Source organism: Natrix helvetica, assembly GCF_964273705.1.
Source record: "Natrix helvetica genome assembly, chromosome: 2".
Taxonomy (NCBI): domain Eukaryota; kingdom Metazoa; phylum Chordata; class Lepidosauria; order Squamata; family Natricidae; genus Natrix; species Natrix helvetica.
This window is the reverse complement of record NC_138552.1, coordinates 86,672,343-86,816,521: the sequence shown is the minus strand read 5'-3', so window position 1 is coordinate 86,816,521 and position 144,179 is coordinate 86,672,343.

The following is a 144,179-nucleotide window of genomic DNA, read 5'->3' as shown; positions in this document are numbered from 1 at the left end:
GATCATAATTTGTACATAATTCTATTTTAATCTCCACTGTACAATGTTCAAAAATATATATTATTTGGTTTGCTTTAAAGCTTTCTAATAATTGTAAATGAGAGAACCATTGCCAAGTATATCCCTCTACTGTCGGTTTTTCTCTTGATTTTATTTTACATCCCTTTGACTAAATTCTGGTAACTCACAGTGAGTTAGCTATTGGTGTTCCCCCATCAATTCTTGTAGTGGTAGGTTTAAACATTTTTAGAACCTCTTCTGTAGGTGTGGCCTGCTTCATGGGAGTGGCTTGCTGGCCATGTGACCGAGTGGGAGTGGCTTGGCAGTCACGTGATTGGGTGGGCGTAGCCAACTTGTAAAATGTGGTGAAACTCATTTAACAACGCTCTTGCTTAACAACCAAAATGTTGGCTCAGAAACTCTGGCATTTGAAGCATGCAAGTCTTAAAGCTGTCAAGTTACAAGACCCTTGCACCCCTAACCCTTTAGAAAAAAAAAACCCCAGGGGTGTTCAAACTTGACAGCTTTAGAAGGTTTAGATAGAACTCTTAGAGGTGAGCAGGGCAATTGGTGAGCCAGCCAATCAGTGAGCGGCGGGCGGGGCAAGCGTGGCGTGGACGGGTGGGAGGAGGAGCTGGAACCGATTCTAAATGGCACAGTAGATTTGTGGAACCTCTTCTATAGAAGAGGTTAGAACTGGCAGGAACCCACCCCTGATTTCTTGTCTATAAAACACTTCTTGTTCTGACAGCCACAAAGATGTTTTTGGACACAATCTGGGTTTGTGTCCATTCCATATTATCAGTATGGCACTTCTATTAAAATCCACATTAACCTTGACTTTGTTGTACCACAGATACCCGTACCTCAATTTCTCATCAGCACCTGCTCTTTTATCCAAACCAAACAAGAAGTTACAAAATACAATTTTAAATCAGGTAAATCCAATCCTCCTTTTTTTCTTTCCGTCTTGTAATGCCTTATATTAATAATTCCCACCCACCCACCCCTTGTGACATGAAATTCTGGTTCGTTTTAAACCAAATTTGTCTCACCGCATCTAGAATTTTTTTTAAAAAAGCAAGCGAAATTATATATATTTTTAAAAACACTACTATTTGAATGTGTGTGTGGGTACGAGTGTATGTATATGTATATACTTCAGTTTTTACAGTAGGTTCTGTTTATGAGCAAGGCAGCGACCCATTCAAACCTTAAAAATTCTACATTGGCCATAAATATGGTAATTTTAACATTTGCCACCTCTTTCTCTCCCAGAAGTGATGCTCTCAGCAGGCCTACCATTTTGACATTTTCTTTCGTTTTACAGAGATAAGCTTCTTCCCAGAGGCCCCAAAGCTATTAGCATTCATAATATTAATTGCCAAAAATTACCAGCTTCAAGAAGTTTTTATCTAACAAAACTGCTCTGTGGCTACCTCAAGACAATTTAGTGCCATTTATGTCTCAAGCAAACACTTAAGAATGTAAATAAGAAGAAGCCCAGAGGATAATTAATATTTAAAAAGCAAAATGTCATGCTCAGCTAAGCAAGTTTCTTTTTTAAAAATCCATAGGTTTTTTTCCCTACTCTCTGCCTTTTTAAAGTCACATGTTCCTCTCAGAAATCTGTCTGAAAACTTACCAGAGTAAATTACAATTGATCAGTATGAAGTGGTTTACTGTAAAGTACTAAAAGCTGGCCAAGGCCTAAAAGTTTCCAACGCATGGGAACAAAATAACAACAAAACCCTTTGACAGAGCGCCTCTATTTAATGGGCTGCATTTCCAGATAATTATGCATGGGATTTCAACTTGAATTTAGGAAACATCTAATACATATAAAAAGTGAAAAAAAATATTTTAAAAATTGGATGTTGGGTATTTGATTGTTAGACAGAGACCTCCTCATGTGAAATATTTGTTTATATATCTTTCTTATTAAATAAGGATGAGAACATTTATAACTATTTGCAAACTCATTTTGTAAGGGGAGGAGAATTTATCGGGGGGTGGGGTTGTTCAGCATCCAGGAAAGGTGGTTTTTTAAAATGTTTAATGTTGGGTATTTGGGGTCATTTCCTCCCCTTTTGGGACAGTTTTTTCTTTAATTGTTGTTGTTACTGTTGGATGTATTTTTCTGGTTTTCTTTCTCCAGTTTTGTATTTTATTCCCAACGATAAAACAATATATATATATATACATATATATATATATATATATATATATATATATATATATATATATATATATATATATATATATATATATATATATATATACATACATACACACACACACACACACACACACACACACACACACACACACACATATATATATATATATATATATATATATATATATATATATTTAAAAAGAAATATATATATTTCTTATATATATATAATATATATATATATTTAAAAAGAAACATTTCTGCTATATTGGGCAGTAATTTAAAAAATAAACTGCCTTAAAAGTGAGTGGAATTTTCATGCTGATACAGCCCAAATTGCATAAGACACCTTGATCTGCATTGGAGAGGCCTCAAAACAACTGCCAGTCAAAATCTCTACATAAGGCAATTATTTCTTCTCTCCTGCCCATTTTATGCCTGGAAGCTGGATAAATATAGCCTTGTGCCCCCAAATTCTTATCTATGTCTAGGGAAAGAGAAATTCCTGAACTGCTGCATTGTATCTGAGATTATTTCCATTTCTTGGACCCTTGCCACAGCAACCAGTTCATTGCCAAATGTAATGGCACAGTAGGAGGAAATAGTTAAATCAACAGCAAGCAGTATCTTAATTTGAGTGAAATCTCTTGACCCCACCCTTTTGTCTGCCCCAGTCTTTCTGCCCCCATTATTGGGCCTGCAACCCTTCGTGTGTCACTCAGGAGCCAAAGGTTGTTCTCCACGCACAAGATTGCTCACACTTTCAGCTGATAGTCGGTGGTAGGTAATGAGCTCTTTGCACGAAGAATACTAAGGTGTACCATAGGGTCTAGAAGCTTCAGTTCAGTTTATACCTCTGCTAAGAGATATCCCCTTTACACTTCCCCCTCCTGCCCTTTGACACAATGAAAAAGCAAGTTGTGGCATCAACTGACTTCGTTGTTTTTGAAATGAGCACTTCTATTACTGATGTGTTTTAAGGCACAAGGACCCCTATGTATCTGGAATATTAATGACCAAATGTTGGGAATAATAATAATGCCAACAAAAAAGCCATCTACAATATTGCAGGCTATTTGTGTTTAAATTAAAACCTCAGAGACAATACAAGTTGTAGAAACTGGTAGATGTAAATTCATTTTCCATGGAGAGTCAAAAGATAAACCGAATATTTCTGGAACATTTGTTGTCATCAACTCAATGGAACAGGAATGCTTGACAGATACACGGAGTCTCCACAGTTAACATCTGGAAAATTGAACATTGCCATAGATAGCTCTTTTTTAAAAAAAAATGGTTTGCTTGTAACTGGTTGAAACTTTTATCTGGATATAGTCCTCTCCTGGAGGATTATGTTCTGTGTGACTACTTTGACACCTGCAGTTCTGCTCCATTTTGTACATAGCAACCAGAGGTCGGTTGCTCCCGGTTCGGCCTGGATCGGGCAAACGGGTAGTAGCGGTGGCGGGAGGCTCCGCCCATCCACCCAGACACTTCTGCGCATGTACGAGAGAACTGGTAGGGGGGAAAAAAGGAAACCCACCACTGATAGCAACCCTTTCCTTTCCATCATCTGAAATAAAGGCTATCCTTAAAATGACTGTACTAGAACAAGGCTTTTGAATAACTATTAAGATATCAGGTAAGACAGAAAAAGCTGACTCTTTGCTGCCATCTAACAGTTATCTGGATTTTTTCCCAGCCCTGATTACATATTAAAAAAAACTTTTCTTCCCTAGAACTTTTCTAAGAGAGACCATAAACACAAACAAAGCAGGATTAAATGGAAGTTAATTCTGATGTTGCTTGCTACTATCAAAATGGCAGCTCACTGTGGAAGTCTGAAGCAAATGCTTGAGGCAATGCTGTCAGCTAAAATCCTTAGGGGATGCCAGAAGGAAACTGGGAGGCCTGTACGGTCCCAATTCCAAGTGCCAGGCAGAAAGAAGACCAAGGTACTCCTGTTCTAGGATCTATGAAATTAAGAGCTTTAGACAGAGTTGCTATTAAGCACAAATACAGGTGAAACTTGGAAAATTAGAATATCGTGCAAAAGTTCATTTATTTCAGTAATGCAACTTAAAAGGTGAAACTAATAGATGAGAAAGACTCATTACATGCAAAGCAAGATAGTTCAAGCCGTGATTTGTCATAATTGCGATGATTATGGCTTACAGCTCATGAAAACCCCAAATCCACCATCTCAGAAAATTAGAATATTACATGCAATCAATAAAACAAGGATTGTGCATAGAACAGTATTGGACCTCTAAAAAGTATGAGCATGCATATGTACTCAGTACTTGGTTTGGGCCCCTTTTGCAGCAAATACTGTGGCGTAGCACGGAAGCTATCAGCCTGTGGCACTGCTGAGGTGTTATGGAAGACCAGGATGCTTCAATAGCGGCCTTCAGCTCTTCTGCATTGTTCGGTCTCATGTCTCTCATCTTTCTCTTGGAAATGCGAGTTTGCTGGCCAATCAAGCACAGTAATCCCACAGTCATTGAACCAGGTTTTGGTGCTTTTGACAGTGTGGGCAGGTGCCAAGTCCTGATGGAAAATGAAGTCAGCGTCCCCATAAAGCTCATCTGTGGAAGGGAGCATGAAGTGCTCCAAAATCTCCTGGTAGACGGATGCGTTGAGCCTGGACTTAATCAAGCACAGTGGACCAACACCAGCAGATGACATGGCTCCCCAAATCAACACAGACTTCACAGTGGAAACTTCATACTGGACTTCAAGCATCTTGCAGTGTGTGCCTCTCCATTTTTCCTCCATACTCTGGGTCTTTGGTTTTCAAATGAGATGCAAAAGGTGATCTCATCAGAAAAGAGGCCTTTGGACCACTGAGCAACAGACCAGGTCTGTTTTTCTTTAGCCCAGGTAAGACGCTTCTGGCATTGTTTGTTGTTCAGGAGTGGCTTGACAAGAGGAATACGATATTTGAAGTGCATGTCCAGGATCCGTCTCTATGTGGTGGCTCTTGATGCACTGACTCCAGCCTCAGTCCACTCCTTGTGAAAGTCTTCACACTTTTGAATGGCCTTTTCCTGACAATCCTGTCCAGGCTGTGGTCACCCCTGCTGCTTGTGCACCTTTTTCTTCCACACTTTCCCCTTCCACATAGCTTTCTATTAATGTGCTTTGATACAGCACTTTGGGAACATCCAACTTCTTTTGCAATTGCCTTTTGAGGCTTTCCCTCCTTATGGAGGGTGTCAGTGATGGTTTTCTGCACAACTGTCAGGTCAGCAGTCTTTCCCATGATTGTGATTCCTACTGAACCAGACTGAAAGACCATTTAAAGGCTCAGGAACCCTTTGCAGGTTTTATGGCTTAATTAGCTGATTACAGTGGGGCACTTTGAGCCTAGAATATTGCACCTTTCCACAAAATTCTAATTTTCTGAGATTGCGGATTTGGGGTTTTCAGGAGCTATAAGCCATAATCATCACAATTATGACAAATCACAGCTTGAACTATCTTGCTTTGCATGTAATGAGTCTATCTCATATATTAGTTTCACCTTTTAAGTTGCATTACTGAAATAAATGAACTTTTGCACGACATTCTAGTTTTTCTTTTTCTTTTTTGAAAAAATTTATTGGTTTTTACAAATATTTTTAGGAAAAGGATAAATAGGTATAGAAAATTTTGACAGCTACATCATGCGAAAGGTAGAAATCCCCCCAAATCTCACAACTTTTACAGAAAAGAAGAAAAAAAACATCAAGATTTGAATAAACATTGGCAGCTTTTGGTTTTACATTATATCATCAGTATATTCAATAATCTTTTGTGTCACTTCCAACAATTACATTATAACAACAATTGCAATAATGTTTCAGCCTCATTTTTGTGACTTGAGTCTTTTCACTGTTGCATCCTCCCCCCTGTCTGCTGGCAGAGCCACGGCCCCTCCCTCCTTCATATCTTGTGTACTGTCCCCTGTTTCATCTAGGAGGGCACTGTGTTTTTTAATGAAGGCCTCTGCCTCCACAACTGTATTGATTCTAATTCTGCTGCCCTCCCAGAAAATCAGCATTCCTTCTGGCAATAACCATTTAAACCAAATTCCTTTATTATATAATTTCTTTGATAAAGAGGAATATTTCTTCCTCTTATCTCTTACTTTCTTCGTAATTTGTTTAAGAATGGCTATTTCTTTGTCTTTATATTTTAATGGTCCCACCCTTTGAGCTCCTAAGACCTCATCTCTTGTAGTCTTTCTAAGAAATTTAACATGTATTTCCCTTGGGACATTGTGTGTTCTAGCGTATGCTGAGTTGATCCTATAAATCAAATCAATATCCCGCCATAGCTGTTGTTTATCTCTTTTAATGTATTCTGCTAAAATTGTGGTCATGATCTCCTTGAGATCTTCATTCTCTGTTTCTGGCAAGTTTTGGAATCTAAGAAAAAAAGACATTCTTTCAAATTCCACCTTTATCATGTGATTTTCAAATTTTATATTCCCCTTCTGAATTGTCTTAACCTCTTCCCTCAGCCAAGTTGTGCCCTCCTCCAGCACACCTATTCTCTGTTTATTTTGTGTTGCTTGTTGTTGCGTTTCTCTGAGCTGATCATTTAAATCTGCCAGTTGTTTTTTCAGTTCATCCTGTCCCTTTATAATAGTTTGAAACATCTGAGCAACAGATAAATCCTTTGAACTCTCTTCAGTTGTTTTAGGTTGTAGAAATGGAACCAGTTGTGTCTGTTGAGTAATCAGGCTGGACGTAGAGGATGTCGGGGCTGAAGATGCCTTACCAGGTGTTAATTTTTTAGGACCCATATTAAGTTCAGAGATAGCTATAAGTCTTTACAAAGAAATGGCTGCTGTGGAAAAACACAACCGGGAGAGATCGTGAGGCAAGCAAGCCCAGAAGAGAACATTAGTCTTCCCATACAGCTCCAAGCCAAGTAATATGAAGCCCCCCTGTGCTCCTAAAAGGAGCCCACCGAGAAGACGAGCAGCGGACGTGAACGTCCGTCGCCTTCGGGGACCGGAAGTCGTCTCACAATATTCTAATTTTTCGAGTGTCACCTGTAAAGTGTTCAGGAATCTCTGTAACTGTAGATGTCGAATCACAGCTATGATTATTAATAGTGTAGTCCAGAGTTTATCGATCTTGACCGTTTTAAGATGTTTGAACTTCAACTCCCAGAATTCCTAGCTTAACAGACTGTTCAAAGCTGGTTCTAATATGTTGGCTGAGGACTTCTGGGAGTTGAAGTTCAGACATCTTAATATTGCTGAAGTTGAAAAACACTGCTTTAGGCACATCCCTGCTTTTTGATTGGCTATTGTGCAGAAGCAGGAATATTCCTTCACTACTCTGTAGTCTCTGTTTCAAGGAGGTTACTTGAAATATTGAAATATTATTTTGACTTATATTATTGTGTTCCTTGAAATATAATAATTCTGAGCATCAATAATAAAATGCTCAGAATACCTGCTAGACATGAATTTAGACACTTGTTTTTAAGAGTTGGACACTCAGCAAAAACATAATTTTCTTTCACCACCCTACCAGCTTTTCTATTTTTAAAATTTCCTTTGGTGCACTGATGTAGTTTTATAACAACTGTAAAGGCAGATTAGTATGTATTTGCAATAGTGAGGCAGGACATAAAGTAAAGCAGGACATAAGAGTGAGACAAGACATGAAATGATGCAAGACAGAAAGATGTAATAACTTTTAAGACTTGTAGAAGAACAAGAAATTTAAATGTCAAACCTCAAATTCACACCTGCCTCAAGTTCAGCTAAAGTAACTCCAAATGTACTGCCTATAACTTAGATGCTTCTTTGCAAGTCACCTGTGACCTCGATCTATGAAAGGAGGAAAATATATTTAGCTTCTTTAGCATGGTAACAGGGGCTATGACTCATGTAACCAACCAAAGCTAATTTCCGTGTTTTGCTGCTTTTAAAGAATATATAAGTACATGCTTTTCTATAAGAAAGATGTTCAGATGTTTAGATATCTGCTTTGGCTATCTTGCTCTGAACCTTTGTGCAAATAAAGACTACTTCTTTTGGTTCCAAAGTCTGAGTCCCTTAATTTTCTGCAACATTTTATGGTGACTCCACTGGGACTTGGAGCAATATTTTGCTGAGGATGGCACGGACCAACTGTTGCCCAATTGAGGTCATCACACTCAACCTTCAGGTGCCACGGAGGGTTTCTCTGGAAGGAGGCATACGGCACCGCAGGGGTATTCGGTGGACAACCGACTGATCCAAGAACCTGAACAGAATCAAGATAAGTCAATAAACAATGCCGGCTGAAAAGAAGACGCCTGCAGGCAACTATTGTGATATTGAGAAATTGTAGCCCCACTCGTTTGAGAGTGGAAGAGGGGGCCTGATCACCCCCCCCCCGGGTCCAGGATCGGCGCATCCTAACATGACCCAAGAGTTGTGTGGGTGAGTAAGCCATTGCAGTTCCTGTTGGTGACCGTTGGAACGTCCAGCACTGCAGGTCAGTGGCAGTGTCTTAGAAAAGTGGGTGGTGGAGGAAGTGCCCCTCGGACACCTCTTCAATGCATGTTGAGGAATTTTAAGAAAGGTTTTAGTGGAGATTATGGAGACCTTAAGGCCAATCCAGGAGACTTAAAGAAATTCTGTGAAAATTGTGGCTCAAGAAGTTCAAGTCCTCTATACCTGGCAGGAGTTTGAAGTGCAGTGATTATGGGCAGAAGATAATCTGCCAGGACATGCAGCTCACCATACACCATTGGTCATTCAAGTAAAGCCTCTGGCAGTGCCTATTCGTCTCAGGCAGTGAAGTTATCCTCGCCCCATTGCACAAGCAATTCAAGGCCATATTACCAAATACTTAAGAGCAGGTAATAAAAAGGTAAAGCCTGTCTGAATGGGAGATCCAAGCTAGAAACCTGGCCGAATGCAAACAATGTGTGAACAAACATCTTTAAAAAATATGCCAGCGCTTTCTGGGAGATCCAAACTAGAAAAGAGAAGACACTGAACACCCCAGAGCAGAGACAGGTATTAACAATCTAGTGCTTAAGAAGAACCAAAAAAAAAGAGTTGTAAGGTGTGTAGTCCTGCTTGGACAGAATACAACACTCTTAGGAAAACCCTGAGATATAGTCAGTTACCAGGATGGGTAACAAACCTTCAGGAGGAAAGAGAAAAAAAGAAAAAGAAAAGAAAAGGAGAGTCTCAACGGAATGTTTAGTTCCTGTGCTCTTTTAACTTGCAGATTTGTCTTTGTTGATATGTTTAAGTTTATTTTAAAAGAGAGAGAGAGAGAGAGAGAGAGAGAGAGAGAGAGAGAGAGAGAGAGAGAGAGAGAGAGAGAGAGAGAGAGAGAGAGAGAGAGAGAGAGAGAGAGTCTCTGACATCAGTGCCCTCCACCTGTGTATCCTTGACATGAAGTGGTTGACACTGAAGGGGTAGGAGACCAGGGAGACAAAAGGAGGAATCAGATGCCAGTCAGGAAGAACAAATGGTCCCAGTAGGTGGGGCCAGGATGAAGAAAACCAAAAAGGTTCCCGAAGGGACAGATCAACTGGATCACAAACCTGGTCCAAGGGAGCAGTTGAGACAGAACTCCAATTGCCCCTAAGGGAAATTGTATTGCCAGGAGCTGAGGGGGAGCTACGTAAGGTGTGGGTGTATGCTCCATTATCAATGGCTGATTTATATAATTGGAAAAATCAAACTCCTAATTATAGAGAGAATCCAGATCAGATGCATGTCCTTTTTGCATCCATTTTCTGAACTCACCAGCCTACTTGGGCAGAAATACAAAGTCTGATGGAAATTTTATTAACCCCAGAGGAAAGAAGGCCAGTGAAGGGAGCCATGGATAAGGCTTTGCAGAAGGATCATGCAAAAGATCCGGACTGGGCATGTTTACTGGAGGAACCAGATTGGGAACCTCAGTCCATTTGGCTGCAAAACTATTGGACCTTGGTTTTGTTAGGACTCAAACAAAAGTTAAGAACTTAGGGAAGGTCTATCAAATTCAACAGAAAAAGGATGAAAATCCAGGGGAATTCCTAGAATGCATTTATCAGACCTTTAGGCAATATACCAAATTAGATCCCGAGGTTGAAGAAAATAAGAGAATGATCAATATGATTGATATCATTGATCACTCTGCAGATGACATTGGGGCAAAAATTACAGAAGACAGAGGGGCCCCCAGGAAAGGCATCTCTGAACTTGTGCAATTAGCATACAAAACGTATATTAATTGGGCTCAAATCTCAGAGAAGAAGGAACTTCAAAGGGCAAGAAGAAATGCATTTTTTTCTCGCCGAGGCCCTTAGACAGGGAGAGTGGGAGGCCAGGGGAACTGCCAGTAGAATTGTAGGACGAGGGATCAGTAGTTAGAATCCCATGCCCTGTCAGAGGAAAAGCCCTCCAGTTGGCAAAAGGGAAGATCGTTAATGTCTACACAGACAGAAAATATGCATTTGGAGTTTTACATGCTCATGGGGCTATTTGGAAAGAAAGTGCTCACTGATTTTGTCCCTCGATACATGTTGGCAAAAGGCACATATGCTGTTGTTAATCAGGTTGCTACAGCCTGTCTCTGTTGTGCACAAAACAACCCAAAGACAGGATGGAAACTTCCTTTGGGAGTCCTTCTCCAGGGCTCCCAGGTGCTTTGTGGCAAATAGATTTCCCCAAAATTTCCCAGAAACTGGGATTTAGAGATCTCTTGGTTTTATGTGTACTTTTTCTGGGTGGGTTGAGGCTTTTCCATGCCATACAAACAAGGCTAGAGAAGTAGCCTACATATTAATGAAAGACATTGTGCCAAGATTTGGGGTGCCTTTGTACTGTATATCTCCTCAGATTCTGGAAAAATTGTAACTTTTTCAGGAAATTGACTCACCATTTTGCTAGGTATTGTCAATTATATTTTAAATAGAAGATGGACAATTTTTGATTCGTTGATCTGTAGAAACATTTTTAGTCAGTAGGACACTAACATTTGAGAGACTGGTGCCTCAGTTTCTGAGTTGGCTTTGTCAAAATGTGCATACCAGTCATGAAATACATTTGCATCAGAATTAAATTTGTTAAAAGTGTTAAAAATAGATCATGTCAAACCAATCTTATTTCATTCTTTGACAAAGTGACTAAATTAGTAGACCAGAGAAATGCTGTAGACATAGTATCTTAAAAAATGTGAGGTAAACAGCATCACCACCAGATGGATTTGTAACTGGCTACAAACAGTACTCAATGGTTGAATAAACAGAGGCATAGAATCAAAACCACGTGAAGTATTACTACTGCTTTATAAAGCCTTAGTAAGACCATACCTGGAATACTGCATCCAGTTTTGGTCACCACATTACAAAAAAAAAAATGTTGAGACTTTGGAAAAAGTGTAAAGAAGAGCAACTAAGATGATTAAAGGCCTGGAGACTAAAACGTGAAGAACGGTTGTAGGATTTGGGTTTGGGTTAGTCTAGAGAAAAGGATTAGGGGCGACATGATAGCAGTATTCCAGTATTTGAGAGGCTGCCACAAAGAAGAGGAGGGGGTCAATTTATTTTCCAAAGCACCAGAGAGCAGAACAAGAAACAATGGATGGAAATTAATAAAGGACCGAAGCAACCTGGAATTAAGGAGAAACTTCCGAATAATGAGGACAATTAACCAGTGGAACAGTTTGATTTCAGAAGTTGTGGGTGCTTCAGCATTGGAGGTTTTTAAGAAGAGACTGGACACTCACTTGTCTGAAATGGTATAGGATCTCCTGCTTGAGCAGGGGGCTGGACTAGTAGACCTCCAAGGTCCCTTCCAGCTCTATTCAGATTCTGTTTTGTAACAGAATGTTTTGTAATGTGATTCTTTTGTAAGAATTTTGTAGAATAAATATTTTAAACATTTCCGCTTAAAAAAATATTTATGGAAGTGTACTAGAATATCCATTTATGTTCTGGTGATTTAGGAGCATTATAAGCCAATAAATAAATGATTGCCTAGCGTCATACAGGCCTCTGGTCCAAACTCATCGTAGATATTTCTTTTATCATAATTACCATGATTTACATAGTTTGCGACCATTTGAAGGGCAACAGCAGACTTTCAGAGGAAAGATCTACTCACAATATGAACACAATTGTCAATCCAAGAATACCTCTATAAACATAAGAGAATTGTATTGGATTTACAGCCCTAATGATGCTATCACTACAGTTAATTATGATTTGGCTCTCTGCATGTAGGGTGGCCTTCAGCCAATTACTGAATCATGAATGTCTGCTGGAAAGGAACCAGCCAGAACCCTTAAGGAGAATGGATATTTCAATTGTTTGGCTAGAATCCCTAAAAAATGTGTGCCTGGGGCCTCACAGCTATTTACTATATGCAAAAGTGACAGATGTGGAATATGCATGCATATGATTAATGGGACAATCTGCTGAAATCACGGTGATCTATCTGGTTTTACTTGATAAAGGAGCATCACGTGTTAGAATGTGAAAATCTGCACAATTCTGGAAGTTATAATTTGGACGATTTCAGGAAATCAATTATATTGTCTAAGAGCCATGGTGGCTCAGTGGTTACAATGCAGTGTAGCAGGCTAACTCTGCAAACTTCCATCAGTTTGACTTTGATCGGCTCAACATTGAGTCAGCTTTCCATCCTCCTTTTTTTTTAAAAGAATTTTATTGGCTTTCAAACATTTATGGGGAAAGGTAAAAGGGTACATAGAAAATTTTGGCAGCTCCCGTGCTAGTGGTAGAAATGCCTCCAAATCTCACAATTTTTACAATGTTAAAGACAACATATAAAAGACAAGCAAAAACAGAATCTTGTTCTACATTATATTAACCATGTGTTCAATCATCTCTTTTTTGTCACTTTCTAGTATATCAGCAATTACAATAATATTTCAAATGCATTTATTTTTGTGGCCTGAGCCTTTTTGATATTGCTCCCTCCTCCCTGTCCCCAGATGGAGCCACAGCCCCTCCTTCCTTCATATCTTGTACATTACTAACTTTTTCACTACCTCCCATATTTTCGTCCTCTAGGAGAGAACTATGTTTTTTAATGAAGGCTTCTGCCTCCCCCACTGTATTAATTCTAATTCCGTTTCCCTCCCAAAAGATCAACAATCCCTCTGGCAATAACCATCTAAACCAAACTCCTTTATTATATAATTTCTTTGATAAGGAGGAGTACTTCCTCCTTTTCTCTCTTATTTTTTGGGGGAATTTGCTTAAGAATGGTAATTTCTTTGTCTTTATATTTTAGTGGTCCCCCCCTTTGAGCCCCTAGCACCTCATCCCTCGTGGTCTTCCTAAGAAATTTAACATGTACCTTCCTTGGAACATTATGTGTTCTAGCATATGCTGAATTAATCCTGTAAACCAGATCCATATCCCACCACAACTGTTCTTTGTCTCTCTTCATATATTCTGCTAAAATTGTACTCATAATATCCTTAAGATCTTCATTTTCTGTCTCTGGTAGGTTCTGGAATCTGAGAAAAAAGGACATTCTTTCAAGTTCTATCTTTGCCATAAAATTTTCCAATTCTAAATTCCCCTTCCGGACTGCCTTAACCTCCTCCCCCATCCCAGCCTCCCCCTCTTCCAACACATTAATTCTTTGTTTGTTTTCTGTTATATGGTGTTGTACACCTCTGAGTTCTTCTTTGAGGTCTGTCACCTCCTTTTTCAACTCATTTTGACCCCTTATAATTTTCTGAAACATTTGGGTAACGGATAAGTCTTTGAGTTCTCTCCTGTCTCTTCTTGTTGTAACAATGAAGTAATTTTCATCTGATGCATACTTGGGCTGGAAGTGGCAGATGTGGGAGCCGAGAATGACTTGCCCGTTGGTGGTTTTTTTGGGCCCCATTTATCTGAGTTCAGAGATGGTATAAATCTTTTACAAAAGAAATGGTGTCAGTGGAGTGCGCAGCTGTGCCGATCCAAGGAGGCAGGCAAATCTGAAAGTGAAAAGTTAGTTCTCCATCACAGTTCCAAGGCACGGAGGCAAACCAGAAAAGGGAAAATCAAATAATCAAAATCCAGGAAGACCATATAACAGGAGAGGTCCAGGGGTCCTTCAGGGGGGGGGGTAATAATACAATGCCAGAGATTTTTTCAAAAGTGGTTTCAAAAGGCAGACTTCATTTGTAAGTACAAAAACGAAGACGGAGGGGAACCATCTTGGCTCCTCCTTTCACAGGGAGAAGAACAAAGATTTCCATAAAGTTTTTTTTCCTTTAAGAAAACAGCTCAGCAATCACCTCTTGCAGTTGTGAAATGAATCTTTCTCACATAGTTAATACTGGTGACAAGTCATCCTTTATTCTCTCTCCATTCCGATATAGAGAGAGATAATTCAAATGCTGCTTTATCCGAGGGAGGTAAAGAGAAAGAGAAACCCCCCTCTAATCTTCCAGCTTCAAATAGATTGAACACGAACTTACAATAGTCTGCTGCTTATCCATTAACGATAATTAAGGAGATTAGGATGGATCTCTCACCACCCGCATTCCAGCCGCTCCTCCTTAATTAACTCCTTCCTCCCGGAGCCCATTCAGCAAAAGGGCAGACAGCCAAATGCTGTTCCAATCCCCCCCTCCATTCCCGGCTCCTGGGGCGAGGGTGGAAACACCCCTGCCGGCTGCTGCTGAATCCAGGGGGTTCCAGCAAGCCACCCTGCGGCAGGTGGCCCCTCCAAGACCCCCTGTGCTCCTAAAAGGAGCCCACCAGAGAGACGAACAGCGGACAACAATGTCGGTCACCTTCAGTGACCAGAAGTGATCTCCAGTTTTCCATTCTTCTGAGGTCAATAAAATGAGGGCCACAGATTGTTTAGGGCAGTGATGGCAAATCTATGGCATGTGTGCCACAGGTGGCAAGTGGAGCTATTTGTCAGGGCATGTGAGGCGCTGCCCTGTCAGTTGACCAGCGCACATGCGCGCGCTGGCCAGCTAAGTTCACCCTTTTTTAAAGCCATTTTTCACACACACCAGGCTCCAGAGGCTTTATAGGAGCCTGGGGAGGGTGAAAAGACCCCCCTGCCCCCAACCCCCCCCCCCTGGAGGCCCTCCAGAGGCTTCATGAGCGTCCCTGGAGCCTCCAGAGCACAAAAAATGGCCCTATGGGCAAACCGGAAGTTTGGGAACTTCCCTGAAGCCTTTGGAGCACTCAAAATGACCCTCCGAGCAAACCAGAAGTCACTTCTGGTTTGCTCGGAGGGTCGTTTTAAGCACTCCGAAAGCTTCAGGGACCGTCAAGAGGCTTCCCTGAAGCCTTCGGCGCACTCAAAACGACCCTCCGAGCCAGTCGGAGGGTCGTTTTGAGCTCTCTGGAGGGCTTCCCGGGGGGTAGGGGAGGCTGTTTTCGCCCTCCCCATGCTCCTATAAAGCCTCTGGAGCCTGGGGAGGGCGAAAAAAGCATGCAAAAATGGGGGGGTCACGCCTGTAGTGCACGCAAGTGCACTGTGGGGTCACGCATGCGCACTGTGGGGTCACACATTGCATTATGGGTGCAGCACGCCTGCACACGAACCCACTGCGCTCCCCCCAGTTATGGCATGCGAGCCAAAAAACGTTCACCATCGTTGGTTTAGGGCAATATGCTGAGTCTGTAAACTACTTAAGTAAAGCACTGTGAACTGGTATATAAGTCTAAGTGCTATTGCTTTTGTTGTCTCAGCTATCAGTTGTAGACTCTTCCTTGGTCCTAAGTGATCTTGGTTGAGAATCATTGTAATTTTTTGTTAACTATCCTGGAATCATCAATGGGATTTAGGTTAAAATATCTGATTTATTATTAATATTCATCTATAAATGCCAACAATTGCACTGTATATCAGGTTTCTGATAACTCATATTAAAGAGATGAGCAAGCTTGCATGAATATGTATATTTGTAAGCATACATTTATATTCCTTCTTCCCAGGTATGTGCCTGGGATTCCTATCACATCAGGTACTTCATCTCTATTTTCTCAACTTAATCAAGGAGGATCACCTTCCTCCAACTAGTTAATTGTGTACAGGTTTTCCCACTAGACTGTGCATGTGCAGTATACAGGATCAAAGGAGGAAAGGCTCTCACACATCTGCTAACAATAAATAAGTACAGCTTATTTATCCTATTTCTACTCCATCCCAATGTGAGAGAAATATAACCTGTTCTCCTGAAAGTTTTACATATTTTCAGTGCATGGGGTATGATACTATGAAAACAGCAAGCAAATTTTAGCCTAAAATTATTTTCAATAAAAAATGGGTTTTTTTAAAATAATAATGACACCATGATTTGGTAGCTTGCTACTGAATTTCATTAGGCCAACCAGGGAAGGCTGTCGAAGGTGTAAAAACCAAGCTGGGTGTGCATACAACCTGCAACTATAGGCTGCCTTGCCCTATTTTAAATATAGAAAGCTTGGCTGCCATGAAAACACCCCAAAATATCTGATGGCATTTATGTCTAATGAGAAACTGTAAGACTATTCAATGAATTTATTCACAGTTGGAAGTTGACCAAATTCTTCTTGGCAGATGGAACTTTTTTGTGAAAATCTGCTACTGCTGATAAGAATTAAGAGGGTTGGATTTGTTGGCCTATGACACAACTTTGAATTTTCAGGCACAATCTGCAATTCTGTATCAGTCATCATCTCTTAAGGTTTAGAGCTTTTTTTTTTTCCTGTAATTTTTATCATACACAAACTTACAGCTTTTCTTTTTCCTTTTAAAGTGAACAAATAAATAAAATTAAAGTTATCTTATACAGTTGATTAAAAAAGCCCAGCTACATTAATTTAGAAAATATGACTGCAATATTTGCAGAAATGACAGTCTTTGCTTATTGTATTATAATTCTGATAAGTATCACAATCTTGTGTTAGCATACATCCTCTCGACAACTTATGATTTTACCTCCAGAATTGTCCAATTACACTTCAATAGTAGTAACTTTTCCACACATGCACATTTGCAGAGGTATGCACCTATCTACAGCTTCTAAAAATATTCAGATAGGTCATAAAATAATTTGCCAGTAGAAATGAGAATATATAATTGATTACATGAATATGCCAAAAAAATCTTCGGCTGACATTATTCAAATATAAACCCTGTGCAGTGGTGGGATGTTGCCAGTTTAACAACCGGTTAGGTGAGTGTGCACTTTGCGCCTAAAGCACATGCATGCAGTGCTGAAAATGGAGCATTTTGAAGCTCAGCTGCTTATCTTCCAAGTCAGCAACGGTACGTAGAACAGCGAGGCGGCGGGCGGGGGGGGGGACGGAATCATCTGTGCCACGCAATTGAGATGAGCTATAAAGCAGGAAATAAAGGACAGGATAGTGCAGGGGAGGGTGGGTGGCATCAACTGATCGTCGGAGTTACCGGTTCACCTGAACCAGTCCAAACCAGCTGAATACCACCTCTAATCCAGTAGATTGAAAGGAAATATGCTGTATGTTGAATTTAAACTTATTTTCCTCTGCATCAGGGATGAGTTCCAGCTTCTGCTACTCAGGGATGTGCTTTGGACGTACATGCCCTTGATGTACGCTATGCGTGCATCAGTGGTGGTTTTCAAAATCTTATAGAACCTCGTCTGTAGGTGTGGCCTGCTTTGTGGGAGTGGCTTGACTGGGTGGGAGTGGCTTGCTAGCCATGTGACCAGGCGGGAGTGACTTGCCAGCCATGTGACTGGGTGGGCGTGGCCAACTTGTAAAATGTGGTGAAACTCACTTAACAACGCTCTTGCTTAGCAACAAAAATGTTGGCTCAGGAACTCTGGCATTTGAAGCACACAAGTCTTAAAGCTGTCAAGTTATAAGACCCTTGCACCCCTAACCTTTTAGAGAAAAAAAACCTCGGGGTGGTCAAACTTGACAGCTTTAAGACATGTGGACTTCAACTCCCAGAATTCCTCCTCTCGCTCTTCATCTTGATGATATGCAGACGGGAGGGAGCTGGAATGGGTTCTAAACGGCACTGTAGATTTGTGGAACCTCTTCTATAGAAGAGGTTAGAACTGGCAGGAATCCACCCCTGGCGTGCATGCACTGTAAAAAAAATGCTTCTGCACATGCACAGAAGCAAAAAAACAAGATGGCAGCACCTATGGCACCGCCGATAGAACTGGTTTGGGGGCATGGCAGGCCGAATTACTACCTACTCAGTCAAACCGGTCTGAACTGGTAGGAGCCCACCTCTGCTCTGCATACTGAAAACCTAAGTCATTGGTACTTAGTTTGTTTTATTTCAGTAGGTCCAAAATTTTATTTTAAATACGAGGTTTGATTGCATCCAGAACTATGATCTTATTTCCTATCTATTTATTATTTTAATACAGGTAGTCCTTGGCTTATAACAGTTCATTTAGTGATTGTTGGAAGTTACAACAGCACTAAAAAAAGTGACTTATGACCGCTTTTCACACTTATAACCTTTGCAGCATCTCCATGATCATGTGATCAAAATTCAGATACTTGGCAACTGACCAATATTTATGACTGTTGCAATGTCCCAGGGTCATGTGATAATCTGTTGTGACTTTCTGCCAAGCAAAGTCAGTGGAGAAGCCACGTTCCCTTAACAGCCGTCTTACTAACTTAATAACTGCAGTGATTCACTTAACAACTGTGCAGGGAAGGTCATAAAATGGAACAAAAGTCACTTAACACGTATGTCACTTAGCAACATAAATGTTGGGCTCAATTATGGTCATAAATCAAGGACTACCTGTATTATATTCTGGCAAGGCAATACTCCATAAATGCTTTTAGGTTCAAATCTAGTCTCTATATAAGGTCTATGGCCTCTGTTTATTGGTCAGCAATTAAAATGTTACACCAGATGAAGTAAAACCTTTTTAAAATTGTGCCTATCTCATTGTGTTAAATATCTTTAATGGCAGTCACATGTATTTATTTATTTATTTATTTATTAAATTTGTTAGCCGCTCCCTCTCCACAAAGGGACTCGGGGCGGCGTACAATAAATAAAACACATAATATAAAATTACACATTGTGCGGAGGAGGTATAAAAAAACACAATACATCATTATTATAACATAGAAATATTAAAATAAGTTAAAATTAAATACCCCATGGAGATTACAAATATAAAAATTGCCAGGAGGAGTAAAATGGAACTATGGTTGAGCCAGGCCTGCTAGTTGAAAAAGGTGGGTCTTGAGTTTTGAACGGAAGGAGCGGAGGTCGGTGGTAATCCTAATATCCGGGGGGAGGTCATTCCAGAGGGCTGGGCCCATCACAGAGACTGTAGACTGTTACCTCCACTCATTCCTAAATGGTGCCCTTATATGGCAGTGGGGAAAAGGTATGGAATCAAACTCAGCATTAACTATCCACGATGATAGGGTGCCCAGCTCAGCTATCATCCCTTATCACAGCTCACAGACTAGGAATCCCACTTCTGACACCAGTTTTCTGTGGAATCAACTGCAGCATGCAATCAAATAATGAAGTCATACTGCAGTGTTTCATTAGACCCCATATGCTGGTGGGATTCTCTACAAAGAATATTGAGAGATGTTTCCCAGCCAACAAAGGGATGTACTCATATTTATTAATTTTAGAAAGGTGGGGAAGACTAACAGATGATGTAATCATGCATATTCGTAGATAATGCATCTCAAGTCTCTATATGTAATGCATACATATTCATAGGGAATACGACAAACAAGTGAGACTCAGGTTACTTCGGTGTGCTTGGTTTCCTTCAGTCACCTAAAAGGCCATAAAGCAATACAATAGGAAATAAAATAAACCAAGAGGAGGGTGCAGTTTGGAAGGCCAATACCAAAAACCAAAAAAAACCCTTACCCATTGCAAATGTATGGGATAAGATTAACAGACTTTCACCTTACATCTCTATATGTCAACTTGTTTTAATCAATTCCACTCATCTAAGCACCAATTTTCCCCACAAACATTAGTGCAAACTAGTGGAAAAGCTACACATTATCAGAAAGTATTACTTCTCCGAACTGCAGGTTATTTTTAAAAGACAGCCAATTTGATTGACTCAAGCTCAAAGGTTCCATCCCCCTTGGTAATTGGATTTTTATATTTCCCCATACGGTTAGGGGAGCTGTTTTATTTTTGAAAAATACAAAAATGAAACATACAAACATTCAGCATATGCAAGCTCTTTTTGTGCCTATTGTCTTAGGCCGTGTTCTGTTTCTAGTCATACAATGTTTTCTATAATATACTCTACTATTATGGTACATCAGCCACCATTTTTGTCTACCTATCGAGTGCTTCCCAAGGAACTGGGATAGGGAGATGTGGATATTTGATGGTGTTAGAGGTATCGTTGTAAGGTGTAAGCTGTTCCTAGTACAGCTGCCTTTTGCAATTGACTGATGGTAAAGTTGTGAATATTGAAGGTGTCCAATGGTGCTCTAGTTGTTTTGGGATTGTACCAAGGCACCTATTACTATTGGTATAATGTTGATTTCTTTTGCCATGGTTGCTCCATTTCTATTTGCAAGTCTTTGTATTTTTATGTTATATTCTATTATTATTTGTATTTCTATACTATATTATACCATTCTATACAAGTGTATTACTATTGCCACAGTACTACTAATAGCACTACTATATAACAAATGTCTTAACTCTTACAGATGTTGGTTTGTTTTAAAATCTTCTTTCTCTATGATTATTTCTTTTGCTATTTTTTTATTTTTTAATGAGCAGCAGGTAAAAAATTTAAAAAATGTACAATGGTACCTTGATACTCATTCTTAATTGGTTCTTGGGAGGCATGATGGGTACCAAAAACAATGAGTACCCCCCAAAAATTTCCCCATAAGGAATAATGTAATGAATCACATGACAGCTGACACCAACAAGTTCTAGCTTGTGTGTTGAGTACTAAACAAACGATGAGTACCAGGACAAAAATATTCATGTCTAGATACCAATAGCAATAGCACTTAGACTTACCGTATTTTTCGGAGTATAAGACACACCTTTTTTCCTCAAAAAAGAGGCTGAAAATCTGGGTGCGTATTATACATCGAATACAGCATTTTTTGTCTACTGAAGCCCTGCCCCCTTCACCAAAATGGCCGTGCATAGCCTTATGAAGGCTTTCAGAGAGCTCCTGGGGGCTGGAGAGGGCAGAAATAAGCCCCCAGCAGCACTCTACAAGCCTCCATAAGGTTATGCATGCAATTTTTTTGACAAAAAACAGGCCCGTTTTTTGCGAAAAATGGGCCGTTTTTCAGAAGATTGCAGAGTGCAAAAACTCCCCCCCCCCTTTTGGAAAGCTCTTTAACTGATGAGAATTACATTGATCAAGTGCTGTGCCGGCAGAAACAGAGTCTTAAGATTTGTCAGCTATTTCCTTCTCCAGCACATGGATAAATACACCTGGAAACATCTACCTACCTAACTACTCTCTCTCTCCCTACCTACCTACTGTATTTTTTTCTCTCTCTCTCCCCCTCTAACTACCTACCTATCTACCTACTCTCTCTTTCTCCTTACCTATCTACTGTATTTCTCTCTCTCTCTTTCTATTTCTCTCTCTATCCCTCTACCTACCTACTCTCTCTCCCCCTACCTATCTACTGTATTTCTCTCTCTCTCTCTATTTCTATTTCTCTCTCTCTCTCCCTCTACCTACCTACCTACACACTCTCTCTCCCTACCTACCTACTGTATTTCTCTCTCTCTCTCTCCCTCTCTCTCTCTCTCCCTTTATCTACCTACCTACCTACCTACCTACCTACCTACCTACCTAACTACCTACTTAACTACTCTACTCTACCTACCTACCTACCTACTGTATTTCTCTTTCTTTCTCTCCCTCTCTATCTAACTACCTACTTTTTTAAAAAAATTGCCTCTTCAAAACCTTGGTGCATCTTCTACTCTGAAAAATATGGTATATACCTCTTCACAGTGCTTTACAGCCCTCTCCAAGCAGTTTACAGAGTCAGCATATTGCCCCCAACAATCTGGGTCCTCATTTTACTGAGTTTGAAAGGCCAGAAGGCCAAGTCAACCTTGAGCTGGTCAGAATTGAACTCCTGGCAGTCAGCAGAGTTAGCCTGCAATGCTGCATTCTAACCGCTGTGCCACCACAGCTCTAAATGCATTGGGTATGAATACACACACACACACGTGGCGCAGTGGTTAGAATGCAACATTGCAGGCTGCTGACTGCACACACACACACACACACACACACACACACTATACATACATACATACACATATACATACATACATACACACACACACACACACACACACACACTCAAATCTTGCTACAACAATACATAATATTAACAAACAACAAAGCCTCCTATAGGCCTGTTGATGATAGTGGTCTTGTGATCAGAAGAGAGCAAAATTGGGAGAGTATAACTCAGCAGACCTTTGCTGCAGTTGCCACATATTTTTTCCTCACTTTCCTTGGGGATCCTTCTACACAACTAACCATAAAGGAAGGGGTGGAAAGGAAGCCACTTTGTTTGAAGAAGGAATCTTATCAGCAGCAATATTTAGCAAGCCAATGGATTTGACACGTCCATGGGAAACTCATTATCTTCGACTTATTTATCCTACTTTCTGAAACTTTAATAATTTAATGCACAAAATATGGGTATCCACAATTCATAGGTGTACATGCTGGAACATTCACGAAAAGGCAGATTATAGGAAAAGGCAGCACAGTCGATGGGGCTTTAATTATGTCCATTGCTTGACGAGAACAGGGAAAATTAAATTACTCCTATGACACTGAAAACTAGGGTCAATATACAGCTAGCAGCATATAATCAACTACAGCCACGTTTTAAACTGATGGTTACCAGTTTGGGGGCTTATTTCAGAGTGCTGCAGCTGACCTAGAAAGACTTGTATTCAAAGTCTTTAAAGCACAGCTATCACTGGGATGTATCTTGAGTCCTAAGATCATTATATGCAGCTCTGCTCTATGGGTCAGAAAGGGCTGTCAGAGACTTGTGCACTACAAAGGGCACAGCGAGAAGAAGGAACAAACAAGTTCCCAGAAATAATCCACATAAGAAGTTAGAGGATGTAATGTAATTCAAAAATTAGCAATTATAGAAGAATAATTCCCATATCCTGCCTAAAAATTCAGAAGTATACTACAAGAGCAGGGCCAAGTTTGCTGAATCTATTTTTTTAAAAAAACAAACAAACTTAAATTCCAGTAAGCTAGCCACAGGAAATGATATTGCTGAATCAAAACAAGCGTTATGAAAGCAAGGTCATACTAAACAGCATGGCAACAGGAAAACAAACTGATACGGTAGAGTCAGAACACCCAAAAGAGAAATGTTCCAAGGAGCTGCCACATAGAAGAGGGAGTCAAGCTATCCCCAAAGCACCAGAGCGTAGGACAAGAAGCAATGGATGGAAACTAATCAAGGAGAGGAGCAACTTCGAACTAAGGAGAAATTTCCTGACAGTTAGAACAATTAATCAGTGGAACAACTTGCCTCCAGTTGAATGCTGGAAGTTTTTAAGAAGATGTTGGATAACCATTTGTCTGAAGTGGTGTAGGTTTTCATGCCTAAGCAGGGGGTTGGACTAGAAGACCGCCAAGGTCCCATTCTACTCTACTCTACTCTACTCTACTCTACTCTACTCTACTCTACTCTACTCTACTCTACTCTACTCTGGTTCCTGGGGTGCTAATATGCCCATGACCACCTGCCAGCATTATATATATTAGCAAGGATGGTTCTGGGTACCAAATATGTTCCAAAATGCAATGGACAGTTACAGCTCAGTGCTGTGTTTGGAAGTGTACACTCTAATCTAATAAGAACACAAAGATAAGCAGAGCAGTAAAGAATAAGGGAGAAGAGAGGATAATAGCATTCAAATAAATCAGTGCTTTAAAACCAGTTAGGTCTTCTACAAGCAATATTTTATGAACGGGCAAAAGGCAATCCTTCCTTCCGAAAAGCTAATCACAAAAGCGCCATGACAAATCTAACCTTTCAAATGTACCCACCAATCTAAAAACGTTGAGGACCACTGTTCTTGAAGATGAATCAAGAGGCTGCATGAATGAAATTTATGCAATATAAATATATAGTATGGAGTTACAAATAGTAAGACTCAGGTTCTAGTTCACCCTCAACCATAGAACCTGATAGGTTCTAGGCATATCACTTTCTTAACGTTCAGCCTACCTCACATAGGGAGTGCTATGTACGTTGCTTTGAGTTCTTAAATAAAAACGTAGGAAAAAAATCCTTTAAAATAACCATTCATGTATTAAAAATGTTCTTCTCTATTTACTCTCTAAATAATTTGACAGTTCTGCTTTTGATACTATAATAGCAGTAATAGGGAGAATCTCTTAAAATAATATTAAAAATTACTCATTGTTGTTCATCCTCCTTTGTAAGTTTTGTTTGATTCTTGTCAATTTGGGGTGGATTTTTAGGAAATCTTTAGATCTGACTTCCCCAACCCATTTTTAATAAAATTTAAAATAAAATATATTTATTTAGAGATCAAAGTATGAGGAACTAGTTTAGAGAACACATCCAGTTGTTGTCTGTTTGAATTTTTATTTCTTTTCATAGAAAAGAATTGTGTTGGATCATATAATACTGCTATGGGCCTTCAACTGTTTTTAAAATCATCTTGAGCAAAATTCATAGCAAATCTATTTGTATCCCTAATTTATGATAACTATTTGCTTAACAGCACCTCTTTTTTAAACTAACCTTCCAGAACGAAGGCTTTTTGAATATTGTTTTTTTGTTTTGTTTTCTGTAGTCTTTTTGGTTCAGCTTTGTTACAAAAGTACTTTGAGTGGTGCACTCCCACTAAGCTTTAAGTTAAAATCAGTTAAGCAGAAAGAAGATGTCCTAAGTAGATGGTCTGAAGAAAAATAGAACATAGAATAATAGGGTTGCAAAGGATATTTGGGCTAAAAAGCCTTAGTTAGTTTTACAAATTAGTTTTACATCTATGGTACTACATATTGTCAGCACCTGTAGATGTTTGGGCATTTACAAGCAATAAACTATGAAGATTTAGATCAAAGGCAACAAAGGTACACCTGGAAGCAAAGGTACTCTTAAGTGCCATTCATCTAACAAGCAAATGTGTCTCAGTCAACAAGCTGAAGCTGCTTCAGTTCTTCTCCAGACTAACAAAGCTGCTTGAAATTATTTCAGAATATAATGAGCTATAATCAATTACAATTATTCATTGCTGGACATCTTGGCCTATTATTCAGCCTAGTGTAAGTGTAATTGTCTTATTATAATGATATGAGTTGAGAGAGTTTCATAGAGATAAGGAGTCTAATGTATCAGACAATTACGTTCCATTCTCCATTAGCCCAAATGAAGTCAGCTCAGTTTACATTAGTCACAACCTATGACTTCTTCTTGGGAGGGGAAGAAAAGAAAAAAAATGGCTTGGTTCTGGAATTGTTGTATTTGTGTCTAGTTTGGGCCACGTGCCAGCCCCTTAACAAATAAAACCTTAGAAGGCCAAGCTGTCTTTACTCCTCCAAAAATCAATCACAAACTACCAATAACAAGCCTGTTGCCATGTCTTTTTTTTTACTTGAGTGCTATCTGGTTGCTATCTAAATACATTTTCTTCTCTAATTTATCAATACTGGGTATCTAATTCACTTTATGCCTGATACAAAAAAAAGAGACCCTAACAAGGTTAGTACTTAGTTTTTCATTATAAATCCATGCATACACCCACTCCTGTGCCTTTCAAACCCAATTACCCTAAGGCTTTACTTACTGAGAAGAATGGTTTGTTAAATACTTGGAAGAGGCAAGCATAAAAAATAATCCTTGTTAAAAGACTTTGGAGTTCAGCCTTTTCCCCACTTTTTCTCAACCCCCCCACCCCCCCAAAAAACCCCAGACAATCAACCAACCTTTTAACATTGACAAAATGGTTACTTACATCAGCTGCACATATAAACCGTGCGATGCTAAAAAAAAAAAATCTTTAAACAATAATAATACAGTATTTTAATCATCTTAAAATTGTGTACATAGAGTAAGTATGTATGCCTGAAAGTCGGCGTTATTTATGCAAAAGAAGGGCATAACCAAAGTAACTGCCGTGCAAAACAATGCATAAGGGCTCTATTGTTGTTGTTATTATAATTCTTCTCATGATGAGAGCAACAATAATACCAGGATGAAATTTGTCCTTCAATTTTTCAAAACTTTTCTTTTTTATGAAATAGAATTTTCTACTTCATTCCCAGGATGGTTTAGAATGTCTTTTGGTTATTTATTAAATTTATGTACTGCTCATCTCCCCTACAAGGTCAGTCTGGGCAGCTTCCAAATTATTGTAGCAGTTGAAAAAAGAATTAAAAGATTAAAACAAACATATGTTAAAATATTATTTTAAAAAACTGTACTAAAACCACACCTACAAGAGCCAAGGGATGGATGGGATGAAGATGAGATCTATGTCAGCCCTGGAGGCCCTCTTTTTCTTCCTTTGGATCTTCAGGGCTGCCACACATAGTGCTGTGAGAAACTGAGAGGGGGAATTGCATGGAGCTGTGGGAATATCTAGCCATAATAGCATTCCTTTCTCTGAGAGCCAAGGGCATTTGGCCTGTACCTGGAGTGGCATGACTGGGAGGCATCTCCAGTTAGTACTGTGCATTGATTGAACCTTCTGAAGGGACATGTGGATGCAGGGGAAGGGACTTGGACTTTCTTTTGGGTGGGGAAACCCTGAAAGCTTTCAGATTCGGGATTTCCCAGATGTGCCAATATGACAGCTCTAATAAAATGGAACTTTGGGGAACTTCTATCCTTGGAGTCTTCTTGCATTGGGGGTGTTACTTGGAACCCTAACATTCTATGTGGGTCAGTCATCTCCAGCAGTGAGTGCCCCCCTCAGAGCCCCAGGACAACCAGGAAAGCCAGGTTTTGATACCCTTCAAAAGGGAAGGGAAAGTTCTCACCTCTGGTGCAGTGGTGGGTTCCACATTCCGTTGCATTCCAGTATGCTGCAGTGGGGCTGGGCGTCCACCATGTGCATGAGGTGCAGCATGCATGCAACGCGTGCATGTGTACTTACCACCTGCGAAGCTCCAGCTGCTTGGCAGAGCGTTGCGCAGACACCGTATGCTCTGTGTGCGTGCACGAAAGCCCTGATCGGCTCAAATACAGGTAAGGAGGGCAGGCGGGCAGGTGAGCCCTCCGGAGCACCATACCAGAATGGTACCTGATGCTCCCAGCGGGCACCAGTACGCCCATACCATGGCGTACCGGTTGTATCCCACCACTGCTCTGGTGGAACTTCATAGGGGATGAGGTTATAGCAGGAAGTGATGCTTATGAGATTACTGTGCAACGGTGATGAAGGTAATTGTTCTGCCTTATATTACTCTGCAGGCTCTCTGGCTGTCCTTGATTCCTAATACGAAAAAAAAACTTTGTGGGAGTATGTCACACACCTGATGTTTACTCTGCCCTGGAGGATTTAATTGAAATAACAGGATCCAGAGAAGCTATAAACCACATGAGAGATAATTGCACAATGCAAGGTAAACGCACTTACAAGGTAAATGCACTTACATATACCTCTTGGCTATCTTGTAACTAATATAAATGCGGTGACTGTACATATATCCATTAGAATTTCACTGAATAATTTTTCCTTGAGTTAGATTAGGGCATTGAAAACAAAATTCAGAAGATAATTTCAGCACAATGCTAGAAAGCCACAATAGGAAGATAGCATGAGGAAAACCTTAGGAAGTTAAGGATATTATTATTTACGTTAAATATGTGATAATTCTTTTGCTAAGATTTATCCCAAGACATGGTAAAATTATTTTTTCCTTCCAAGCTCATAACCTCACAGTGGTGAACTTAATGGAATTATTGTTGACAAGTGAAGCAAAAGTATGGATACATTTCCTTTCACAATCCTTAGCAATGCACATTGTTTTCAGTTATTTTAGTTTATAATAACATAAACTGACCATTCAATAGGGAAGAAAATGGACTTTCTAGTCCCTGGATTGGCATGGATAAATGCCTAAATAGAGGGACTGTTTGGGGCAAGGAGGATTCAGATTTAGTGGACCCAAGAATTCTCTGGCATGTTTCATTTTGTTTATCTCATTCTATTGACTCAAATAATATTGGTGGTATTGGGTGGGTTACAAATCTTTTAAAGGACCTCTAAAGTTGTCCTGTTAACACCCCCTCCCCAAAAAAGATATCTTCTTTAAAACCGGAGAAATATTTCCACCTCTCTTATCTATTGTATGGAATGCTGTGGCTCAGTGGCTAAGACACTGAGTTTGTCGATCAGAAAGGCAGTTCGGCGGTTCGAATCTCTAGCACCACGTAATGGAGTGAGCTCCCGTTACTTGTCCCACCTTCTGCCAACGTAGCAGTTCAAAAGCATGTAAAAATGCAAGTAGAAAAAATGGGAACCACCTTTGATGGGAAGGTAACAGCATTCTGTGCACCTTTAATGTTTAGTCATGCCGGCCACATGACCACGGAGACATCTTTGGACAGCAATGGCTCTTTGGCTTTGAAACAGAGATGAGCACTGCCCCCTAGAGTCAGGAACAACTCGCACATATGTGCGAGGGGAACCTTTACCTTTACCTTTTTTATCTATTGTAGTTGGCCTAAGATAAGGTACCACTGAAATTGACTCAGTAAGTATTTCAAAATTTTAAGATATTAATCCAAATCTAAAAAAGATCTAACTATTAAATATATGCTTGAGAAAGCTGGTAAGTGCCATGATTCATACATTTCTATATATCACACATCTACTACCATATTATATAATATGGAGGTAGCCACCATATCATCACCCTCCAAATATCCTTCCCTGCGAGACATATATTATTCAATACTTTTCATGGTAGATTCCCCTCTCCCTGGAAATAGGTGATAGATCACAAGCTGGGCTCTTATGGACTCTCACCGATGTTTTTAATGTTCCTAAGCTTTGACCATGGAAAGCAAGTAGCAATCAATAGAATGAAGGACATGGAGTTCCAAGAAGAACTAAATAGGTTTCCTCTCCACAGTAGGGATAGAATTAAACAGGGTGTGTGGGAATCAGCAAGATATCTAAATGATCTGATCTTCCCAAACCAAAGAATAGCTTTCTTCAGAGATAGATTTAACATTCTCCCCTCAGCACACCTTCAGGGCAGGTATAAGAGAACACCAATAGCAGAATGGGTATGTATATGTGGTAAAGGAGAAGTCAAATATATCTCACATGTTTTATTGTACTGTGAGTTATACAGAGTTTATAGGTCAACATATATTCTCCCCTTACTAGGGAGATTGCCAGGGAGGGCAGACAATGTTTATGTAGGCTTTCTCCTCCAGGACTCAAACCCATCTACCATGCATGCAGTGGCAACATTCTGTGTTGCTGCAATGTCCACAAGAAAAAAAAATGGTTACAGAATTATAGCTGTCAACTTGTACCAATTTTTGGAGGTATCTCTAATAATTTTTGGAACATTATATTTACTTACATACTTATCGGCCTTTCACCCACGTAAACTAGGGAATCACCCTAACAGTTTGAGAACATGTATTTTCTTAACAAGGATGTTATTATCCACTATTAATGTAAGTACTATTTTTTTAATATATTGTAAAAAGTGATGTCTATTGCTGGTCTACGACCATAATAAAGTTATATTCTATTCTTCTATATTATTCATGGTAGATATGAACACTTCTAAACAAGGCACTGTTCTCCATCAACCACCTTTTAAAAAAAATATTCTAAGATGGCCTATGGACTTATGATAGATTCCTATTTAATTTTAACTACAAAAACCTTGGAAGTAAGAATGTGAATGGCACAAGGAAAGCATAGGTAGAAATGCTGAAGCTCAAGGCACCCTGTTCCATGATGTCTCAGTTTTCCATCTTGAGTGGGTGGTCATATATATTGAATAACTAAATACACCTGGCAGAAGCTACCCAGGCATTTAACATAGTATAGTTAAATTAGAATCTTTATGATATACTAGAATGTGTAGTTGCAAAGATTTTTATATGGAAAGATTAATTATAGTGTTCACTCCCCTTCCCTTTTTTGTTTACATAGCAGTAATCTAGCCCTGGAACTGGACATAAATAACATTTCTGCAGTGAGAAACTGCAATGGAAGAGTGTGGATGACCTTGGTGGACAGGGGAAAGAGATGCTTACATAGGGAAGATGAGACAAAAGTGTGAGGGCCCCACAATTACTTAAATGTCAGAGAAAGAAACTTAGGATAGGAAGGATTTGCCCTAATTGAGCAGATGATTAAATGTGCTGGTGGGAAGTTTGTACTTTCAGATTGACAAGATTCTGTTAATATAGCTGTACAATAAAGTAAATTTACCTCATCTAGTCCTGTTTCCTGTTTGGTTTACAGAGTTGACAGAGTTGACAGAAACTGTGGCTTCCAATGTAACTCCCATACCATCCTCTTCTCCATTCACCAATTCCTCCCAATCCATGTGATTGGAAAAATAAGGAACCATCTATCCCTCTTCTGACTCAGCATGACAGGAAAAGGAATACCTTCTCCTCCATCTCCATGACAATCGATATTGCTTCCTGTGGTATTGTGTCAACAGGAATGCTTGGACAGTCTTATCCCCTTTCACCTTTGGTCTTCATTGGTGTCTGTCTTTGGCTGCATCTAGCCAAACATACCTACCTTCATTGCCTCTCTCTTATGGCAAAATATTTTATGATCTGGGAGGTTGAGGCACATCAAATAGGTCTTTCTCCACACCTTGTCTCCTCAGACATCCTATCTTCTGTCTTTTCTTCCTCCCTAATATCCAGATTGGTAACATCTGCAAAACTAACTAATCAGGCAGTTTGAGTTTGTATAGGTATTCCAAATAGCAATGGTAAAAGAGATGTATGTGCATAATACACTCTCTTTCCAGGAGCATTCAGGTCGCTTTTTCTAATCAAATGCTCAAGCAAATTCCTCTTGTGCATATTCCAATCTCTTCCAACTCAGTAATGCTCAAGATAACTTATCCATTACTGGGTTGGAAGAGGTTGGGACATTGTGTCCAAAGTTTGGAAGGCTTTTCCTTTCTTTTTTTGCTAGTGTTTCTTTTCAGCAAACTGACTTCATTGGGGAAAAAAAGCTTACCTATGAGAGGTTTTGAAAAGAGGATATTGTACAACATTTACTATATTTGACAGGAGGTGGAGGAGGAGGAGAAGGAGTAGATGTAAAAGCATGAACAATTCTTCAACTGCAGAAGAAAAATACAACATTCATTTCAGAAAGCATATGATAACTGATGTAGATTTATTGTTTACAAATGAACAGTAAATTATGTTAGCTGTTCTGACATGTTTGGGGACTAAAGTGCAGCAGAATATAAAAACTGAATGATTAGATTACAAAATTACTGTGAAAACTTTGCTAGGATGTCAGCGATGTTGAACTCCAAAGGATGAAAATGTGGTTGTGACATGAAGACGTTCTCCAATTACTGTGAAACTGAGAAATCTGAAATTATTATTTTTTCCTCAAATTTACCTTAATTTATTTGAAAGTGCTGAGAGTAATTAGAGGTCAGCTGTATGCTGCTCCAGCCCCCACGCTGGTCATGTGATCCCCAAAGCAGCATTTCATTGGCTCAACTCAGTGTCAGGAAATATGTTAATTTGAAATGGCATACAGTTCAGCATTAAGTATCAACACGGCAATTTTTTTTACAGTGCAGACTGAAGCTGAGGCTGAATGAAACGGAAGGAAAGCAGTGTTTCATTGTTGCCATCATGGTCAAATTGTTTGTTTTCATTTCGAAAACAAAACGGGACAGGACTTGGCAGTATGATGAGAAGGAAGTCTAGGAAAGTAATCTTGGCAATAAATTGTCAGTCCTGTTTCCTAAACTGATTCTGCCAGCTAATCAAGCACATGCAGATACTGTAATCTGGACTGGATGACAGTAAGCATTATTTTGCTACCACACAAAATTAAGGACGCTGTCCAATAGTTCACACACATTGTTACAGTAAGTCTCCTCTATTTGATATTGGTATGACATCTTCCAATCTGTTGGCCATTGTGTTGTTCTCCAGATTTGCTGGTATAGTTTGACTAGAATTTTTGCTGATTCCTCTTCTGATGCTGGTTGTATTTCTATAGTCATTCTATCAATCCTTGTATCCTTCTGACTGATCAAACATTCAGTCAATCAATCAAAACTGTATTTCAGTCATAGACCAGCATAAGAAATTGTAATACTCCTCTGACCATCTTCTAGTAGTAGAGGTTCTTTCAATGTTAGAGGTTCTAAGTAGGGAAAAACTTCTAAGTAGCTTGGATGTTACTGTGCAGAATTTCAGAATAACCCTTCCATCTTTTTTGACCCTTATATTGCTGTCAGCTTTTCTTCATCCTTTAGAATCTTTGTTTAATTTCTGGATGCCCCAACTGTTGCTGTCTATGTATGTAGCAATTGTTTTTGTAGTTTGAAAGTAGTATTAGCAATGAAGAAATCATTAGCTTGGTAGAAATTGATAAATCACTCTCCTGTTTCAGTTCAGTTTCCTAAACCATGTGCCTCAACTACATTTCCCTCTATATTTTCAACTTCAGCATTCTACTTTCCATCCACAAGCAGCATATCTGACTTACATATACTGTTAATTTCCAATTGAACTTGACCGTAAAACCCATTAATTTCCTCCTCTTCTGCATCAGTATTGGAACATAAACTTACCTGTCATATTTAAGGAGTGTCACAAAGTCTGGTTGATATTATTTGGTCATTGATTTCATTGTACCTTTCCTGGATATGAAAGTAACACTGTTCCTTATTGGTTTTTAATATCTTGGATAGTAAACAGTATGATTTTCTCAGTGAAATCATCTAATTCTAGTCCATTTCAATACACTGATGCCTAGGATGTTAATGTGTTGTCGGTTTATTTTATTATTCACTGTTTTGAGTTTTGTCATGTCCGTGCTTCTTATCATTCCATGTTTCCATTGTAATTGTCTTTGCAGCTTCGGATTTTCTTTTCTTTCACAGCACAATCACTAACTAGATGTCCTAAGCGCTTTAATCCAACCATGTCATAAACATCATTAGTATTCCAAAACATCTGTGCCTCTTCTTCAGTAGTATGGTCATTGTCATCCTGAGCGGGCCATCATTTTTACTATATCATCAATCATTTTGCTATCCGTGTAAGGTTTTTTGGGAAAAATACAGGAATGATTTACTTCTCCCCATAAAATGATGCCTTTGCTATTCTCATTAACATGTTTGTCTATCTCCAGAACTTTTCTATATTATTGTAGTCAGATTTAGTCGCCTGTATGCTTTAGAAGGACACCTAGGATGGTCCTGGGTGACTCTAGTGGATCGATTACACATGCCTCAATTACAAACTTTGAGTATAATTTCTTACTAACAAGTAGCTGATGGAATTGTTTCAGCACAGAAATAATATGTACATAACAAAGTATCCCATTTAATACCTGAACCGTTATATTCTTCATCAACTGGGGGCACAACAGCCATATAACAATACAAATGGGAGTTTGCCAACTCATGGATTACAATAGCCAGGCTATGTGTTCATTAAATGGAATGTATAACATACTATCTGAGGGTAATAATCCCAGTCGGTCAAGCTGAGGAAATCAGGAGGCCAGACAGTTCAAATACAAATAGGTTTATTGTTATGCTAAATCTCTCTACAAGAATTTGAACTACTAACAGTCAAAGCAAATTGGTAGTAGATAAAGGTCGATGGAATTCAAGGTGAGCTGGTCTTAGATCTCTTGGGGGCACGAAAGATTCAAGGGACTCGATAGAACTGTTGAAGCCTCTTCAATGAGAAGAGAAACATCTTCTTCAAACGAAAAACAATCCAGTTGCCTTCTGAAAAAGGCACCGCTGGGAAGGGACTAAAGACTGATGATCCATTTGAGGATTATCCAGGCTCAGCCTGTTCATCTCTTACACAGACCTGAAGACAGAAATTACTTGGACTTCAATGACAACAGTAATTCTAGGAACATGACTCAATATAGTATTTGGAAAGTAGTGTGATTTAATTTAGAATAAACAAAGCCCTCAGTTCTTGTCATTCTTATGAGGTGGATCTAATAGGAAGCATGGTCAGATGAGTTAATTCTCTTTATTATAAGGTTACATTAGTAAAATCTTGCAAGTATGATCATATATCTTTTCCCCCATCCCCTTACAGCATAGGAAAGTAGGAAGGATTCCTTTTGGGCTGCTTTTCCCACCCACATTCCTAGCTAAATTGTTTTTTATCTGACTGTTCTCTCAGCTGAGTCTCTTCTTCCTGTCTCCCATATCCATTAGAGTTATTGTAGAAATCAACCTAGTCCTAGAGTATTTTTCTTCTCAGGGTTGAATTTAAGTTTTCTGGTTTCCATCCAACTTTTCAGGTTGCAAACTCTGCTTCTAAATATGTACACCTTGTCTTGGTTCAAATTCAGTTGAACAAAGACGACAAGGTTTGCTCATGGTGCTAATGATGATGATAATGGTGACATTATCTAATCAATTGTGTCCCACTCTTGGTGATTCTATGGTCTTTCCACATCTTCAATTCTTGCACTATTTTTTTGTTCATTATACTTTATCTAAAAAGCCTCATGACCACACTTAAGTCTTACTTAAATGTTTGAAGAGAACCAGAAGAAAATAATATCTTGCAATAGTCCATCACAACACAAGGCTTTCAAGGCATAATGACAAAATGGATCTCTCCTCACTTGTAGAAAGAATATCCAAACTACAGAGACTGTCCAAAAGAGCATCATGCTGTCAAAAGAGATTAAACCGTATTCTTAAATCTTTCTTTGTTTCTTCAAAGGATCAATCCTTCCCTTCCTACACAGGATTATTCTTTTAGTTCGCACACTTATATACCACCCGCTCCTAAGTGACTGTGTCTATCTTTGGTTCTATGTATATCTTCATCTCTATCCCTTAAAAGAACTAGCAGCATAAAATCCTTTTAAAAACCCTCAAAATTGTCTATATATGGATATAGGCCCACAACTACATAAATAGATATAAGGAAGAGGCTTGTCTTAATCTCACTGGCAATTTGTTTGAGAGAATTTGATTGGTAATGATAGAATTTACTATTGATGCTACAAGTTTCCATAGCAGAAAGTGCTCTGCCACAGTGCGTATGCAGTAGACCAGTGATGGCGAACCTATGGCATGCGTGCCACAGGTGGCACGCAGAGCCATTTGTCAGAGCACGTGAGGCGCTGCCAGGTCAACTGGCCAGTGCACATGTGCGCGCTGGCCAGCTGAGTTCACCCTTTTTTAAATCCATTTTTCGCCTCCTTTATAGGAGCCGGGGGAGGGCGAAAATAGCCTCCCCCGCCTCCTCTCCCGGAGGCCCTCCGGAAGCTTCATGAGCTTCCCTGACGCCTTCAGATCGCTCAAAACAACCCTCCGAGCAAACTGGAAGTCACTTTCTGTTTGCTTGGAGGATCATTTTGAGCGCTCCGAAGGCTTCAGGGACAGTCTGGAGGCTTCCCTGAAGCCTTCGTAATGCTTAAAACGACCCTCTGAGCAAACCGGAAGGCATCAGGTGTCAGGGAAGCCTCCGGACGGTCCCTGAAGCCTTCGGAGCGCTCAAAACGATTTGCTCGGAGGGTCGTTTTGAGCGCTCCAAAGGCTTCAGGAACCGTCCGGAGGCTTCCCTGATGCCTCCGGAGGGCATCTGGGGGGGCGGGGGAGGCTGTTCTCGCCCTCCCCAGGCTCCTATAAAGCCTCTGGAGCCTGGGGAGGGCGAAAAAAGCATGTAAAAATGGGGGGAGCGTCTGTAGTATGCGCATGCGCACTGGGGGGTCACACATTGCATTATGGGTGCGGCACGCCTGCACATGACCCCCCTGCACTCCCCCCACTTATGGCACGCGAGCCAAAAAAGGTTTGCCATCGCTGCAGTAGACTATCTGAGAATAGGCAATCTTATAAATAACTTGGATATAAGAGCTTGGGGAGATACGATAGCAGTGTTTCAATTTGTGAGGGGGCTGCCCCAAGGATGAGGAGGGTCAAACTATTTTCCAACGCACCAGAAGGCAGGAGAAGAAACAATGGATGGAAACTATTCAAAGAGAGAAGCAACCTAGAACTAAGAAGAAACGTCCTGACAGTGAGGAAAATCAACTAGTAGAATGGCCTTTGCCTTCAGAAACTGTGCATTGCTCCATTGCTAGAGACTTTCAAAAAGAGACTGGACAACCATTTATCTGCTTCCGCAGGAGGTTGGACTAGATAACTTCCAAGCAGAGGTGGTATTCATCTGGTTCGGATCGATTGAACCGGTAGCTGAAATTTTGAGTAGTTCAGAGAACCAGCAAATACCACCTCTGGTCGTCCCCATCCTCCCGCCTGGTCATTCCCTGTCCTATATTCCCTTGGTCTTTTTTAGCTCAGCAGATTTGTGCGGCAGAGCGGATTGCCACACCTCATCTGAGCTAAAAAAAACCAGCTCAGTTCACCAGCTCTGACCCCAAGGGCGATCTTTGAGTACTGTGTGCATGCCTGAAGCACTCATGAAGTCCATGAGCGCAAAGCACACTCTCATAGAACCGGTAGGAAAAGATTTGGAATCCCACCACTGCTTCCAAGGTTCCTTCTAACTTTGTTATTCTATGTTCTAAGCTGCTTAAGTTTTCGTAGTTAAAGTAAGCACTTTGAATTATATTTATAGAATTACTGGCAATTGGTGTTACTTCTTACTACTTATGCTGCCATCTTCTGCAACTTTCAGACCATCTTCAAAGCTGATCTACAAAAAAAGTATCTTGTGACCATGCAAATTTGAAGTTACTAGCACATATGTCTCCAACATCAGGTCTCTCTCTTCCAGGCAGGGGTGCAGATGGTAGGTCCACTTCACACCAGCATCCCACAGATTGAAAATCTGTTCATTAAGAATGAGTGTGACTTTATACAAAACCATCATATCACTCTAATTCTTAAGTCTACCTTATAGAAACACAAACAGCTCCTTATTATCCAAATTCCATCTTGGCTTATTCTTTATAGCTGTGCCCTTATTAGAGTGTGAATCAATGCAGATATTGTAGACATTTTTTAAAAAATTCTGAGCTTGCAGAGAAGGAAAAATATTAATGGCAACTTGACTATAATGCTCCCGATGATGTTCCTTAGTAGTTTCATAGATATTAAATTGCATGAAATAAGCCCTTGTGGAACTTCTGAAAAAATCCTAAGGGGTTAAACACAGAACTTCTGACAGTATTAACTCTTAATACCAGGGGTGTTCATGCCACATGATTTTCAAGCTGGATTCTGTACCAGGATTCATATATTTTCAAACCCCGAAGTAAAATACTGATTAAGGAGCACACTGTGAGGTATAACTGAGAAAACCAGTGCATGAATTGATTGTTAACCAAATGCCATGGTTTTCATTATGACTATATATTGCATTCTCAAAATAATCTTAACCCATTGCCATTTCTCTTACTTTATGGCAGGTCAAAGGACCTTAAAAATGGTCGCTCATTAAAAAAAAAAAACCTTTTGTCTAATGTTGCTGCTTAATCCAATATCAGGATTTCTTTTTTATTGCATAAGCCGCAGGCATCTTTTCTTTATGTACAAAACCTGAACTTCAAAGTCCGGGGTCATTATACAACTGACCTACAGAGTGGACCCGCTAGAGAAATTTCTTGGCATAAAGGTAGTGTTTTTAAATATTTCAGGGGTTTCTACTGCCCTTGTAATGGTCAAGGTATTCCTGTCAATATTTAATTTGTATTGACCTTGATTACAATGCATAATGCTGATTGCATCTGTCTTCCAATGAAATCTGCAGGCTGGATGTGACAAAAGTCTATTGATACATTTGATTTGCTTGGCAGACAGAAAGGAGGAAAATGCTGACTTTTCCACATTCTTTTGCATGACTTGTATATTATTAGCAGGAGAAAAGTGGGACAATATCCTGAAACATGAGTCAATTTCTCCATTTCTGTGTTCGGATATGCACCAAGATGCAGATTGATTAGAAGGAGTTAGAGCAAAATCTTCACTCAGTAAACATTTGTTACCACAAAAGCAGGTATTAATTGATCAAAATGCATTTATTCTATGTTTCTAAAATGTCTGATTCCAAAGGATTCCTCATGAGATGTTACTTAACTGAAAATACAATATTTTACATACTTTATAAAGTCATAACGCTGATTTCCTCTTCTGTGTTGGAAGAAGATGGGTTTTTTTGTATTTAAGATAAATCTTTGGAGATAATTTATTTAGTCATATGTAACTTTTTTATACTGATTTAAATGGATATAATCTAACTTTGGATTTACTCCAATGCTCTGAAGGAACTTTCCATTGCATCTCTATCTATATTATTCTCATTCTTCTTCCTTGAATACACACAAACATATGATTTTAGGAGCAGTCCTCTTTTATTTTCTTATGCACATATGTTTTAACAGTTTTTTACTTGGTTCTTTAGAACATCATTCCTCACCCCTTAAAATTAAATGTTCCATCTTCTTGGTCTCATTTGTTGTCTAAAGCAATATGAGATTCACAGTATGCATTTCTAGAGGTTAGTCAAATATTATAACATAGCTTTTTACCTTCCCTAGAAATAATCATGAACCATTATGCTGTTCTTTTTAAAAGCATACACACCCCTTCCCTCTTTCTATTATAAACATTCCACAGCAGATTTGATATTCATGAAAATTGAAGGACTAAAAACATTCCCTTCAGGATAACCTGAAGCTATGCAAGCTTTGATAACAATGCACTGAGACTGAATTATCATTTCTAAACTATAGTACCCTTCTTCTTCCGAGTTCAACCATTTCTAAACATCTTTTGTCAATTTTACATCAAACAGGGGATCTGGGGGATTCGAGCAAGAATAGCAACTTCTAGCTACTCCGAGGATGAATGAATTCAATCACAACCTATTGAAGTCAATAGGGCTTATGAGATCAGGAGCTTGCAAATATAAAGTACACGAGAACTGTGTGACCCATTGAGTCATCATTTGAGAGAAAGATAGTGTAGCCTGATGTGACCAAAAAGAACACTGAATTTCAGGCTGACCATTTTCCCCCAACATTAGATGGTTTTATGATCATTTAAGAAGACTATATATCATAAATAGAAATATAATTGTAGTGACAAATGAACTTCAATAATATGTTAATATATTTACTTACCTAACCAGTTCAATAGAATGACTATGGTGGGCAAAAAAAGCAGTGGGCATGGAAGGGACTTCCTACTTCCTACTGGCTTCCCCATTGATTGTGAGAAGCTGGCAGGAAACATCAGAAACCAAGATCACGTGGGAGCAGGGATGCTGCAGCAGCCACAACATTAGAAACAAAACTGTGGAACATTGTGGGAATTTCATTTCCATAGTAGTAATGGATGCCAGATTTTTATACACATATACATATACATTCACTAATTTAAAGAATGATTATATATGTACATATATATGTATGTATGTATGCATGTATGTGTGTGTATACACACACACAAACACACACACACTTTAAGTTAGTGAATTTTAGATACCTTGGTCCAAAATCAGGTGCAGTATAATGCAGTGTGCACTATTTGCATTAACATGAGGATACAAAACAGAAAAAAAACACAAAGGGAGTTTTAATAGTACATAGAGTCAAGAACATGGGAATTAATATCTTTTAGGAATGGATGAATCAAAGGTTTTTTTCTTTGCTTATCCAAATTTTTTGCCCATTAAGTTCTTATGAACATTTATTGTGTCATTTTGTATCCCGCTTTGCGCTATATATATATATATGGAATCATTGCATTAGAGGTGACCTAATCTAGCCCCCTGCTCAGTGTAGGTTCTGCTACAGCATTTCTGACAAATGTCCACCCCGTTTGTGTTTGAAGATCACTTCTGAAGGAAATCTTGCCAGATCATGAGATAACCTGTTTCACATCTTGTACAGTAAGGGAGTTCCTCCTGATAGCTCTTTCTTTGTAATTTTAACCCATTGTTTCAGGTTGAGTATAACTCCATTCCTTCTTCTGTGTGACAAATCTTAATATGCACTATTTAAATGCTGCTGTAACATCTTCCATCAGTTGTCTTTTCTCTAGGCCAAACATAGTTCCTTTAATTGTTTGTCAAATATCTTTGTTAGGTAAGCTTCCCATTAGGAGGGCAAGTGTGCAGAGAAGCGTAATGAGAGTGGTATGGAAGAACACACAAACCAGCATACAGAGACACTGCAGTTTATTTATTTATTTATTTTTTAAATTTTTCAATTTTATTAACAAACATGTAAAATACACACACACACAAAACGTAGACGTACAACACATTTACACAATGCAATACAAACAGGAGCTTTCTGTTCTTTCTAGTAGCAATTATCAATCGATACTGCTCATCTTATATTATTTCCCATTCAATTGTATTTCATTTGGGTTTCACCATTCTTAACTTTCTTATTTTACTCATAACTATTATTTTTGAGTTTTGTTATATTCCTTCATTGATTCTTGTTTCTTTCTTCCATCCACCTATACCATTTATCCCATATCTGGTGGAATTCTGATTCTTCATTTCCCTGAATTTCTTTAGTTAGTTTGTCCATTTCAGCACAATCCATAACCTTTCTTATTATTTCATCTTCACTTGGAGTTAGTTTGTTTTTCCATTTCTGGGCAAAGGCAATCCTTGCCGCCGTAATTATATGTAATATTAAATACTGGATTTCTTTTTTGCACTTCGCAGACATTATTCTTAATAAAAAAAAATTCAGGTTTCCATTCTATTTTAACCCTCGTTATTGCCTCCAGCCAATTTTTGATCTTTTTCCAAAAATCTTTAGCCTCCTCACAGGTCCACCATAAATGGTAATGTGTTCTGTGTATCGATTCACATTTCCAACATTTTGGGGAGGTATTTGTTGAGATTTTAGCTAACCTTGTTGGTGCCAGGTGCCATCTATAAAACATTTTGTACTGGTTTTCCTTGTATGCAATTGATAGAGAGACACTGCAATTTAAATAGGTATTTACTTATGTGGAAAATAGAGGTATTCGGAGTTCAATTTTCACACAGTTCAGTCAGTCAGTTATCCATCAAACACAGTCCAGTATCATAGAATCAGTTCAGCACACAAAGTCGCTAACAGTAGCAAAACTCACAGTAACTCACGATACGTCTAACAAGCAGTATTCACCAATCAGCATCTAACAAACAGAGAGCTAACAGTCATTCTGGCTCCCTCTTATGGTTGCTTGAAGTTACAGCAACCAATCACATTACAGCAGTACTTAAAGCTACAGTACTACCATCATGGTTTATATATTGCTGACCCAACTGTTAGCTTACATTCCTAATAATCTTGCTTTCCAGACTCCTCATTAGCTTAGTAGCTGATGCTACTGAAGCCTATTCCCTTTGCCACTGTCCTTTTTGAATTCAACTCAAAACTAGACCCATGTTGTGGCCCGCCAGCAGCCAACAGAACTGGCAGCAGGTTTGGACAGTGAGAAAGTTGGGGACGAACAGGGGCCAGTCCTGGAGTCTAGGGAAGGCTCTGATGAGGGCTCTGTGTCGGAGGCAGAGAGAGGGCAACGGCTATCTGACAGTTATCAGCTCCTTCAGAGTCAGACATCAGTGAGGTAGATGAACAGTTGGAGTCTGTTCCCAGTGTGTGCATGCACAGAGTTGCCAGACGAAGGGAGCAGCTAAAGAACAGGGTCAACCACAGTAAGGCCACAGGTGGACGATGAATGGCGGAAATGAAAGAAGAACGAAAGGCGATTGGAGTTTGCAGGAGACAATTAGTTCACTGAATTGGTTCGTGACTATCCAAGACTCCTTGCCAGGTTTTGCAGATATCGGCCTGTCAGTTCTCCAAGCCAGATAAGGTCTGTGACTGTAAATCCTCCCTTGAAAGACATGAGCAGAATTCACAGTAAATTAATAAAAGGTTTTTTTGTCGGGACAAGGAGTTTGCTTCATGCTCTTGGGAAACCTAGGTCAGAACAACCCAATCCTTCTAACAGGGTCTGACCAGAGCAAAGTAAAACACTTAATAACCATGATCTGGACTGTATGCTCCTGTTAATGCATCCCTAGATAGCATTTACCCTTTTAGCAGCTGCATCATACTTATGGCTCACATTTAACTTATAGATAGCAAGGACAGCCATGATCCCCTACTACTGCCAAATTAGTTCTATATTTATATCTTAGATCTTTGTTACCTAGATACAGAACTTTAGATGTCTTAATGTTAAATTCCATCCTTTTAATTTCAGTCTGCTGCTCAGGCCTGTTTAGGTTCTTTGAATCTCTCTTTCATCTAAAGTATTAGCTACCTCTCCCACCTTGGTGCCATCTGCAAACTGCTTATGTCTTTCCTCAAGTCCTTAATAAAAGTATTGAACAGTCCTAGGTCCAGAATGGACTCCTGTGGCACTCAACTAGATACAGTGGTATTATATAGGCCCTATTTTACTATTTTATATCTCAAGGCATTTCATTAAATGGCTTGCTAAGATTTAGGTACACTATATCTCCAGCATTCCCCTAATTACTAAGCTAGTAAGTCCATCAAAGAATGAAATCAGGTTACTCTGGCACAATTTGTGTAAAATCCATACTGGCTCCCATATAGACTCTGTAATGGCCTTTAGTAGGAGGGAGCGCAGACAAACTGTGTTTTAATTTTGAGTTTTCCTGGTAACGAATGGAAATAGGATATAATTTAACTTCTAATCGGAGAGAAAAGAGCAGATCCTAGAATTGGGGGGGGGGGGGGAGGAAGGAAAATCTTTAAAAATTCCAGGATAACATGTTAAAAGAGAAAGAATATTTCCTTGTTATTATGTTAATAGATTGTGGATAAGGCAGATAACATTGCTTTTAATGACACTCAGATATGAATAACCTCAGTAAGTGCTTCTTATTTATTGGTCTTCCAAGTAAAATTATGTTGAAATTTGTTGTTTTTCAAATAGTTTTCTTCTTCTGGTTTTGCAACATTCTCAGGGAACTTATTTCAATCTACTTTTAGTGAAAATTTTAAACATATGATTAAGGATTTTTTTCCCCTTCCCTTCCCTTTCCTTTCCTTCTTGCATGTGGGAAGTATAGGGAACCATGGTTCTAATGCAGGAGAGATGGTTGTTTAATGAAGGGGATGCTTTCATAGACCTTTTCCCACTTTGTAACTAATATATAAAATAACATAAAATTCAACTTCAGAATTTTAAAATGAGAGTTTCCCTTTTTTGTTTTATTGAAAAAAAAATGTTTTGTAATGCATATCCCTAATGACTTTGCTTGTCAGAAGCTATCAAGGAAGGTTGCAAATGGGAATCATATTGCCCCTGAGCACTTCAACTGTCATAAATACATGCCAGTTGCCAAACACCTAAATTTTGATCACATGACATTGACCATGCTGTAATGGTTGTAAGTATGAGGACCGGTTATAAGTCACTTTTTTTCAGTGGTGTTGTAACTTTGAACGGTCATTTATGAATGGTTGTAAGTTGAGAACTATCTCTATAATTTGATAATATAATAATATAACATTAAGAAAAATTCATAAATCCAGTATGGGGACAGTGGTGGTACTAATTAATGCCTAAAGCCCTCCAAAAGAAGCAGATGTTTTTCCAGTCTTTGGATGGTCCATCTACCTATACGGGCAAGGTATTTCAGAGGAATAAAGTCCTTAAAAAGAATAAACAAAAATGTTTGATCCAACTGTAGCTGTTAGTAGACAACAACAACAACAAACCTTAGGAGGCACTTTGATCATCTGGTTTCTACAGGCAAAATCTATCTGGGAAAAATGATCTTGAGGCTATCCTAAATCCTAAAAGTGATCAACAGCATTTTGAATTGCATATGAAAAAACCCTGATAAGGAAAGATTCCTATGAAATAGTCATGAGCAATAAAGTGGCTACTTGAACTCTCCATATGTGGATCTGGTTGTTTGTGCCTAACATTATAGAAATATAGCATTCAATGAAGTACATTTAAGTAGTATATTATTCAGAAAGAGGAGAGTACAAACACCCCTCATTTGGGGTGGGTGTAGGGAGGAGGCAGAATAATAAAGTTAAGTCGAGGAAATAAAATGCAAGAAATACCATTAATGACAATAGGCAGGAGTGGGATTCAGCCAGTTCAGACCGGTTCAGGTGAATCGGTAGCGCCAACGATCAGCTGAGAATGAACCGGTTCACTCTGACGATCAGATTGACCCACCCCCACCCCTTGCACTTTACTTACCTATATCCTCTCAGCTGATTAGTGCGGCAGAGCGGATTGCTGCACCTCAGCTGTGTTACTCCCCAAGAAGTAACTTGGAAGGTACGTTTTGGTAAAACTGCGAAACATGTGATCACCGAACCGGATGTTAAATCGGCAGGATCCCACCTCTGACAATGGGTTGCATTGGATTTGACTTAGCCAATTCCTTTTTTTTTTTCAAAATTCTGATCAGAAGATTAGTTCAGTTTAGATTGAATTTTAAAGCATATGTATGATAGACAACTGACAGTGATGGAAAAAAAAGGAGAGGACTGAGAAAATTATGACTGGGTGGAATTGATTGTGTCCTCAATAAGCAAGAGTTAAGATAATTGCTAAGATCAATACAGGATGTGGTATAAGCAAGAAATTGTTTAATATAGCTTCATTATTTGTATAATGGCAGAGCATGCATATATGTTGTTAAATAGGCATTCCTTATCAAGCTCTCTTCCTGCACTCACTGATGTACTGCAGTGTACAATTCACATCTAAAAAAAATCATTAGATTCTGGTCACCTCATTATTAGCTGCAGATAATTTTCTTTCATGTTATCAGTTTCAGCAATCATCCATCCAGAGGGTGGGTGCTTGCATGCCCATTCTACAAACAGATTTCACCTCAGAGTTAATTTATTATCTATGCAGGCAAGAACTATTATACTCCCACATGAGAAAGAGGGGGAAACATAGCACTAATGAGAGCCAGCTTAGTATAGAGTAGTGATGGCTAACCTTTTCCGGACCCGCATGCCTGAACCCCCAAAGTGCAATGTGCGTGTGCCCTCCCTGCATCCACCCCACCCCCCCATGCATGCATGTGTGGCCCCATGCATGTGCCCCCCCACATATGCACACACAGGCCCCCGCACAGGCCCTTCCACCCACATGCATACACAGGCCCCCTGTATGTGCCCCGCCCCTCGCATGCACAGCAGAGACCCAAACACCAGCTGGCTAGCGGGAGGCGCATGTGCGGCAGAGCCCAACTGGGGCAACAGCTCACGTGCCATCAGAGAGGGCGCTGCATGCCACCTCTGGTACACATGCCATAGATTCCCCATCACGGGTATAGAAGTTAAGGCATCAGGCTATGTACCAGAAGTCTGAGTTCTAGTCCTGCCTTAGGCGCAAAGTCAGGTAGATAACCTTGAGCTAATTCCAGCCCTAGGAAGACAACCATCTTCTGAAAATCCTTGCCAAAAAGTCCTCAGATCTAATCAGTTGCTAGTCAATGTAGGTTTAACTCCTTTAGGGGGCACTTTCTTATCTTAGTTTTGCAAGTTGGCGAGGGGGGAATCTAAACTGTACCTGGAGGTTCAATGAGAAAGGAACAAGTATACTGTAGCTGTTATCTATGTATTGAAGCCGAAGAAATTTTACCATGGTCAAATTCTCTTGAATTGAATACAGCTCTCTGTAGGATCCAAGGTCAAATTAAAAATGTTCCAGATTGTCACCAACAACTATATTTATGGTTGTGAATGGGTGTAATGGTTTTCTTCCATTGTCCCTCCTTTCCGCATTCTCTCTGCATTTTGGGCCTTAACTCCTTTTCCTTGCAATGCTTTTTTTTTGGGGGGGGGCTTGGAGTTTGGGGTAAGTCATTTCCAAGGGTACAAATTATGCAGCCTTTTCCATTTTGTGCATGAATATCGGCTTTGTTTCTATGTTTTTAAGAAATGTTAATTATAATGGGTTTTAATCTGTTTTGTAAATTGGTTTTGGCTAACACTGCATCAACATTTTTTTTCTTTTTGACCATTTAAGATGTTTTCTTTGTTTGCAAAAAGTAGAGAGTTCCATAAAGTTCTTATTGCTGAATGGATTTGGATGGGTTTTGTTCTTTGCATGCTTGTTATTCCAAATGCTACTGTATTTAGTTAAAAACAGTGACTAAGATCTTTTCTTCACTTAACCCTGATAGGAGCACAAATGTGTCTTGATAACTACTTTTTCTTCCATGTCCTCCTGGTGTTGCTTTCATCCCATTCCATCCATATCTGTTTTAGGATTTTCCACTTCTCCTGAGACAATTTTTGTTGGCATTACACAATCAGAATCAGAATAGAGATGGAAGGGACCTTGGAGGTCTAGTCCAGCCCCCTGCTCAAAGGAGACCCTATACCAGTGGTGGGCAACCTTTTTTTTCAAATGAGCCAAATCTCGCCAAAACCACGATTGAAATTTATTTTGAGAGCCACAGTTCAGAAAATTACAGCCTCGGAGACTTCGTGACTTTTGGGGCGGCCGCCCGAGAGGAGGGAGGGGAGCGGGCGCCCGGCACACAGAAGAGCCGCATTAAAGGGTGTAAAGAGCCGCATGTGGCTCGCGAGCCGCGGCTTGCCGACCACTGTCCTATACCATTTCAGACAAGTGACTGTCCAGTCTCTTCTTAAAAACCTCCAGGGATGAAGCACCCACAACTTCTGAAGGCAAGCTGTTCCACTGGTTAATTGTCCTCACTGTTAGGAAGTTTCTCCTTAATTCCATGTTGCTTCTCTCCTTGATTAGTTTCCATCCATTGATTCTTATCTTGCCTTCCAGTGCTTTGGAAAATAGGTTGACCCTTCTTCTTTGTGGCAGCCCCTCAAATACTAGAATACAAAAGCTTATAAAATACAAAATAAATTACAAAATATAATTTGACACACTTCATTTGATTACTGCTACACTCAGGATTTTGGGACTCCCAGCTCCTGTGGGCCACTTTAGGCTGCAGTGAGCATGCCCCTTACCAAATTGCCTGGGCTCTGCCCTCCATAGCCATTTTAACTTGGGGTGCAGGGCAGACCAGATAGCAAGCGTCTGCAAAAAGCATCTGTGCAGATAACTCCTAACCAGTGCTTTCCATAGTACTAGACTATATAAACTGCATGTTTAATACTATGTTGAAAGAGTTTTAAATTCATATTCAAAGGTAGCCAATCACAACTGGAGAAGAATGACATGGAATTTGAAGGATCTCTTGATGTTCACCTCCATTCAACGCCTCTTCCTCCTCCTCTATGATTGCAACTGTGACCTTCTAGATGGAAAATGTAGATGGCTAAATGTAGCATTTAAATAGCCACCCACACTCACCCAGGCTTGCCCTGTCCTGCTCCACATTAGGAAAGTGATTCATGGTTGTTTTCCCATCACCCAGTGATAATTGCTTGAAGGGAGAATACAAACAGAAGAACTTTCTAATTCCCTACTTTAATTTGGCCTGCAATAGGTAAATAAGGACAATAAGGACCATCAACACACCAATCAATAGGAAGGCACTACACAAATATGAAGCATAGAATAGCCCAAAGCAGCGGTCACCAACTGGTGGTCCACGAGGAAATTTTGGTGGCCCACAGAAAAATTATTTGCATTTTTTAAAAATATTGCACTAAATCAGAGTTCCTCAAACTATGGCCCCTGTGCCAGATACATGCAATGAATACTTGTTTTGCTGCATAGAGTCTCCCACTTCGGGGTCTGTTTGTGCAGATTGGAGAGGAGCAGAAATTCCAGCTTGGGATCTGCTTCAGCTTCCTGGTGTGGGGCTTTGGCCGAAGGCTGGAGGGAAGTGGTGGCAAAGAGCTGGAAGGCCTTGTATCATGGCCTGGAACTGGCTGACCATTTCAGCCCATTGAGCCTCCAGGCGCTGGTACCTGGCCTTGCACTCCCACAGGTCTTCCCTCTGCTTGGAAAGCCTATGCTCATAGTCTTCAGTGAGGTTCTTCTGCCGAGCCTCCTTCATGGTCAGATCCAAATTGAACTATTTTTCCAACTCTTTTTTATGGTGGCTACTTAGCTCCAATAACTGCCTCCTATTGGGGCACTAAGGAGCCCGGGTGGGCAGGCAAGGATTGGCTGGGAGAGGAGGATTGAGTAGAGGCCATTGAGGTGCCCCTCAATGTGAGTGACATCAAGTTGGCCATGCCCAACCAGTCAGATGACCACCTAGCCATGCCCACCCAGCCAGTCATTAGGCAGATCATACTAGTGATCCACGGGGTTTAAAATTATGAATTTAGTGGTCCCTGAGGTTCAAAAGGTTGGGGACTTCCAGCCCAAAGCACTTATTCTGGTAGAGAAAGTTCTCTGAGGATGGGCTACAGCACAAGCCCAAAAGCTCGGAAGACTAAACCACTGGTCCTGGTGACTGACCCAGATTGATCTTGCAACAGTAGGGACCTTTTGCGAACTTCCCTATTCTGGAAGAATAGAAGTGGCTAATGGGAATAACAACAATGTTTGCAGCATTGAAGGACTGGTGGAAGGAATCATGAAGAATTCATAAGTCTTTTATAGTAGACTTGTTTTTCCAGAAGTCAACCATCTCCCTGGTTTTCCACATTTCAGTTAAAACCCAGCAAAAGATGCTGTGAAGGACACCCTCTGTGGATTTTTGTTTTGTTTTGTTTTGCTTTCAGTCATGAAAACAGAATAGTGTATTTACCAGAGAGCAGTGGTATCTACTTTCACTTTACAGTAACGAAACTCAGAAAACAACACACACACACAAGAAACTTCTAAAGCATTCTGAAAATGTTGTAGAAAAATCTATGACTCTTCTGGGGTGAAAAAAAAAATGTTCAGGAAAAAAAAATTCATGAGAAGAAAAATCCCCAGGAACTGCCCCAAAATAGCTAGAGGAATATGGCCTGTGCTGCCTTGCCCTAGGACTGAATTACTTGATAAAAGGATTGCCTATGAATTTAGGTTGGGTAAACCATAGCGCTCCATCACAGATACACCATTGAGTTCTTCTTTGTCTTACATTAAAGGCAAACAAGAAAGGCCTTTTGGGTTGTTTCAGTGCAATTAGACACACAAATGCATTTCAAAGACAAAATGTTCTCATCCATTGAAATTCACCCTGCGGCAAAATATCAGAGGTTCTTGTAATAAAGATCACCCTTGGGAATGCACGGTTCACATTTGGGGGGGGGGCAGATTGCGTGAGAATGTGATGCCAACTGAATTATTTAATGAGAAATATTAGCCACTTATCATGGCAGCCTTCCTTTAATATATTACTAATATAATGTTTTGCTTAGACAGCCAAAAGGAAAGGAACCCCTGAGATTTGGTGACTTGGATTTACCTCCCCTGAACCATTAGTACAGGCAATCCTCCACTTACAACCACAACTGAGGCCAGGATTTCTGCTGCTAAGCGAAACATTTGTTAAGTGAATTTTGCCCCATTTAACAAACTTTCTTGCCACGCTTGTTAAGTGAATCACTGCAGTAGTTAAATTAGTAACCCAGTTGTTAAGTGAATGTGGCTTCCCCGTTGACTTTGCTTGTCAGAAGGTTGGGAAAGGGGAACGCATGACCCTGGGAACACTGCAACCGTCATAAATATGAGTCAGTTGCCAAGCGTCTGAATTTTGATCACATGAGCATGGGAATGCTGGAATGGTCATGAGTATGAAAAATGGTTTGGTTTGGTTTGGTTTATTTGGATTTATTTATTTGGTCATAAGTCACTTTTTTTTTCAGTGCCTTTGTAACTTTAAATGGTGGCTAAGTGAACCGTTGTATGTCAAGGACTACCTGTATATGTTGCTATGGAAAGAGCACATCATTGGTCACCCTTAGCCTATATATTTTCCAATTAGCATTTTTCCTTCAAGCATTGATGAGATCTTTCCCTCCCTCATTTGCACTATTCCTGAAACAGAAGCAAAAAGTCTGAAAGATTCTCCTGAGGCCTCAAGGTCACATACAGATTCTGGTTGCTCCAAAATGTAATACCAATTTCTAACGTAATAGAAAGAGTTAGGACAGTTAGTTAAATATATAACTGTCTAGTGGTCATACTTACTGTTTTCCATTTCAATTAAATGTAAAAGAAATCACCTAATTCTGTATCTTGGTCCCATCCCCTACTTTTTTTAATTTGTGACCCCTCACAAATGTTCTCATGCCACTCAAAAGATCAAGCCCAGAAAAAAGTACTCTAAAGTAGATTGTAGTTGTTTGTGTGTCGGACTGCACATATACTTTGGTGCATTCCACTGAAATATCAAAGATAATTTTCCTTAGCTCAAAAACAGAATTGGTTCTTGAGCCATTTTCTCTTTAAAGCATGCCAAGCATATTCTCCCCCGAAGTCTTGTAAATTTATCTGTTAAACAATTTAAGGTATCTTGTTCCATTTGGATTTTTAAAGTCATTGGGACTATCAAAACTAATCAAATGCCTGAAATAATATAGGATTTTGTTCAGGCTGGAAATTGTTTTAGCAAAAATGCTGGGAAAGGAAAGAAGAGGGGTAAATGTTTTATGGCATGGAAATAAACCCTCAATGAAAAATATTTTTAGATTTTTTTTTTAATTCATGAGATTGAATGTGTAATATCGGGCAGTATATAAAAAAAACTGAAGTGCTGAAAATGTCTTTGCAAAATACCAGTTACCTGCCATTGAGACTAAAGGTGTAGAAGTGTGTAAGGATATTGAGAATGGCAAAAGCTGAAGTGCCCAGCTCTTTCTTGCTTGGATTAGCTCACACACGAGTGAATGAATGTGCTTCTACACTTCTAGAGCAGTATAGAGTAGAGTAGTATAATCAAAGTACAATATGGTTCTTAATGCAATATAAAAGCACTGAGGTCCTTAGTAAATTTAGGGCAAGACGTTATCAATATGCTGATAGAACTTGATACATCTCCATGATATCTAATTCAGGAGAGGCAGAGTTCTTGATCAAAGTGTAGATGCAGTGATAGAAGAATGATTGCCAATACATAGAGTGAACCCAACTCCGACAATATGGAGGTTGTGTACGTGAGGAATCTCTGGTTAAAGGGACTAGGAAGTCTGCTCGCTCTAAGGGGGTTGTGCTTTCACCCAAAAAATGTCAGATATATAGAGTCGGGAAAAATCTGATTATGAGCATAGCTGCGCTTAATAACAATTGAACAGACAGCACACCACAAAATATTTCACATTAGAATTCAGAAGTTTACTAGAATTCAAAGCATAGCAAACATAAGCCACTTCTATTAATCACCTTGAAATAAGGGTCAATTGGACAAGCAGTCAAAAGGGATGGCTTGAGGCCAATTGGCAACCTCCCCTTATTCACCTTTGTCTTTCATACCTTAAAACCACAAACCACATGACTTTCAAGGTCTGTCCATCCTGTCCTAGCAACAGGGGCAGTTTTCCATTCCTTTAACCTCAATGTTACAACATAGCTATTTCTACATGTACTTTAAGCATGCACTTGCTCTTTTCCCAATGCCTCAGCACCCCTCATTTTGGCATATAGGGAACTACAGTGTCCATGTCAGCTACCATTTCATCAGATGCACAGGCTGATTATAAAATTTCCTTTATACTTGCATCAGGCAATTAATGTCAATATGGAACCCATCTTTGCCCCCCCCCACAAACTTTACTGTGCTAGAAGGGGGTCCCCATTATTTTCCCTTTACAATAGTTATAGTTCAAGGAGAGTTGGAGGCAACCCTAGCATCAACCTTAGAGCTGTGGTGGCGCACTGGTTGCAATGCAGTACTGCAGGCTACTTCTGCTAATCACAGGCTGTCAGCATTTTGGCAGATCGAATCTCACCAGGCTCAAGGTTGACTCAACCTTCCAAGGTGGGTAAAATGAGGACCCAGATTGTTGGGGGCAAGATGCTGACTCTGTAAACTGCTTAGAGAGGGCTGTAAGGCAGTATATCTAAGTGCTATTGTTATTATCATTGGAGGATCAAATTTTGTGGGTGTAATAATTTCCTTTAATTCTTAGAAATGAGAGGCTGTACCCCCTTTTCAGTGGTGGGTTCTGGATCCCATTACAGCTAGTATGGTTGGCATTGCCCACATGGATGCGCACAGCACACACATGCGTCGTACCTGCCATCGGCGACTCTGCAAGCTTCCGCGACACTTCAGCTGCTCAGTGGAGCATCCCGCAGGCGCTGTATGCACCATGCATGTGCACAGAAGCGCCAAAGGTTTTAAAGGACAGGTAAGCAGCTCAGTGGGCAGGTGGGCCCTCCGGAGCTCCAGGCAGGGTTTGGTACGCCCGTACTGGGGTGTACCGCCTGCAATCCACCACTGCCCCTTTCCATTAAAAGCATAGGAGGAGGAGAATTGCTTCTTTCCAAAGTAAAATCGACTTAGGATTTGTGCTGTAAGTTGTGGTGGCACTTAAAGATGAAGGGAGTAAGAGAAGAAACAATCGTTAGAATGTAGGCACCCTAAGGGAGTTTATGTACCTACGTGTGTTTTAGGTTCCATTTTCAGCCACAATGCAATTTAGTATTTGTTGGTCCTACGAAGGATTTCTGAATTTGGGGTCCATCTCTTCAGGTTACTAGGAGCAGTAGAAGCATGTTTTTTGAGGTGATTGTGATGTTATCATAATCACATTTTTCATAATCGTATAATTAAGAGAATGGACAGTCACATGTCCGCCGCCCTGAGTCCTTTGGGAGAAGGGCGGCATATAAATCCAATAAAAACAAACAAACAAGCATGTCTAAAATGGTATAGGGTCTCCTGCTTGAGCAGGGGGCTGGACTAGTAGACCTCTAAGGTACCTTCCAGCTCTATTCTGATTGATTGATTGATTACATGTTAACTGCACTGAATTTGTATGTAAAAATTATAAAATTTGAGAGAAGATGTATTGGTTGGAATAATGGTGTTTTTCTCTTAAAAACACATTAATTAAGGTACTGGTCTAGAAACCAGGAGACTGTGAGCTCTGGTCCTGCCTTAGGCATGAAAACTAGTTGGGTGACTTTGAGTTAGTCACTCTCAGCTTACCACCTCACAAGGTTGTTCTTGTAGAGAAAATTGGAGGAGGAAGGTTATTGGGTATATGTTCTCTACATTGAGTTACTTACAAAGCAATAAAAGTGGGATAGAAATCTAATAACTAAATATATCAAAATAATCAGAGCTTTATTCCCCCCCCCCCAATTTTCTCCTTATGGTTTAATCATTTTTATTGGTAAATCACTTCAAGACGTGCTGTCTTGAGACTTGCAAACAAATAAAGCAAAGAGTGTAGGCCAGGGGTGTCCAAACTTGGGAACTTTAAGACTTGTGGACGTCAACTCCATGCTGGCTGGGGAATTCTGGAAGTTGACGTCCACAAGTCTTAAAGTTTTCAAGTTTGGACACCCCTGGTGTAGGCAGTCTGCTGTCTTGGGAAGAGGAAGGATTTTCTAACCTCTAATTCAGTGTTTCAGAACTTTTGCAACTTTTAAGATGTGCGGACTTCAACTCCCAGAATTCTACAGTCAGCATGGCTGGTTGTGGAATTCTGGGAGTTGAAGTCCACACATCTTAAAGTTGCTAAGGTTGAGAAGCACTGCTCTAATGGCTAACTCCTATTTTTACTTCTGACACTGTTCGGTATTTTTCCTCCCATTCTTAATTCAGTATAAGGTTGCATGATGGCCAGTTTTCCAAGAGGGGATTTTTCTTCTTTCTCTAGCCTCTTTTTCATTACACTGTTGTGCCCTTTGAGTCTCTTTAAGGTCTGAAGGTTAAGAAGGAATGTCCTTCATCAATTGGCTTTAATTAGGCTGTCACAGCTAAATAGAGGAACACACAAGGATTGCTGAGAGTTAACTTGAACTCATCTCACTCAGGTTTAATATTAGCTGTTCACTGACTGCAATGATAAGGGTAAAGTTTCTCCTCACACATATGTGCTAGTTGTTACCGACTCTGGGGGGTGGTGCTCATCTCCGTTTCAAAGCTGAAGAGCCAGCACTGTCTAAAGATGTCTCCGTGGTCATGTGGCTGGCATGACTAAACGACAAAGGTGCATGGAATGCTGTTACCTTCCTACCAAAGGTGGTTCTTGTTTCCCTACTTGCATTTTTACCTGCTTTCGAACTGCTAGGTTGGCAGAAGCTGCCAAAAGTAACAGGAGCTCACTCCATTACGCGGCGCTAGAGATTCAAACTGCTGAACTGCCCACCTTCTGATCGACAAGCTCAACGTCTTAGCCACTGAGCCACCGCATCCCCTGAGTGCAAAGATAGGTGTATTTTATTTTGTAGTAGGGCTCTACAAATATTCAAACCGGAGGCATCCAATTTGATTTGACAGTTTGACTGGATATCTTAGTTAAACTGACTTTAAAAATTGGCCTGAACTGGCACGTCGAATTGGATGCCTCTGAAATGACTCAGAGGCTTCTGTACATGCGCCCAAATGGCGTTTTCTGAACTGCTTTGGGAATCCAAATCAAATTGGCCTAATTAGACAAATGTGTCCAAGCTGATTCAAATCACCAAACTGAATTAAAATCACACCAGTGATATATGCTGAGTTTGGTCGCTTTTTGCAAAGACCCTCTGTGTTAGGCTCAGGGTCCATATTTAGCCTGTGTACCAGGGGTGTCCAAACTTGAGAACTTTAAGACTTGTGGACTTCAATTCCCAGAATTCCCCAGCCAGCATGGCTGGCTGGGGAATTCTGGGAGTTGAAGTCCACAAGTCTTAAAGTTCCCAAGTTTGGACACCCCTGCTGTATACAGAAGGAAGAAAACTGGTTTGCTCCAACATAGAGTTCTATGTTGAAAGCTGGTCTTTTGACAGACCTGGATTAACTCTTTAGTCAAAAGCATGGCTTCTCTGAAGAATTCACCATGGATTCATACCACCTTTCTTCTTGGTTCCATCAGTAAAATGGTGTTTTACTGATGGAACGCCCTCTGCAACGCCCTCTACATGGGGCTTCCCTTGGGACGCGTCCGGAGACTGCAGCTAGTTCAGAACGCAGCCGCGCGGGTTATTATGGGAAGTACCCGTTACTCCCACGTAACACCTCTCCTGCGCGAGCTGCACTGGCTACCTGTAGCCTTTCGGGTGCGTTTCAAGGTATTGATCACCATCTTTAAAGCGCTCCATGGCGGAGGACCTAGTTATCTGCAGGATCGCATCCTACCACACACGTCCCTGCGACCTATCCGCTCACACAGGGAGGGCCTTCTCCTGGTGCCGTCCGCTAGGCAATGCCAGCGGGCGACACCTAGGAGTAGATCCTTCTCTGTGATGGGCCCAACCCTCTGGAATGACCTCCCCCCCGACATTAGAACCACTACTGACCTCCGCTCCTTCCGACAGAAACTGAAGACACACCTGTTCCGACTGGCTGGTTTGGCATAATTTACAACGTCTACCCCCCCCTGGCATATACTTTTTACTGGCTTTTAGAGGGATAGTGTATAAATTGTATGGTATTTTAAATTTTATATTGTTTATTTATTAGCTGTACAGTTTTGGTCTATTTTATCCTCCTCCTATGCATACATGTATTTTATTTGGTGTTTTTTAATACGGACTGTACACCGCCCCGAGTCCCTTTCGGGAGAGGGGGCGGTATATAAGTGCTAATAATAAATAATAAATAAATAAATAAATAGTGTTCTTAATTTCCCATCTCTTTTCACTATTCACTTTTTCCTGGTTCTTTATTTTTTTAAAAAAAAACAGTAGTTAATATATTTTATGGAATGCAATGGTGGCTTTGAGAGCCAGTTTGGTGTAATAGTTAAGGTATGAGGCTAGAAACTGAGAGATCATGATTTACAGTCCCACCTTAGACATAGAGATAGCAGGATGATCTTGTGCCAGTCCCTGTCTCTCAGCCCTAGGAAGAAGGCAATGGCAAACCATTTCTGAAATATCTTGCCAAAAAAACTGCAGGGACTTGTCAAGGCAGTTTCCAAGAATCGGACATGACTGAACAGAAGAAAACAAATGGTGACTTTGTCAAAATTGAACGTGGACTACAATATCCGCTCACAATCTTAAATCATTCCAGTGATGTATGTATGTATGATTTTATGTATGTATGTACATATGTGTAATTGTATTTATATTTATGTAGAAGATCAATTATTTGTCAGAAAAGAGTTTTCTGCACAAATTTTACCTGCTTTCATCTGTAATTAATTCACAAGTATGGCTAATACTGTCCAGGGCTTCTTTTTTATTGGGAATCCTAAATCCTGATTTGATACCCTGCTGAAACATTGACGTGTGAAGAAGACACATTGCCTAAAATTGTGCAGTTAATCTCCGGCGCGTGTTGCCTTTAAGCTATTTAGCACAGGGTTTCTTGCCATTATGACACACGGATCACACTTCAGAATTCAGTGAACCTTTTCAACCCTAGTAGGCCTGTGGTCAAATGCTCACATTCTACAGCCAAGGGTTAAAACTGTTGTGATGGTACAGAAGCTGGCTGTGACACACCTACTGATCCGGTATTATCCATGACTAACCCTGCCATGAAAAAGAGCAATGAAGTAACCTCTGGTAATAGATATGGGGCACCAGTGACGGAAATTAAACATTTTATTTATCTATCGCATACTATCATTAAGCAGAATTAAGTGCAACCTTAGGCAACATAGATTCAACTTCAAAATACTTGAAACAGTACTTGAAAATAAATATGCAATTCAATAGATACCGGTAAGTAGTAATAAACTACTGTCTGTCTGTCTGTCTGTCTGTCTGTCTGTCTCCCTCCTTTCTCTCTCCCCCTCCCCCTCCCCCCTCCCCCTCTTCCTTCTCTCTCTCTCTCTCTCACACACACACACACTCACTCTGTGTGTGTGTGTGTGTGTGTGTGTGTGTGTGTTTCAGGGAACCTGAAAGTTTCTTCAGTTGCAATGAGGAGAACAGCGATGTGGTTGGATGCTGTATATAGCTGGAACTGAGATTGTATGGGTTTGCAAGAGCCTTTGTTTTTTTCAAACTGTATTAAACTTATTCTAACGCTTCCCAGCATTTTAGTAATTTCCACTTCAGCAAGGTAACAAACCATGACACGCAACTTTTCAGCAATTTTCAGCAATTGAGCTTTGGCAGCAAATTTAAGGGCAAGTTAAAAAAAAAAGTTAATATAGGGGGAGCATATATGATCCAGAGTTTGAAGGTTGCTCATCCCTCAAATAGAAGAGGATAAATCATCTCAACTCATCAATGCTATGCTTTGTGCATGCCTGGCACATTAGCCATCAATAAATGTTCAGCAGTAATCGGAACTATCCTTTGGGATTAAATTTTATTGCTCTTTTTTCCTGAAGTTGTTGAGTCAAACTACAAGTTGAATTATATAGGAAGTGTGCAGCTGACCTTTAATATTTTTATTTTATTTTATTTTAGTGTAACTGTGCAGATCTGGAACAGAGCCACCTTGCATGATTTGGGGAGAGAAAGACCTTTAAACCATTTCTGATTTCTTGCTATTTCATTGGGGGGGGGGGGGGGGAATAGCTAGGAAAGATTGAAAGCATTCTTACTCATCCATAGTGATCTGGTTAGGGAATCACACATTTACCATGAATGTGTAAAAAAAAGTAAATATAATATATGGGGTATGCCTAAATGCAGCCAGCGAAAGTGAATATACACTTGAATAAATCAGCATCTGTAAGTAACATTATGGGATGCGGTGGCTCAGTGGCCTAAGATGCTGATCTTATCCATCAGAAAGGTCAGCAGTTTGGCGCTTCGAATCCCTAATGCTGCATAACAGAGTGAGCTCCCGTTACTTGTCCCAGCTTCTGCCAGCTTAGCAGTTAAAAAGCACATAAAAAATGCAAGTAGAAAAATAGGGACCATCTTTGGTGGGAAGGTAACAGCGTTCCGTGCACTTTTGGCATTTAGTCATGCCAGCCACATGACCACGGAGATGTCTTCGGACAGTGCTGGCTCTTCGGCTTTGAAATGGAGATGAGCATCGCCCCCTAGAGTCGGGAACGACTAGCACATATGTACAAGGGGAACCTTTACCTTAAGTAACCTATTCTCTGTTAGAAGGGGCTTTTGCGTTTGGTAACTTGTTGATTATACTTCCATGGGTCTAACCTTAAGTAACCTATTCTCTGTTAGAAGGGGCTTTTGCGTTTGGTAACTTGTTGATTATACTTCCATGGGTCTAGCCAGCCCTGCTAGGCATTATATGACTAAAATCTAATTCATCTGAAGAGCACAAGCTAGAGAAGGCTGCTCTACCAGAAAGTCTGAACTATGAAACTGGACAAGTATCTTTCAGTAATGCTACATCAGGGGTGAGTTTCTGCCAGTTCCAACCTCTTCTATAGAAGAGGTTCCACAAATCTACAGTGCCATTTAGAACAGGTTCCAGTTCCCTAACCCCTGCCCGTCCACTCATCATCAAGATGAAGAGCGAGAGGAGGAATTCTGGGAGTCCACAAGTCCTAAAGCTGTCAAATTTGAACACCCCTGGGGTTTTTTTCCTAAAGAGTTAGGAGTGCAAGGGTCTTGTAACTTGATAGCTTTAAGACTTGCGTGCTTCAAATGCCAGAGTTTCTGAGCCAACATTTTGCTTGCTAAGCAAGAATGTTGTTAAGTGAGTTTCACCACATTTTACAAGTTGGTCACGCCCACCGGGTCACATGGCTGGCAAGCCACTCCCACCCAGTCACATGGCTGGCAAGCTACTCCCACCTGGTCACATGGCCAGCAAGCCACTCCCACAAAGCAGGCCACACCTACAGAAGAGGTTCTAAAAATGTTTGAAACCCACCACTGTGCTACATGGATGACAAGAACATCAAATAATGATTCCTTCCATCACTTGTGCCTTTGGAACCCACTACTGCTAAAATCTGTGTAGACATCAGGAAACTCTTGGACTGAGTTTTGCAACATTATGCTCTTAAATGCACATTGTCAGGTAGAAGCTTCTTTTTCTCTTGAACTAGCCTGTTTTTAAGAGAATGTGTATCTTTGCGGGGACTATGTCTCTCTCTTTTTACTGTGATGAGCTACAGAATCATTGTTGGATTAAAATACACACGTTAATGGGAAAATCTTCCACTGAACACAGTGGGGCTTGTTTCTGGATGGATATGCATAAGATTGTATTGTAAGTCCTGTCAATTTACTTAGGATGGAGATACAACAAACACACAGGAGAAATTTAATTATGCATGTTTATATTGATGCTTAAAAAAACTGAAAAATTGAAGATCCCATGTAATTTATCTGCTGAATACACTGGGACTTATTATTTAATAAATATATTTTGGATTATGTTATTTATATTGCTTAGATTTGGATGGACAATACCTATCAAACTGCAGTGAATCTCTACCTCTCTGTCTCTTTCTCCTGGTCCCCTTCCTCCCTCCTTCTTCCCCTCCTCCCCTCCTCTCTCTTTCTCTCTTAGAAAGTAGGGTTATGAAGTACTTTGAAAATAATTGAGAAATACTTGTTAGAGACTCTAGGAGCATGAGCTTTTTAAAGCTTCCACATCTTTTCCTGTACCTACCTTCAACCGATGCCTGATAATCCTGGGAAAACCCTAAATTAGAAACTTTAAAGATTTGTAGACAGATGCTATATTTGTGCCCTAGGTATCAAATTCAATGCATTAAAAAGATTTCTGTCCTTCCTTTAATTAGAGGATCTAAAGCAAAATTACCAACAAAGAGTATTGGATGAATATGGCTTGGTGTGATAGAGGACCAAAGCCAGGGCTATATCAAAATCATCTTGGAAAATGTTATTTTAGGAAGAACATAAGTGCAAGAGAACTATAACTCCATGAGCACTTTTTGAACGTGTACAGTGTGCAAATGAGAATCAGCAAATGGGAAGAGGAGAGTTGAGGCTGGCAGAATCATAATTATAAATCTGTTTCATTTAGCCATTATGAGGTCAGTGTATGTATGGGTTGTCATGGGCTGCTTTAGTGGAGTGGAGACTTCAGATCTGTTCTGGTCCATTATTGCAAAGCCGAGGGCATGATGCAAGATCCACAGCTTGAAGACATAGGCAACATGCCCCCCCATCATGAAAAGGGCCATGTTCTCTTAGCCCTTCATGCTTTCCTAAATGAACTCTTGTTGTATAATGTTTATGCCCTTGCCTTAAACATTTCAAACAAGCAACATTTCAAACTAGAGGTGGTATTTAGCCGGTTCAGACTGGTTCGGGTGAACCAGAAGTGGAGATCATGGGTGGACCTGCCCACCCACCCCAGTGCTATACCATCCTATTTAGCCACATTTTTGAGGCCAGGCACAAGCACGGAAGGTGCGCACAGGCGCAAACCGGTAGTAAAAATAAGTGAAACCCACTGCTGTTTCAAACTAGTTATTTGTGCTCATGAGAAGCATGCACATAAACACACACGTACACATAGGCTCTTTCTGTCATATTTCTGACCTTGGCTGATAGGAATAAAAGTGAATATCATGCATCCTGAAGCTATTATTAAAACAACACCCAAAACTGGGAAATATGAAAGATGCTTAATAGTTTTCTAAACAGCTCTTGATTAACCTCCCCACAAGCAATGTTTGGTCAATGAATCAAAAAGCACTGTAGCCTCAAATTACCTGCCAAGCTTTCTAAAATGCTGTAACAGCTTTCTAACAATGCTCATTTTCTGTTATCTGCAAATGGTTTTTATAAGTCTTTAATTGACATATTTATTGGAGAGGGTCAACAGTACTCCCTGATAACTATATTTAGCAGCAAATTGCCCCACAGGCTAAAATGGCTCAAATGCCTCATTCCTGCAAAGTCTCATTTCTGCCTATTTCGTGAACTGTGTAACGGCTCACTGACTCACATCATTTAGTTATCATTATATGAGAAGGAATTTGCAGGAGCAGATATCTAAAATACCTCCTGGCCTACAAGCTTTTTCAAGTCGTGCCTGTTTCCCCCCTCAGGAGAAATTCAGGGAGTCATCGCCATATGACAGATATGTGATTTCTCCCATTTCCCGCCACCTAAAACAGCAGCTATTGTAAAACAACAAAATTATAGTCTTCATTTCCTCTGGAGTGAGGTCTCTAGAAACACACCTCATTTATAGAAAGTTGGGAGGGTAAAAATGAAACAGAATTGGGAAAGCACGGCGTGCAGGAGAGAAAGAATATTTGAAACGTTGTGTGCCAGTGGAAACAAAGACCCGTTTCAAAAATAATGGTTCCTGTGAATAAAGAAGCTACTTTAGGATTTGCAATTCTGACAAATGATAATCTAACACCTTGGCTTAACAATTCTCGTGAAAGAACATGCTCATCTGTCACAGCAAGCAAAGAAGTGGAAGGAAACATCTAGAAAGAGTGCAGAAAAGGGCAACAAAGTTGATAAGGGATCTGGAGATTAAACTGTTAAGATGAACGGTGGAGGCAACTAGGCATATCTGGTGTTACAATGAAAAGGACAAGAAGTAATATGGTAGTAGTCTTCCAATATTTAAGGGGATATCCCAGAAAAGGGGGAGTAAACCTGTTCAGCAAGATGTTGTTCAGTGGTGAGAAAATAAGGGATAAAAGCACTTAGGAAGGAAAAATCAAATGTCCAGATATAGAATTGGCAGTATCTGGCTCAACAGTAGTAAGTATGAGAGGGATCTAGGGTGTCCTAGTGGACCATCACCTAAGTATGAGCCTCCAGTGTGCTGCAGCTGCCAAAAAAGCCAATGCAGTCCTAGGCTGCATCAACAGAAGAACAGGCTCAAGACAATGAGAAGTGATAGTACCGTTTTAAACCACACTGGTGAAGCCACACTTGGAATACTGTGTCCTGTTTTGGTCACTGAAGATGATGCTGAGATTGTAGAAGGAGTGTGGAGAACAGCAATAAAGATGATTAAGGGATAGAATGAGAGGTTTGGACCAGTTCAGGCGAACTGGTAGCTCCGATGATCAGCTGGCCCCGCCCATCCACCTCTGCCCTATCCTGTCCTTTATTACCTGCTTTCTAGCTTATCTCAATCAGGCGGCACAGCTAATTTCCCTCCCCCTCGCTGTTCTACTTACCATTGCTGACTTGGAAGGTAAAGAGCTGAGCTTCTAAATGCTCCATTTTCAGCGCTGCATGCAAGGACTTTAGCCACATATGCATGCAAAGTACGCGCTCACCAAATTGGTTGTTAAACTGGCACCATCCCACCACTGGACTGGATGCTAAATACATGAAGAACAGTTACAAGGGTGGATATGTATAGTTTTATGAAAAGGAGGACTGGGGGTGACATGATAGCAGTGTTTCAATATTTGGGGGCTGTCACAGAGGGAAAAAAAGGGCAACCTATTCTCCAAAGCAGAACAAGAAGTAAAGGGTGGAAGCAGGGGTGAAATGTTCTGAAGTCTGCTACCGGTTTGCTTCTAGCGAATATAAATCACACGGCACAGCTGATTGTCGTGCAGCTGATTATCGGAACTACAGGTTTGCTTGAACTGGTAGCATTTTTTACTACCGGTTCAGGCAAACCGGCCCAAACCGGTAGCATTTCACCGCTGGGTGGGATCTTGTTAAAGAGGGATCCAACCTAGAAATAAGGAGAGATTTTCTGACAGTCAGAACAATTAGCCAATGGAATAGCTTTCAGGTTATTTTTAAAATTAAAATACACATATTAGTAGATAGCCTGTTTTCCAAGACTTAAAACACTGTTTATCTCATTTCCAGGAAGCATAGCCATGACTAGTATTTTGCTGCAGAAACAGTAAAAACAGTCTCCATGACAAACCTATTTGCTCTTAGCTCTGTGGATCATGGCTCACTTCTTTAGATTCATGAAGTATCGTTCTGCAGGAAGAATGTCATATCTCCACAGACAGTTGTTGTCCTGGAGCAGGAAAAGAGAGGAAGGATGAAAGAAAAGGTGAAAGATAGAATTGCTCTACAAGCAACTAAGCATAACATAGCAGTTAGCTGTGACCAAGACACTGTAATACTGAATGGCTAATTAACATGTGTAGTGTGATAAGAAACCTTGGGCCTCATTTAATTTGTGTGCAATGGGGTTAATCTCCTAATGAATTCTGCCCTGGCTATTTCCTGATAAAAATCCCAATTCTTTTTCTCAAGGACTGCCACCTACAGGTCAAAGGAAGAGTTGAATCAATCCCTTGCTGTTGTTTGGATACTATTTCTAATTTCAGATTTGAGTCCATTTATTCTTTAGTACAGAAACTGGCCAGATTGCTTTAGGCTACCACATACAGGGTGTAAAAGTTCCCATCCTCCTGCCCCCCTCCCCCCAAAAAGTCTTGTGTATTTTCTTTGCTGCCCTCTAATGGTCACCTAGATCTCTGCAGCACCAGATTGGTGGCCCTACTTTGTTCATTAACAAGGTATGGTGAATCATTGCTCCTTACAACATTTGAAAATGAGAAAAAGTAGGTTTCCTTGAAGTTGTGGATAATGGCACATTATTATTTTATGTGAGCCAGATGTTTAGACTGGATATGGCATTTTTGTCCACCTATCAAATTGTTCCCAAGAACTTAGGATAGTTGTTTAATAATATTAAAGGTATCATCACAGAATGTAAGTTATTCCAAGTAAAGTTGACATTTGCAATTGACTGACGGTGAGTTTGTCAATGCCAATAGTGTTCAAGTAGTGCTCGGACATTTTGAAATTGCACTCAAGATGCCTATTACTGTACTATTGGTGCTATCTTTGCTTTCTTTTGCCACTGTGATTCTACTTCTATTTGCAGGTCATTATATTTTGTGATTTTCTCCAGTTCTTTCTCTTCTATTCTGCTTTCTCATTTTCTATTACTTTGTCTGCAAGTGCTCCCACCAGTTCTTGCTTGCAGGCAAGTGTTATTTCTTGTAGACATTTCAATGCACCATTGTTGCTATTTTGTTTGCAGACAGTCAGTGCAATTTTCTTGCAGCAGCTAATTAGGTGGTCCACTGTTTCTGTAGCTTCTTTACAGAGGTGACATTCGTTGTCTGTTGCTCTTTTCTGAATTCTAGCTTTGGTTTGGTTCTTAGGGGTTGTTCTTGGGCAGCCAGAATTAGCTCTTTCCTTCATTTTTCCTGCTCTTAGCCATTGCCAGGTCTGTTATTATTGGCTTTGCCTGCTGTTTCTTTAATGTATTGGCCATGTAATACTTTGCCTTGCCTCATCTCTTTTCTATTCTTCATTCAGTTTACCTTCATGTCATCTCCTACTGTACACTTCAATGCATCTTCTTCACTGTCTTCAGATATTCTTTCAATGTCTTTTATTGTACTTTAGATGTCTGGTATACCTGCAACATTTCATGCCCATCTATGTTCCTTGGTAAATAAAGTCTGTCAATGTCGCTGCATGGATTAAAGGCATGATTTATCATCATTATTTTTCTGGTTATCTTATCCAAGGTTTCTAGTTCAGCTTGACTTCAGTCCACTATTCCAGCTGGATATCTAATGACTAGAATTATCCAGGTGTTGATTGTCTTGATGGTCTTTACTGTTTTATTTCTTTGTTTGTTTGTTTATTGAATTTATATTGCCGCCCATTTGCCTATGACAACTCAAGGTGGCTTACAGAATATATCTATGTCCTGTGTTTGGACTTTTAAGAACTTCTTCGCTCTTCCGATATATTTACAATTAACCTTCTTCTTGACTCCAGTATGCTTATTATTATCATATAATTTTATTGATGATTTTAATTACAGTATAATAAAAACCAATACAAACCAAACTCAGAGTGAGAAAGGAAAGTGAGAACAGAGAGGAAAAAGTGCAAAGAAAAAGTCAAAAGAAAGAAAGGAAAACATATAATGAAATAAAGAAAAAGAAAAGAAATATAAAAAGAAACGATGTTCAGTCTTCATCACAAGTATTAACAAAGTCAGTAGCTCCTCCAAAGGAGCCATGATGAGCTAAACACATCTATGGGAGAATGGAGATGACAATCATGGCAAAGCCTGAAAAACCAGTGAGATTCATTGCAAGCTCTCCAGAGACGGATTGAATGTGAGATTGCCTACATGTACTCCTGATGGTAATGATCTTGTAATAATGTTCCCAGCATGGATAATTTGATACCATGGTTTTTTTAAAAAAAAAATCCAAGCAGCAAACAGCTATCTCCAGCAGCTGGCAAGTGGCAACTACTAGTAGAAAACAAGTTGACTGGGTCTGGCTGGCCTGTTTTTTTTTTTTTGTTTTGCCAGCAAGCCCAAAATAAGGTATATTTTCCAGGCAAGTGAACACACACAGTAGTATGACTACAGGGTGTAGCAATTTATATCTTGTTTCTCTTTGCTATATATAACCCTCGATTTTCAGAATAGATATGGAAGATCAGACTTTATATCTGGGCCTATAACAGGACTTGGTTCCTGTCTGAATCAATGTGATCTAATCTATTTGTCAGGGTTCCAAGTAATAGATCCATAGCAAGCAACACTCCGAGGCAGGTGGATTCTTCAAAGGATAGCTTTATTGGAAATAGCATATTGGCACATATCTGGTGAAAACTGACTCTGAGAGTTCCCGCAGTTTTTAACCTAATTAAAAGCAACAGTTTTTCACTTTCTCAAAACTATCAGTCACTTGGTCCAATAACGGCTCCATCCTGTAACGTACTTCTCCCTCCAGGGACCAGGTGTGAGACTGTCCTTGGTTCTCAAGAGAAAGTACTCTATTTTGGCTACAAAATACGAACTGTCTCAATTCCCCCCTCCTTATCCCTCAGCTCCTGTGTGGCAGTACTGAAGCTCCAAGATGACTTCAGTCAGGTGAGCCTCAGGGTTGACACTGGTTTATAGCTGTTTCGCAAAATGCAACTCTCCTTAAGAAGGCTGACCAGTGAAGCTTTGTGAAAGATAAAATTACTGGATGGGATGAAATTTCTGACAAGGCATTTAAATGATTTTGGCTGGGATGGCACATGCTAATTAAAAAAAAAAAAAGCTAAACGAATGATGTGATTCATATGTTGGAAGAAATGTCCTTCTGGGTTCGGCTCCAAGTGGGGAAAAAGACACTGGAGACATGGAGGCTGCTTGGAAAGATGGTTTTAATGGTGGACAGGACCACATGGCTTGAGTCCTGAACAGAAAAGGTGATCACATGCTTCAATGTTGGTGGAGAAGAAGAGAAGAAGAGAAGATGGAGGGGCTTGCTAGGCTTTTTATAACCTGTTCAGTCCCACCTCTCTGTTTCCTGTTCCTGTGTAAGAAATGTATTCTGATTGGTTGTCAGACTCACATGGGCCCATGCAGGGGCAACCCTCTAGGCTGTTTTGAATCCAGGTTTGATTGAGTTCAGATGCCATGTGGTCAGTTGAGTAAAGGGTTATATTATCATGCCTTCATTGTCACTGCCAGAACTCTACACCCATCCCCCTGGAGCTGAAGGGGAGAACTCTTTATTATGTAAAGTGGACTAACTTGGCCTTCTTAATGGCCCATTGATAAAGTGAGGATGGCAGGGAGCTGCAGGAATTTATTTAGTTTTTAAAATGTGTTTCTCCCTTTTTTCACATCCAGGAAAATATAATATTCTGCCTTATCAATATTTCCTAGGATATCTCATTTTTCTGGGAGAGGGCTAGGTGATAACTTCCTACACTTATGTATACATATGTTTATTGTTTGACACCTTTCGTAGGAAAAAAAAACTCCACCAATCATTCCCCTCCCCTATCATTCCTTCTGCTATTTTGGAAGGAAAATGGCAGGAGCAGTACTTTTGGAGCAACCTTGTATGAAAAAGAGAACAAAAATAAATTCTGAATTGACTTCTGGTTAGGTGGAATCAAAATGAGCTAAAAGAGTTAGCTTAGGCCATGGGAAAAAGTTTTTCCTTTGGACATACAAGTGTATTTTCAAAGAAAAACAACAACAACTGATTAAGATACTATCTGTTGCTTTGATCAAATTCAGTTATTTTATTTTACACTAAGTCGTCAGGGCCACCAAAGGGACACAAGGGCTGGACACCATCAAAACTGATGTCAGCCAGAGCATAGAACAACTCAAGTAGTGCAAAATTGGAAGATGTGGAAGGATCTGGCCCATAAAATGAAAAGGCTTGGACGCTACTGAATGGATAAAATCGTTATCAGACAATCAGATTATTTGACATTTTTTAAAGATTTTGTATCAACTATCCATGTGATGATGGACTTTGTTCCAAATAAAAGCAAGCATTTTGAAGGCTACTTCTCTGTCTTTGTTAAGTATTTCTCTGTGGAATAACAGCTTGACAACCCCCCCCCCCCCAAATTCCAGATCAACCCCACCTCTTACACTTTCCAAAGCTTTTTGAAGATCTGCCTGTTTTTGAATACCTTTGACAACTGATTGCTTTGATGTTAAATGTGGGGTATTTTTTAATTCACTTGTCATTTATCTATATAGATAAAAGGCAAATACCACTTAACCATCACGAAATCTCCAGAACCATAAAGCCTACAAACTTGAAATTTGGCATGTATGCTCCCCTTGGCGCTTCTAGGTGCTCGCTAAGAAAGGATTTTTTGAAATGACCATCAGATCATTAGTATTTCTTATACAGTAATTATCACGCTCTGATGTTGAGGAGTTTTACTCCCCCTCCCCCTCCCCACCTGAAAATAACTCTGTTCCACCTGCCAATTGCCTCACATTCCTTTACCTCAGTTCAAACTGACAGACATTTCACTCTTTCACTCAGGAGAGGTCTGGGGCTCCTTACAGTACTACACGTCGGTACCTCACCAAACTGTCTATACCTTCCACCTATGGAACTGCTTCTGGACTCAAGGCAGCAGGAGCGACATTCCCCTATGTGTTTCAATCACTGACCAAACTGAGCCATTTTTTCCTGCATAGCCCGATCACATGGTTTTGTTGTGAAGCACAGGTATCCAGCTAGTATCCTATATATTTAATTTACTTTTTTAAAAAATGTTTTCCATGGTAATTTTGTTCCTATTGCTGCAAAGTACAATACACAGAGCTGTTAATCAGAAGCGATATATACATCTTACAAATAAGAAAAAATAAATAAATAAATACTGTAATTCAAAAAAATGCAATTGTTCTCTGAAACCTCCATTTTCTGTGAACCCTGATTTTTTTTTGTATAAACATTTTTTATTTTTAGACAAACAAAGACAAACAAAACATGAAACATGAAACCATCATCAAGTACATATACATATAGCATGTCATTTGGTTACAAGCATTTGTGCATCACCATTTTCAATTATATATAAAGTCACAGATTATCCATCAAATATACATAGATACGTTGTTATCATTGTACATCATATGTTCAACTACAATTGTTATTCCTTTGATTCATATATATATGAATCAAATGAGATCCCCAGGCTTTTGGTCATGGGGGACTTCAACCTGCCGTCGACGGGAGCAGCATCTGAGGTGGCTCGGGAGTTCATGGCTTCCATGACAGCCATGGGCCTGACCCAATTAATTCAGGGCCCCACACACGAAGGCGGTCACACACTGGACCTTATTTTTGTATCTGAACAGTGGACGAGTGATCTGGGAATAGGGGACTTAGTCATTACTCCCCTGTCATGGTCAGATCACTCATGTCTCCGGCTCGACTTCCCTTCCGCTACCCCCCACCGCGAGGAGGCGGAGCCAGCCTCTCCAAGCTGGTACCGCCCCAAGCACCTGATGGAACCGGATAGGTTCCAGACGGAACTTGGGCCACTACCTGTAGCCCTGACCTGCGCTCGGTCAGAGGACCTAGTCGACGCCTGGAATAGGGCGACGGCGGGGGCCTTGGACCGGGTTGCGCCTCTGCGACCTCTCCTACGGCAACGACCCACCCGGGCTCCCTGGTATACTGAGGAGCTTAGGGTGATGAAGCGCCATAGGAGACGTCTAGAGAGCAGGTGGAGGTCCTCACGCTCCGAATCTGACCGAACACAGGTAAGAGCCTATTTACGGACCTACCTTGTGGCATTGAGAGCGGCCAAACGTAGACATTGTGCCGCTCTCATTGCGTCTGCGGATAACCGCCCTGCCGCCCTGTTTAGGGTGACCCGCTCTCTCCTGTCGCAGGAGACGCGGGAGACACCCTTGCAGGGAAGAGCAGAGGAGTTTGGGGAATATCTGCAAGACAAAGTCGCTCAGATCCGGAGCGGATGGGCCCCCCTCAGTGGACCGGACGAGCCGACATCAGTGAGTCTTGTGAGCCCACTCTGGGAGGAGTTTGACTCTGTTGCCCCCGAGGACTTAGACGGGTTGCGTGGACGGCTGCGACCCACCACATGTTCAATGGACCCGTGCCCCTCCTGGTTGGTACTGGCATCCTGGGAGGTGACGCGAGGCTGGCTTCTGGGCCTGGTGAATGCCTCATTGAGCGAGGGTTCCTTACCGACTGCCTTGAAAGAGGCGGTGGTGAGGCCCCTGCTCAAGAGGCCTTCACTTGACCCAACGGAGCTAGCTAATTATCGTCCAGTCTCCAACCTCCCCTTTTTAGCGAAGGTTGTTGAGAATGTGGTGGCGCAGCAATTTCCACGTCACCTCGACGAATCCGTATATCTAGACCCACGCCAGTCCAGCTTCCGACCCGGGCACAGCACGGAGATGGCCTTGGTCGCGTTGGTGGATGATCTCTGGAGGGCCAGAGATAGAGGTTGCTCCTCTATCCTGGTCCTATTAGATCTCTCAGCGGCTTTTGATACCATCGACCATGGTATCCTACTGCGCCGGCTGGAGGGGATGGGAGTTGGAGGCACCGTTTTACGGTGGTTCGGCTCCTACCTCTCCGGCCGGATGCAATATGTGTTGACTGGGGGGCAGAGGTCAACCCCGAGGCCACTCTCTTGTGGGGTGCCGCAGGGGTCGGTCCTCTCGCCCCTTCTGTTCAACGCATACGTGAAGCCGCTGGGTGAGATCATCCATGGTTTTGGGGTTGAGTACCATCTGTACGCTGATGATACTCAGTTGTACATCTCAAACCCAAGCCACCCCAACGAGGCTGTCGAAGTGATGTCCCGGTGTTTGGAAGCCGTCGGGGTCTGGATGGGGGACAACAGACTCAAACTCAACCCCTCCAAGACTGAGTGGCTGTGGCTACCGGCGCCTTGGTTCAGCCAGTTGATCCCATCACTGGCCATAGGGGGCGAACAATTGCCCCCTGTGGAACGGGCGCGCAATTTGGGCGTCCTCCTAGACGCCCGGCTGTCAATGGATGATCATGTGGCAGCCGTGGCAAGGGGGGCGTTCCACCAGGTTCACCTGGTGCGCCAATTGCGCCCCCTTCTGGACCGTGATGCCCTACGCACAGTCACTCATGCACTGGTGATGTCCCGCCTGGACTACTGTAACGCTCTCTACATGGGGCTTCCCTTGGGACGCGCCCGAAGACTGCAGCTAGTCCAGAACGCAGCCGCGTGGGTAGTCATGGGGAGTACTAGGTACTCCCACGTAACACCTCTCCTATGCGAGCTGCACTGGCTACCTGTGGTCTTTCGGGTGCGTTTCAAGGTTTTGATCACCATCTTTAAAGCGCTCCATGGCATAGGGCCTAGTTACCTGCGGGATCGCATCCTCCCACATACATCCCTGTGGCCAATCCGCTCTCACAGGGAGGGCCTTCTCCTGGTGCTGTCCACGAGGCAATGCCAACGGGCGACTCCAAGGAGTAGGGCCTTCTCTGTGATGGGCCCAACCCTCTGGAATGACCTCCCCCCCGATATTAGAACCACTACTGACCTCCGCTCCTTCCGACAGAAACTGAAAACACACCTGTTCCGACTGGCTGGTTTGGCATAACTTTAACGTCTACCTCCTGGCATACACATTCTTACTGGTTTTTAGAGGGGTATTGTTTTAAATTTAACTTGATATTTTAAACTTTTGTATTGATTTATTTATTAGCTGTACAGTTTGGCATATTTTACCCTCCTCTTATACATGTATTTATATAGTTATTTCTACGTTTTAATCTGTTGTATTTTGGTACGGACTGTACACCTCCCCGAGTCCCTTTCGGGAGAGGGGGCGGTATATAAACGCTAATAATAAATAAATAAATAAATAAATAAATAAATAAATAAATAAATAAATATATGCTGGTTTTGTTGTATTCGGGTCTTTTCCCGTGTAAGGTTGAGATTGTCTTTGCAACGTTTCGGCAGGATCTCACCTGCCATCTTCAAGCTGTGGGCATCACCCACAGCTTGAAGATGGCAGGTGAGATCCTGCTGAAACGTTGCAAAGACAATCTCAACCTTACACGGGAAAAGACCCGAATACAACAAAACCAGCATACCTACACCCGTGTAAATCTACGAAAACACACACACACACACACACATATATAGATAGCTGATAGATAGATAGATAGATAGATAGATAGATAGATAGATAGATAGATAGATATAGATGATATAGATAATATAGATATAGATATAGATATAGATATAGATATAGATATAGATATAGATATAGATATAGATATAGATATAGATAGATATAGATATAGATATAGATATAGATATAGATATAGATATAGATAGATAGATAGATAGATATAGATATAGATATAGATATAGATGATAGAGATAGAGATAGAGATAGAGATAGAGATAGAGATAGAGATGATAGAGATGGAGATGGAGATGGAGATGGAGATGTAGATAGATAGATAGATGATAGATAGATAGATAGATAGATAGATAGATAGATAGATAGATAGATAGATAGATAGATAGATGATAGATAGATATAGATATAGATATAGATATAGATATAGATATAGATATAGATATAGATATAGATATAGATATAGATATAGATATATAGATATATAGATATAGATATATAGATATAGATATAGATATAGATATAGATATATAGATATATAGATATAGATATATAGATATAGATATATAGATATAGATGTTTTCTGAGGTTTTCGCGGGTGTTTGTATGTATGTCTTTGGTTGTTCGGGTTTTCTCCCGCGTAGAATTGGAAGTATCTTCACGACGTTTCGATGAAGTCTCATTCATCATCTTCAGGCTGCTGCTTCCGGCCTGGTGCTTCTGTCTTGGTGCTTCCAGGAGCTCCTGGAAGCACCAAGACAGAAGCACCAAGCCAGAAGCAGCAGCCTGAAGATGATGAATGAGACTTCATCGAAACGTCGTGAAGATACTTCCAATTCTACGCGGGAGAAAACCCGAACAACCAAAGACATACATAGATATAGATATAGATATAGATATATATTCCATTGCATCATTTAAATCTATTTAATAATAATACGTCTTTATGGTATCAGCTATCTCATTCTATTATTACAATATGAAAGACTTCGCCAAAATTTTTCATTTCCATATTTTTTTATCTAACCACTGATAGAACAAATCCCATTCCTTATAAAACTGTTCATCTTCTTGTTCTCTACTTTCAAATGTCAATTTATTCATTTCAGCACATTCCATTATTTTTCGAATAACTTCCTCCTGAGGTGGTATTTTCTCGTTTTTCCAATTTTTTGCAAATACAAAATCTTGATATCGTGGTGAAACGACAGACTTTCCCGTAGCTCCGGGATTGCCACCGAATTCTGGTCACAGGATGGTCCAATCCATACCCAAACTGTCCCGAAGTGACGGTGACAGGTAGCGGTATATCCTGTCGATCCCCGAGACACCCGCAAAGTCTCTGGTGATCCGGGAAAAAGCCACTCTTGCCAGTGACTACGAGTCAGCCATTAGGCTGCTGGAACTGCTGACGCAAGGGCAGGAGAGAAGCATGCCATTTTGGTGAGAGTTTTAAAAAAAAATCTTTATTGGAGAGAGAACACCCTAAATCTGGAGATTTAATTTAAATTAAAGACTGAAGAGAGAGCAAGTGGCGGACTTAAGGCATATTCAATTGAAGGTTTCCTTTTTTCCTTTTTTACTGCCGGAAGCCTAAAGTTTTTAAAACTTTCTTCATTGGACTCTTTGGAAACATTGATATATTTAAGTTTTAACTGTCTAAGAATTTCCTTTTTTATTTTTGCTTAATGAACTATTGTATTTCCCTTTTCTTGGCTTTCTTTTTTCTATTTTTTTAAAAGTAAAAGGCAGAGCATAAAAGACAAAGACTGAGAGTGGGAAACAAGTAACACTGCCACCTAGTGGATTTGAAACAATGTTTTTATTTTTGCATGAATATTTGGAGAGAAGCTGTTCTTTTCAAGGTTACTTAGTCAAGGCTTCATAGTGAGAGGAACATGGTTGTTTATACAGGTGTTCCTTGTGAAACTTTCAGTGTCTGGAAATTTACCTTTAAAGAATAAATAAAAAAAATTAAGGGAAAGCCCAGAGTGACCTTGAAAAGGCTTTCACCTTATAAAAGCTTTGAATTCTTTTTTTATAAAATTTTTGGTGGCAGTGTTTATCTCACTCTGTTACGGAAGTTGTAACTCCTTTTTGTCTCCTTTTTCTTTTTTGAATTTTTTTTGAGTCATTTATTAGCTTATTTTAAGTGAATTTTTGCATTTTTTGCATATCTCTATATTTTTATTTGGGGATTGTTCTTTTTTTCTCTCTTTTTGCTCCCATTTTCTTTCTTTCTTTTCTTTTCTCTTCCTTTTCTAATTGGCACCGACTGGATAAGGGCATACAAGAGATTAAAGATTTTTACCTTTCTGGTTTTTTATATTATTGTATATTTTTCCTTTTCATTCTTTTTGGCTTTTTCTGTTGCCCCTTAACCCAAGTTTATTGTTTTATTTTCTATTTTTTGACCTCCCCATGGTCACTTGGGATTATAATCCCACCTCACATTAGGCAGATTAAAACATTTTTTTAAATGAGTAAAAAAATAACAACCATTGGCTCCGCAACAACAACCCCCTCCTCTTCACCTGCAGGAGGACAAAGATTAATACAGATGATGCTTCAATAGGAAAAAGAAAAGGGAGCAACATTAGAGGCAATTATGCAAGGAATACAAAAACTACAAGTAAGAACAGAGAGCATTGAAAAGAGAACAGAAACATCGAAAAAAGAACAGAGAATATGGAAAAGAGAATTGAGATGATAGAACAATGAACAGAAAATATAGAACAAAAGACAGTTAAACAGAGGAAAAAATTGAAAATATTCAAATATTGATGATGAAATATGAGGACAGACTACAAAAAAAATGAAGAAAAGGATGAACAAAGAGAGAAGAAAATTGAGGACATTGACAGTAGATTGAGTACAGTGGGAAAAGATAACAGTGGAATATTGGGATGGGAGATGGATTGGTCAGAATTTTTCTTAAGATTTCAAAATATAGAAGAAGAAAAAGGAGAGAACGTGGCACAAATAATATCAGAAATTCTGACAGATGTGTTAGAGATAACCCAAGAGAAGATGATGGATGGTATAGATGAGGCGTTTCTAGTTTACACAAGATATGCAGCGAGAAATGCCCTCCCAAGGGAAGTTCATGTAAGATTCACTAAGAAAATAATTAAGTCACAAATACTACAGAAAACAAGAGATAGAAAACTGGAATATAAAGGAAAGGAGATTGTAGTTCTGAAACAAATTCCAAGAAGAGTGAGAGAGACGAGAAGAGAATATCAATTCCTGACTAAGATTTTACTTTAAAAAGGTGTCAATTATAGATGGCTTATACCAGAAGGTTTAATATCTGCATGGCAAGGACAAAGATACAGAATAGATACAACCAAAAAATCAGAAGCATTCTTCATAGAACATCTGAGAGGGAAGGCTGAGAAGCCTGAAAAAGAAGAACTATTGGTAGAACTCCAAGAGGCATCCACAGCAGAGACTGAGAAAGTAGAAGGTGCTGTAGGTGGGATTGAAACAGAAGAAGGTGCTGTAGGTGGTGTTGATATTAGAGAACCACAAGAACCGAGATCAACTTGAACTATAAATCCTACTTATAAAACATAAACATGGAAGAAAAAAATGATTACAATCAATATAAATGAACTTAACTCAGCAATTAAAAGAAGAATATTTCACAAATTAGAAAAATTAAAATTGGACATAATCTGTCTACAAGAAGTGCATATTCAAAAACAATATGAATACTTATTGGTGCAGCCAAAATTTGGGAAAAGATTTACCGCATTGCAAGCTGTAAGAAAAGAGGAGTGATTTTTTTTATATTAAAGATACAATTCCAGTGAAATCAATTTATACAGATGAAAATGGAAGAATGCTGATGGTGGAAATTATGGACAACACTAAGAAAATACTTTTAATTGCAATTTATGCTCCTAATGATAAACAAGATGAATTCTATAGAAAACTACACAGGAAAATAATTGATTTGGACTATGCTGATATTTGTATGATGGGATATTTTAATGGGATTGTAGATCAGAATATGGACTATAAAACCCAAAGCTAAATAGAAAACCACTCCCAAAATCCTTTTTTTTAAATGATAGATGAAATAAATCTAAAAAATGTCTGGAGAGAAAGAAATCCACAAACAAACAATATACCTTCTATGCCAGTAGACATTTATCATGTTCCAGAATCGACATGATATGGGCCACAACGGAATTGACTTGTAATGTACAAGAAATTGAGATTGAAACAAGTACTTAGGCAGATCACAATCCAATTACAATTAAATGGAAAGGAGAAAGGAAAAGATCTAGATGGACTTTAAATAACACTATATTAAAAGCGAAGGATTTTGTACAGAAAATGGAAAAAAACTGGTCTTTTTCAAAGAAAACAGAAAAGAAGACACATCGATGCAGAACCTCTGGGATATAATGAAAGCCTACACCAGAGGCTTGATAATAGGCTACACAAGAAAGAGGAATATAAAGAAAAAACAAATCTTTAAAGGTTTAGAGAATGATTATAAAGCTCTTGAAAAAGAGTTACAGAAATCCCCACAAAAAAAGAACATTAAAATAAAAATAGACATAAATAAGCACAAAATGGACTTGCTGGAAAAGGAGGAACTAGCACGAAAAATTAGAGGTACTAAACAGAATTACCTTGAAAATGCAAACAAACCAGGTAGATGGTTGGCGTATAAATTGAAAAGAGAGAGAAAATCAAAGAAAATATTGCAATTAAGAAATGATTAAGGACAAATTTGTTATGGAAATGCTGAGAAGAAAATTATACAAGGCTACTATGGTAAGCTGTATGAACAAGAGAATATAGAAGAGGGGGGGAGTTAAACAATACCTACAAGAAGCCAATCTCCCCCAGATACCTGAAGAAATTGAGAAAATACTAGAAGGCAAAATAACCATGATGGAGTTAACCTAAGCACTTAAAAAACAAAACAATGGAAAGGCTCCAGGCCCGGATGGGTTACCAGCGGAATTTTATAAGACACTCCAGGAATCTTTGTCTCTTCCACTATTAGAAATTATGAACGAGGTGATGTCAGAGAGCAGGATGCCCAAATCATGGTCAGAAGCATATATTACACTTTTGCCAAAAGAGGAGGCTGATCTATCACAAATTAAGAACTATAGACCCATCTCTTTGTTAAACTCAGACTATAGTTTATTTGCTTCAGTATTAGCAGAAAGACTCAAAAATACTTAAATTGTTTTATTCACCCTGATCAAAATGGGTTTCTGCCAAAGAGACAAATTGAAGATAATATGAGAATAATTCTGGACACTTTGGAGTATTATGAGGTGCACCCCGAAAAACAAATGGCTTTGATGTTTTTAGATGCACAGAAAGCATTTGATAATGTGAATTGGTGATTTATATTTTTACAGCTGGAACAGATGAATTTTGGTAAGAAATTTACCCAAGCCATACAAACCATATACTACAAACAAACAGTAAAGATAATGATAAATGGAGAACTGACAGATTCTATTGAAAGGTATGAGACAAGGTTGCCCACTATCATCTCTACTTTTTGTTTTAACATTAGAAGTTTTAAATAGAAAGATCAGAGAAGAAAAATAAATAAAAGGAGTGAAAATCAAAAAAAGAAGAATATAAACTACAAGCATTTGCAGATGACTTGGTTTATATCTTGGAGGACCCATTAAAAATGGCACCCAAATTGATAGAAAGAATAGAGGAATATGGAAAAGTAGCAGGTTTGAAAATAAATAAAGATAAAACGAAGATTTTGACAAAGAATAAATCATCAAGACAAAAGGAAGAATTGTCGGAAACTTTGGAGATTCAAGTCACAAATAAGGTCAAATATTTGGGGATATACTTAACTGCAAGATGCAGCACAATCAAAGAGAATAATTATTGTAAACTTAAGCAGCAGATTGCGACTTGAGTTGATGAAATGGGAAAACCTACAACTATCAATGATAGGGAGAATATCTACAATCAAAATGAACATCCTACCCAGAATCTTATATTTGTTCCATACAATTCCAATTAGCTTAGGGAAAGGCTTTTTTGATGAATTAAATAAAATAGTGCTGAAGTTTATTTGGCAGGAGGAAAAACAAGAATAAAATTAAAATTGTTACAATATGCTAGAATAAGAAGAGGATTGGGCTTACCTAACTGGGAATTATTTTACCAGGCAACAAGTCTGATGTGGGTTAAGAAGTGGATAACATTAAGGAATTCCAGATTATTGACTGTAGAAGGACATTGCCTACTGTTGGGATGGCATGCTTTGTTATGTTATAAGGGAACTAAAACACAGGGTTATTTTAGAAGACATTATTTATGGGAGGCTTTGTTACTGAATTGGGAGAAGATCAAAAGGCAATATTATTTAAAAATTCCAGTCCGGCTACCAACTATTGAAGCTTTTTCATATCCAATAATATACAAAAAGGAACAAACAGTTAGATATGGTAAAATATTGAATGCAGAGGGTAAACTTAAATCTATGCAAGAGTTGAAACAGGAAGGAATAGGAATGAATTGGTTTTCATATGTGCAAATACAATATAGATATGATAAAGATCGTAAAATGGAAGGTTTCTATGATAAAATGACTGAATTAGAGAAACTTTTTTTTCAAACAAAATTTTTATTGGTTTTACAAAAAAAAATTCAGGAAAAGGGATGGTGGATAAGGTTACAAATTTTGACAGCTACATTATGCAGGAAATGGCACTCCCCCCCATTCTCATAACTTATTCACTTATTAATACATTAAGTTGTTACTACTTAGTAATATTTTGTCAGCATATTTTAGCCTTTTATCTTCCAATGATTTTAATCATTTTATATCAAACAGAAAAAGTTCTCTGTATTAGCAATTGCATTGTTTTTCTAGTTCATTTTTGTGATCTAAGTTTTCTCGGTGTTGCCTCTTCTCCCCCCACCAGCAAGGCTCCAGCACCTCCCATGTCCTGTATGTCCCGTGTGGTATCATCAGGTTTATCCAGGAGGACTTTGTTTCTTTCCATGAAGGCCTCAGCCTCCATAGTTGTGTTAATTCTAACTCTAGTGTCCTCCCAGAATATCAGCATACCTTCTGGCATGAGCCATCTGAACCACACCCCTTTCTGGTATAATTTCTTCGCTAAGAGCGAATATTTTTTTTCTTTTATCTCTAACTTTCTTTGGGATTTGTTTCAAGATGGCTATTTCTCTTTCCTTGTATTTTAAACTTGCCCCCTTTGTGCACTCAGAATCTCATCTCTTGTAGTCTTTCTGAGAAATTTAATGTGGACCTCCCTTGGAACATTATGTGTTCTGGCGTATGCTGAGTTTACTCTATAAACCAGGTCGATATCCCATCCCAACTGTTGTCTGTCTTTCTTGATATATTCAGCCAATAATTTTGTCATAATGTCCCTCAGGTCTTCATCATCAGCCTCAATTACATTTTGAAATCTAAGGAAAAAAGACATCCTTTCAAACTCCATTTTTATCTGATGGTTCTCAAGTTCTTGGTTTCCTTTCTGGACACCCCCCCCCCACCTCCCTCCTCATCTCAGCCATCTCCTCCTCCAAAAGTTCCAATCTTTGCATATTTTGGGCCATTCGGTTCTGATTTTCTCTGAGCTGTTCGTTCATTTCTTTTAATTGATTCTTCAGTTCCTCCTGCCCCTTTAAAATCTTTTGGAACATCTGTTGGGTTAAGTCCTCCTCAGGGGGCTTGGGCTGGAGCAGAGATGTTAGTGTCTGTTGTCCACTGGGACTGGACACTGAAGATGTTGGGGCAGAACCAGCAAAGCCTGGTTTCCCAGGTGGTGGTCTTTTTGGTGCCATTGTGGTAAGGTGAGCTCAGAGATGTCTGTGTCAATACAGGAAAAAGGCGATTGTAAAAGTGGATAGCCGAGAGAGATCACGAGGCAGGGAGTCCAGACAAATAAAGACCTTTTCTAAAGTTCAAATGCAGGCAGTAGAATCCATTGTTCCAAGTCCGAAGTAAAATGTAACAAGAGATTTCTCTGAGTGTCACGGAGACAAACACAAAATGCCAGCAGTTTCTGTGGGTGGAGTCAAATTTCAAAGTACACAAAGACAACGGAAGTGTGCCATCTTGCCTTGCCAGCACCGGGATCAGAAGGCAACAAGCCAAAAGTTTTCAAAGTTTTCAAAAAGTCAGATCATCATCTCATTTTCACAATTGCAGTAAGGTAAATCTGCTGCTTGCTATGAGTGTGATTTCATTCCAGAGCTCTCCCCCCTCCTCCTCCTCCATGGGCAGAGAGCAGTTTAGAGCCGCTTATCCAAGGGGGGGGGGAAGTCCCCCTCCCTCCAGTCACACTTCCCAGGAACGGATTAAATGTTTTTTTTAAAAGCTGACAGACTTTTTTTTTCTCAGTCAAGAAAAGGAACGGGGGAGATTTCCACCTCACCACATTGCAGCTGCAGCCTTCAAATCGTCAGTCTCGCCCAGCTGCCTCGACATGAAGGCGCAGAGAAGCGCCTCCCCTTTTGCCTCCTGGTGCCTAGGGCAATGCAGGGAGCCCCCCCTGGCCGCCGACGACACAGGGGACCCCCCGCTAGCCGCCCCCTCGGCAGGGGCCCCTACGAGGCACCCTGTGACCCCCGATCAGGGGGGAGCCCACCAAGAGTGCGTGGGGCGAGCAAAGCATGACCGTCGTGATCCACAGCCGGAACCGGAAGTCTGAATTAGATAAACCTTTGACAGGTACTGATGAAAAAGTAATTAAAAATGATATGAACATTTACTAGAGGTAAATGTTAAAGGAAGAACAAGTTAAAGAAACTATGATAGCTGGGGGGGGATTTTGGACATGGGATTGAACTAGAGAAATGGCAGAAATTGTGGTCTCAAAATTATAAAATGACAATGTCAACAGCATACAAAGGAAAATTTGTATAAGATGTTTTACAGATGGCACCTATTCAACGAGAATAGCAAGAATGTTCAAGAACAAGTCGGAAAAGTGTTGGAAATGTCATCAGACACTGGGTTCATATTATCATATGTGATGGACTTGCATAGAAGCTAAAAGATACTGGACTAAAATCCACACGTGGTTGGAGAAAATGATACAAAAACACATAGACTTTAGACCAGAGATTTTTTTATTGGGAATCATACCAGAAACATATAATAAAGACGTGAAATATTTGATTGTAAATGTTTTAACAGCAGCTAGAATTGTATGTGGACCCTGAATTTTATTAACTACTCCCCTTCCCCTTCTTCTCTTGTACAGATGGGATTGATTTCATTTAATTGCTTCATTCTTACTGACACTTGCTAGAAGAAAAAAGTACTGTGTGGCTCCATGGAATGTTGAACATAATTTCTTTTCACAATCTTGCATTGTGGGTTTTCCTCTGGTAGTAAAAAAAAGTTCCAGATTCACATCTAGTCAAAACTTCCACTATTTCATTTATTGATCCAATGATTCAGCAAGGAAAATTTATCTACTGGGAAGGTCATGTTAAACTTTTTTTTTCCAAGGGCTGGAAGTTTTCTTTGTGAATATGGAACAAATTTCTTTTATTTAGCTATGCAAAGGCTATCTCTCCCCAATGACCTGACATAGACCCAGCCAAAACCATCCATAATGAAAATCAATGGCACCAAGTCACTAAACAATTACTCCATCTTCTTTAAAAATGCTCGAGTCTTAAAAAAAATAAAAAGAGGAAAAAACCCTAAGGATTCAATGACTGATTAATTTGCCATTTTAGACAAATTGCATAACTTAAGGAAATCACCCCTTTGTTGTGCTCTGAAAAGGTGACCAGGATCAAAATTGCAAGGCTCAGCATTTTCACTGAAAAAAAAACTTTAGGTCTTGGCAAATTGGCATATATACATCTGTCAATTGAATAAAGATGTTTTCCTGGCATAATTTAAACTGGTTGTATATAAACAAGGCAATCACAAACCATGCATTATTATTCAGCCTTGCTTTACTATGTAAAGCAAATCTATTTTCTTGGTAAGTGTTTTTTGTCAGTGTTTGAACTTGTTTTTTTCTAGAGTGGAAAGAAAGAGGATGCTTTAAAAAAATCATTCAATTTCCAAGAGTTTTTCAATCTGTTTCTTTTTTATTATTATTATTATTTCTTTTCCTTCTTTATTTATATGTTGTTGCTTAAATACCTACAATATTGTATTTATACGTTTAGAAAATGCTGTATTGTAGGATTTAACATTTAATCAAATTGCTCATTGTGCTTCCATCTTTTCCTTCTTATTTTGTGCTTTTGAGAGAGTATTGACTCCTGGCAACTACCTAGACCATGGGTGTCAAACTCGCTGCGTCATGTTGCCATCACATGATGTATCATGATGTTTTTTTCCCTTCGCGGAGCTGGGTTGGGTGTGGCCTGCACGTGACGAATCTGGCCCGCGGGCTGCCAGTTTGACACCCCTATCCTAGGCAAGATTTCAGAAGTGACTTGCCACGGTCTGCTTCCTAGGCCTGAGAAAGAGCCAACCAGCCTAAGGTAAAACTTATCTCAAAGGTGCTTTTTTTCAAGAGGTAACTGGATTTTCTGGTTTTTCTTTGAAGACGTTTCGCTTCTCATCCCAAAAGCTTCTTCAGCTCAGAAGTAACATATATTTTCATGTTGAATGACACAGTGGCACAGTGGTTAGAATGCAGTATTGCAGCCTAATTCTCCCGACGGCTAGCAGTTCAATTCTGACTGGCTCAAAGTTGACTCAGCCTTCCATCTTTCCAAGGTCAGTAAAATGAGGACCCAGATTGTTGGGGGCACTATGCTGATTCTGTAAACTGCTTAGAGACGGCTGGAAAGCACTGTGAAACTATATAAATGCTATTCCAAGTTAATAAAATATAGCTGATGAAGAGAGGATAGACTCATTGTAGAATATATATAAACCTACCTAAATATAAAGAGGATGAAGAGGTTGTTTGTATATTTGTTTGTTTGCCACCCCAACTCCAATGGACTCCCACTACTGAGTATAGATTATTCTTACATAGACCGTAATGTAAGCCTTTTCACACTTCCGAAAAGTATTTACCAAACTTACATGTGTCAAGTCACTCTTGAGCTACACAGCAAATGTTTCTGATTTTGAATCCAAAGAAAAATGTTTAAATTCTTTGTTTGTGTGACCCGCTGCAGTGTCAAGTTTTTCCAGTGGCAAAAATCAATACTGGATTATAGGCATTATCACAGAAGCCAAAGATCATAGTCAACACAAGTAGGCTGAAAGAAGGGGAGAAATTAAATGAGATGTAGTAGTGTTAACTCAACCTCAGTGATCAAAGTCTAAAATGAGGGGCTGTCTGAGCTCAGTCAGTCTAGAGATTGTTCTTTGACTAGGAAGTCCTTTCCTCTTATTTCAGATATGTATGGAGTGCCGGGGTTATTCAAAGGTGAAGGAATTGTATTCTGTATACTTTAAAGCATTCCATTCTGTGTTTATCACTTTGTGAGCCTTTGCAGTTAAAGAGACAGATCTGCTTCTAAAGGGTAGCTTCTAGGGCAAGGATTGCAAAATACTGAAAGATTTGGAAGTCAGCAATAAAATAAAGTCTAATGAAATAAAACCAAATCAAATAAATCAGCCCAATAACCAGAACATTGTTACATTCAATGGACAATACACTTCTGTCTTGCATTGCACACTGCTCTGGGAGCAGAATTATTACCTTCTTAGATCTTTGTTAAGAATAAGATCTGTGCTGTAGTCATTAAAAGCGAGGAGAAAGGGAAAATCTTAAAGCAGAAGAGTGACACAATATTCTATGTTGATCTTCTAATATTAACTATATACCAGTCAGGAACTGACACTACATTCTTTAGCTTGGAAAAACAGCCTCATATTGTTACTATACGTATTTTTTCTTCTTCTTCCATAGAGAAACATCTATCCAAGATTGGTTTCACTTCCTAAATCCCCTATAAAACTGCAACATTTCTTTTAAAGCTACTTCTTTTAAAGAGAATCCACCTTTAGGTGAAATGGCAACCTATACAATAGTATTTGAGAGCCAGTTTGGTCTAGTGGTTAAGGCACTGGGCTAGAAAGCAAGAGATTGTGAGTTCAAGTCCTTCCTTGACCTTAAAAGACAGCTGGGTGACCTTAGGTCGGTCACTCTTGGCCCAATTCACCTCACAGTGTTTGTGGGGGAAATAGGAAGAAGAAGGTGTGTTGTATATCTTCACTGCCTTGAGTTATTTGTAAAAATAATAAAGATGGGATATAAACAAATAAAAATAAAATTTGTCAGAGTTTGTTGCATAAATTCAAATCCATTAAACACACTGATAACTGATTCAGCTGGATTCATTAAGTTCTTTATATGCATAAGAATAGATGAATAAATGTACAATACCAACAAGTGGTTCTTCCAAGTAAACACAAGGCAGGAGAGTTACAGGCAAACACAAGCAGTTAGTTTCATTTTCAGCAGACAAGCCCAGACAGACTGCTTGTTTACTTCTCAGAGCAGGAGACTCAGAGCTTACAGACTAGTTTCAGTTTCAGTTCTCAACTAAGCCTTGCCCAGACTCCAAACTTAAGTTTCTGTTTCCAAAACAGCCCTCATTGGCTTACCCAGTTGCTATGCCTATTGATTGGCTGACCTAATTACCATGTCTCCATTCAATCCCCATTGGCTGATCTATTCCAGTCCATGAATATTCATACTCTGACAAAAATCTGTACAGGTGTATGGAAAAGATAAGGGCAATCGCATAAGGTTATAATTGTCCGTAAAAGTTTTGCAGTGAATGTTAAGGTAGTAGCAAGTATATCCAGCAGAAAAATACTCTCTGCAGAGTATTTATGCTAAAAGGAGAAGATAGGACTGATAGGAACAAGATTATACTATATTTCTCCATTTTTAATACCGTACCTACATGAGTATGCTTGATGGGAAACCTGCGGCCCAAGGATAACAGAAAACAGAAAACATTATAGTTGTAATTCCACATCTATACACTGCTTTAAAGGTGTGGGAACTCCAGCTCCTAGAATTCCCTAGCCAGCATGCTGGCTGGGGAATTCTGGGAGTTGAAGTCTGCATATCTTAAAGTGGCCAAGGTTGAGAAATACTGCAGTGTATAGTTATAGGCACATGATAAATACATTAAAAACAAATCATACAATTATTATGACATGGCATACAATGGAGCTCTTTCTCAACCTCAAATTTTCATGCTATCTGTCCGATTCAGATCCCAACCCACACTTAAGCCATGGACAAATTTATCTGTCATATTTTTTTTTTATACTTGAAAAAAAAAACATTCCTTCCCATCAAACAGCATATCTGAATGATTCTTCCAAGATTCAGATCTCTCCAAATGCTTTTCTCCATACCTCAAGAGTACTGGTAATCATTCTGTTCCATGAGATTCAATGAAGTAAATGTTTCCTCCATTTGCTCACCTTGCTTCAGAGCTTGGCAATTTCTCAACTTCATTTCTATCCTCCTGGACTGAATGTATCAGATCAGTGCAAAGGCCAAGTGCTAAACTGATCTTGTTCTGCCTCATCCACCACCACCATCACCAGACTACCACCCAGCTAGTTTGCACAAAATAAAGATCTCTGCCTCACTGTAACCTGCTTGATCTGTCTTATGTTCTCATGCTATAAATAGCACTTACCTAAAATTACCAGATTCAGAGAAATGGGACTATCATAGGTGAGGTGGAAAGCAGGGAAGTACTTCACAGCATGTTGTGGCTATTGTGTAATAGCTGGTGGTATCATATACATGACATCAGGTATTCCCAGAGTATAGCCAAACTCAAAGGGAGACTGAACTCAAAGCATTAATGATTATGCAGAACAGATTATTCAAAAGTTGGTTGATTTGCAAACTGTTACAGAAGGAGTTGAGTAGCACTTGAGACATCTGTTTCGGAATAGCCAAGAATGGCAAACTAGCTTATTCCTCTTTTTTAAAAAAAATAACATAATTGCCATCTATTATACATAGCTTTATTCTAGCCATTTACTCATTTTTATTCAAGTTATTCATTATTCATTCAGTAGTCACTTCAACAAGGTTAGATTTCAAATTAGTTTAAATCAACATTCTCTTACTTTATTTCACTGCAGATATCTATAAGCAAGGTCAGGGTGTTTTTGGCTTTAAAGAAACTATGTTAAATAATGTATGTCTCTCAAAGCATCTTTCATTTCCCTTACTTGGAGTTATATTTGCTTTTTAAAACAAAATAGCCGGAGAGATTACTGCCGTGCTGTATGGATACAATGCTTGGGATTATAGTCTAAATCATTCTGGCAAACTGTGTTTAGATTGTCATGGTCCATCATTCTAACACAGAGGGCTACTGCATAATGGGTTTGTATGAATAATCCAATAAAGTAAGCAGGTTCGGGAACTTAATGGCAAGCCATTGTAGTTTCACATTAGGGTAGGAATATTTATTGTATAGATGCTGAGTGGCTTTGTGAGTTTGCCACCATTCAAGGGGTATATGCTGCTATTCCAGAGGGAAGCATAACTGTAATGGACTGACAAAAGGAAGAGAATTGGTTAGAGGGTGGAAAAACATGGTGATGAAATTTGCATGAAAGCACAGAGAATGTACTAAACGCATATGGACAATAAGTTGACTAGGAAACTCTTACTCACGTAGTTCTTCTACTCCCGTAACCACAGGCTATTTGCAGATTTTCTCCCTCTCCCTTCAAGGCTGCAGAAAATATGAATTCAGCAATAGAGTGGTCAATGCCTGGAATGCTCTACCCGACTCCCTTGTTACAGCCTCAACCCTCACAGCTTCAATCTCAAACTGTCTACCGTGGACCTCACCCATTCTTAAAAAGTCCTGAAAGGGGGCGTGCATAAGCGCACCAGCGTGCCTAACGTCCCTGTCCTACTGTCCCCATGTAACTCAATTTACTTCCTTTGTTCATGCTTATGTCCATACCTATACTTGTTATCTTGTACACATTTGACAAATAAATAAATATGTTTTGAATGTTGCCTACCATATATATTTATTTACAAGGCCATGTTCCTGGAACACATAAAAAAGGGGGTTTGGGACAATACAATACAATAGTAGAGTTGGAAGGGACCTTGGAGGTCTTCTAGTCCAACCCCCTGCCTAGGCAGGAAACCCTATACCGTTTCAGACAAATAGCTATCCAACAACTTCTTAAAGACTTCCAGTGTTGGGGCATTCACAACTTCTGGAGGCAAGCTGTTCCACTGATTAATTGTTCTCACTGTCAGGAAATTTCTCCTCAGTTCTAAGTTGCTTCTCTCCTTGATTAGTTTCCACCCATTGCTTCTTGTTCTACCCTCAGGTGCTTTGGAGAATAGTTTGACTCCCTCTTCTTTGTGGCAACCTCTGAGATATTGGAATAATGCTATCATGTCTCCCCTAGTCCTTCTTTCTCTTAAGCTAAACATACCCAGTTCCTGCAACCGTTCTTCATATGTTTTAGTCTCCAGTCCCCTAATCATCTTTGTTGCTCTTCTCTGCACTCTTTCTAGAGTCTCCACATCTTTTTTACATCGTGGCGACCAGAACTGAATGCAGTATTCCAAGTGTGGCCTTACCAAGGCATTATAAAGTGGTATTAACACTTCACGTGATCTTGATTCTATCCCTCTGTTGATGCAGCCTAGAACTGTGTTGGCTTTTTTGGCAGCTGCTGCACACTGCTGGCTCATATTTAAATGGTTGTCCACTAGGACTCCAAGATCCCTTTCACAGTTACTACTACTGAGTAAGGTATCACCTATACTGTACCTGTGCATTCCGTTTTTGTTGCCTAAATGTAGAACCTTACTCTTTTCACCATTGAATTTCATTTTATTAGATAGTGCCCAATGTTCAAGTTTGTCAAGATCCTTCTGTATCTTAAGCCTATCTTCTGGAGTATTGGCTATTCCTGCCAGCTTGGTATCATCTGCAAATTTGATGAGTTCCCCATTTATTCCCTCATCCAAATCATTGATGAAGATGTTGAAGAGTACTGGGCCTAAAACAGAGCCTTGGGGTACTCCACTGCATACTTCCCTCCATGTAGATGCAGTTCCATTGAGAACTACACGTTGAGTGCGGTTGGTCAGCCAGTTACCAATCCATCTGGTGGTGATGCTGTCTAACCCACATTCTTCTACTTTATCTAGTAGTAGGTTATGGTCTACCTTATCAAAAGCCTTACTGAAGTCCAAGTAAACTATATCAACGGCATTCCTCTGGTCCACTAATTTTGTCACATTATCAAAGAATGCAATAAGATTAGTCTGGCATGATCTGTTTTTGACAAATCCATGTTGGCTTTTGGCTATTACTTTGTTTGCTTCTAGGTGTTCGCAAATTCATTGCTTGATTATTTTTTCCAGAATCTTTCCTGGTATTGAGGTTAGGCTGATAGGTCTGTAGTTTCCTGGATCTAATTTTTTCCCGTTTTTGAAGATGGGAACCACATCAGCTCTTTTCCAGTCCTCTGGTAGTTCCCCGGTGTTCCAGGATCTCTGAAAGATATAATTCAGTGGTTCTGAGATCTCGTCTGCTAGTTCCTTCAGAACTCTGGGGTGTAATCCATCCGGTCCTGGTGATTTGAACTCGTCTAGGGTAGACAGGTGCTCACTTACCATTTTCTTCCCTATTTCAATTTGTGTTCCTAATTTTGTGGTGCTGCTTTTGATAGGTTGGACTGTTTTATCCCTTTGTGTAAAGACAGATGCAAAACATGAGTTAAATAGTTCTGCTTTCTCCCTGTTGCTTGTCACCTTCTTGCCACTTTCTCCTAGCAATGGACCAATTGTTTCCTTAACTTTTTTCTTGTTTTTAACATGTTGGAAGAAGCTTTTTTTGTTAATTTTTACTTTTGTGGCAAGCCTTTCTTCATTGTGAGCCTTAGCTTTCCTCACTTCATCTTTACAGGCTCGGGCTATTTGCTGATATTCTGCCTTAGTTATGTCCCCCTCCTTCCACTTTTTATACTTACTTTTTTTGTCTTTCAGTTTGTCAGATAGTTGTTTATGCAGCCATGCTGGTTTCTTTTGGGAGCTGTTGTTTTTCTTCTTCATTGGTATTGTGTTAGACTGGGCTTTTCTAATCTCATTTTTCAATATTTCCCAAGCTTCTTGAGTTGTTTTCCCCTCGAGGATTCTCATCCATGGAATTTTTCCCAAGCTCTCTCTAAGTTTATTGAAATTAGCTTTCTTAAAGTCCAAGACTCTAGTTTGACTTTGTTCTACTACTTGTGTTTGGATAATGTTGAATTCCAATATTGCATGGTCACTTGCCCCCAGGGTTCCTATGGCTTCAACACCTTCTATCATTTCCTCTCTGTTAGTGAGAATTAAGTCCAGTATGGCTGATCCCCTTGTTTCCTTCTCTACTTTTTGGAAAACAAAGTTGTCTGCTAGGTTTGTTAGGAACCTGTTGGATCTTCCACTTGGTGCAGAGTTTGTTTCCCAGTTGATGTCAGGGTAGTTAAAATCTCCCATTACTATTGTGGTGTGCTTCCTACATACCTTAGTTAGCTGACTAGCAAAAAGTTCATCTTCTTCCTCTGCTTGGTTGGGTGGCCTGTAGTATAGACCTATGGCAATGTCATTTCCCCCACAACCTTTAATATTGACCCAAATGCATTCAAGATAGTTCTCATTATTGTTGTGCTCTATTTCTGTAGAGACGTAGTTATTTCTTATATATAGTGCAACTCCACCTCCTCTTTTATTTGGTCTATTTCTTTTAAATAATTTAAATCCTTCTAGCTGTATGTTCCATTTGTCAGTTTCATCCCACCAAGTTTCTGTAATGGCAATAATATCATATCTGCCCTCTTTTACTTGAATTTCTAATTCTCCCTGTTTATTCCTCATACTCTGTGCATTGGTATATAGACATTTGAGTCCATTTTGATTGACCTTGTGTTTACTGTCTACATAACCTGTATTATGCCTGACTGCCCCTATTTTCTTGCCACTTGTGTGATTCATGCACATGGTATGACAATCACTATTACATGCTTGGTTTTGCTTGACAGCAGGAGTGATAATCTTACCCACACACACCTCTATGTTACATGCATTTATAACCCTATGAATTTTAGTTTGCTGGGGACAGAGATGTTCTTTATCTATTAATTCTCTGTCCCCGCTCTTCAGTTTAAATGTTTATCAAGAAAATCTGTGAATTTAATGCCAAGTAACTCAGTTCCTTTCTTGGATGGGTGCAACCCATCTCTTTTGTACAGTTTTTCATTGGACCAGCTACAGGCTTCATGACTAATAAAACCAAAGCCTTCCCTTTTACACCACTCCTTTAGCCAAACATTAAACTCTGCTACACGCTGGCCCTTCCCTTTTTGTTCCTTATATACAGGTAAAACCTCTGAAAAGATAAGCCTACAACCTATACTATTAAGTTCATACCCGAAGTTCTGGAAATCATTCTGCACAGAAAGTACATCTTTCTGGGATAGATCATTAGTGCCAAGATGTATAATAGCATCAACGTCACAGTCCTTACTTGCATTCTTGACTATCTTAAGAATACGCCTCTTGTCTCTGCTGGCAGTAGCACCTGGCAGACACCTGACCTCTTTTAAAACCTCCGTATCCTCTCCTAAATTAACATCTCTTACGATTGAATCACCAACCAGAAGGTGACTTCTCTTTTTACATACCTTGATCTTCTTCTGCGACTGATGTGTGATACCTGGTTCCCCTTTTCGCCTTTCCGAAGAAAGTTCTTCGTTTTGGACCACGATCCCCTGCTTATTTGAGTCATCATTATCACAACTGCCTTGACCTATCTCTTTAGTGTCCCCATTAAGGTCAGCAAGGGCACTATATCTGTTTTGTTGGGTCACAGCAAAAGCTTTGGGTTTATGGTTCACAGCTCTCAACCTGCCAGATCCCACAGTTGTCCAGACAGCTCTTCTCCTGCAAGATCTTTGTGGTAGAGGGGGCTGATAGTGTGGCTTCACCATAGAGTGGAATGGCTGACGTAGACACCTAGTTTCTGCTTGGAGAGCACAGATTACAGATTCTAGATAGGTAATCTGCCTATGTAGACTCGTAATTTGTTTACAAAGGGGACAGTATCCAAATTTGAAACTAAGCCAGTCATTTTGAAATAAATAAAATCACAATCTCAAACACACTAATCCAGAATGTATTATTGCTATTTTGTTTTATAGATATATGATTCGTGCGCCGTTAGGCGCGCGGGCCCCCACCTCAGTGTCTTTGTCTCTGTGACTCACCCCCCCTTCTTTCCAGTTGTCCCATCTTTTACCTTTTTGTGATTATGGAACTTTGGTACCTGAGTCTCCCATCTTGGCAGAAAAATCAGAAGAGGACTTCATACCCATGCAGAATTTTCCATATACAGTAACGTGGGTTACTAGAATGAAAGGGTTTAGAATTCTACTCTCCCACACAGACAGAATATGTGAATCATCTTACTGCCCACTCTGTAAGACAGGCTTCGGATTCAGCTTTCTCCTTGCCCTCTTTGACATTGAATACATTTTTCCCTCAAAAGAAAGATGGGGGATGTAGGCCAGAGGTGGGTTCCTACTGGTTCAGATTGGTTCAGCCAAGTAGGTAGTAACTTGGCCTGCCATGCCCCCGAACTGGTTCTCTCAGTTCCTACAGCACCACCATCTTGTTTTTTTTTTTTTTTTTTGCTTCTGGGCATATTCAGAAGCATTTTTAGTACTGCACATGCACATGTAGCATGCATCAAGCATGTGCATGCTCGAAGAGCATCCCTGAGTGAACCAGCAGCAGCAGCAGCCGGAATCCACCCTTGATGTAGGCAATTCCAAGGGAAAGGGGGATCTCTTTGGTTAGCCTGGTACAACGCCTCCATAACATTATTACTTCTGAAAGTCTGAACTGAAATTCAGAAACATTGTCAAATTTGGAATGCCTGTAGAATTTGATCTCAAATTCTCTGTGTTGGGTGTTTCTTTACAGGTTATATAGTAAGGCTAAATCATACTTGGAACTTATGTTTGAGGATACACTCCAACAAATGATTACACAAAGCTCCTTCTCAATTTTTCAGTATCAATTTATTATTATTATTGCTATTACTTAAGAAGAGTAAGGATCAAATTGCTGCATCAAATTAGGAGTCCATCTCTTATCCATTATATTCTACAGTAGCCCGATAGATGCCTTCTGAAAGCATGCAACAAAGACGTTGTTAACATACAACTGTAATCAAAATTGAGCTGGAAGGGACCTTGGGGATCTTCTAGTTCAACCCCCTGCTCAAGCAGGAGACCCTATAGCATTCCTGACAGGTGGCTGTCCACCCTTTTCCTTAAAAACCTCCAGTGATGGAGCACCCACAACTTCTGAAGGCAAGCTGTTCCAGTGGCTGATTGTTCTCACTGTTAGGAAATTTCTCCTTAATTCCAGGTTATTTCTCTTCTTGATTAGTTTGCATCCATTGCTTCTTCTTCTGCCTTCAGATGGTTTGGAAAATAAGTTGATCCCCTCTATTTTGTGGCAGCCCCTCAAATACTGGAATACTGCTATCATGTCACCCATAGTCCTTCTTTTCTCTAGAAAAGTCCTACCCAGTTCCTGCAACCGTTTTTAACTTCAACCCAGTAGTCCTACCTTCCAGCAACGTGAGTTAAAGATATTGAGCTGTAGCTAGGAGAAGCATGGGTTCCCTACTCCTAGCATGCAGAAGAGGAATAAAGATGATAATGTTTCAGATGTAATGAGAGTATGTCTAATATGCAGCATTTTTGGATTATCACCAGGGAGAGGCCACCCTTAACAATGGATGCTCACTAAATAGCTATGGATGACTTTGAGCCTCTATCACATCATTCTCCATCTAACAACAACAGGGTTGTTGTTGGGGTTGGATAGATGGAGGAAATGCCATGGGGCACTTTGTTTTGAATGGAATGTGAAATATTATTAATTGTAGAAACATTAAATACAATAAAACAATGACAACCAATATTTTCTCTGTATTTTGGGCACTGTCAGTTTTATATACAATAGTCATTCTCTATACTTTGATATTAAGAATTATAGTATCTCTCTATACCCAGAAATCCAAAATCACTGTTGTGGCCCGCCAGCAGCCAGCAGAGCTGGCAGCAGAGTTGGACAATGAGGAAGTTGGGGAGGAACATGGGCCAATCCTGGAGGCTGGGGAAGGCTTTGATGAGGGCTCTGCTTTGGAGGCAGAGGTGGGGCCAAGGCCATCTGACAGTTCTCAGCTACCTTCGGAGCCAGACAGCAGTGAGGCAGAGGAACAGCTGGAGCCTGTTCCCAGTGTGCGCATGCACAGAACTGCCAGAAGAAAAAAGCAGCTAAGAAATCAGGGTCGATTTGGGAGTAAGGCCACAGGTGGATGGTGAATGGCCCCTCCCATAGGAAATAAAAGAGGAACGAAAGGGGAGTGGGCTTTTGCAGGAAAAAAATGTTCCTTTGTTCATTCATTTCAGGAGTTTGAAGATCTGTCCATGTATCTCAGAGACTCTGTGCCAAGTCTTTCCTTGCACAGCCCTGTGTTTGGAAAATATTAACATGGCAGCTTTCCAAGCTAGATAAGGTCTGTAGTCATACCTTCATCTTTGAAGGACTGTTTACCAGGCCTTTGCTGAATGTGAATTAGAGGAATTCACATTTGTTTAATGAAAGGGGTTTTGTCAGGACCAGGAATCTGCTTCATGTTTTTGAGGGATGCCTAGGTCAGAACAACCACACCTTCACATACGGTATAAAATAGATGACTGTTATCTATCCATACATGCATGCATACATACACACAAACACAGTGTTCTCAATAAATCCTATATTCTTTTAGGAAAAAGTGACCCATTTAATTCCACTTTCTGTTGCATTTTGAATCAGTTGTTGATGGCACTCCTTCTGGCCTCCATCCTTTCTCTTCAGTTTTTACAGGGTTGGAATAAATGGACCTGTCAGCTGCCAATTGCTCAGGCTCATGCAGGCTGCTTGGGTCAATCAGTGCCAGAGGACAGCAACTTCATCAATGCCAGTGGCACGCCAACGTTCAAACCAAAGCTCACATTCCTTGGGGATGGGGATATATTTCTTTCTCCAGAATATATGGAGATGCACAGAATTCCTGCCACCTTCTCTTTGCTGAAATCTACTGTAGTTTGCCTCTATCAAGAACTACTGTTCTCATGCTTGCTTTTTCTTAGGGGTTAAAATATTAATGCTCTGAGTCAGAGTGGCATTTCTTCCGGTATCAGAGATGGTGTGACTTTCATCATCCTGTTCCACCCCCTACTAAGCTATTAAACTACTAAACAAATGGTGGTAACATAAACTGCAGTTGTCACTTCTACTCTCTATCTCTCAGGCTTTTTGTGCTGCTTCCAACTGATGGTAATTTTAGATTATTTAAGAACCAGTTTGGTCTAGTGGTTAAAACATCAGGCCAGAAACCAGGAGATCATAGTTCTAATCCCACTTTGGGCATGTAGCCAGCTGGGTGATCTTCGGCCAGTCCCTCCATCTCTCTCTCCAAAAAAGCTTGCCAAAACACCTGCAGGTCATTGTCAAGGCAGTCAATGGGAGTAAAAACCCTGTCGGGAACACACACACGCAAATATATACCTAGTGATTATAAAAGGGGGTGGATAAATATAGGAGCAAATATTAGAAGGGGATTAAGAATATGTAATTTTTACTTTGACTACACTTCAGCTGTGATCACTCCATTCTTTTCCTTGTCTATCTGTGAATGGTCCCCAATACTTTCAACAAGACTTATTTCGACCTGAGTCTAAAAATATGTGTGCATCCATGGAGTAGACCAGCGATGGCGAACATTTTTTGGCTTGCGTGCCACAAGTGGGGGGAGCCCAAGAGGGTCGTGTGCGTGCATGTCGCACCCATAATGCAATGCGTGACACCCCCCCCAGTGTGCATGCACGCACAACAGGTGCGACCCCCCATTTTTACATGCTTTTTTCACCCTCCCCAGCCTCCAGAGGCTTTATAGGAGTCTGGGGAGGGCAAAAAGAGCCTCCCCCGCCCCCCCCCAGAGGCCCTCCGGAGGCTTCAGGGACCATCCGGAGGCTTTCCTGAAGCCTTCGGAACGCTTAAAATGACCCTCGAGCAAACCGGAAGTGACTACAGGTTTGCTCGGAGGGTCGTTTTAAGCGTTCCGAAGGCTTCAGGGACCGTCCGGGGGCTTCCCTGATGTCTTTGGAGCACTCAAAATGACCCTCCAGGGAAGCCTCCGGATGATCCCTGAAGCCTCCGGAGGTCCTCCGGGGGGGGGGAGGCTCTTTTTGCCCTCCCCAGGCTCCTATAAAGCCTCTGGAGCCTGGGGAGGGTGAAAAAAATGGCTTTTAAAAACGGTGAACTCAGTTGGCCAGCGCGCGCATGCCCTGACAAATGGCTCCGCATGCTACCTGTGGCACGCGTGCCATAGGTTCGCCATCACAGGAATAGATCTTTTTTGGAACACAATTCAAGGCTCCATAGACACCAGAACCACATCATTTTCCACATTTTTAGCTGACTCCTACCTTCTTTATCCCAGATTGCTAGAGTGGGAGGGCGTCACTGCCTCCTTCTTCTCTTCATGGGCTTTCCAGGATAAATTTATTGGCAACTTGAGAACAGGATTCTAGATTAGTCTAGGCTTTTGCTCAGGTCTAACAGGATCCTCGTGTTATATTTTTAACAAGAGAGACATGTGCCAAACAGTGTAACATCCCTTAAATAACGAATGTGAGTAGGCAGGGGAGAATGCACCAGCTGCTTTTCAAGAAATCTGTTATTTTCACAGTATGTTCCAAAGACTGTTGAGTTTCCTTGGAAACTTATCAGGGGCTTTTCAGTTCCTCAAGAGGATAATAGTAGCAGCAGACCAGACTTCACCAAATCTGCAACTATTTTAACAAGTTCCTCTGAGCAGATACCCATCTATCTCTCAATATGCAAAGTGCCAGAGCCTCCTGGTTATTTTCTATCAACAGATAACAATTGTGCTTTGGATCCAGATATAATCCTACCTTGAATAGGCTCATGGTAAGTAGGGGGACCAATTACCCGCAAATTCTTTAAATGCAACCAATTTCAATGCACTGCATCAGTTATCCAACACAGTAATATTGTCTTCCTTCATTGTGCAGGTTGTTGCATCTGTTCTAACAGACATTATGAGGCCCACAATAATTCATTTTTGTTCTCTGCACAATCTTCACACACACTGTGTTGATCTCTGAATGTTCTTCTTTGAGTCCCCTGACAGAATGGAAAAAGCAAGAGGGAAACTTAAAGGTGACATTTTCGATTACGGGGTGTCATTTCCAGGAAAATTTCTAGTGTCTCAAAACCAGGGGAAAGTCCTGTTCATCCTATAAAAAAATTCTAAAATCAGCAACTTTTTCACACCTACATTGGCCCTGCCTTTCCTGCTGTTTCTCGCAGGCTTCTGTGCTTTGTGGTGTTATTCATATTTATATTCATGTCACTGACTTTGAAAATGTGTTATTTGAAACATTAACAAACAAACAACCGGCATCCTGCATAATCTGAGGTTACAACTTAGGCTACAGTCCAAATGTTATAGTACATATTGTTGTTGGGTTATTGGGGGGGGGGGTTGTTTGTTTGTTTTGGGTTGCAGAAGTAAAGGATGCCTCACCAGACAAAATAAGCTTGAAACTCACAATGATAAATTAATCAGCATATCTAATTTGTGCCATTAGTTGGCTCAAGTGTACCTTTCATGCTTGCAACATTGCCTTCTATTTTTTCCCCCTGCCAAGGCCAAGGTTTAATAGGGTATGTCTTGATATTTAAAATGTCAAGATTGCCTTGCTTCTGAAGAAGTATTTGAGGCATTCTGCAACAAGTATATTATGTGCACAATGAGATTATAAACTCTAAAGGAGTTCAAGAAAACATGGACGTTAACAGACGTGTAAAAGGACTCTGATCTCACTTTAAAACACTAATGTTGTCTGTCAGTGTCAACACTGAAACCTTTGAGTAGTTTTCCTTGTAGTGCTTTGTTTGTTTGTTTGTTTTTTGTCTTCTGGGCTATTTGACAACTTTGTTGTGTCCTGGTGGCCTCTTTCAAGTATTAATTAAGACTGTCCTTGATTAGCTTCTTGAAAATCTCCCAAAATTTTCTAAGAGCTTTTCTCTTCCTAACCCTATTAAAACCGAGCCTCAAATAATGCTTACGGAAGTCAGTTGGTATGCATGTTTGAAAACAATGGAATGGCATAGTTAAGACATAATGATGAAAGAATCAGTCAATTCTAGTTTTTTTCTCAGCTCTTTCTTTTTCTAGTTATAAGACTCTTTTTTCTATTTCCGCACCAATTTGATTGCATGTATTTTTAAAATGTTTACAGAAAAGAAGCATTCATTTCCATGTGAATTTTACCTATTCAATAGATATGAGTTTGCAGGCATTTTGAATAATTTACCTATTTTGGGGGAGCAATTTCCTTTAATATGCTACTGTGAATGTTATTTTCATGAATGTGCATATTACAGTTTGCACTTATGAATACCTTTGAAATGTAGGTTTCTAAGCTAGCGACATCACTCTACACATATTATTTTCATAACAAATCCATAGGAAGATTCCATTCTTTCTATAGAACTTAAGGAAAGAATGACATGGGAGACATAAATTTCCTATCTTTTGATTGATTTGAGTGTTTATGCCCTTTTTTTAAAGGCAGCTTTTCAGAAAACCCTCTGTTCCTATTCTTTTTTTAAAAACAAGTTTTATTGGTTTTTACAATTTTTTTAAGGGAAAAAGGGTTAAAAGGGGTATAAAATTTTTTGACAAGCTACATCATGCGGGGGAGAGGAGTCCCCCCAAGTCTCACAACTTTTACAGACAAGAATAGACAAACATCAACATTTGAATAGATATTAGCAGTTTTAAGTTTAACACTAAGTCATCAAATATTTCAATCATTTTTTTCCCTCTGTTCCTATTCTTATAAAGGCTACAGATGCCACGATATGTAAAAGGGACAGGTTAGTCCTTTTCAAAGATTCACAAAATAATGTGTGAATTTTGCTCGTGCTTCCCTATATCTGTAAATCATGGCATACAAAAAGCTACATCTATGGGTTGATTTCCAACAAGAGCTATTGCAAGGATGACATGATTGCATTGCTGAAGGATTTGAAAGGCTTTCACACACACACACACACACACACACACACACACACACACCTCTCATAGCAAAGGATGTGGAAGAATACCCTTAAGTACAAGAAAGCAGATTCTAATGATAGCAACAGTTCAAGAGTGGGACTATTAGAAAGGTACATTCCTTTGATGGTTGCCTTCAAGCAGAAGCTCCACAGACCTTGATTGGGTGGTATTTTAATTTAGATTTCTATCCTGAACTCAATTGGATAAATACTTCCAGCCAGGGGTGGGCTTCAAAAGTTCCAGCAATGGGTTCCCTGCCCCATTTATTTATTTATTTATTTATTTATTTATTTATTTATTTATTTATTTATTTATTTATTTATTTATTTATTTATTACTTGAACTTATTAGTCGCCCCCTCTCCCCACAGGGACTCGGGGTGACGTACAGAAGTATTATATAGCGTACAGAGGAGGTAAAAATAAACAAATAAGTTACAATACCTAAGAAAGTTAAAGCCCCAGTGAAATTAACCCTTAAAACTAAAATTACCAATTAAAAATGCCCTGGGCTGGAGAGGTTGTAGTATTATGCCAGGTCAGCTAGTCGAAACAGGTAGGTTTTCAGCTTCATACGGAAGGAGCGAAGGTCAGTTGTTGTCCTGATGTCTGGGGGGAGGTCATTCCAAAGGGTGGGGCCCACTACAGAGAAGGCCCTACTCCTGGGCGCCGCCCTCTGGCACTCTCTGGAGGACGGCACCCGGAGTAGTCCCTCTCTGTGTGAGCGGACGGGTCGCAGGGATGTATGGGGCAGGACGCGATCCCGCAGGTAACTAGGCCATTGCTGGATGGCCATGGCCATGGTGGGTGTGGCCTAGTCAGCCTCCTGCACCATGGTGGGGAGGGTGTTTTTTGTCCTCCCCAGGCTCCAGAGGCTTCCCTTGAGCCTCTGGGAGGGAAAAAAATCTGCTTCCCCCCAGGCTCCAGAGGCCCCCAGAAGCTCCGGAGGCCCTCCAGAAGCTGGAAACAGGCCAGTTTTCCCTCCTCCTCGAGCTTCCATGCAGGCCCTGCACTTACCTGGCATGATGAACAGGCTGCATGGAGACTCCTGGGAGAGTTGGGTGGTGGTGGCAGAGGTGGGGTATGGTGGGTGGAGCCAGCCTTGGTGGCATTTGGGGGTTTGACGAACCAGGCAGAATCCTAACTAGAGGATCACCCAAACCCGTGCAAACTCCAAGCAGCCCACCCCTGGTTCCAGCTCTATGGCTTGTGATTCAAAGGTCTGGATTTCTTAATTGGGATTTGGATTAAGATGCTAAAAATCAGATTAGGAAAGCTCTGAACTGGTTTAGAGGAAATGAAAGCACTTGAACCAATTCTCAACCATGTTTCTTCTTTTATCTTCTTATATGAAGTCCCAGGTAAGAAAACACATTCTCAGACCCTCAAGGTTTTTAAAATAAATAATTCTAAGATTATTATATCCTCCCCCCCCCCCCAATCATGTCTGATTTTTGGACACTGCCTGGGCAAGTCCCTGAAGTTTTCTTGCCCTCACCTCCTTCCTATGTCTGAGAAGAACTACTAACCAAGGTGACACAACTGGCTTTGTGCCTAAGGGGGACTAGAATTCATAGTCTCCCGGTTTCTAGCCTGATGCTTTAACCACTATACCAAAACAGCTTTCCATAGTCTAAGTAAAAGAAAAAGGTTCCCCTTGCACATATGTGCTAGTCGTTCCCGACTCTAGTGGGAGATGCTCATCTCTGTTTCAAAGCCGAAGAGCCAGTGCTATCTGAAGACGTCTCTGTTGTCATGTGGCTGGCATGACTAAACGCCAAAGGTGCATGGAACGCTGTTACTTATTCACCAAAGGTGGTTCTTATTTTTCTACTTGCATTTTTACATGCTTTCGAACTGCTAGGTTGGCAGAAGCTGGGACAAGTAATGGGAGCTCACTCCGTTATGTGGCACTAGGCATTCAAACTGCTGAACTGCCAGCCTTCTGATCAACCAGCTCAGCGTCTTAGCCACTGAGTCATCGTGTCCCTTATAGTCTAAAAAGACACACTTAAATGAAATCTGGTAGTGATGATCTGAAAATCTGTTTCCTGGGCAACTTTTGAGTGAACTTGTGTCTACTTTCAAAATGAGACTCAGAAAGATCTAAATAAAGCCTTCCAAAGAACATCTGGCATCACAACCAGAATTTTAAAGTTTTGGGAGAAGATATGCTTGAAGTGTCCTTTTCTTCCAGTAGAAAGATGGCATATATTTAAAAGAAGCTAAACATGGTTCACTTTATTGATTCATATTTTATGTCTTTCTTAAATATTTGGTCCTGTGAAGGTTCAAGTTTTCTTTGCCTTCAGCACCAGTTATGCTATTTAATTTTTTTAAAGTTAATTATGAATCAGTTTTACCTTTGGCTAAAAGTTCTTTGCTATGATAAGGCTATACTAAAGAACTCTTTTTATGGGAAAGAGGATGATGGAAGGAATGGAAGTTGGTTAGTCAGAAAGTTATTTATTCCCTGAATGAATTGTCAATAAAATGTATTGACTCAGCCTCTTCCATTATTTAAACTTCTACATATAAGTTCTCACCATAACTTCATAACTCACGTTCTAATGAAAAGGTTCCAGATGTGGGTGATCTTTCTATAGCAAAAGCTGAAAAAAACCCACTAATAGTCATTTCCTTGAACATTCTTTGATGCAGTGATGACAAACCTATAACACACATGTCAAAGCTGACACATTAAAATGTTTTGGATGACATGTCTGCAGTCACGAACAACTATTCTCCCTGTTTCATCAAAGAAACTGAATGGACACAAATACAAGAAATGTATGAACCACCTTGAATCACCAGAGGCTTAAAATGGATTCTTACTATTTATATCAGCGCGTGATCTGGTTACATCCAGAATTGGGATGGATGGTGACATGAAAGAGAGAGCAACTTGAAAAATGCATTAGGAGCATGGCAGCTGCACCATTGTCTTCCAACTGCTGCAGTGGTGGGATTCATTTTTTTAACTACAGGTTCTGTGGGTTTGGCTTGGTGGGCATGGTGTGGCTTGGTGGGCATGGCAGGGGAAGGATACTGCAAAATCCCCATTTCCTCCTGATCAGCTGGGACTCAGGAGACAGAGAATAGATGGGGGTGGTGCCAGTCAGAGGTGGTATATGCCAGTTCTCCGAACTCAAAATTTCCACTACTAATTCTCCCAGAACTGGTCAGAACCTACTGAATACCACCTCTGAAGTGTTGCATGGGATGGTTGTTTGCAAAGTGTAAGCATGGAAGATATTTTGGACATGAACTGCCATGTCCAAAATGAACGTGATCGTGTGAAATCAGCTTTTGCATTAGTGTGAACAAGAAGTGCGTTGATTATAAATGAAGATGTAAAGAAATGTTTCTCTTGTGTGGGGAGGGAGAAAACACACCAGTGGAGCCAAGTGAGGCATTTTCCTAATTTTTGAACACTGAATCCAATAGGTTCACCATCATTGCTTTTAGGAAATAAAATGAAAGACAGTCTCCAGTCCACACCCACACTGGAAAGAAATGGGTTATTGTTAAAGCTGAGGGCTAATATGGGGATCTTAAGTTTTCAGTGATTCTGTAAGGTTCAGCTTAAGAGATCTTTCTGAATGCTACGGAGGCTTAAAATAATTCTTTAAAGCCTTGCTAAAAATAATTAATGTCTTAGAATTAAGAACTGGCATGGCCTTTCCAAGCTACCTAATCTAATATTATTTAGTGCAGGAAATTCAGAAGATTGGTTTCTTTCTTTAGGGGAAAAAAACTTAGTGGTGTTTTGTTTTATTTATTTATTTTTAATTACGTGACTATATATTGTTACAACCCCTGGTATGCCTATTTTTAATGTTGCCTTTTTATATTTGTGTTGTATTTGTACTGATAAATTTTTATTTATCAGTACAAATACAACACAAATATAAAAAGGCAACATTAAAAATAAAAATATGGTTTTCTGCCTGCATGGTCTTCTGTGATGAGCCGAAGGACAGAAAGAGGGAGTAGTGACCTTCCTCCCATATTTAGGCATACCAGGAGTTGTAACACAAATACATACCTATTTCCCTGGCTCAACTGATAAGGAGACGAGCCTGTGGCTTAGTGGCTAAGACTCCTGCCTAAGATATAATAGGTTCAAATCCCAGTAAGGGTATGGCTAGCTGATGAGAGCTAATTAGCTCGAAATAGATCTATACTAGTCTCCCTTTATTTATTTATCAGTACAAATACAACATATATATGTATATGTATGTATGTATGTATGTATGTATGTATGTATGTATGTATATGCATATGCATATGCATATGCATATGCATATGCATATACATATACATATACATATACATATACATATACATATACATATACATATACATATACATATACATATACATATACATATACATATACATATACATATACATATACATATACATATACATATACATATACATATACATATACATATACATATACATATACATATATATATATATATATATATATATATATATATATATATATATATATGTAAACTTCCACCCTCTCCCGATCAATGTCAGTAGCAACCTCTGAGTGAAGTTGTATGAAAAGTCCTTTTTGGGTTGTATTTCACAAAGGGCATTTTGCTTCTGTTTTCCTGACAGTGTAAGAATGTTCTTTTTATAATTCCACTCATTTCATTCAGCACCACGGTGATGCATTTAAGCCTGCGTATGACTGTGTAATAATGTATAAATCACAATGGACTATAGGGCCTATTTCTCTCTTATTAAAAAGAAATTGCTGTCATCTCAGGGAGCTTGCTGACAAAATAGTTCTACTGGTAGAATCACTGAGCTCGTAAGGCCCAGCACCTTCCCACCGCTCATAAACAGGAATGGCTCTATTTTTCTGTGAGAATCAGGATTTCATGAGAAAGGAAATGGAGGCAGCATTATTTTATATTAGTGCCAAATTAATGTTGCATCAGCACTAAGCAGCATTCCCCCTGAATCAGCCCCCTCCTCAAATTATATCATGTCAAGGTGGCAATGAAAAATGGGCCTATTTTTATAGCCTTCCACCAACCCACTTAACTATTTTAAATAGCAACCTCTGAAGAAGGACCATTATTTTCAATGAGAGCTCTTAACTGGGAGATTTGCAGATATTGTAATTCCACAATGGCATTAAAGCAAACCTATTTTAGCATCCTATGAAGATAGCACTTTTTTCTGATTAAAAAAAAAAATCATCCCTCTCTTATTTTTTTCCCCCAAAGCAACCTTGTGCATTCTAATTTTGTCCTCTCATCTTCGCACATAAAACATCATAATTTGTGCTGTGCCATTTCAAATCTTCCCCTACCGCGGTGTGCTTTTGTAGGCAACATCTGCAGTTAAGGATGTGCTAAACACTTATTACTGAGATCAAGTGTTTACCTTCCAAAATTTGTCTTCTTTCATTCGTTTTTGAAAAGACAACCCTTCAAGTAATTCCTTACCACCATACAAATAATGTCCTTGAAAGGCATTATAAGGCTGCTCTTTCCTAGAAGGAAAAACTAAATGATCCCAGTGAAACTTATTTTAGAGAAGAAATGCCTCAAACTGCATGAGAAAGTCCATTATTTGGATGCTGGAAATCACTAACAAGGTTTACACTAATGACAATATTTATCTTATAGATACTTATTTCCTTGAAACATAGGCACTTTTTTTCTCTATAATAAATTCACTTAATTTTTCCAGTTGGTTTTGTTTGAATTTTAGCATGCTAAAATTTAGATTTTTTAGAAAGAGAAATATCCTAAATATATACAGCCGAAAATAAAAAAGTTTATTATTAATACATGTTTTTAATTTTTAGATTAAGTAGAACTCTGTTAACTATTCCTCTGTTTTTGTTTTCATGGTGTTTATATCATGTAAATAGTTATCTTCCGGTTAGTCATTTAAAAATACCTTTCCTTTTGAATACTCCATTATGAATTCTTAGCTACTACATCCTATTCTTTTGGAGATGGGGGCAGTAGAATGTGGGTGAAGAGTTATTGGGGCTGTTGCTATGTTACCACAGTATGTCCTCTGCACTATTTCCTGTCTATTTCCTTGCTGCAAAAGACGCAAGATGGAAAGCAGCATGCAACGTGACAACTTTAAAATTCCAGGCAACAGCTTAGGCACCAAGATCCACAACAGCTTCAGAGATATTTTACCTAACTTGTTTTTCTTCCTGGATTAATTGTATTGGTCATTTTATCCAATTAGGGATTATGGGTGAAACATGTGGTGCTACAGCCAATCAGAAGGGCTGCTTGATGTAGTTAATGAAGGGAATTCAGAGCGATGGTAAACAATTCTGGAAGCATTTTTTTTCAGAGTGCCAACATATTGAAAATTTTCAAACAGAGAGAGAAAGCTAGAGAGAAGTTCCATGAAGTTGGGCTCCAGTACAAGTCTGAAAGCTTGGAAGAGAAAACCACTGGATCCCAGTGACCAACCAAGATTGGATTCTGCAACATTATCCTTGGGACATGTACATTCACTTTTATTTGTAAAACTTCCAAACATGTTTGGGAAAAGAATGGAGAGCACTTTAATTGAAATCTAGAATGTATCATTTGAAAATGATAAATTAGAGAAAAAATTGGGGGTTAAATATGATACGTTTAAATAAACAGGTAATCCTTGTTTAATGTCCACTCATTCAGTGACTATTCAAAATTACAATGAGGGAGACTTTGCAGCATCCCTGCTGTTAAGTGATTGCAATTCTGATGCTTGGCAATTGGATCACAATTGTGATGTCACAACATCCTGTAGCCACAAGGTTGTCATTTGTAAGCTTCTGGCTTCCAACAAGCAAAGTCAACAGCGAAGACAGAGGGAGATTACAAATGGTGACTACTTGTTTGCTATAACTCTGTGTGATTTGCCTAACAACAATAGCTAAGACTGCCACAACTTCCCTCTTAAGTGAGCTAGTCACATGATGTCACACTTTACAACCTTATTAATTAGCAATGGAGCTGTCATTTCCAGTTATCATTGTTAAGTGAGGACTATCTGTACAATTTGTGTGTGTGCGTGAGAGAGAGAGAGAGAGAGAAAGAGAAAGAGAGAGGGGGAGAGACTGAGATTTGACTATAGAGTCAAGGAGATAGAGATGAAGATCAAGATTGATACAGAGATAGAGACATATTAGAGTTATTAATTTATTCCACTATGTTGAATATGTATTGAGGGAGAAGATGAGCATGGTTTTAAAACTGGAGGGCAAAACTTAAATAACGTACAGGGAATAATGTATTATGCTGACACTACTCTAATGCTGTAGCTACAATTGCAAATTATTTGAAAGCTCTACCAACGAAAGTACAGTGGAAGAAAAATGAGATGAAAAGACAAGGCATAATGATAACAGGTCCACCAATTGAGAATGAAGATTTGGTGGAGGGCTGCTTCCTTTTAAGATCAACTATCAACAGTAAAGTAACCAGAAGTCAAAAACTATGCTGTTAAATCTATTGGCTGGTGTTCCGTGTACCTTTCGGCATTTAGTCATGCCAGCCACATGACCATGGAGACGTCTTCAGACAGCGCTGGCTCCTCTGCTTAGAAACGGAGATGAGCACCACCCGCTAGAGATGGAAATGACTAGTACGCCTGTGAGGGGGAACTTTTACCTTTAACTTAAAGAGTAGAATACCATGGTCAATAAAGAAAACAATGGATCATAGAGCAAACCAGTCCACAATTTTCATGAGGCACAAATGATCAGGTTCAATTTTTTTTTTTTTGGTACACATTATGCAAAGACAGCTCTCTGGAAGAGGTTCTAATGCCAGGAAAAATGGAAGGAAAGAGAAGAAAAGGAAACAACAGCAAGGTGGATGGACCTAGTTACAGCAGCAATGGGTATACCACTGAGAGACCCAGAGAGCCAGGTTGGAGATACATCATCCAGGAGAACATCTATCCATCTGGTTGCTAAGACTCAGCACTAACTGAAAGGTACATAGTCAATCACTATCTTCACATATGATTCACATTTGAATCCTAAGTATAGATTCTGCATTATACAAATATCTTTTTTGAAGCTTGTAAAAAAGCAATAACATTCATTGTCACTTAACAGGGCGTTAACTGCTAGAAGAGACATTAATCATGTGCTGCCTGTACTGAAAAGTGTTATTAGTTGCTAGTTGCCTGCCAGGCACAATTTACGCTACTAATGTTGACAGTTAAAGTTCCAAATAGCTTACGGCCTGATTATCTGAAGAAGCACCTCTGCTGCTATGAACTTCCTAGTAACTTTGATCATCTGAAGAAGCTTTTTTAGGACCATTACTCACCCATCTATCCATGTTGAAAGCATAGCTATACAAAAGAGTCTTCTGTAAAGTTCCCAGGCAACAACATGTATTTCCCAAGATGTGCTCTGCTCCCACTCTTTCCATACTTAAGAAAAGTTACGATGCTGGCTGCAACCATGTGATGGAAATTATGCCTCCTTTTCCTTTCCATTTCGTTTTGTTCCTCTCCTCCCCTCCCTTCTCCACTCCTCTCCTCTCCCTTCCTTCCTTAATTTCTTTATTTCTTTCCCCTTCCTTCCTTCCTTTCTTCCTTCCTTTTTCTTTCAAAAAAGGAGTGAGTTTTAGGAGAAGGAACTGACGTCACAACGGTACCACATGTGACCTTGGAGCTCCGAGATCACAGTCAACACTTTTGCCTCTGAATGATCCATCTGGACCTAAACCGTCCGACAGGGAAGAGTACGTCTTGCTGATCTCAGGGACAACGCAAAGTCCCTGATTGATCCAAGAGAATCACTTCTAGGCAGCGACAAAAAGCACAACCTCAAGCTGCTGGAATCAGGACAGCTCCACAACAGGAGGAAAGCGGAAAGAGAAAGTGTGTCCATCTGCTGAGGAAATCTTATTTTTATAAAAGACTGCCCAAAAAAGATTCAAGTTAAATTAAATTGGTAAAGAAAAGGAAATAAGCAGAGAAACTAAGCATTTTGGACAGTGTTTTATCTTTTTTTTATTTTATTTTTTTCTATCGATGGAAGTTTTGTGAACATTTTTTACTTTTTAAAGTGAAAGTATTGGATTTTCTTCTTCTATTTCTTTTTTTACCTATGGATTAAATCTTTTCCTTTATTTCTACAATACTGATTGGGATGGATTATTTCTTTTTATTTTGTTTCATTTAAGAATTTTGTTTCTTCTAAGCCTGAAACATAAAGAAGATATAAAAGGAATATAAAGAGGGTAGTAATCTTAGACAGAAAAGAAGTTACCCTGCCACTTGGAGGTTGGAGGTTGAGATCTGGAAACATTGCTTTTTCTTTTTTTCCCTTTGATCATTTTGACCTTGCATTTCAAAGGCTTCAGATTGTTTATAGAGAAGAGCATGGGTTGTTTATGCAGGTGCTCTCTGGATGCTTGTTGGTAGCTGGAAAGAAGTGAAAACAAAGATTTGTTTTTAAACTAGAGTGGCAGTGTTTACTAATTGGAAGGATGGCATTACATCAAAAAGAAACCATAACATTACAACAGATTATGTTTGGAATTCAAAAATTATTAGAAACAACAGAGAGAATTGAGAAGAGATGGGAAAGTATTGAAAATATAAATTTTAATGTGGTAAAACCTGATGGAAAAATGGAAGATATCCAAATGGAAAAGGAGGAGGCTAGAGTCCTAAAAATCCAAGGGAAAAATGAACAAAGTGGGAAGATAACTGGGGATATTGACAGTGAACTGAATGTGGTTGGAGATGGAAAGAGTGGAACAAGGAAAGGGAAGATAGATGGAAAGGTGTTTTACTTCCGATTTCAAGGTATAGAAGAAGAAAAAAGAGAAGAATTGATGGACTTAAGGAGAGAAACTTTGACAAAAACACTATTGATAACCAAAGATAAGCTGATCAAAGAAGCTGATGAAGGGTTTTGAGATTTTACAAGATATGTAACAAGCAACAAGTTGCAAAGAGAAATCCAAACAGATTTGATTAAGGAAATAACCAGAAGACTAATTCCACAAATGGCAAAAGAAATAGGACTACACTATTACTGGAAAGACACAGATTGAGATATGAAAATCAATAATAAAACAATAGTTAAAATTAGTTAAAATTAGAGCATTATGTTAAAAATGTAGTGATAATGGATAAAGTATGGTAAATAATTGATAATGATAATAATGTATATATATATATATATATATATATATATATATATATATATATATGTATGTATGTATGTATGTATGTATGTATGTATGTATGTATGTATGTATGTATGTATGTATGTATTGGTTTGATAAGAGGAAATCTGGTAAAAAAATTTAAATGGTGGAAAAATAGGGGGAAAAGTAAGTTAAACTTGGTCAAACTATTGTTAAATAAATGACTGATAATGATAATAATGTAATAATTTGTATTGACATGATAAAAGGGAAATTGGATATAAATTGTAAACAATGATTAAGAAAAGAGGTCTAAAAGTTTTGTTATTAAACATAATTAATTTTTATTTTGAATGTGTTATAAAGGTATAATGTGGCTGGATGATATTGAAAATAGATAAGGAAATGCCACTATGTGGTTTTGTTTTAAATTTTGGAATGTTTGTTATAAAGGGACGTTAAAACAACTATAGTCATATGAAGGATGAGGTATGATGATAGCAATATATATAAATATATGTGATGTATAATATATAACTTGATATGAATCATAGGTGATGACTGTGGAAGGGATGCACGAAAGTTCTTTGTAACCAATTGACACACTTCCTACAATTTGTAATGGAAGATGATTTTAAGGTGTTTGTTTGTGTTTATTCAAAAAAATATTTTAAAAAAGGAGTGAGTTTTCAAATAAACAATTGCTAAGCTTCAATTCTGATTTTAATGACAGTTAAAGTTTACTCCTGCCATCTATTTGCACTTTTAGAAATATTGCTGTAAGCTGCCTTCAGTGATTATGCAATAGAAAGATAGGATGTAAATCTCATACTAAACACAAATGAAACCAATGACCAAATAATAATATTTGATACTCAGGAAATAGTAAATTAAGACTTTAGGGAACATGTTGACTACTTTTGGAGGCTTAAGGGCTGTCTTTGTTCTGTGAGAACCTTCCAGAGACTAAACTCAGAGAAATGGATGATACCAGGATTAAAAACCTAAGTGATTTATTATATTTATATTTACTTTTTTGGATTCTCCAAAACTTCATTTCCTTATTTGATCAGATTAAAAACTATAATTAGTTGGCATTTTTAGGAAGAACTATGAGAGTTGCCCCACCTACAAACTTTTAGAAGTAACTAGCTGATAACCCGGCATTGTCTGAGTATTTATTTATAGGGGGAAATGTCCAGACCAAACGTAATTTCTAATGTTACCAGAGGGAGCCCCCTTGTGGAGTACTGTGAAGCCGTTATTCCACTGCGCGGTACAGTAGAAGCCATTTTACGGCAGTACAGTAGAAGCCATTTGAAGGCACAACAGGCTGTATCGTACAGAACACACACACCCCGAGAGGTGTTAAGGGTGTCTTCCCCCCACAGTATTTGTTTCCAGAGAGTAAATCATCTGTGTACCAAGTTTGGTTTAAATTCCTCAAGGGCTCCAGAGTTATGCTGGACACACACACACACACACACACACACACACACACACACACACGCATACATGAACTCCACCTTAAAGTTTGATTGAGCCAGCAGTTCAGAGCCAATGGAAATATGGGATTGGACCAGAGAAGGCTCTTTAAGGTCTGACAGCAAAAGAAGATACGTCTAATTTTTACTTTCCCATCAGGAATTTCAGCTGAATCCTAATAATTTCTTCTTGGCCTTCTCCCAGGCATTTAAAGGTCAAGGAAATTTAGACCACTAAAAAAGCTGGTTTAAATGTATTTCTTGCATAGTACACAATGAGAGGAATTATTGTAGTTGTAATTGTAATAGTAATCAATAGTAAAATAGGAGGGATTGGAAATGCCCGTGTGCCTGCCCAGAAAAATTATTCCCTCCCCCTAGAGCAGGGGTGTCCAAACTTGGGAACTTTAAGACTTGTGGACTTCAACTCTCAGAATTCCCCAGCCAGCATGGCTGGCTGGGGAATTCTGGGAGTTGAAGTCCACAAGTCTTAAAGTTCCCAAGTTTGGACACCCCTGCCCTAGAGAAATGATTTGCATTGTCCTGACAGATCTCAATACACTTACATTCTTTCTTGTTTTAAAACCAATTGTATACACATCTTCAACAGGGGCGAAAACAGTATTTCTCTCTTTTTTATTATTATACATAATACCACCACCCAAATTACATTGATTCTAAAAGGAGAGAAGTAATATTGCTGCCTGCTTAGATTTTCTTTACTTTTCATTATGATGACATTAGAGGGGAGGGTGATGTGTTTGAGGGGATATGACAGCTCCAGACTGCATATCTGGGTGAGTGACAAGATTATAATGTCTGTTTATGAAGTTGGCAGGTACAAAGCCTAGATGGGGGGGAGGGATAGAAAACGAGAAGAATCTAATCCCGCTGAATTTAGGCTGCCCCATCAGAATTCATACAAATAATAAAGCATCGCCATCACAGCTTCCTTTTTAAAAAAAAATTAGGTACAGAGAAAGAGATACATTTTGACCATGCTAATAATGTTCTATGTTGTCTTCATTGCATTAATGAATTAGGTCTTCTTTTTTTCAAAAGAAAAAGAGAAACCTTTAGATAGAATATGTCATATTTACTTGCAGGGCAGAATGAGGGCTTTTTAAAATAAATCAGAGTTTAGCTGTGCTGTTCAGAAAGCTTGACAAGCCTTGCTTCCTCTTCCATGGAACTGAAATGGCTTATAGCTGTGATGGTGAACCTATGGCTTGTGCAGGCATTCAAGCCATCGCCCCAGCTCAGCTCCACCAAGCATGTGCGTGCGCCTCCCGCTGACCAGCTGTTTTTCAGGTCTCTGTCATGCATGCATGGAGGGGGGGAGGCGCAAGTGCTAAGGTCACACACGCATGTACTGGGGAAGGGTACATGCACAGGGCTGCATGCACATGCACGGGAATGGGGGAATGCAGGAGGTCATGCGCGCATGTGCATGCGCAGGGGCATGGGGCATGGGAGGGATCGCACTCACAGTGTGGGTGTACACATGTTTTCGGCACACGGCAATGAAAAGGTTAGCCATCACTGGCTTATAGGATTGGAAGGGCTCTTTAAGGTCATCTAGAACAGGGGTCTCCAAATTTGGCAAATTTAAGACTAGTAGACTTCAACTCCCAGAATTCCCCAGCCAGCATGGGAAGTTGAAGTCCACAAGTCTTGCCAAGCTTGGAGTTTCCTGATCTGGAACCCGGTTTTTCAAGCATGCTGGGTAGGGAATTCTGAGAATGCAGCTGTCTCGGAGTTGCCAATATTGAAAAACACCGATCTAGCCCAACACTTTGCTCGGGGTAGTATCTCTGACAGATGACCGCCTCTGTTTGAGGATCACTTCACCCGATAGCCTTGCGGTAAGCTCATAAGCCAGGAGGTTCCACCTGACATCTAACCTGAACTTTTTTTCCCTTGTAACTTTAACTACTTCCTGGCCTTCTCCCAGGACGCTAAAGATCAAGGAAATTTAGCTCCCTGGGTCAATTGTGAAAATAATTCCATCCCTTTTTCTGCATCCACCTTTCACTGCTACCTCTCAGTCAAGTCAAGTTTGTGGGAAACTATATGGTGGATATTTTATGTCTAAATAGTGTTTTGGTTTTGCCAATTTTTGTTTTTACATTTGATTCTTGGGGGGGGGGGGGTTGTCCCAACATTGTCAATATATACTAATTTAGAAGCAAATATCTAACTGCCTAATCAAACTTGGTCTGGTTTCAGGAATTAGCATACTTAGGTCATTTTGGGGGCTTGTGGGCTAATTATTCCTCTTCTACTCACACCCTCCCCCCAAGGAGAACAGAGGGGTGTATGAAAATGAAACAATAAAAATATCTCTTAAATATTTAACAAGATGGAAGTGATGTTAAGTCAAAGGCTGCCTTATCCCCAGATTGTATCATTTTTAACTCTTAAGCGGGTTAAGAACAGACTTACTGTCCATGGCTAGAACCAAACAGAGTACAGACAGAGAGAAAAGGATGTGAAGTCCCACTGCATGAGCAAAAGTTTGTTTACTTAACAGTGGGTTTTTTTTTAAAAAAGAAATGCTTTATTTGAAGCCTTCAACCCACCCCTCCCAATTTTTATGTAAATACTGATTTTTTTGGAGGGATACAATATAAATAAGTAAAGGTAAAGGTTCCCGCACACATATGTGCTAGTCGTTTCAGGCTCTAGGGGGCGGTGCTCATCTCTGTTTCAAAGCCGAAGAGCCAGCACTGCCTGAACACGTCTTCATGGTAATGAGGCTGGCATGACTAAACGCCGAAGGTGCACAGAGCACCATTACCTTCCCACCAAAGGTGGTTCCTATTTTTCTACTTGCATTTTTACATGCTTTCGAACTGCTAGGTTGGCAGAAGCTGGGATAAGTAATGGGAGCTCACTCCGTTACGTGGCGCTAGGGATTAAAAGCGCTGAACTGCCAAACTTCTGATCTACAAGCTCAGAGTCTTAGCCATTGAGCCACCCACTCTTACAATAATATAAATACATATGTTTAAAAATCAGATGACAGACAGACAGACATGGTAAGTGGCTCCCTACAATGGACATGAGTCTTCCTCCTAAGAGTAGACTAAATTTATGCCACAAAAGGGACCATTATTATGAGTTTGAGCTGATGCTATCGTATCTTGCTGATCCTCAATAGCAAGATATATATTTTAGGAAGAGCAACAAATTATGGGTGCATCTGTTTTCATAGAAATTGCAAAATAACTACATGTAAACCATTAGTCTGATATTCCCTGGGCTTAATAGTTATTATATTTTAACTTTGAATTTTTTCCCAAGCACTCCTGCATAGAACACATCAAAGTAGATCTAGTCTGTTAATTACAATTTTATGTAGTTTTTATTTCTTCTTCTTTCTTCATTGTCTCCTCCCCCTTAAGTCCTAACCTCTTAAACTTCCCCTACAGAAAAAAAATGCAATTAAATGTTTGGAAAGTGAGATGGACTGTATCCAAAAAAGCATGCTTCCGGGGTGCAGACAGATGGCATTGCCTAATTGATCGAACCTGGAGTGCACCACTGCTACCAGATTAAACCAGCTGATTAAACCACCTGAGCAGATACTATGGGAGAAAGACGGTCACTCAAATAATCAGACGTCATGTCATAGAGGACTTTTTAGATAGCAACCAACTCCTTGAATTGAAACTAGAAGGAATCTGGCAAGTAGTGAAACCAAGTATCCACGTCATTGCTGCTCCATTGGAGAGCTCATTTTTTAGGTGTTCTTCAGGAGCAGCTCCAGGTAACATATTGCAGTAATCAAGCCATGAGGTGTCCAGAGCATGAGTGACTGGTCTGAAGGCGCCCCTGATCTAGGAGAGAGTGTAATTGGAACACCAGATGAAGCTGGAGAAAAGCCCTCCTGGCGAAAGCTGCCCCCTGCTCATGGAGCAAGAGCTGTGAATCCATAAAAACTCTCAAATTGCATAGTATCCTTGAATGAGGAAGTGGTCAAACATGGATGTAGCAGCATCAATATTGGCCAAACCTAGAAGATCTCCTCTGAATATGAAATCATCGTCATCATCACCTAAGGTGGCGGCAACAACCAGTATCAACCATCAGTGCCAGTCAATATGATACATTTTAAATGTTCAGTCGACTAAGTTTCATGTTTAATGAATAAAAGTGATCATCCTCATCCTCATCATCATTCCATCCAATATTTAAAAATTTTCTGGACAGATTATTATTTAGAATATTAAAGCAGTGAAGTCAATATACAATAGCAAAATCTATTACAATCTATTGTCGGTAGAAGAACTGTTATTTTAGTATAATATAGGTCCATGAAAAATATTATACATGCCCGGAAAAGGAAAAATTACTTAACTTGGGGCTATAAAGATATCAATAAGGGTGAGAAGGCTACTTTGATATAGAGCAGGGGTCCCCAACCCGGGGGCTACAACCGATACTGGCCCATGGCCTGTTTGGGATTGAGCAGCGTAAGCAGTGGGCAAGCATGTGAAGCTTTATTTGCGCATGTGTGGGAAAAGGTTGTACATGCAAAACCATCCCCTCCCCACCACCACCAACACCAGCAACAATGCCATGTGGCACAGCCAAAAAAGTAGGATACCATGGTCGATGGTATCGAAAGCTGCCGAGAGGTCTAATAGGACCAGGACAGAGGAGCAGCCTCTGTTCTGGGCCCGCCAGAGATCATCGACCAACGCGACCAATGCCGTCTCCGTGCTGTACCCGGGCCCGAAACCCGACTGAAACAGATCCAGGTAGACAGCTTCATCCAGGTACTGGGGAAGCTGACGTGCTACCACACTCTTGACAACCTTTGCTACAAAGTGAAGGTTGGAGACCGGACAATAGTTGGCTAAAGAAGCTGGGTCCAGGGACGGCTTCTTAAGGAGAGGCCTCACCACTGCCTCCTTCAAGGCGGTGGGAAGGAACCCCTCTCTCAAAGAAGCATTGATAATCACCTGGAGCCAGCCTCGTGTCACCTCCCGGGAAGCCGAAACTAACCAAGAGGGACAAGGGTCCAGCACACAAGTGGCAGCACTGAGTCTCCCCATAATCCTGTCCATGCCTGTCCAATTCCTTGCACAGATGTAGTCTTCTCATTCATGCCCATTGCATTGAGCCTTTCTAAGTCATGCATAGCTTAGATCATTTTTGGAACAGCACCATTGCAAGATCTCCCCCACTGACTAGCTGGTCTGAAGGCTGCTGCAGTGGTTCCTCTTTTCTATTGATAGCTGGCTTAGTCATTCCTTATTGGCATTGGGTGAGTAGGCGCTAAGATGAAGTCACTGCTGAGCAGATCATGGCCTTATAATACCGTAGGGTAGCTTGTAAAAGTGATGTTACATGCTGTTTGCTAATAGGAAGCATTCTGAAGGTTCAATTTCAAGGTAGCAATATTGCTTCAGATTAGTAAAGAGCTTTTGTTGATGAAGAGAGACAGCAAACACAGGACTGTGCCGGCTGCTCCCTTTCCCTCCAAGAAGAAGATGTAATTTTACACTGTAATATAGTGTGTATCATAGGGTGTATAGATTACAGCTGAAGTTTCTGGCAGAGATAGTGCTCCAGGCTTCCTTAGATAAAGGGAAGAGAATAGAGCTCATGACTCATCAGACAACATTAAGAGATTAATAAGGTGGTTATACATGAACGGATGACACTTTTGGGGTAGTGTGTGCTTGCTTTCTTGTTTTTTAATCAAATGGGAGAAAGAAGGGAGCAGCCTGTGTGGCAACCAGTCTATTGTGCTGCCTGTACAAACTAAAAAAGAGCAAAAAGCCATTTGTTGCCTGCCAATGTTCCTTCAATAGACTGGCTCGGGTGGGTGTAAAGCCCCCCCCCCAAAAAAACCCACCCCTATCCCAAACCTTTTTTTCTTCATTTGGAGGAATTTAAGGGCCCATGTTAAAAGCATCTTTTTTTTTTTTAGCCTAATCAGATTTTGCTTCCATAGTACTGAAGGAGTGGTTGTTGACTCAGGACAATTATTATTATTATTATTATTATTATTATTATTATTATTATTATTATTATTATTATTATTATTATCATCATCATCAGAATTGTATCACAGCGGCCAGTTGTTTCGCCGGATTTGGCATTAATTACTAGTCAGGCCCCACCCAGGGGCCTAGGACATCGTAACGTATTTTCGCAATATGTGTGTGGATCCAAGCAGTGCGGCCTTTTGCATTTGACTGATGGTGATTTTGTCAATTTTTAACTGTTTTAAATGTAATTCCAGTGCTTTTGGAATAGCACCCAGTGTGCTGATTACCACTGGAATTACCACTGCTGGTTTGTGCCATAATCGTTGGATTTCGATTTTTAAGTCCTGGTATTTCGCGATTTTTTCATATTCCTTCTCGGCGACCCTGCTATCACCTGGTATTGCGATGTCTATGATTGTAACCTTATTTTTCTCAACCAGTGTGATGTCTGGTGTATTATGCGCCAGTATTTTATCCGTTTGTATGCGAAAATCCCACAAGACCATCTGACCCTCGATGACTTTTTCAGGCTTATCTTCCCACCAGTTTGTTGCTGTTTTAATATTATAATTTTTGCACAAATTCCAGTGGATCATTTGTGCCACTGAATTGTGCCGCATTTTATAGTCAGTCTGTGCGATTTTTTTACAGCAGCTGAGTATGTGGTCAACAGTTTCATCAGCCTCTTTGCAAAGTCTACATTTGGCATCATCAGAGGATTTTTCGATTTTGGCCTTAATGGCATTTGTGCGGATAGCTTGTTCTTGCGCAGCCATGATTAGTGACTCTGTTTCTTTCTTTAATGGACCTGCTGTTAACCATAACCAAGTTTTTTCACTGTCCACTTTATCTTTTATTTTTTCCAGAAATTGGCCATGCAATGCTTTGTTCTGCCAACTCTCCATTCTTAATTTTATCACATTTTTTTCTGTATTCTTGTTTCGTCTATTGGGCCTTCAATAGATTTTTGTTCTTTACTTCGATTAATAGATGTTCTTGACTTTCTTTTAAATAATCAGCCAGTGCATGTTTTTCTTCTTCAACTATTTGCTTCACTTGTAATAATCCTCTGCCACCTGATTTTCGGGGTAGGTATAGTCTATCAATATTACCACGTGGATGTAAACTGTAGTGCATTGTCATTAGTTTCCTGGTTTTTCGGTCCAAAATGTCCAAATCAGCTTGTGTCCAGTTAACTATACCAGCTGTGTATCTTATAACTGGTATTGCCCAGGTGTTTATGGCCTTCATTGTATTTCCACCATTCAATTTAGATTTCAAAATTTTCCTAACTCTGTTGGTGTACTCTCCCCTGACAATAGTTTTTTCTTCTTCTTCTTCTTCTTCTTCTTCTTCTTCTTCTTCTTCTTCTTCTTCTTCTTCTTCTTCTTCTTCTTCGTATTATTCGTATTATTCGTATTAGTATTAGTATTAGTATTAGTATTAGTATTAGTATTAGTATTAGTATTAGTATTAGTATTAGTATTATTAGTATTGCTGCTTATGGTTCATATCAGTGGTGGAATTCAATTTTTTTTTACTACCAGTTCTGCGGGCATGGTTTGGTGGGCATGGCAGGAGAAGGATACTGCACAATCTCCATTCCCACCCCACTCCTGGGAAAAGGATATTGCAAAAACTCTATTCCCCCCCCACACTCCAGGGGAAGGATACTGAAAAATCCCCATTTCCTCCCGATTCCTGGGGGAAGGAAATTGCAAAATCTCCATTCCCACCCCACTCTGGGCCCAGCCAGAGGTGGTATTTGCCGCTTCTCCGAACTACTCAAAAATTTCTGCTATTCGTTCCCCAGAACCTGCTGAATTTCACTCCTGGTTCATGTGTTAGGATGCTGGGTTGGAGCAGGGGTGAAATCTGCTTACCTTTGCTACCGGTTCGCAAATGTGAGCGCGCGGATGCTCAGAGCGTCAAAAATGGGACGTCATGATGTTCAGGCATGTGGGCAGAGCCTCCCGCCACTACCGCTACCGGTTCACCTGAACTAGATAGAACTGGTTGAATTGCGCCACTGGGTTGGAGGTTAGCAAGCCTGCTTTCAAGACTCGAGTGCTACTGTGGGACAGGATGAGCACCTGTCCTGCCAGGGACATGAAAAAAGCCCCCAACTGGGTGTCCCCCAGGCAATAGTGATGTCACTGGCTAATCCTTTCAGCCCGGAAGCATCTCAGTGCTTCTGACATGAGTTTGATGCAATGCCAACCATGATTGTAGCCCTTGGAGAAATACCTTAGGGACTTCTTCAATACTTGGGAACATTTTTAAATTTATCAGAGCTGAACAGGCTAATTTTAAAAAAAACCATCCTGCTAGGAATTGCCTATGTTCTCAGTCGTTACCTTAATAATTCTTGATTAGGAATCAAATGTTTAGGCTCCTGCCAGTCTCGGAAGAAGCAATGGATGGAAACTAATCAAGGGGAGAAGGAACCTAGAAGAAATTTGCTGACAGTGAGAACAATTAATCAGTGGAATTACTTGCCTCTAGAAGTTGCAAATGATCCCAACACTGGACGTTTTTAAGAAGAGAGTGGACAATCATTTGTCTGAAATGGTATAGGGTTTCCTGCCTGAGAGGGGGGTCAGACTAGAAGACCTCCAAGGTCCCTTCTACTCTGTTATTCCATTCCATTCCATTTTCTATTCTAAAGTAATTGTAGATTACCAGTAATAATATTGGCAATAATATAAAGCTGTAGCCAAAGCCTGTAACTTTATTGAAAGTCCTTTATAATTTGCTCTAAGAATGAACTGTTCGTTTTAGGTGATTCCTCACTTTATGAGCTACAGTGATTTCCTGATCTGCTAACAAGCTCAAACTGTAAAGTAGCTATCAGTCAATGTGCTTAAGTGCACAGCTACCATTAACTTCAAATGGGATATTACTCTTGGAATTACTTCCACAAATTAAATCACTCAAAGGCTTAGAGAAATAACTGACACCAATCACTCTGAATCCTCTGCATGCCGTTCTTGGCTGCGAACATTTTATGTGTTCCTCCGAGTTGCACGTTTCAAAGTTGGCAAATTGTATTTCAGGAAAATTAGCTCTGCATACAGAGAGGAAGAGAGAATTAACTTGTGAGTGTTTTAGGTCATCAAGCCCTTTTATGTGCTTAGCTGAGATTCATTTATTAAGATTTACTGAGGCTGTACTCCACACACACATACCCCAAAAAGAAGGGGAAATGATATGTTAAACATTTGTCACATTGGAATTGCTGAATTAAATTCTTTTGAGGCGTGAGTTAAAGAGTTATGCTTCCTTCCCCAGTTCACAATACAGTAATTTGGATCAAAGCATACAACATAATGTTAATATTTCTGAGTGTTATACAGATCACTTGATCTGCTTCGTGAGCCAGGTTAGCAGCAATCTTGGAGATGCAGGGGGCGACGGGGTTCAAAAAAGTCAAAATGGCAATTGTGGCAGTCTGATCCAATCCTAAACTAAATCTAGCAAAAACAGGGAGCCAGATTGTCTCAAGACGCTTCCGTGGCCATGTAACTGGCATGACTGTATGCCGAGGCACATGGAAATGCTATTACCTTCTCACCAAAAAGGTTACCTATTTATCTACTCCCATTTGCGTGCTTTCAAACTGCTAGGTTGGCAGTAGCTGAGCAAGAACCAGGAGCTCACCCCATTGCTCAGGTTTTGAACTGGGACTGATCCAGGGGTGGGTTCCAGCAAGCACTACTGCCAGTTTGCTCGTGTGCATGCCACGCATGTGTGTGTGTGCCCTTGATACTGGCTGTGCACACATGCGCAGTACAATTACAATTGCTCTGCGCATGCCCAGAACCAAAAAACAAGATGGTGGCGCCCATGGCACCGCCCAGAGAACCGGTTCAGGCCTGGGTCTTCGCCGGTTCCAGTGACCCAGGACGCCAAACCTCTACCGGTTCGGCCGAACTGGTCTGAACTGGTAGGAACCCACCACCGGACTGATCTGAAATCATCTTAAGCTTTTTTTTCTTTTCCTTCATCCTTTTTCTAAATTTGAGATTGCTTCACCATCTTTCCACTTCTGTATGAGAATTCAGGTTTAACAAATATATTCGTTTTATTTTTAGATTTCTCTAACATAAACATTGGGATATATTGTTTTAATGAATTCCTCCCTCCCATTGATGTGTACTGTCATGTGCATTCTTTATATTTTGTTTGTCTGTTTCTTTGAGGTTGGAGAATTGCCTTGCAAAATTTGAAGGCTAGAGAAAAACAAAGTTAGGCCCAGATATGCCTGAAAGGAAGTTCAACAGAGAAAGACAGAAGATCAGAGTGGAGACAACAAGGCTGTCAATACTTTCACTGATTTTTATGGCAGCTTGACCCCCACATTTTTATAAAAAAATATTCATGATTAATGAATTTAGGATGTGCCATCAAAGAAGTTTTATTTTCTCATATTTGTAGGCCTCCAGACTCTGTTCTATTATTTCCTCTTTCATCTTGATACCATTTTCAGAAGTAATTCTTTTTCTGCATCATTGCACCCATGAACTGTTATTTGGTTCAACAAGGATATCCTCAGGCTATGGTCAAAAAAGTCAAGATGTAGGCCACAAGGATGTGATTGATAAAAGGCAACAGGCAGAACTTTGATTGCAATGTTGTAGCTGTCATGTTGACTTTTCCTAAAAAAAATTAAATCATACCTTGAGAATAACTCTGGGAGATATCCTTTCCCCCCCCCCCCAAAAAATAAAACCCGACATATAGAAACTTTTCTTTATTTCACCTCATTTTATTATACATTTTTCCTCATAGACTAAAATAATTTCATTTAACAACAAAATGTTTTTTCCTTCTTAGCATATTTCCCACAAATTCAGGTTGTGCTTTTTTGGTTTATTTATTTTTGGATCAACCAAGTGTTGATCGATTAATTGTGACGGCCCGATTACCCATCCAGCTTTCATGTCTGAGGTGGGACTATAACTCACTGTTTCCTAGTTTCTAGTCTGGTGCCTTAACCACTAGACCAAACCAGCTCTCTCATTTCATGCCAAGATATTTTCTGAAACTATAAGCAACTCTACTTAGTGTACCCAATATTTCATGTTTACAATAACCGGACATCCACTATATAGTGAAGAAAAATGGAAATTGCTATATTCTCATGTTTGCAATGTATAAATTACTCTTCCTGGGAGTTAAAATAGATTTTCATCAGATAAGGACATTCCTTGCCTTAGTGTTCTGTTGATTATATATTAAACTATGTATTCCATTTAACCAACTTCTTTTCGGTGCATCTCACAAACATACTGAATATTGGTGATGTGAGCATTCTGTGCATTTTGACCAAGCCGGTAAGATTACTTTACCTCAATCACCAAGATCAACCTGATTAAGATGATACTAAGTAAGATTGCAGAGGCATCACCCTGCCAACAAAAGTGCGTATAGTCAAGGCTATGGTTTTCCCATAGCAATGCATGGCTGTGAAAGTTGGACCATAAAGAAAGGCTGCATGCCAAAGAATTGAGGCCTTTGAACTATGGTGCTGGAGAAGACTCCTGCGAGTCCCTTGCACTGAAAGGCGATCAAACCGGTCACCTAGAGGAGATCAAACCTGACTGCTTTTTAGAAGGCCAAATCCTAAAGATGAAACTCAAATACTGTGGCCACCTAATGAGAAGGAAGGACTCACTGGAGAAGAGCCTAGATGCTGGGAAAGATTGAGGGCAAAAGAAGAAGGGGATGACAGAGAATGAGGTGGCTGGATGAAGTCACTGAAACAATAGGTGTGAGCTTAAATGGACTCCATAGGATGATAGGCCTGGAGGAATATTATCCATGGGGCTGTGATGGGTCGGATATGACTTTGCAACTAACAACAACAAAGTAAGATTCAAACTGTAGATTGAATGTTTCAAAGTAGCCATGCCATTATGAACATTAGGGTGTGGTGTTGAAGCATATATTTACCCAGGTTTTCCATAGGATGACAGTGGCACCTTAGGTTTTTAAAACCAATCTATATGATCCTTTTTAGGAGAAACCAAAGATAAAAATGTGCTATGTGTGCTTCTTAATCATCTCATTTCTTAGCTGCTTCCTTATCAAAAATAAAGCCTCTTTGTTAGGCTTCCCAGAGTAATATTAAGAAGAATAGTCATTGTAGATTGTAATGCATGGTTTACAGCTTTATATATTTTGCAAAGCAAGGCATTGTGCCTTATTCATGGTTAAAACAAACCATAGGTTTGTGTGATATATGAGTCTAACCAATATGATCTGATGACCACTTTCAGCTACATTTCTGGATCTTTATCCTTGTGCATTTTGTTTTGCTGGGGGAAAAAAAATGAAATGTCCCTCCAATAACCAGCCTTCTACAGTGAGCTTGAAATAATTGGTTTCTTTCTGTGTCAACCTTTTAAACTAAAGGGAGAAACACAAAAAGTATAGAGCTCTATGAAATTATCAAGGCAATTCAACCTGCATGTTTCACGCAGAGAATTAGCATTGTTAGGTGAAAGTATGAAGATACCATCTCCAGACCTGAACAAAAAAAATTGTGAAATGGTTTCCTTATCAGTGAGGTTAATGAAGATGTCGGCAAATGGGATGAGGTTTTGCCAAATGAGATTGCTTTCACCTCCAGTCCAACTTGAAAAAGGTGTTAATCAGTACGTTAATCTTATCAGCAGATGAAGAGCTAACTTTGGGACAGTCCGTTTCTGTTTTCATGGGGAGAGGAACCCCTAAAAGATAATTATTTTCAAAATCCAGATTGCCCAAAATGACTTTTCACTTTACTTGTACTGAAAGCTCTTGCAAATTGAAGACATAAATAGATTGGAAGAACACCTAGAAAGTAGCATCATGAATGAGTTACCAGGAGTTTCTGAGAATTCTATGTATACTGCTATATTTCCAGGTAGGCAGGAAATAAAATGATCATACATGCCTTGATTTTTATTATTGTTGTGTTACATTTTCTCATAACCCTGCAATTCCAATAAAATATATAAGAAATCCATTATAAAAATAAATGGAGATAAATTTTGTAGAATTATAATGAGAGATTGGAAGGTCTTCATACAACTCAGGAAGGAAGGAAGGAAGGAAGGAAGGAAGGAAGGAAGGAAGGAAGGAAGGAAGGAAGGAAGGAAGGAGAAGGAGGGAGGGAAAGAGGGAAAGTGAAAGTCTGTATTTCAGAGTTATATTACACCCAAATTCAGGAAAAATGTCATTGAACCTGGATTACTAAAATAAGCCAACCACAGAGCTTGGTTTAAAAAGAAGCCTTGTTTCAAAGGCCACAATTAAATGTGTCACAGATTAGAGAATAAACTGTGGTTAATCATAAACTGAATTTCATCATTTCAACCTCACCAGAGAGGAAGGAGGGGAGAAAACATGTAAGACCTAGTTCTCACCACAATAAATTATGCCATGAAGTTCTTTTATAACTTTTATTTTACCACTGAAATGATATTGCAAGACTAAAAAAACCAAGATTTTTAGTTTTCCCTCAGTTCTTATCCAATTGATTGACAATGTGATCTCAAGTCGGTGTCAATTATCTATCCCTAACCTTCGCCTTCAGTTTAATGGCATACCCATTACAACTACAGTCAAATCCATCCACTTTACTGCTGGTCATCCCTATCTTCTTTTTCCTTTTAGCTTTCCCAGCATTATTGATTTTTCATGAGAACTATGTATGTTTTTTCAATGTGAATGTGAATCTATCCAAAATAACAGAGTTTGAGCCTGGGCATTTGGGTCTCAAGTGAGAATTCTGGATCAATTTGTTCTATGAACCATTTGCTTGTTTTCTTAGCTATCCTTGGAATTATCAGAAGTCTTTTCCAACACCAAGTTCAAAACTTGCGATGTTTTTTTCTGCCCTGCTTCTTGAAAGTCCAACTTTCACAGCCATGGGGTGTAATAGGGAACACTATTGCCTGCGATAATTTGTAAATTCACAGGTTGGAGATTTGATTCAGAGACAATTTCATTCAGTCTCCAAATTAAATCAGCTTTCTTAATTGAATTGAAAAATGGATTCAGATCATCAAATTGGACATGTTGGATGATTCTGCACATACACAGTTTCTTCCAAGTCACTTTGGAAATCAAAATTGATCCAATCCAAATTGATCATTCAAAGATATAATTTGAGTCAATTTTCTCAACTGATTTCAATTATTGGATGGGATCAATTTCCTGAACTGAATCAATAATTTGAATTGGGTTTTGCAAGTTATCCATATAGCTAGTAATCAAAAACTTAAATGAAACTGGGCTAGATAAGGGCTGGGGAAGGAAGACTGTATAGAAGAAGTTAAAAATATGTATCTAAAAGCAGATCACATGGTTGGAAATGGTTTCAATTTACCCATCAAGGATCTGAATGCAACTAATGGCTAGGCTTAAGATTTACATTTAAGCATAATTGTTTTATCATGGGTTATAAAACAAGTCCATCTGACTGGCTGGGGAAGGAAGACTGTATAGAAGAAGTCCATCTGACTGGCTGGGGAAGGAAGACTGTATAGAAGAAGTTAAAAATATGTATCTAAAAGCAGATCACATGGTTGGAAATGGTTTCAATTTACCCATCAAGGATCTGAATGCAACTAATGGCTAGGCTTAAGATTTACATTTAAGCATAATTGTTTTATCATGGGTTATAAAACAAGTCCATCTGACCAGTTTACACAATCCTGTAAGCCTCCAACTACATCCTTTTAACTATTTATTCACCAATTTTATATCCCAAATTTCCATGTTTAAAAACAATTCCAAAGGGGAATATAATTCCATTTAAAAATGAGGGAGAAAAAATAATTTAATCAAAAGCCATTAAGAAAGAATTAAATCAAATATGTTCAAAAAATAGGTTTGGAACTAGGAATTATTTAAATTCATGTTGCAGTTTGGTATATTCCTCTGAATTTAAACCAAAACCAGCACTCAAATTACAGCACACAAAATAATATGTGTGACTCTGGTCAGTGAGTCGGTATATATGAACTTCAGGTTGCAAGGATCAGCTGAGATCTGCCTCAACATTGTTTCTTCCTTCGCAACATTAAATTACTCTGACGCTTCAAATGGAAGGGAAATGCCTTTTTCTACTCAGATCTGTAGAAGTGGAACTTCTTGATTGTAACAAAATACCACTCCATCAGTGACATATAGTCAGATGAGGCAAGTGAGGCACAGCCTCACCTCTCTCATCATGAAAAGAAAAAAAATGTAAAAGGAAAAAGCTGAGCTAGTTGCTGCCTCACCGTGGATGACTCTGCTTAACTGTTAAAAAAATCCTCTAAAAAAGTGCCCTCTACTATGAGGCAGGAGAACTGCATGCCTCCTCTAGTCTGACTTTAGGCGTTTTATGATCACTCGAGCAGAGTTAAGCAAGGGTTAAAAGCCTACAAATTCCTGATGTAGTTGAGGCACATAGTTCTCCTGCCTCATAGTAGAGGGCACTTTTTAGAGGCTTTTTTTTTAACAGTTAAGCAGAGTCATCCACGGAAGCCAGGCAAAGAGCCATGCTGTAGCACACACACTTTCCCCCAGCCTTTTTCTTTTGGAAGGCTCGGATCGGCTCCCCCCAGGCTTCTCTGCCTCTCCTCTCACCCCAGCCTGCCAGCAGGAGGTGAGTGTGTGGGCTTTATTGCGTTCCAGGCATTTCCCACCCAGACAGCAGGCTGCATTTGCAATGGTGGAGGTGTTTGGGGAAGGCAGCAGGGGAATGGGGGGGATGGCAGAGGAGCTGCTTTCAAGCCATTGGAAAAGATATCCAATCCAACTTTTGTGTGTGTTTGTTTGTTTGTTTGAGAGTGAGTGAGTGAAAGAGGGAAGGGGGTAGGAGAGATAGTCCAATCCAACTTTTGTGTGTGTGTGTGTGTGTGTGTGTGTGTGTTTGAGAGAGGGGGAGGAAGGGAGAGAGAAACAAATGCTGTCATTTTAAATCAGATCTGAGCATGCCTGGCTGTGGAATTCTGGGAGTTGAAGTCCACAAGTCTAAAAATATTTGAAACCCACCACTGTGTCAGTGCCTCACCAGCCATATACCTCACCACACGTCACTGCACTCCATAACCCTGACAGCCCATGTTCAAGACTCAAGTGCTGCATGATGGGTTGAGCTCCCCATTGCTTGCTCCAGCTCCTGCCAGTTCAAAAGCATGGGGGAAGGTGGGGATAACATCGCAATGATACGATGTGCGATCTCGAAGCTCCAAGATCGCTGCCAATACCTCTGCCACTGGATGGTCCTTTTGGACCTAAACCGTCCCGTAGGGACGGTAATAGAGAAGGGCACATCCTGCCCTTCGCAAAGTCCTTGGTAGATCCAGGAGAAGCTCTTTTTTCCAGTAACAGAGAAACAGCCATTAAAGCTGCTGAAAGTTGGGACAGCTCCAGAATGGAAGAAAAGTGGGAGAGAAAGTGTGTCAAATTGGTGAGATAAATTTTATTATTAGAAAAGAGAACACCCAAAAAGATCAAAAGTAAAATTGAGGACAGAAGAGGTTAAGTGGTGGGGTTAAGCCTGAGACAAACTTAGTGTGTTACTTTTCTTTAATCTTTTTATTGATTGAATTTTTACAAACGTTTCTTATTTTTTAAACTGGACTGGTTTTTCTTCTTCTTCTATTTCTCCTTTTTTAAATAATACTTAATGATTAAGACTTTTTTTTCTTTTTCTTTGTTCAATGCTATATTGCATTTTCTTTTTAAGAATTTTTCTCTTTTTCCCTAAGTTTGGAATATAAAGAAAGAAGTAGAAGTAGAGGAAAAGACGTAACACTGCCACTTAGAGGCTTGGAGGCTTGGAAACATTGTTTTTCTTTTCTTCCTTTGAGCATTTGATCTACATTGCAAGGTCTCTGAGCTTGTTTATTGAAAATGATAGTGGAATGAATACAGATTGTTTATACAGGTGCTCCTCCGGGGTACTATCAGTAGCTGGACTGGAGTGAAAAGAAAGTTTGACTTGAAAGAGAGAAGATTGCAGTGAACTTGTTTGGAACTTAATAAAAAAAGCCTTGGATTCTATATAGTGGCAGTGTTTACTCTCTGGAGGAAAAGATCAATAGGGATGATGTCGCAGCATGAAAAAGAAAAGGAAGTGATATTGCAGATGATTATGCAAGAAATTCAAAAAATACAAGAACAGAGATCATTGAAAAGAGATTGGAGAGTATTGAACAAATAATAATAATAATAATAATAATAATAATAATAATAATAATAATAATAATAATAATAATAATAATAATTTTTTTATTTGATTAGCTGCAACCCTCTCCCGAAGGACTCGGGGCGGCGTACAATCAAAGCAAATAAATACAGATAAAGACAACATACATACATAAGAAACAAAGACATATACATGTGCATGGAGGAGGTAGACTAATAAGTGAAGACAATTAAAAAACACAATTTAAAATCCCATTAAATAAAATTACCAATTAAAAAACCCGTCAGGAGCATTATGAAGTTATGGTTGAGCCAGGCCAGCTATTTGGAATAGGTGGGTCTTGAGCTTTATACGGAAAGAACAGGAAAAATAGATGAAAAATTGAGAATATTCACCAAACGATGATGAAATACGAGGACAGATTTCAAAAAATTGAAGAAAAAGATGAACAAAGAGATAAGAAAATTTGAGATATTGACAGCAGATTGAGCGTGGTTGAAAAAGACAAGAGTGGAATATTGGAATGGAAGAGTGACAGATCAGAATTTTACCTCAGATTCCAGAATATAGAAGAAGAAAAGGGAGAAAATTTGGCAGAAGTAATGATAGACATTCTGACAGAAGCATCGGTGATAACCAGAGGGAAGTTGATGGAAGGAACAGATGAGGGGTTTCGAGTCTTTACAAGATACGCAGTGAAAAACAAGTTACCAAGAGAAGTCCATATAAGATCTACCAAGAAAGCAATTAGAACACAAATACTACAAATGGCAAGAGATATAAGATTGCACTACTGCAGTGCTTCTCAATTATTTTCTGTCATGCCCCCCCTAGGAAGAAGAAAACATTTCGCGCCCCCCCCCCCCGCGCGACTGTAAATAGTATCATTTGTCTAGTATCATAGCACACCGGTCTTTCCTCGTCTCCCACCGTAGTCACATGCTTTCTTTCCTCTTTCCCTCTTATTTGTCTATCCTTCCTTCCACCCTCCCTTCCTCCTTCCCTTCCTTCCTGCCTCCCTTCCAGTTCCCTCCTTCCTCTTTCCCCCTGCCTGCCTGCCTTCTTTCCCTCCTGCTTATCTATGCTTCCTTCCTTCCTTGCACCTCCCTCCCTTCTGCCTGCCTGCCTTCTTTCCTCTTTCCCTATCCTCCTATCCTTCCTTTCTCCTTCCCTCCTTCCCTGCCTCCCTTCCAGTTCCCTCCTTCCTCTTTCCTCCTGCCTGCCTGCCTTCTTTCCCTCCTGCTTATCTATGCTTCCTTCCTTCCTTGCACCTCCCTCCCTTCTGCCTGCCTGCCTTCTTTCCTCTTTCCCTATCCTCCTATCCTTCCTTTCTCCCTCCCTTCCTTCCTGCCTCCCTTCCAGTTCCCTCCTTCCTCTTTCCTCCTGCCTGCCTGCCTTCTTTCCCTCCTGCTTATCTATGCTTCCTTCCTTCCTTGCACCTCCCTCCCTTCTGCCTGCCTGCCTTCTTTCCTCTTTCCCTATCCTCCTATCCTTCCTTTCTCCCTCCCTCCTTCCCTGCCTCCCTTCCAGTTCCATTCTTCCCTCCTTCCTTCTGCCTCCTTCCTGCCTGCTTGCCTTCTTTCCTCTTTCCCTCCGGCGTGTCTGCTTTTCTTTCCTTCCTTCCACCTCCCTTCTGCCCTCCTGCTTTCTTTCCCTCTTGCTTGTCTATCCTTACTCCCTCCTCCCCTCCTCCCCTCCCTCCCTGCCAGCAGCTCCTCCAGCATCCCAGCTGGAAGCAGCAGCACAACAGTTGCCGTTACCAGGGGCAAAGGGGTGGCGGTGGCAAGATCGGGCGACCGCCGCCCCTTTGTCCCTTCCCCAACAGCGGCTGTTGTGCTTCCGCTTCCAGACGGAATGCTGGCGGTGGAGCTGCTGGCGGGGAGGCGAGCTATGCGGTGGCAAAGACGGGCGGTCCCATGCTTCCCTCCCTCCCACCCCCGCCCGAGCAGGCTTCTTGTACAGCTCCAGCCCGCGGCTCCAATGAAAATCCACAGTCCGAAGTGCTGCCACTTCCAGGCGGGATATATTATGCCTCGCCCACGCCTTGGCCGCCGTTGCACCCAGATGGAAAGGGAGCCTTCGCGCCCCCCTTTATGGAGCCTCGCACCCCCCCAGGGGGGCGCGCCCCACTATTTGAGAACCGCTGCACTACTGTGAGATGGATACAGGATGATGTAATGAAATGTTATAAAAAAATTAATTTAAATTTTGTTAAACTTAGAATATTACGCATAAAATGAAGTAATAATAGTTATAGTCAAATAAATGATTAACAAGGATAATGTGTGTGTGTGTGTGTGTGTGTATACACACACACTAGATTGACAATATGAAATTTTATATAAATTGTAAGTGAGGACTATGGAGAGGATGCACAAAAGTTTTGTAATCAAAGATAAACAATTTTATACAGAATACAATTTAAAGATGTAATATTACTGGATGGTTTTGGGATGATGTGATGAAATGACATAATGTAAATTTATTCTAAACTTAGAATATTTCACATAAAAGGAAGTAATAATGGTTGTAGTCAAATAAATGTTTAATAATGATAATAATTGTATGCATATATATTGGATTGATAATATGAGATTTTATATAAATTGTAAGTGAGGGCCGTGGTGAGGAGGCATAGAAGTTTTGTAACCAATTGACACACTATATGTAACTGGAGGATGGTTTTTATGTTTTATGTTTGTTTATGTTTGTTTGTTTAAAAATAAAAAATTCCAAAAAAAGCATGCAAATGTAAGTAAATAAATAGGTACCACTTTGGTGGGAAGGTAACAGCATTCCATCTCCTCGGCATATAATCATGCTGGCCACTTTCTAGAGTCAATATGACTGGATGGGGGAATTACCATTACCTTCAACCCTACATGAAATGCATATGACATTCTAATCCAAACCTGTTTCATTTCTTAGTATGCTACCTTGTGCAAAATGGTTCACATCTGTATAAATAAAAAAGGAAACATAATTGTCAAGGACATCGTTATAACGTTTCTCAGATATGTTTTTAACTCCGCATGCATCAAAGATTTTAATCAAGTTCCTGACTGCAAGAACTATCCACAGGTAATTCCCCTAGCCACTAAAATCAAATGAGCCTCATAGGGCATAGGGTGAAGTTTTAAGAACCATTTTTGAAAGAAATACAACTTTTAATATCATTTTTTTTATCAATCCCACTTGTGATCTGAGTAGAAATGCCCATGTTTGACCTTGATGACTTTGTGCCTTCGAAAATCTTGTGAGCCAAACAGATGGCATTTCAAAGGCAGCTCCCCCAAAAGGGTAAAGCTCACCATCTGACATTATACACTTCCTAAGTCCCCAAGTTTGCTTAAATAAACGAAGTGTTGAGCTTCTATCAGTAGTTTTAACCCATGCGCTTAAGAGGGTTTTCTTTCTTTTCTTTTTTCTTTTTGTCTGTGTTTGTCATTATGAATCTTTTTTAAAAAATCTGTCTGGAATATATTTGCCCTCAAAATGGCACGCTCCTTTTTTTTTTTAAAAAAAAAAAAAAAACGATTCCAGGACATTATAAACAAATATAGTGAATGGAGCCTGCCATGTTTATTGCTCCTGGCTAGGAAGATTAACTTTTTTAAAAAGTGTATATTTGCACTAAAAGCTGTGTTATAACGATCTAAGAATATAAAACATTACTGATACAGAAAGTTTCAGGGTAAAAGGGTAAACATGACAGGGTTCTCTAAAGCATATCATAAGGCTATTCATTGTTTTTATTTTAATTTATCCAGATACTTCTACCCTGAAGGCATCTGTCTTAAATAAATAATATAATCTTTAAAATCCAGCAGATAAAAATCTAACTAAAAAGGAAAATCTTAACTTCTTTCGAGAATTAGAAAAGCTGGCAGATTAAAGCTACTTTAAGGACATTTATTTCATAGTTTGGGAGTGATACAAGATAAATCTCTCTCTTACTGTCAGGGAATTCCGCATCAAAGTGAGAGGCACTGACACAAAATTGCAGTTTTATATAAATAAATATAGTTAACATTTAAATTTGCAACAGACAAAAGAGTCAGATACACAGAAACATCATGTGGTAAATCATGAGGTAAATGGGATCCATTTCATCTGAAACATGGTGAGCGAACTCAAAGTGAGCTTCAACCCAGTATAACCAATTTTGAACAAACATTTTTTTTTTAAAATTCTCATGCAATGCATCAAATATTAGCCGGGATCACCATGCATTTCATTTTAGGTGAGTTTGTAGTACAGCTAACTTCTTTCAGTTCAATCAGTAGTTTAACAGAGTAAAATTGGTTGATTGACTTATGTAAACCAACATTTGTAGTTTTATCAGTGAAAGTCTAAATCAGGAGCAGGTTTACTTAGGTGGCTATTATATTTCTTATATTGTAATTATTTCAGGGAGTGCCAAGTGAAATAGTAAAATACAGTCCTTACTTCTAACATCATTTTTATTCATTATTAAATTGCAACCTTCCTTCAATATACCACATATCAATCTATAAAACAATCTTGATACACTGACGATATAAAACTTCACTTCGGCTTTTTCATTCAGCTAAATGGTTATATTCACAGATTATATTGCCTGGCATTCTTTGTTTTTTGTTTGAAATAAGATTATCCCAAAAGAAACTTTGTCTTGATGGTTCTGAATATCATACTTTTAGTCATTTTCTATCCACTGCAGGATGAAGGCCTCTTCCACCTGTTTCCAAACTATATGGTCTTGAGTTTTATTTTGCCAATTGGGGCCACAATATTTGCTGATGTCGTGGGTCCGTCTTGTTTTAGGTTTTTTACGGGGATGTTTTTTTATCAAGTGGAATCCATTCTATGACTGCCTTGGTCCAACTGCCATCAGTTCTTCTTGCTATGTGACCAGCCCATTTCCATTTCAATTCTTTTACTCTCTTGATGATATTCTATACTTTTGTTTGTTCTCTAATCCGTGTGCAGGTCTTTCTATCTTTCTGGTAAAGCATGTATCATTCTATGGCAAGTAATATTTTCAATATGAAAAAGTAAAGCTAGTCTTTTTGAAAATGAAAAATGTAGGAATATATTTAGGATCAGGCATAAGAGTTTGATTGTTTCAAATGCAATGCTTTAAACTTCAGCTCTGTGGCTGGTTCATTTAGGATGGTTCCCAGGCATAGTAGACAAAGAGGTATAGATTCTATTATTGGTTCATGGGTAATGCTGAAGTTTTATGAATGCAATGTCTTAATCCTATTCTTTCTCTATCCACATAAACCCTGGATAGCTTCCTCTAAGCTTATTAACTTATTTACAGGGTTTTCTAAGTTCTTAGAGAAGTAGCTTTATGCACTGAGTTCAAGTAACATACAATATTTGGTTTTTTTTTTATTTCTGCCTCTCCTTTAAGTGTCATAAAAGTATTTCTCCCTCTTCCTTTCTAACACTCTTCCATTTTCACAGTGTTTTGTTAGCCGTCACTCACACTGTAGGAGTTCTGTTTTTTCCCTCTCTTGGAGATTCAAAATGGTGAGTCACTTTGAAATAAATTTCATCTTTTATCTCAGATTGTTGACTATTACTGCTTGCAGGTAACTTTCAACTCTCAGCTGATTCTACTTCTCTGGTTGTTGTTGTTAAGCTCAACAAGAATTCAGTTTTTTTTTTACTGGCTGTCCAATATTGTTCTCTTCTGAAATTTCTTTAGATTTTCTTTAGATAACCTGTTTCATCTTTTAGGCTCAAATACACTGTCCCTTTCTCCAACACATTCTAACCTCTGGTGCTACCAGCCTCCCAGTAACTAGGAATTCAGCCCACCCTTTCTTTTATCTGAATTAGCAGCTGACAAGTACAATACAATACAATAGCAGAGTTGGAAGGGATCTTGGAGGTCTTTTAGTCCAACCCCCTACCTAGGCAGGAAACCCTATACCATTCCAGAGAAATGGCTATTCAACATCTTCTTAAAAACCTCCAGTGTTGGGGCATTCACAACTTCTGGAGGCAAGCTGTTCCACTGATTAATTGTTCTAACTGTCAGGAAATTTCTCCTCAGTTCTAAGTTGCTTCTCTCCTTGATTAGTTTCCACCCATTGCTTCTTGTTCTATCCTCAGGTGCCTTGGAGAATAGTTTGACTCCCTCTTCTTTGTGGCAACCCCTGAGATATTGGAACAATGCTATCATGTCTCTCCTAGTCCTTCTTTCTCTTAAGCTAGACATACCCAGTTCCTGCAACCGTTCTTCATATGTTTTAGCCTCCAGTCCCCTAATCATCTTTGTTGCTCTTCTCTGCACTCTTTCTAGAGTCTCCACATCTTTTCTACATCGCGGCGACCAAAACTGAATGCAGTATTCCAAGTGTGGCCTTACCAAGGCATTATAAAGTGGTATTAACACTTCACGTGATCTTGATTCTATCCCTCTGTTTATGTAACCCTGAACTGTATTGGCTCTTTTGGCAGCTGCTGCACACTGCTGGCTCATATTTAAGTAGACAGAGAAGGTAGAGTAGTTATTCTAGAGCAGTTCTAAATCACTGTCATAGAGAAAAATGTGTATCTTTCCAAAAGCTTCCTTTACTCCTTGGGCAGAGAGTTGGATTAGAAGAATTCCAAGTTCCCTTCCAACCCTATGACTTTATGAGTCTACAACTCCAGGTGGTAGAAGGCATCAGTATGCTATACCAGAGGTCTCCAACCTTATCAACTTTAAGACTTATGGACATCAACTCCCAGAATTCCCCAGTCAGCTATGCTAGCTGGGGAATTCTGGGAGCTGAAATCCGCAAGTCTTAAAGTTGCAAAGGTTGGAGCCCCCTGAACTATACCCATGCTTCTCTCTATGCATATGTAGAGCTTTCTCCCCTATACCTTTCCCTTAAAAACAAAACAAAGCAAAATATTTCCTTCTTCTTTAAAAGATCCTGCTTCTTTATCTCATCTGTCTACCCATCTGTGGTGATTATTGCAGAATCTTTACCAGGACTTGATTTTTTTTTTAAATGTGTTGCTATACTAGCTTGTGTACAATTGCAACCTTATGTAATTTGCAGTGAATGATCCAATTGGAAGAGATGGCAGTTGGTATGTTTCATTCTTTCTAATCACATTAACAGTTGTGGTTCATGTGGTTGACAGAAAATTACTGTACATTTTCTTCCCAATAAATACATTCTACTGCTCATTTTAGAGAATAGGCCTTCTTCCCAACGGTATAAAACTTTTTGGATAGTTTCTATCACTAGACTCCTGTAGGAACATTGCCCCTAGACTTACATCAGAGGCATCCATCTGGGAAGATAACGGGTTGACTAAAATCAGGTATTCTCAGGATTGGCTGTTGCAAATAGCTTTTCTGCCCATTTCTTTTATTTCTCAAATGCCTCCGGAGACTGCTTTGTTTATCTTATCCTATTTGGCTCAGACTTTTTCACTGCATCTAAGAAGTTGCACTCAGATTGAAAAACTGTTATAAACAAAATTACCATGCTACAATTCTACAAACCCTAAGAATTATATCACTTCTTTCTTTGTACTTGGAGAGCTAAACCTTGAATCACTTCCACTTTATCCTTTTCAACTTCTGCTGCCTGTTTCAAAGACTTGAATTCTTGAAATGCTGAGTGGCATTTCACCGGATTTATACGCAGACTATGTCCTTCAAGTAACTACTACTTTGTATAGATGCTTTAAGTGTTTCTCTCGAATAGCACAAGAGACTATTATAGCACTTCATACTGCCTTCTATAACCACTTAAAAAGCTTCCTTTTTATGAGTCCATAATGTCTCAATTTAGCATAAAGTCAAGGCAACTACATGGTTGCTCAGAGTTTACTAGCTGGATGCCCTTCCTGATGTCTACAAGAAGTTTGCAGCAAAAAGTAATTTCTTTGCGCTCTGATAGAGAAACATCTGCCATTGTCTAGGATTGAACTCTCAACCTTCTGAGTGAGAAGCGGGCATCTTCACCACTAGGCCACTACACTGCCCTCTACAACCATTTGTATCCTCTGAAAAATTTTCAGGGCTAAATTTAAAGTGGAAAGTATTTGGTAAACTGAAGGAGCCTTTGAACTCTTCCTTCCTTAGAGAGGAATTTGCAAATATCTTTGCATCAAATCTAGGATTGGTAAACATGGATAAATATCATGGTTCAATCTAGTTTATCTAGCAGACTGTCCATTCTTGGTAATGATTAATTGTCAAACCTGACCACTTGACTAACTCTCTGCAGGCTTACACAAAATGTAATATTTGCATTTCATATTACTAAGGTAGCAACTTGAAAGGAGAACACCATACATTATGCTGATGGCTCAATCACCTATACCCACAAGTTTGTGAATTATTCTTGTAATACATTTTATATATTTTTTGAATCAGATTCAGTTTTTATTGTATTGTTCATTTTATAAATACTCATCTATTGGATGTTCAGCATAGTTGAAATTTCCAGCTCTGTGATCACTTTTTAAAACAAGTTTAAGAACTTAAAGTCATTATTTTGAAGCAGTAACATATCTGGATTTACTTATATTTCTGATTTTCATAGATACAAACATTTATAAGTCTGGTCTAGCAGCTCTATTCTTACAATTGCTAATTTTTTTTCCAGACTACAAATCTATATCTATATCACATTGAAAAATTAAATAACGAAAAGAGTATTAACATGGGTCAGATGCTTTCAACAATAATAAAAGAAAATAAAATAAAATCATCAATTCCCTGATAATCAACTCAAGAGCAGAAGTACAACCCATTTTAAATCATACTTATTTTTCCCTTCTACATTTCTTCTTTACTTCTTCCAATTTTATTCCTACTCCGGCAAGCATCTACATTTCTCCTAACCCTGTTAGCCTCCCAATTTGATGGTTTCCTAATAAATTAATCTACTTCGTATCTGATGAACATTTTTTCCCCCAAATTCCAAGCTCAGTGAAAAATAGCATGTAGCTGGTTCTTTTAGGAATGGACATGTATGAGAACGTTATCCCAAAGTGTTTTTTCTTTTTAAAAAAAGGTAATTGGACTTTGTTTTTCCAGTTTGTCCAGAACTAAAGAGGTTTCTTGGATAAGAAGCGAAACATCTTCAAGGAAAAATAAAGTCCAGTTGACTTTTTTTTTAAAAAGCACCCTTAGGGCAACCATGACCTGGATGTCTGAGAATCTCCATAGACATATGTGAATGTTACTTCCTGCTCCTAGAAGTATGCATAATTATGTGAAACTCTGTATAAATAAATTAATACAGCTTTTAAATTTAGGTAGACTTTCAGATTATGTGCACTGCAGTGGTGGGATTCAAATTTTTTTACTACCAGTTCTGTGGGTGTGGCTTAGTGGACGTAGCATGGCTTGGTGGGTGTGGCAGGGGAAAGATATTGTAAAATCTCCATTCCCATCCCACTCCAGGGGAAGGTTACTGCAAAATCCCCATTCCCTCCCAATCAACTGGGACTCAGGAAGTAGAGAATAGATGGGGGTAGGACCAGTCAGAGGTGGCATTTACCGGTTCTCTGAACTACTCAAAATGTTCGCTACCGGTTCTCCAGAACTGGTCAGAACCTTTTTGAATACCACCTCTGGTGTACTGGATATGTAGATGGAAATGCTTGTTTGACAAAAATCCTCCCCAGTTGGTAAGTTGAAATTCTGGATTTGAATTAATGGCTATTTGTGCGTCAGAAATAGGGGTTTCCACTTAGGGGTTCACCAAAACATAAACTTGCTGTTTGTGTGTCAGACTTTTGTGAAAATATTTCATTGTACCTATGAGTACCTAAACACATGGGAACAGAGAACTCCTGGCTATGTCTCAGAGAGATAATAAGGTATCTGGCCTTAGGAAAGAGGTTCACAGTTAATATGATATTATATAAAGGGCTTCGTGGAACTCTTACTTTAATTTCACCACTAGCTGCTTATTGAAAAGCAATGCTTCAGTGGTTCTAATACTAAATGTAGCCAGTGCCAAGAGGAATAGTCAAAAGTGGTGATATAGAACAATATTCAGAGAATTCCCAAGCAGACCTGGAAATGAAAATGTGTCATAGGTTCACATGTCTTCTGCTAAGTGGACCACAGCTGAAAATTAAAACTGAATATTTACTTACTGGATAATGGACGTCAGAGGTGGTATTCAGAAGGTTCTGACCAGTTCTGGAGAACTGGTAGCGGAAATTTTGAGTAGTTCGGAGAACCAGTGAATACCTCCTCTGACTGGCTCTGCCCCCTTCTATTCTCCGCCTCCCGAGTCCCAGCTGGGAAATGGGGATTTTGCAGTATCCTTCCCCTATCATGACCACTAAGCCATGTCCATAGAACCAGTAATATTTTTTTTTGTATCCCACCACTGATGGATATGCAATGTAACTGCTGTAACACTATTGTGGCTTGATTCTTTTTACATTCTTAAAGTGTTCCTGATCAGATTCCATGGAGTCTGATCATTCTTTTCCCTGTGATGAAAATGGTTACAAAGGAGTAATTACAACAACAATCACAATTTTTTTCCTATCATCTCTGTGTCAACGGAATGAAAGGTCTGAAGCTCTGTTTGTGTAAAATGACTTCTGATAAGGATAAGGTTGCATGAAAAGTAGGCTGATTCTGAGTGGATAGATAATGTATATGCCCAAAATTGTTTAATAAATAAATTATTGAATTTGTTCTCAAGGTTTTACAGAAAGTGAAATTTTCTATAATCATGGTTGATCTCGCAGTGTCAGAATGAATTACTTCTGGATTCATGCTATAATATAATTACTAATCATTATAATGATCTTGCATTTTAATTTTTATCTGTTAATTTGAGCTTTAAGAAATAGCTTCCTGTAGACTTTTTTAGGTAGACTGTAATCCCCTCTTAGTTTTCATGTAAAAACTAGCAACCTCAGCAGTTTCTCTTACATGTATTTGAATAAATATTTATTTCTATTTTGTTAGGTACCATCATCTCATTGTTAATTTACAAGATAGATTCACATAAGACATGGATGTCTTGTAGTTTTAATGATTCCTTAAATTCAGTAGAAGTATCTTTCAAGACTAGGCCTAAAATCCTTTTGGAATTCTGAGAGTATGTTCAAAAGTTGCTAAGAAAAGATTTCCTAAGTCACATGATGTTTTCCATAGGGGATGTGATAAAAAAAATCCAACCCATTTGACTATTTTGATTATTCCCTATCACTGACCTTGTCTAGCTATATTTTATCAATGTTCTCTTTTTTTCTGAGCAGATAGGCACTTCTTTAATAAATTTTGGATAGTATATCTATGGGGATTCCCAATCATCGAGGTCATGGTTTTCCCAAAGGTCCTTTTCTTTAGTGAAAAACTGAAGAAGATTCACAGATGAGAAGCAAAACATTTTCAAGGAAAAAAACCCAAGAAGGTCCAATTGACTTTTGGAAAATCACCTTCTGGATAGTATATGGTCAGTATTTTTATACTGAAGAATGATTAAAGTGGGATCTATAGTTATAAATAAGGATGATATTCGAGGGCAGCACCTTGATTTGCAATAAGCCAACACCAATTTAATATCATTTCATTAAAAATTTCTTCAAAATAATCACAATCAGTTGAGTCAGAAACCAATAATGAACAAATTCTGAGGAAAATACTTTGTCAGAACCTGATGTCATTATTTCTTTTGTGGTATTTGGGGCCAGGACTGAAGAGTGATAAACATTCTCTAATTAAAGAGAGAGAAAATAAAAGTTTTGCTTATATTCAACCAGGACGTTCATGTTGGCAGGAAGACTTTTAACTGCGAACGTCACCGCTTACAGATTGCTCTTCTCTTCTTCTCTTAGCCATCCCATTATATGAACAGAAGGAGGACACAAGTGCACTTCCCATGTGAAATGAATATGTCTGATCCTCTCCTCTTGCTGTGATAGAAGAGCAGACGTTGGACAATCTGTTTGAAATGAGCAACTGTGTCAGTTTCCATGGTTGCTCAGCTCTTAATGCAAAAGACGATGATATTACCGTAAAAGGCCCATGCCATTCAACAAGACTGTCATTTGTTTACGTTTCTCCTTTTTTAAAAAAAATTCTCTATTCCAGCCACACAATCCTGTCGCCCAAGGCACTGTAATAAGCACAAAATAAATACAAATAAATGTGACTAGATTTTTTTTTTAAAAGAGGATAAATTAAATTGCATGAAATCCATTAAAAAGAAAACCATCAAGGGAAATGGATTAAAATTAGTGTACCTGGGGGTATCTGCAATTATTCAATTGGAGGATCAAAGAGGCAAAGGCATTATTCTTCATATGTTACCCAACAGTTCAGTAAAAAGTATCATATACTTCAGTCAATGGTTGAGTGCCAAATTTAACCACCTTGTTTCCAGAGAACGACTGAATCCAATATTCAAAATATTCAGAGAACATTCCACATTAACATTTGTCCTGGTAAATTTTAAAATGAAGGAGTTGCAAAGTGAACATTTCAGCAACATTCATACAATTCCAGATAAAAAGGGGAAAAGCCTTCATCCTTCATACCAACAGGCAGTTTCTTCAGCCCAAGCTAGAACTGAGTGACACAGTAGGGTATGATGTGGTGCCCTTCACCATAATTAGGCAATGTAAAATAGAGAACGAGGCTATGGCTTACAAAGTTTGAATCCTTAAACAGAAGCTCTCCTTGCAAACTGCTTGATAAGCCCCTTCTAGGATTCTGAGTAAATGAGTAAACAGATATCAGGAATTTAATCATGGATTTCTTATTTTGCATTAAGGATTGTAATATTTGTTTTCGCCATAGCGTTATTTCTATTCTGTACCATTGTTGCATCAGACTGATAGTGTGTGTTTGGGGAAATTATATCTCATGCCTGTTTTTGAAGGAAACTGTAAGGAAAATTCTTCCAGTTATTACATTCTGTTTTCATTCCGAATGTAGATAGGAAATAATTCCCCTTCTCCCATGGTTCGCTTGCCTCGTTAGCTAGAAACATACTATAAAACCTGCCCTTTTCTCTATCAACTGTTGCATTTTTTTTTCACAAGCAGGTAGCAAATATGGAGATCTTTATTTTCAAGTGTGGTGGTTTGAAACTACACTGAAAAAACAACAACAACAACCAGGCGAATATGCTCAGTAAGCTTAATGCTCCACTATACTCAAAACCAAATTCATACATTTTTAAAGGAAGCAATAGCCACAGGATCTGGCAAATCTAGCAAACCACTTTTTGCTTACCAAGTTTAATCCACCCATTAAAAAAAAGTGCTTCCAAATGTCTATTTGGGTTGTCTATTGATTGTTGTTGCTGTTGTCACTGGTCCTAATTATTAAGGTGACTGTTGTATTTTTGTCGTGTGTGTGTGTGTGTGTGTGTGTTCATACTTGGCTGTTGAGCTGCTACAGTAAGATTGCCACTGTTAAACATTGTGTGTCTGTGTGTTTTTAAAGAAATGTTATTAGAATAAAGGATGCAGAATAAAAATTACACAAAACTAGTATTTAGGAGAAAGAGAGAAAAGGATGAAAGAAAAGAAGAGCAAAAGCAAAAATGCAGAAATCAAAGAAAAGAAAAAAGATTATACAGAAATAGTTTCTGATTTTCCTTTACAGTAATTATAAGTATAAATATAAGTTAACCTCTTACTCTATGGTTACAGTATTGTCCACATTTTTCTATTATTTGTATTCTAAACAGCTCTTCCAACAGGATTGTATGCTTTTTTAAATAAGCAACTCTCCTGTGAGGTATCATCAGGGATGTTTCCTTAAAAGGGAGGGAGAAAATATAGATCTGAGCAGATTAAAGGTTTTCTTTCATTGTTATACCTCTATTGTTTCATATTGTTCAGCTTTCCAAGCTTTGGGAGATTCCAAGTCATCCAAATATTTTGTTATCAGAAGCGGATGCATTTCCTGTGAAGGCTTCCATCCCAAATTAAAATCTCAATTTGCATCAATTGTCCATTTCCTTGTTTCTTTATATGTCCTCTTTTAAGAGAGACAGCAGATAGCATATCAAGAATCAGAAGTTAAAACTCATTCTCCCCAAACAGAGGCCAGGCTGGTAAGCTAAAAAAATGCTTTCTTTTAGCTTAAATAATAAAAAAAGAATACATTTTGCTGAAAATGTGGTGAAGTTCATTAAAGGAGCCAAAGGAGAGTGAGACAGAGAAAAGTTTATAGAAGAAAGTACAAACAGGCTGGCATCTAACTTTCTGTTACAACCATTATTTTATATATATAGCTATTTCTTTGTGAAATGGACCTTAGCCTAGGTAATAAAACAGTTTCTTCTGAATGACTTGGAAAATGTGGTGTACTGCTATTTCTGTTTATTGCATTCAGGAGCAGATTGAAGATCAGGACAAGACAATGATATCCAATTGCAGTTTTGATTGATTGCTTATGGCAATTACTCCAGATAAATAGTTTTGTTTTAAACTTGTAGCAAAATTAAGCTGAAGGAAAGTTTGCCATATTTGCATAATTCCGAATTTCCTATTGAAACTGTCTTTTTCATTGTAATCCCATGAAATATTTCCTGGTATTACAAATATATGAAGCAGATGATGGTGGTGGTGATGATGATGACAAGAAGAAGAAGAAGAAGAAGAAGAAGAAGAAGAAGAAGAAGAAGAAGAAGAAGAAGAAGAAGAAGAAGAAGAAGAAGAAGAAGAAGAAGAAGAAGAAGAAGAAGGAGGAGGAGGACAGTGTGTGTGTGTGTCTGTGTGTGTGTGTGTCATCCAGATGTTTAGTCATCCAGATGCTGGCATTTTTATCTACCTATCAAACTGTCAAGTCCTTCCCAGGGATCTGGGATAGACAAATGTTGTTTGATGGTGTTATATGTATTGCCGCAGGATGTAAATTGTTCCAAGGGAAGCAGCCTTTTGCAATTGACCGATGGTGATTTTGTCCGTTCCAATGATGTTCAAGTAGTGCTCCAGTTATGGTTTGTTTTACAGTCATGGTTATTATTATTCAGTGAGGCATGCCCACCTGAATTTGTTCAGGTAGAGTGGGTGTGCTCAAAGTCCCTTTAATTATACACTGCTGAGTGCTCGTTTGTGGACAAAGGAAGTGTGCCTTCTCTGTCATGGTCCCAATGCTCTGGAACAGCATCCCGAGGTTCCAAAAATCCCATAAGATTTGCCTCTTTCACAACATTGGGGTTAATTGTGATTGTTATGTGTCAATAGTGCCCTTATTATGTGTTTTGTATTGTTTATTATTCTACCTGTTTTAATCCAAGCCACCTGTTTACATGGGTCTAACATTTTAATTGTTTTTACTAGGTTTTTGGGTGAGATTTTACAAGCTGCCCATAGTCTTCTGAAGTGGGCATCCATAACAAATCTATTAAATTAAATTGGATTATGTTAAATTATTTGAGGGCTCATTGTGTTCTTTTCCTCAGTGTGGTTCCCTTAGTGTTGAATGAGTGGGAAGAAAATAAGAAAAGGAAGAATGAAAAAAATGATTATATTGTAAAAAGAAAGGCTGCACCAAATGCATTAGGTAAATATTGAAAACCTGAATGAACAAGTAGCTAATTTGCCTCTTAAAATTTTATAGCATGATCATTCAGGGGCTAAGCTTTTACATAATTAAGTGAAGCAATTTAAATTTTCCACCAGGAGAGAAAATTATGATCAATTTCACATATTTGATGTTTCTTTTTCTTTTCTTTTCTTTTTTACAGGGTACATGAATTTACTAGCATTTCAATACTTGCACAATCTTGGCAATTCAATAAACAACTAGCTTAATTTCCACACCACTTGAGGAATATTTGGTTCATGCAATCAGTTTTTCTATGGACCACACTCCAATATGCCACGATAACCAAAGAATGGGCTAAAGCAATCCTGGGCATTTTATGGTCCCCAGGCCACATCCAGCCCTTTGGCTGTCCCTATGTGGCTTGCTTTTATTTTAAAGATAAAAATAATTGATTGTTATTTTTTTTCCAATTTACTTTTGTGTGCGTGCATGCCTATGGCCCTTATAAGGCCCTGTTGATTTGGCCCTTCACAATAATTCCAGTTTTTCATGTGACCTCTTGCAGAGGTGGTATTCAGCAGGTTCTGACCAGTTCTCACCAGAACTAATAGCGGAAATTGTGAGTAGTTCAGAAAACTGGTAAATGCCACCTCTGACTTATGCCGGGGCATCTATTTTCTGCCTCCTGAGTCCAGCTGATTGGGATGGAAGGGAGATTTTGCAGTATCCTTCCCCTGGAGTGGGGAGGGAATGGAGATTTTACAGTATCCTTCCCTTGGAGTGGGGAGGGAATGGAGATTTTACAGTATCCTTCCCTTGGAGTCGGGAGGGAATGGAGATTTTACAGTATCCTTCCCTTGGAGTCGGGAGGGAATGGAGATTTTACAGTATCCTTCCCTTGGAGTGGGGAGGGAATGGAGATTTTACAGTATCCTTCCCTTGGAGTGGGGAGGGAAGGGAGATTTTACAGTATTCTTCTCCTGCCATACCCATGCCATGCCCACCCAGCCAGTAGTGAAACAATTTGTATCCCACCACCGGCCTCTTGAAAAATTAATTGCCCATTCCTGGGCTAAAGCCTCTGAATCAACTTTAAGACCTCCAAGGAATTGTTCCAAATAAACCCACTCCATGATTCCAATATCCAAACTGAATTAATTTTCTAAACTGATTTGGGTAATCCAATGGGATTGATCTCCTGAATCAAAGCAGTGATTTGAATTGGGTTCCCATATATATCCACAGCTCTAATAACGAGAAAGTTAGAAAAGACTAGATTGTATAGGTAGGACAAAGGAGGGCAGTAGACAAGAGAAGAAGAAAAAAATATCTGCAGTCCAATGCATCTCACAATCTTTTTCTAGTGGGAAAAATAGGAAGGGAGGAAGTTTAGGTATGTCTGATGCCTTGAACTGGCCTCACACACACAAGATATACAAGACATATATAAATAATTGATATTATTGATATATCTCATTCAATATTTCTGTATTGATTAACAACACAGTATCTTGGCTAAATTTCCTTCCTCACAAATATGGGAAAGCTGTTGACAGAAATCAACTATGGCAAATTAAAATTACATCAGAATGACAACAGATACACAATGACCTTATAATGCAAATCCCTCACTTTCATACTTGTGTCTTTGTGTAAGTAAGGAAATCACGGCTTTGGTGAAATGATGTCATGCTACATTTTTATTATTGGCCCATCCCACAAAATAAGTTTTTTTCTGAATCTGTGCTTTATTATTTGTATCAATCTTTCTTGCATTGCACTTAATCCTGATTCTGGTTCTGGTTCCAGTTCCAGTTCTCTTTTTGGTTTCAGTTGCGGTTCCGGTTCCGGTCTGGTCCTGGTTCCAGTTCTACTTCCTGTTCCAGTCCAGGTTCCTGTACTGGTTCTGGTTCCAGTTCCTGTTCACTGCTGGTCCTGGTTCCAGTTCCGATTCCAGTCCTGGTTCTGGATCTGGTTCCAGTTCTGGTTTCTGTTCTGGTCCTGATCCTGGTCCTGGTT